Raw genomic sequence first — 122,791 nt, forward strand, 5'->3', positions numbered from 1 at the left:
ATCTGACCCCCTACATTTTTGGTACCCTTGGGTGGATTCCAGGACCTAGTCTGTGAGTCTCTAAATGAAGCAATGATCCCGTTCCTGCCTTAAAGCTGTATCAGAGATGTGCTTGGTGGCCTGTGCCCTGGTGTTCCTCCAGGCCCGTATCCTGACCTTCCCTGCCTTGTGTCCTGCACAGATGGGCAGGCTATGTCTGATACTGTGACCCACCCCCCTCAACACACAATGTGTGAGAATACCCAAACACACACACACAGGCACATGCGTGCAAGCATGCCTGGTGACACGCATGCCTGCCCTTGGCCTTGGACTCTGCGCCATCTCAGAGGAGCGAGAGGGCCGGCCTTGCCCAGTGTGGGGGCTGGAGCTGGGGAAGGTACGAGGCACACCTGTTGTCCCCAGGCTCGTGGTAGCCGTGGAGGAAGCCTTCACCCACATCAAGCGGCTGCAGGAGGAAGAGCAGAAGAACCCCAGGGAGGTGATGGATCCCCGGGAGGCTGCCCAGGCCATTTTTGCGTCCATGGCCCGTGCCATGCAGAAGTACCTGCGCACCACCAAGCAGCAGCCGTACCACACGATGGAGAGCATCCTGCAGCACCTGGAGTTCTGCATCACCCACGACATGACACCCAAGGTGGGCCTGCCCCACCTCCCTCAGGCCCCGCCCCTCCTCCCTGCTCACCTGCTACCGAGGCTCCGCCCCTCCGCTCCCTTGAGGCCACACCCTTGCTCTTAAGGGCCTTCTGCTTTAGGCCCCGCCCCTTACCCCCCCGCAATGCTCTGCCCCTACAGCTCCACCCCTCCACCCATTGGTCAGCCCCTCAAGGCCCCGCCCCTCTTCCCTTGAAGCCACGCCCTCTAGAACCACACCCTCACCGGCCTTCTGCTTTAGGCCCCGCCCCTTGTCCCTTGATGCTCCGCCCCTAGGCTTCACCCCTCCACCCATTGGTCCCAGCCCCTCAAGGCCCCGCCCCTCCTCCTTCGAAGCCACGCCCTTGTGAGCCACGCCCTCACCCTCAAGGGCCTTCTGCTTTAGGCCCCGCCCCTTGTCCCTTTATGCTCCGCCCGTAGAGCTCCACCCCTCCACCCATTGGTCCCAGCCCCTCGAGGCCCTGCCCCTCCTCCCTTGAAGCCACGCCCTCTCGAGCCACGCCCTCACCCACAAGGGCCTTCTGCTTTAGGCCCCGCCCCTTGTTCCTTTATGCTCCGCCCCTAGGGCTCCATCCCTCCACCCATTGGTCCCAGCCCCATGAGGCCCTGCCCCTCCTCCCTTGAAGCCACGCCCTCTAGAGCCACTCCCCACCCTCAAGGGCCTTCTGCTTTAGGCCCCACCCCTTACCCCTGCAATGCTCTGCCCCTACAGCTCCACCCCTCCACCCATTGGTCCCAGCCCCTCGAGGCCCCGCCCCTCCTCCCTTGAAGCCACGCCCTCTCGAGCCACGCCCTCGCCCTCAAGGGACTTCTGCTTTAGGCCCCGCCTCTTGTCCCTTGATGTCCCGCCCCTAGAGCTCCACCCCTCCACCCATTGGTCCCAGTCCCTCGAGGCCCTGCCCTCCTCCCTTGAAGCCACGCCCTCTCGAGCCACTCCCCACCCACAAGGGCCTTCTGCTTTAGGCCCCGCCCCTTGTCCCTTTATGCTGCGCCCCTAGAGCTCCACCCCTCCACCCATTGGTCCCAGTCCCTCGAGGCCCCGCCCCTCCTCACTTGAAGCCACGCCCTCTCGAACCACGCCCTCACTCTCAAGGGCCTTCTGCTTTAGGCCCCGCCCCTTGTCCCTTGATGTTCCACCCCTAGAGCTCCACCCCTCCGCCCATTGGTCCCAGCCCCCTCAAGGCCCTGCCCCGCCTCCCTTGAAGCCACGCCCTCTCGAACCACGCCCTCACCCTCAAGGACCTTCTGCTTTAGGCCCCGCCCCCTTTCCCTTGATGCCCCGCCCCTAGAGCTCCACCCCTCCACCCATTGGTCCCAGCCCCTCGAGGCCCTGCCCCTCCTCCCTTGAGGCCACGCCCTCTAGAGCCACTCCCCACCCTCAAGGGCCTTCTGCTTTAGGCCCCGCCCTTTTCTCCTTGATGCTCCGCCCCTAGAGCTCCACCCCTCCACCCATTGGTCCCAGCCCCCTCAAGGCCCCGCCCCGCCTCCCTTGAAGCCACGCCCTCTCGAACCATGCCCTCACCCTCAAGGGCCTTCTGCTTTAGGCCCCGCCCCTTGTCCCTTGATGTTCCACCCCTAGAGCTCCACCCCTCCGCCCATTGGTCCCAGCCCCCTCAAGGCCCCGCCCCGCCTCCCTTGAAGCCATGCCCTCTCGAACCACGCCCTCACCCTCAAGGGCCTTCTGCTTTAGGCCCCGCCCCGTGTCCCTTGATGTTCCACCCCTAGAGCTCCACCCCTCCGCCCATTGGTCCCAGCCCCCTCAAGGCCCCGCCCCGCCTCCCTTGAAGCCACGCCCTCTCGAACCAGCCCTCACCCTCAAGGGCCTTCTGCTTTAGGCCCCGCCCCTTGTCCCTTGATGTTCCACCCCTAGAGCTCCACCCCTCCGCCCATTGGTCCCAGCCCCCTCAAGGCCCCGCCCCGCCTCCCTTGAAGCCACGCCCTCTCGAGCCGCGCCCTCACCCTCAAGGGCCTTCTGCTTTAGGCCCCGCCCCTTGTCCCTTGATGCTCCGCCCCTAGAGCTCCACCCCTCCACCCATTGGTCCCAGCCCCTCGAGGCCCTGCCCCTCCTCCCTTGAGGCCACGCCCTCTAGAGCCACTCCCCACCCTCAAGGGCCTTCTGCTTTAGGCCCCACCCCTTACCCCTGCAATGCTCTGCCCCTAGAGCTCCACCCCTCCACCCATTGGTCCCAGCCCCTCGAGGCCCCGCCCCTCCTCCCTTGAAGCCACGCCCTCTCGAGCCACTCCCCACCCTCAAGGGCCTTCTGCTTTAGGCCCCGCCCTTTTCTCCTTGATGCCCCGCCCCTAGAGCTCCACCCCTCCGCCCATTGGTCCCAGCCCCCTCAAGGCCCCGCCCCGCCTCCCTTGAAGCCACGCCCTCTCGAACCACGCCCTCATCCTCAAGGGCCTTCTGCTTTAGGCCCCGCCCCCTTTCCCTTGATGCCCCGCCCCTAGAGCTCCACCCCTCCACCCATTGGTCCCAGCCCCTCGAGGCCCCGCCCCTCCTCCCACGATGCGCCTCCTGCAATGGACCACTCCTCCCCAGGCCTTCCTGGAGCGATACCTGGCGGCCGGCCCCACCATCCAGTATCACAAGGAGCGCTGGCTGGCCAAGCAGTGGACGCTGGTGAGCGAGGAGCCAGTGACCAGCGGGCTCAAGGACGGCCTCGTGTTCCTGCTCAAACGCCAGGACTTCAGCCTGGTGGTCAGCACCAAGAAGGTGCCGTTCTTCAAGCTCTCCGAGGAGTTCGTGGACCCCAAGTCGCACAAGTTCGTCATGAGGCTGCAGTCGGAGACGTCCGTGTGACCCCGTGGGGCACCTGGGTCCTGGGGGGGCTCGGGGCACCTCCTGCTCCCGGCGTTTTTACTTGAATCAGCCCCTCCCGCCTCTCCCCGGAAGCCCCCCCTTCCCTCTCAAACCCGCGCACCCCAGGCCACTCCCGCGGGGAGCGGGTCCCCTCTGGAAGGTTCTCTGGGGGCGCGGGCAGTCCACACGCCTTCAGAGCAGGGGGATCTCATCCTTCACCCCGAGACCTCATTCTGTTTCCGAACTTTCCCATCCTGTGCCACTGTGGGTAAACTGAGGCAGCCCCTGGGTTTGGCGGGCTTTCCCTGGGCAGCCCCTTGTGGGGGCAGGAGAGACGCCCCCATCGTCACCAGACCTCCGAACCTGCCTCCCCCCTTTGTCCTGGGCCGGGGGTCCCTGGGGGAGACTCTGCAGACCCCATACTCCCATTCGATACCAGCATTTTCCTCCCCAACCCCGCAAGCCGCCATCCCCTCCTCCACTCCAGAGACCTGTGGCCTCAGGTACACGGGGGGGCACCGCTCCCCCCAGCCCCTGCCTTAAGCCCACTTTGCCTCAGGGGGCTCCTTGCTCTCCCCCACTGCTGGGCTCCCTCTGAGTGGGGGAGGGGCCTCTCCGCTGCCCGGGGGAGGGGTCCTCCCCACTGGCTCCCCGTCTTCACCTCCTGTCTCAGCTGCCGACCCCGTCACCCACGTATATCTGAGCCTGATGTTTCTTCTCTGTCTGTGGTGTGTCGTTGTGATGGCTGGGGGGACATCTGGGCAGCGCCCCGAGTCTCCAGCTGGGTCCCCGGGTGGCCGATTGTTCCGCCAGCGTCTCACGTGCCCTCAAGGCCGACACCCCTAGCAGTACCCCCAAGGCTGGCCCCCTTATCGGCGTGCCCAGAGGCTGACCCCCAGCTCTGAGCTGGGGCTTTCTGGGGTCCCAGGGCGGCCTTCTGGTGCCCTCTGGCACCCATCCACCAGGGTGGCCAGTCTTGCTCTTGGGCTGGTGGCTGGGGGCTCCCTCTAAGGCCAACCCCATCCTTCCCCCACTGGACTGTGAGGTGTGGAGGGAACAGAGTGGACAGTCCTTCCCCGGGGGCCGCCGGGGACTCTTTCTCCCAGGGCCTGGTCCACAGCTGCCCTCCTGGGTCTGGTCTCCAATACCTCAGTGTCCCGGAGAGGCCCAGCAGGGCCAGGGGCCTGAGCTGGGGCCCATTTTAAGAACCTGCCATGATTTAGATCACTGTGACCCTCCCTTCTGCTCCCAACTAAGGGCTGGGGCCCCAGGGCCAGTTCTGGGGTGTCCGCCTCCCGACCACGGGGGGCGCTTCCATGCTGTGAACAGGAGCCCATCCTGTCCGTCCACGGGGGCTGGGCCCAGCGCCCTTCTGGCTGTGACCCCATCACTGCGCCTTGCAAAGCCTCACTTGGCTCCTGGCTCTTCCGTCCCCACCAGGACACGAGCTGCCCGCCCTACCTACCTCGCTGCCCTGCTGGTGACACCCCCTCCCCCCCCCCCGTCTCCTGCCTCTCCGTTCCCGCCCCTCCCTCAGCCCCTCAATTCTCACTGCCCCCTCATGCCCCGTACCCCCAGTCCCTGTGTTGAGGCTGGGGAACCCCAGACCCTCGTTGGCAAACTGCTCCCTGGTTCTGCATCTCTTCTGCTGGCCCAGACGAGCTCCATGCCCTCCGACCTTCCGTCCGCCCCATCTGTCTGTCTGTCCGTCCGTCCGTCTGTCTCTCTTCTTTGCCCTTCCTGCGGGGCAGAGTCTGCTGATGGATTGGTCCCGGCGTGTACTGTTTGCGATTTGCTGTAGGCGCCAAAAGGGAGGGGTTTGCCAAACCCCTTCCAAGTGAGATTGTAAATGTAGTTTCCACTAGGTCCCCCACCCCTCCTGGCCCACCCACCCACCTTTTTTTTTTTTTTGGGTTACAGAGCTGAGACCTTATGCATGCATGTAGAAAAAAAATTGTACAATGTAAAGTTTTTGTTTAATATATAAAAAAAAAGCTTGTTTTTACAGTTTGCAGTGGATCTAAATCTTACGGCAATTTTAGGGGAGTTTTTTTTTTTTTCGTCGACCTAGGAACTAAAACTGTACAAATTTTTTTTTATATAAAATAAAGACATTTGACTTTTGTGGGTGTATCGTGCTGCTTGCTTGTGTGGTCCCAGCACAGCTGGTGTTAGAAACCAGACCCTCAGCTCCCAGGCCTTGGGGGGGTGGGGGGGTGGGTGGTGAGCCCCTTTCTGTTCCCGGTCCCCGCTGGTGTGTTGCAGGAGAGGGCAGGAAGTCCCCACTCAGACCCCGGTGCTCCTGGGCTGCTTGTCTGTGAGGAAGAAAAGAGCCTTTCTGGGCCATGCTGGCAGGGAGCACTGTAGCACTGTCCTCCCGTTGTTCGTCGATTTGCTCGAGCGGGCACCAGTAATGTCTCCATTGTGAGACTTGTTGTTACTAGCTTGCCGGGCTCTCCGAGAGGGGTGGAGGAATTGAACCCGGGTTGGCCTCACACTATTGCTCCAACTAGCGGAAAGAACACCTCCTATTTCATAGAGAAAATTTCCTTTTTTTTTTCTTTATGGGTCACACCCGGCGATGCACAGGGGTTACTTCTAGCTCTGCAGTCAGGAGTTACTCCCGGTGGTGCTTGGGACACCCTATGGGATGCCGGGAATCGAACCCGGGTCAGCGGGGCTGGAGCAATAGCAGAATAGCAGAGCAGGTAGGGCGTTTGCCTTGCACGCGGCTGACCCGGGTTCGATTCCCAGCATCCCATAGGGTCCCCTGAGCACCGCCAGGGGTAATTCCTGAGCGCGGAGCCAGGAGTAACCCCTGCGCATCGCCGGGTGTGACCCCCCAAAAAGCAAAAAAAAAAAAAAACCCCAAACCCGGGTCAGCCACAAAACGCCCTCCCCGCTGTGCTGTCGCTCCAGCCCCCAAGGAAAGTTTCTGAAGGTCGATCTCACCTCAGCTCTCAGACAGGCAGGAAAAGCGTTCAAGAGAGAAGTTTGTATATGACAACTGACCAGAAGGGATTGGAAGGTTCCAGTGTTTACACAGAGGGAAGGTCCTAGGTGCTGGTGGCTCTCAGGATCCCTCTCCCATTCTCTCCAGCTGCTGGCCTGGCTGTCCCCAGGTAAGGGCCGGTGACTCTGCACTCGGCTGCCTTTAGAGCTCAGAGACCCCCAAAGTGAGGGCTGGTGCAGGGTTAGGTGAGAGCCCCCAGTTCAATCCCTGGGTGGGCCACACCGTCAGCGCTTACATGAACACACCTGCATGTGGCTGGCAGAATCTCCAAGAGGGGCCCTTGTGCCCCCTGAGTGCTGCCTGAGAGATTCTCACCCCCTCCCCCCCGCAAAAAAAAGACAAAACATCAACCAAGGGTGGGGTGGGCTTGTGGCAGACCACCTGCCTTGCATGTGCATGAGGCCTGAAACCGCAGACATTGACTCTCACTGGGCTGTCACGGGAACACAAGCCCCCCAATTCCCAGAGCTGGTCATGCCTCAGGGAAGGGGGGGACCCTGGGACGGCAGCCAGCAGAGAAAGGCGGGAAGAGGGAGCCGTGGCCTGGCCCACGTGCCCCCACTCACCCCCCTCCAACACACGCACACGATTCGGTAGTGGTTTACAACCCCAGAGCTGCACCCCGTTCCCACGACCTGCTGCCCCTCTGATGCAGGCCTGTGGTTTCGCTTCTGCTTTTGATTTGTTGGAAATTCGTTCTGGGACACGGCCGCCCTCACACCCGGCCGCTCTTCACTGCCCTGGGATGCCCCGCGTAGCCGGGCTCCGGGGTGAGGGGGACGTTGTCCGAGGGGACCTCTGAGTTTTTACCCTAGGGGGGTTGGGAAGTGGCGTTCAACACTGGGAAACTGGGTTTCCTCTTGCCTTAGCTGTTGGGGCACAGCTATGCAGCTCAGAGCAGATCCAAAGATAAAGAGGATGTTTGTTCAGCCTCTCGGTTCCTGGGGCTGAGGTGTACAGCTCCGCGGGTGTAGACGCAGTTGTTTCTGCTAGCACAATTGCAGGCAGCTACCGGGGCATGAGCTGGACTCGGCAGGCCACCGGGGGTCACCGCCCAGAGTGGCCGCAGTCCCAGAGCTGCGTAGGAAGCCGCCAGTTACTGAGCTTAGCTTCTCCAGGTTTCCATGACAACGTTTCAAAGCATTTCTCCTTGGCATCCTTCGGCGCCAAAGACGCTGACTAAACCCAAGACTTTGCAACCGGCCAAAGTCCTGATGATGTAAATGGATGCTCTCCCGGCCCGATAAAATGGAAGAAAGAAAAAGAAACGGTCCAAAAAAAAAAAAAAAAGGAAAAGAGAAAAAGAAAAATAACCCAAAATGAAAAGCAGTGAGGCCTGACTTCATTCAAACCCAGCGGTGCTCATTTGTCATGGGTCCTTGGGAACAAAAAAAAAAAAGTACTCCTGCTTCCAAGTGCCCCAGGGAACCAGGGCTCAGATAAAGCCAAATGAAGAAGAGGAGAAAAAGCATTAACCCTGGGGGGGAGGGCACCCCAACCTCCCTCCCACCCCCCCATCCCCCCACCCCCCGCAAGCCTTGAAGGCGTGCACTTGAGTGTCAAGGATGACGGGTTTCAAGCCGGCTGTGGTCTTGGTTCTTAAGCCCCTGCCAGGGTCTGTGGTATTAATTCCGGTTGCCGTGGGGGCTGGATTCGCTCTGCTGCGGGTCAGAGCTGTCCCCGAGGGGGTGTGGGCAGCGGGCAGTGGAGAGTGTGGACCTATTGGGTCTTGCGCACTGTCCTTTGACAGCTGGCGGTGGGGGTGTCGGCGGGAGCTGGGGGGGGACTCAGGGGGTACAGGCAGCGTCACTCAGCCTCCTCCTTCCTGTCCTGACCAAGATGCACCCAAACGGAGAGCAGCAGGTGGGGAGTGAGTCAGAGCATGGGAGCGGGCTGCCCAAGGGAGGAGGCAGAGCCAGAGAGACCCAGGGGGAGAAGGGAGACGTGGGGACCACCCGGCACACCTACACTCCTGGAGCCCCCCCACCCCACCCCACCCAGCTCAGCCGCTGGAAATTTGCAGACACAGGACTCAAAGACTCAAAGGCCCCACACTTCCGAGCTGTGGTCGGGGAGGCTGCCTGAAATCAGAACCTCGTGGGCGGGGACTCGGCCCCCAGAGGAAGTGGAGGGGGTTCACACATTTTCCAGGTCCCCAAGGAGAGGGGCTTCGGCTCTTCCGGGCGTCAGCTCAGCGGGAGAAGGCAGGCCATCCAAGGTGCGCCCAGGACCTGAGGCAGAGCAGACGGGGGCATGGTAGCACCCCGGGAGGAGGGTCGCCCTAAAATGGATGGACCCCCCCGACACACACACACACCACCCAGTCTAAATGAGCCAGTGACAGGGGCACAGGCAGGGATAACCATGCCGTATCCCGGGGGGCTGCCATGCTGGTGGACTGTGTCCGGATGGAGCTCAATGCGGTTCAGTGGTTTATTGGTTTATTGAAGGGTTGCCCCTGGTGGCCCAGGGGTAACATTCAGGGGGGCTGGGCCCACGTGGACGCAGGGATGGCTGTTTCTTAGTGTCCCCGTCCAGTCCTGCTCTCGGCACGGCCACCCCATGCTCCTGGTGTGGGTGATGCCAAGCACGGAGGGGCAAGAGCCACGTGCCACGGGCTCTGTTTCCGCGGCGGCCGCTGGAGTGTGACCTCATCAGCTCGCTGACCGCAGGTGGGCAGAATTTTCTGCTGTAAACAACTGAGCGCCCTTGTGGGAGCTGAAGGGAGGGATGTGAAACGGGGGCAGGGCAGGAAGGAACTGAGAATCCTCAGGACTTGCACCGAACTATCAGCCTTGCTGGCTGAGGGTGGCCAGGAGTAGCCCCCACTCTCCTCTGAACGCCACATGGCGGGGCCTGCCTGACAGCTCCTCCCCCTCAAAAGTGCTCCCCACTCTGTGTCCTCAGAGATGAGTGTTTAAGAAGATGGACCAGGGGCCTGAGGATGATGGCTCAGGTGCCACTGTGGAGCAAGCGTGAGGCTGAGAGTTCGAACCGCAGTGCCTCCCACATGTATCAGGGGACGCCGCGGCTCAGTTCTCCGGGGGCCCTCGGCCACAAACGCCTCCACCACTCCCCGGCCATTCTGCAGAGAGACAGGTCCAGGCTCCCTGAAGGCTAGGGTCCGCCAGATTCCCTCTGCTCAGCGTCCACAGAGGTCGGACTGGAGAAGACAGGAAGTGCCGGGCAGGGCACTGGCCAGAAGAGCTGATTGGTGGATCCGTTTGGGGCACAGGGTCGGGTCTGGGCGGGTCAGCCTCAGCGCTCTAGTCCGACGGGCAGGTGAGACCATCCCCGGCTGGAGGAACGGGGTCTCCACGTTTCCTTCCAGGCTCCCAGCTCAGACCACATTGTCCAGGGCTGACCCCCGGCCCCCGTAAGGAAGAGGCTTGCTCTGAGGGAGAGGGGAGAGTGTCAGGGGGCAGGGGTGGGGGCTGGGGGCTGCGGAAACAGGGCCGAGCACCGCCCCACAGCAGGAGGGCAGCACGTGTCAGCACCAGGGGGCGTCCACCCGGGGGCCTGCCCCCCTCTGGGCAGGAGGTGAGTGTGGGGGACAGGAACCCATGGGGCCCACCTCTAGGCGTGGCTGGATGGTGGAATAGATGGTAGAGGACTCGCCATCTCTCGTGGGTGCTGAGACTTCCGTTTCCTGTCAACGAGCGAGAAATCGTGTGAGCCCCCCAGATAGACACTTCACAGATGTCAAGAAAGCATATGACACCGAGGAAGACACTTGTACCTGGTGGGGGGAGGGCAGCCCAGCCAGGCTTGCAATGCCCACAGCCCAGTTGCTCTGGGTCTGGGGAGGGGCTGAGTGGTACTTCCTGGGCCCCAAATAAAAGTGTGTTCCCTTGGGACCAGCGGGAGACCTGGCACATGGCTGACCCGGGTTCGATTCCCAGCATCCCATAGAGTCCCCTGAGCAATGCTAGGAGTGATTCCTGAGTGCAGAGTATTGCTAAGTGTGACCCCCAAAAGTAGCACTGTCGAACAGTCCTCCCGCTGTTCATTGATTTGCTCGAGCAGACCCAGTAACGTCTCCATTGTGAGACTTGTTGCTAGAGTGTTTGGCATTTCGAATACATCACAGGGAGTTTGCCAGGCTTTGCCATGCAAGCGAAAAAGTAAAAAAAGAAAAAAAACAACTTTTTTTTTTTTGGAGTTTTGGGTCACACCCGGCGATGCTCAGGGGTTCCTCCTGGCTCTGCATTCAGGAATTACCCCTGGCGGTGCTCAGGGGACCCTATGGGATGCTGGGAATCGAACCCGGGTTGGCCGCGTGCAAGGCAAACGCCCTTCCCGCTGTGCTATTGCTCCAGCCCCCAAACCTTTTTTTTTTTTTTTTTTTTTTTTACATAAAAAAAGCCCTGGACTATGTGGTCTGAGCAAAAGTCTGAAGGACACGGACTAGGTGGGGGGGGGGGCATGAGAGAAAGTCAGGCTAAGCAGAGGCAAATACCCTGTGACAGGCTTGTAGGTTTGGCCCAGGACAGCAGCCGTGGTGTCTGGCCGTGGTTTGCAGTCGTAACACATGGTTGTGGGCTGTGGCTCTCAGCACTCACCTGCGTTGCATGTGTGACCTGGGCGTAAACCGTATTCCCTGCGGTTGTGTACAGCTGTTCCGTGTTCCCCGGCGTCTGTCCTGTTGCTGCAGGAGACTGGTCAGGGTGCCAGGCTGGGGCGCTCTCGCGGGGCACCCCCTGGCCCCACCTCAGTGCCCTTCCCGACGAGGTGTCCTTTGGAACAAGCTTCGCCCTGTGATCTGGTCCTGTCCTCAGTGGAGGGGCTGGACTGGGGGCTTCCAGCCCACCTCACAGTCCCCGTAGGGTCCAGTGGCGTGGGGAACTGGGTGGGGGTCCCCAGGCTGTCTGTCCCACCCAGATCTCGGTGCTCAGTGCCAAGTTACAGTGAGGACATGGCCAGGACCCCAGTACTGGCCTCTGACCACCTATCCTCCAAGCTCCCCTTCTCCACCACGTCCCTCAGACCCCCCTCACTCAGGGTGTGGACTCACCAGGATTGGCCATCTCCCGAGTAGAGACGCAGAAGTTACCTGGAGAGAGAGAAGTCAGGGTGAGGGGATCTGGGGACCCCAGCAGAGAGGCCTGGGGCACTCCAGAGGGACACCCTAGGGGCTGCCCCCACCCCTCAAGCCACCAGGAGGTTGGCGGGCAGCCAAGGCCTGGACCCTCCCGCCCAGGCGTCCCCAGGCTGAGTGCGGGGCGGGAGGAGGGGTCTTGGGGGGACAAAACCTCTGAGTCTTGTCTTCCGGCGATAGGAGCAGATGGCCAGTAGCAGGCCCACGGGCACAAGCACGAGCACGGTGATGACCCATGTGGTCACGTGGGCATTCACACCACCAGGCACTATAGGGAGAGATGGAGAGGCCAGTGGGGAGAGGGATTGGGGGACTGGTCTATGCCCCGAGGCTGGGGTCTCTTTCTGGGAGAAGCCGAGGACTTTGCTCTGGGGGACCCGGCTGCCCAGCGCCGGGCCGTTCTGTGGCTCTGGGGTGCCCTGTGGCACTCACCCGCACACAGAGCTGAGGGGCTGATGGATGAGGACACGTTGCTGATGGGGTTCTCGGCTGTGCAGGTGACCTCGTCACCACGGGACTCCGTGGGCACCCAGGACCTGGTGAGGTTGGCGTCTGTCCCCACTGTGTCCCCGTGAGCCTCCTTCCACGAGAAGCTCACATCGTCCCCTGCGTCCTCGGGCAGGACACAGACCAGGTGCAGCTCGCAGGTGCCGTTCTCCAAGCGCTGGACAGAATGGGCCACGTTGAGGGTCTGCAGCCGGCCTGGTGCAGAGATGGCCAAAGGTAGGCGTTCGCCCTGCGCCCCTGCCAGCCTGCTCAGCCTCCCACAGCTGTCAGGAGTTCTGACCAGCCTGCGTCCGTCATGTGACTGACTACAGCTGGGATGCATGGCCAGATACAGTCCAAACAGTGCTCAGGGAGCAGTTAGTGGTGAAGAAGGACCGACCTCAGGGTCCCTCCACTAAGTGGGTTCTTGGGGGCTACCCACACTGCCTCTCCAGGCTCACCTGGGGTCCTCTCTGCCCCTGGGGTGGTAAAGACCCTTGAGTGAGGTCAGTGCGGGTGGGTGGCCAAGGTTCATCTCTGTGGGCTTGGTATGGGCGGTGCGTGCCTGCAGGCATGTGGGAAAATGTGGCGCCCTCCCCCCGCCCCCCGCAACCGGGGCCCCCACTCACGGAAGACCCGCAGAGTGTAGTTGACCGACGTTGAACTAATCCCGTTATCTATTTTGGCCTGGTAGGACCCGGCGTCGGCCACCATCAGGGATTTGAGCAGCAAGGAGTAAGAGCTGTTGACAGTGAGGCGACTCTTCCGATTGGAAAACAAGATGACATTCAGTTTCCCATTATTGTCAGGGCTGATGGCCGCGATGGCCTCTTGCCCATGGTACCAGAAGACGGAGGAGACGTTTGCTGCTGTCAGAGTCAGGGGAAGCATCTGGGTTTCCCCCACAGCCCCATCCACGACCAGCGGGGCTGGGCTGCTTGCAGGAACCGAGCTCCCTGTGGGCAGACGGAAACAGCCGTGGCCTTGTGTGCTGACCGTGGCCGGACTATTACCCCGCCCCCCAGAGAAATGAGGGCCGGAGGGCACCCAGCAAGGTGCCCCCTACAAAATGTGTGGCAGGGACTGGGACTCTGAGAAGGTCTGCTTGGGGCATCAGACCCTCAAGAGACAGAGCCTGAATATCTTTCTGTTTGTTTGGCTTTTTGGGTCACACTGGCGATGCTCAAGGCTGACTCCTGGCTCTGCGCTCAGCAATTACTCCTGGCGGTGCTTGGGGGACCCTATGGGATGCTGGGGATTGAACCCGGGTCCGCCGCATGCCAGGGAAACGCCCTTCCGGCTGTGCTCTGTATCCCTCTGGCCCAGGTCATTAACATGCTGTGTAAATTCTGGACTTAGCGAAAGTGATGAATGATGCAAAAGAGAATGAAACAATGTCAGGAATGCAACAATGTCAAGAATGCAAACACAGAGGCAAAGCAAGATTCAAATGTTGCGCACACAGCAAGGATGACAGACAGCAAAAAAGCAAAGGACACAATTGGTGGGAGTGAGACACAGTGGCAGAGAAGATTGGGCGGGAGTGAGACTCAGATCAAGGTTAATCAGAGAGTAATCATTATCAAAGTGGCCTAGGCAGATCCCTGGGGCTTAAAACCAGTTGTGTGTGTGTGTGTGTGTGTGTGTGTGTGTGTGTGTGTGTGTGAGGCTCCCTTTCTCGCTGTGTTCTCTGGGGCTTAAAACCAGTGTGTGTGTGTGTGTGTGTGTATGTGTGTATAGATCCCCTTTCTCGCTGTGTTCTCTGGGGCTTATTACCAGTGTGTGTGTGTGTGTGTGTGTGTGTGTGTGTGTGTGTGTGTATAGATCCCCTTTCTCGCTGTGTTCTCTAGGGCTTATACCAGTGTGTGTGTGTGTGTGTGTGTGTCTGTGTGTGTGTGTGATAGACTCCCTTTCTCGCTGTGTTCTCTGGGGCTTATTACCAGTGTGTGTGTGTGTGTGTGTGTGTGTGTGTGTGTGTGTGTGAGGCTCCCTTTCTCGCTGTGTTCTCTGGGGCTTAAAACCAGTGTGTGTGTGTGTGTGTGTGTGTGTATAGATCCCCTTTCTCGCTGTGTTCTCTAGGGCTTATACCAGTGTGTGTGTGTGTCTGTGTGTGTGTGTCTGTGTGTGTGTGTGTGTGATAGACTCCCTTTCTCGCTGAGTTCTCTGGGGCTTATTACCAGTGTGTGTGTGTGTGTGTGTGTGTGTGTGTGTGTGTGTGTGTAATAGACCCCCTTTCTCGCTGTGTTCCCTGAAGTGTGGCTGTTTGGTACCAAGGCCAGAACTCGGACCACACATTGGAGAGAAGGGCTTGGTAGGAAGACCCCCGCCTCATCCTCTCTGACCAGCAGAGACGCTCCTGAGTGTGAGTCCGTGGAGTGGCTGACCCAGGGTCCCCCAGACCTGGCGCCCACTTAGACAAGGAGACGCCTTCCCAGCCATCCCGGAGACCCCACACCTGGGCAGACAGACAGGTGGACAGTCCCCGGCGGCACCCCGGCACCAGGCAGACAGATGGAGGGACAGCCCACCAGGCCCCCGGCGGCAATTACCTGACCCCGGGTAGATGAAGAGGCAGAGCAGCTGTAAGAGCGTTCGGAGCATGTCTAGGGTCCTGAACATCTGCGACTTGATCTTCACTTCCTCTGCCCCCCCCTTTTTTGACTCTTCCTGTTTGCAAAGGTGCACCCCGGCAGGGACTTTCTGGGTATGCAGGGGCAGCTCCCAGGGAGGCTCAGAAGGTCCGGGTGACTCTTGGCCCACTGGGCCCTGGGTCTGTGCAAGGACCTGAGGATGTGGGGTGTGTGGGCTTACCCGGCAGTGCTGGGGGCTTTTGGGGCTCCACCCAGGGGTGTCCGGGGAGAGCACCAGCAAAGCATCGCGCATGCGCCCTGGCACTGTGCCACCTCTGGCCCCCATAGCGGCTTTTCAAAGGGAATCGTCGCCGAGTCTAAACCTTCCTGTGTGGTTCTGTTTCTCTCCTCCGGGCCGGGGATGCCTCCCAGAGCCCGTCCTGGCTGCTGAGTGTCTGCTGCAAGGTCCGACTTCGCTCAGTGTTTTTGTGGTTAAGTTTATTCTCAGCGTGTGGGGCTGAGACTCAGGCCCTTTCTGAGGGAGGACAGGGACTGGGTGGGTGGGACATAGGCCCAGAGCCAACGTGAGGAGGAGGGGCCAGCCTGAGGGCTGAGTCCAGGGGGCATGGGTGAGTGTGTGTGTGGGGGGTCCTGGCAGAGGGCGTTTGCCCCCCCTGAGGACACTCAGTTGTGCTGAGTGCATGGACATGGGCTCCCCTGGCCTTTCAGAATTTCCCTGGGTGGGGCCCCGGGTGGACAGGAAGTTCTGAGTCAGGCTGAGGTCTCCCAATGGGGGAGGTGGGCATGAGTCGGGGGCAGGAGGGACAGTGTCCACTGGACAGCAGTGCAGAGACACAAGAGCACCCTCGGAGGGAGTCCCCAAGCCTGCTTGCTCTCCAGCAGGGCCGTGGGGCCAGGTGGGGGCCAGGTGTGGCCTCAGATGTGGGAGCGTTTGCCCAGCAGAGCGGCAGGGGGCTGGGGGCCCAGCTTGAACCCTGGGTAGGGTGATGCCAGGCAGTGTCTGTGATTTCTCCCCACTTCCTTCAGGGAGGGGAACTCCCCTCCCCCTGCTCTCAGTTGCCCTGAGTACTGGAACAGCTGGTCACGCCTGCAGAATGGAGGAACGGGCAGGGGTGCGTCCACTCACTGACGCTATGTAGAGACAGACAGACAGACAGGGCAATGTCGGGTGTCAGTAACCATAACAGACAGTAACAATGCAGGTACGAGGCCCCCAAGTCCCGGGGGCTGCAGTGGGCAAGTCTGACCCCCAAGTTACTGGAAGGCTGAGAAACACGAAACTCAAGTGGAAATCCAGCCTCTGTCCAGACCCGCAGAGGCCTCCCTGCAGTGAGGAACCAGTGCAGCCTTTTTTTTGGTTCTTTTTGGCTCACTCCTAGCAGTACTCAGGGCTTCCTCCTGGCTCTGCACCCAGGAATCACTCCTGGCGGTGCTCGGGGCACCCTAGGGGATGCTGGGAATCGAACCTGGGTTGGCCGCGTGCAAGGCAAACGCCTTCCTTGATGTATTATTGCTCCAGTCCTTGTATCACCTTTTAAACACCACGATACTTTGTATCACCCATTAAACACTATGATACTTTGTATCACCTTCAAAACACTATGACACTTTGTATCACTTTGTCTTTTTTTTTCCTTTTTGGGTCATACCCTGAGATGCACAAGGGCTACTCCTGGCTCTGCGCCCAGGAATCACTCCTGGCGGTGCTCGGGGCACCCTAGGGGATGCTGGGAATCGAACCCGGGTTGGCTGCGTGCAAGGCAAATGCCCTCCCCGCCGTGCTATCGCTCCAGCCTTTTGTTCATTCACTTTTGGTGGGTTTGCTGATGCCGGCCCCTCCGGTGGAGTGCCGGTGTACATGCAGGTGCAGGTAATCATATACACGTGTGTGTACCCGTGTGTGCACACACATCTGTGTACGCACGCACAGGCATACATGCACATGCATGTTTATGTGCGTGCGCTGGGTCTACATTTGCAGGTGCTGTGTACACAGGCATGCACGGGAGCACTTGTGTGAGTATATAGGCCGTACATGTGAGCACACATGTGTGAATCTGCTTTACTCGGTCCAACGCAAAGGCCAAGCTTACCTAGATCATCTCTCCTGAGTGGCGGGCACTGGGCACTGGCCAGCAAAGGGGCAGAGAAATCCGCTCAGTGGGGTGGAGGCATGCTAGCACCTCTGAGGCTTTGGGGGGCAGAGAAGCCCCCTGGGGGTCAGTGTGTGCCCAGCCAGTGCCTTGCCCTGATGGCCTCTAGGGGACAGTCGTGACAGGGCTGGTGGAGCCGGGTGCACCCACATGGAAGACCCCATTCGGAGGCCACTGGGAACTGCAGTCCCAGGCCAGGTCTCGGAGAGTCCAACTGGCCACTCACATGGGCCTACGTGGGGTCTGGATGCTCTCGTCCAGACAGGAGGGGGTCTCAGCGCTTCTCAGTATAGCACCTGGGAGGGAGTCTGTGTCCTTCCCCGTCACTCTCTGGGGACACCAGTGGAGGGTCTTGCCAGGCTGTACAGCAGGGGCACGACGGAGGGGCCGCAGTGACCAGGCGTGCTCTGGGCTCCTGCAGAATCTGTGTCTGTGTCCCTCCGACTGTCCGGCTGTCCCCAGCCTAGACCACGTTGGCATAGTTGGACATCCCCGAGGCTCTGCCCTCTGGGGGGCTTCCTGGCCGCATCTGTGCACATGAGGGAGAGGGAGGGCGTGTTATTACCAGCAGGAAGCCAGGGCCCCAGGACCTTGAGGGCGCCTGGAACAGCGTTGGGGGCCTGGTGCCTGGTGGCCAGGCTTTCCCCCTCCTGGGTCCCTCCCCCACCCAGCCCAGCTGGCACAGGAAACAGAAAGGTAGTGTGTGTGTTTGGAGCTCAGCTGCGGGTGGTTTTTGGTTTTTTGCTTTTTTGGGGTCACACGCAGCGATGCACAGGGCTTACTCCTGGCTCATGCATTCAGGAATTACTCCTGGCGGTGCTCAGGATATGGGATGCTGGGAATCGAACCCGGGTCAGTCGTGTGCAAGGCAGATGCCCTACCCGCTGTGCTATCGCTCCAGCCCCTCGGCCAAAGGTTTAGTCCTAGGAGGTTCCGTTCCTGGCTGACCCCCTTCAGGCATAGGACATTAGGGCCCCCCCAGATCTGAACGAAGGGTGGGCAGACTTCTCCCAGAACCTCAGAGCAGGGTGTCTGAGGCAGGGAAATTCACGTGGCCTCGCGGGAATGCAGGACACCCTGCAGAAATCATCGCTCCTCATTCCCCTGGGCCCGAGCTCAGGATTGATGCCCGGTCTCTCCCTTCACGCAGGACACAGAGGTGCCATCCTGTGGCCGTTTCCTGCCTGCCACGAGACAGCACTAAGCGTCCCTCCCAGCGGGCCCCAGAGCAGGACATGGAGGCACAGGACATGAGTGTCCCCAGGCAGTGAGAAGTGGATGAAGTGTCAGCCCCCTCCCCCGCCCCCAGGTGTCTGTCGTGCGTGGGCAGTGAGGGTCCAGCGGTCACACTGAGGTAGAAGCAGCTGGAGGCGGTGGGGTTCACACTGGGGTTAGCGCCTGGAGGTGGAGGGCTCAGGGGTCCCACCATGGGTATGTGCACACAGGCGGTACCCAGACACCAGAGCTTGGGCGCTGGGTCCTGAGACGTGAAGGGCCAGGGGGCAGCAGGAATATCACCTTATCTGAGTACTGCACCAGGGAGTAAATCCTTAGCTCCTCCTTGGGGGGCACCACCTGCAAAACACCCGCCTGCCAGGTGAGGGGGGCGTATCCCTGCCCATGGATCAAGCCCCGCCTTCTGCACCTGCAGGCTCCACCCACCGCTCCCGGCCACGGAAGCCCCGCCCACTTCAAAATAGCCCCGCCCACTCGACCTAGCCACACCCCCCCACACATGGCCCTGCCCGGCCTCCCCCATGGGTGCCTGAGCAAAGGGTCCCCGGTGCTGTGCGTGGCCCTTAGCTCCTGTGTACGTGTCAGGGACCCCCTTCCTAAACAGGGGACCCCCCAGGACCTCCCCTCTCCTGGCTCTGAGACTCCCAAGCCCCAGAGCCTGGGATCTAAAGGCTGCCAGGGGTTCGGAAGGCAGGTCCAGCTCCTAGAGGGACTCCCGGCCGTCCAGGCCACTCACCTTAGATGCGGGAATGTCGTCGTAGACCCGAGCGTCCGCCGGCTGGGACACAGTGACTTGTTTGTACAGTGTTTTCTCTGAGCTGGTGTCTGGATGGGAGAGAAATAGTGGAGTCCGGAAGAGTCCCCCTCCTCCTGCCCCCCAGCCAGGCCCAAGCTCCCCTCCGAGGGCGGCACTGGAGGGGCTGCCGGCCCCCAGGTACCTTGGGGCGGACGCTGGCGCTGTGTCTTGTGTCGCAGGAGTAGCAGGACGCCTACCAGCAGCAGGACAAGCAGCAGGGCGACGGGCCCCGTTGCCGCCAACACCCAGGACCGGCAGTGCTCACACCGCGGCACTGTGTCTGGGTGGACAGAGGCTGCGGTGAGGGGCTGTGCCTTAGGGCGGGCTCTCCCCCGGGGCCAGCAGGGGGCTGGGGACACGGCCGGATCAGAGGACAACCCCCCTCCCCGCCTGCTTTGCACCCGTCAGTCAGAGAGCTTCTGGGGGGTCCCAGGGAGAAACTGGGCTGACTCATGCCTGGCTCTCTCTGCAACAGGACGGTTGGCTGGGGTTGGGAGGGGCTCTGTGTGTGTGTGTGTGTGTGTGTGTGTGTGTGTGTGTGTGTGTTCAGGGGCTCTTGGAGATCTGTGATCATCTGTACGTAGGGGTTCCATGTGTGTAAGTGTGAGTGTGAGTGTGTGTGTGTGTGTTTGGGGGCTCTTGGGGATCTGTGATCACATGTATCATAGGGGTTCCATGTGTGTGAGTGTGTGTGTGTTTAGGGGGTTTTGGGGATCTGTGATCACCTGTATGTAGGGGCTTCGTGTGTGTGTGTGTGTGTGTGTGTGTGTGTATTTGGGAGCTCTTGGGGATCTGTGATTACCTGTTCAGAGGGGCTTTGTGGATGTGTGTGTGTGTCGGATGCTGGGACTCCGTGATAACCTGTACATAGGGGTTCCATGGTGTGTGTGTGTGTGTGTGTGTGTGTGTGTGTATGTGTGTGTTTGGGGGCTCTTGGGGACCTGTGATCACCTGTTCATAGGGGCTCTGTGTATGCGCGTGTGTGTGTGTGTGTGTGTCTGCGGGATGCTGAGGCTCCATGATCACCTGTACATAGGGACTCTGTGTGTGTGTGTGTGTATGTGTGTGTGTGTGTTGGATGCTGGAACTCCGTGATAACCTATACATAGGGGTCCCATGGTGTGTGTGTGTGTGTGTGTGTGTGTATGTGTGTTTGGGGGCTCTTGGGGATCTGTGATCACCTGTACGTAGAAGTTCCAGGTGTGTGAGTGTGTGTGTGTGTGTGTGTGTGTGTGTGTGTGATGCTGGGGCTCCATGGTAACCTGTACAAAGGGGTCCCATGGTGTGTGTGTGTGTGTTTGGGGGCTCTTGGGGATCTGTGATCACCTGTACGTAGGGGTTCCATGTGTGTGAGTGTATGTGTGTGTGTGTGTGTGTGTCTGCGGGACTCTCAGGCTCCATGATCACCTGTACATAGGGGCTCTGTGTGTGTGTGTGCGTAGGGACACTGAGGCTCCGTGATCACCTGTACACAGCAACTCAGCGTCCACAGAGGCGTTGCTGCGGCTGACCGGGTTCCATGCAGTGCAGGTGACAGCCCCCTTGTGGCCCCCAGGGCCCTGGGAGAGGTAGAGGACGGGCCCTGCCCCAGGGGGTGTCCAGCTGAAGGTCACGTTCTCGCTTTCCTCCACCCGGCATGTCAGGGTGACGTTGCAGGTGCCGTTCTCGGTGGGTGTCACGCTCCGCGTGATTGTGACTGTCCCCAGACGGCCTGGGGAGGGGGGAAGGGATGGGACAGCGTGAACCGTCCCTGAGAATGCTGCTTTCTGGAATGTTCTAGAACAGCCCAGAACCCGGCCCCGGACTCACTGTACACATGCAGGCTGAAGCGCCGTGTCTCTGTCTTTTCCCCATGCTCCGTGTTGATGTTGGCTGTGTAGACCCTCGAGTCTTCCGCCCTCAGATGGCTGATGACCAGGTCGTAGTTGTCCCTTGAGACGTTAAGTCGGCCATAATAATCCTGGTGAGTCACAGAAAGCTGGGGTGCGTCGCTGGGTCTTGGTTGTACAAAAGCAACAGACATATCTGGGGAAGACCAAGCAATGTTCTCCACATCCTGTGGGTTTTTGATCTTCAGCGGAAGAGTCACTGACTCACCCAGAATCCCGTTCACCGTGGTGATGGCCGAGTTCTTTCCAGAAGCTTCCAGCCCTGAGGACACAGAAATCAGACTTTCCGAGAAACCCCGACCCCCCTACCCCCGTCCCGAGGAGCTGCCACAGATGAGGCTGGTGTCCGTAAGGTGCCAGCAGCTCTTTCTATCTTAGATGCTTGGATTGGTTTGTTTTGGGGAGACAGCTTGCCCGGGGGACCCCAGGGCAGGGGCTGAATCTGGGGTCTCTGTGTGCCCGGTAAGTGCTTTAATGCACCGGCCCTCTGGCCCACAGCACCTTATTTTAACCAGTGAGTCTGGAGAACAAGCACCTTGTTTTATTTATTTATTTATTTTGCTTTTTGGGTCTCACCTGGTGATGCACAGGAGTTACTCCGGGCGGTGCTCAGGGGACCACGTGGGACGCGGGGAATCGAACCTGGGTCGCCCTACCTGCTGTGCTATCTCTCCAGCCCCAACACCTTGTTTTATTTTTCATTTTTGTGTTGGGTGCCACACCTGGTGGTGCTCGGGGCTGACTCCTGGCTCTGCACTCAGGAATCACTCCTGGCAGGCTTGAGGTACCTATCGTAGGGAATGCCGGGGATCGCACCCAGGTCAGCCTTGTGCAAGGCAAGAATGTGTCTGTAGCTGGGACGCCGTGGGGGGAGGGTCAGGCAGGGCACTCCCAGCACCCAGACAGCACCCAAGGGGCCCGGAGTGGGCTGGACAGGCTGGTCTGGTCCCAGGACCAGCCCGGGAAGAGGCTCTCTGGGGCCGAGGGGGCAGCTTCACCCCCCGCATCACCTCCACAACTCGAAGACTGACTGGACCATCTGGCCAACCAGAGGCAGGGCCCATTGCCAAGCCTCCCGCGTCACCTCCTGCTTGTCGGGGAACTGGGGGGACAGCAGGGAGCCTTCAGAGAGCAGGAGGGAGCCGGGTGGGGTCCCAGGGCTGCAGAGTCAGAAGACGGACCAGGAAGGGAAGTTCCAGGCTACGCGCATGCCTCTGCCGGCTCATCTCTGCTCAGGGGGGAAGCGCTTGGGCCTGCCTCTCTACCACACGCACAAGGCTCACACAGAGGCACACACATGCACACACATGCACACACGTGTGCACACATAGAGGCTCATGCATACACACTCGCGCACAGATGTGCACACATAGAGGCATACAGAGGCACAGGCCTGTACATGCCTGCACACACATGTGCACACAGAGTCACATGCATGCACATGCATGCACATGCACACACGTACACACGTGCACACACAGAGGCACACACACATGTACACACATAGAGGCTCATGCATACACACGTGCACAGATGTGCACACATAGAGGCACACAGAGGCACAGGCCCGCACATGCCTGCACACACATGTGCACACACAGAGTCACATGCATGCACATGCACACACGTACACATGTGCACACACAGAGGCACACACACATGTACACACATGTGCACACATAGAGGCACACAGAGGCGTATGCCTGCGCATGCCTGCACACACATGTGCACACACAGAGACACATGCATACACAATACACACAGATGTGCACACATAGAGGCACACAGAGACATGTGCCTGTACATGCCTGCACACACATGTGCGTACACAGAGACACATGCATACACAATACACACAGATGTGCACACATGGAGGCTCATGCATACACACGTGCACACAGATGTGCACACATAGAGGCACACACAGGCACATGCCTGTACATGCCTGCACACGTGTGCACACACAGAGTCACATGCATGCACATGCATGCACATGCACACACGTACACACGTGCACACAGAGAGACACACACATGTACACACATGTGCACACACAGCGTCACATACATGCACATGCATGCACACATAGAGGCACACACATGTACACACATGTACACACATAGAGGCACATGCATACACATATGCCCACAGATGAGCACACACATGCACATGCATGCACACACCAGCACATACACACAGTACTCACACACACACAGACACACACACACAGATCCCCGAAGGGCTGCAGAAACAGAGGTAGGAGCAGAGCAGAGGCGGAGGCCTGGGACGAGGGAGGCAGCGCCTTCCAGGACACAGGTCGAACCGGAGAGAGAGCACAGGACTGTGAGTCTCGGCCTGTGGGGGAGCCCCTCCCCCCGCCACACTCATCTGCTCCCCCGACGCCTGACTTCAGCGTCTCGGGAAAACGGGAAGTTCTGACTTCCTTTCCCCGCAGCATCCTGCTCTGGCCACACCAAGCCCCTGCCCGGTTTGGGGGCCAGACCCTGCGGTGCTCAGGGGTCCCCTCTGGCTCTGCACCCAAGGATCGCCCCTGTGGGGCTCAGGGGACCCTACGGGATGCCAGGGATTGGAGCTGGGTCGGCTGCGTGCAAGGCAAACGCCCTCTCTGCTGTGCCCTTGCTCCAGCCCCGTGGACCTGCATAGTGATCTAAAGCAAGGGCAGGGGTCAGTGCAGACCCCTGTGTGGGAGGCTGAAGACAGGGGCTAGGCAGTGGCAGGAGGGAGCCTGGTCTATTTGGGTCTGGGCTTCCCCTCGTTCATGGGTCCTTGAGAAGACGAATCACCCCCATTCCACATGGAACATTCCAGAGCCCAGCCATGTCTTGGCCCTTTGGCTCAGATCAAACAGAGCATCCAGAATCCAGACCTTCACATACCCTCCCTCACTCCCTTTCTCTTCTGTCACCCCAAACAGCCGACTCAGCCACCATGTCTGAGTAGCACCTGGCCCCAAAATCACGTGACTGGCTGGCTGCCGACACTTTGGGGGCTGGCCCGTGGACTCAAGCCCAGCGTGGGGGCAAAGCCTGTGTGGGTTCTGGGGGCAGAGGATGAGGCTGGCGGGACCCCAAGCTGCCTCTTCCCTTTGCAAGGACAAAGAGCACTGACCGTAAAACATCCTCCCAGCCTGCTGGCTTTTTTCCTTTTTGGGTCACACCTGCCAATGCACAGGGGTTACTTCTTGCTTCATGTACTCAGGAATTACTCCTGGCGGTGCTCTGGGGACCCTATGGGATGCTGGGAATCGAACCTGGGTCGGCCGCATGCAAGGCGGACGCCCTCCCCGCTGTGCTATTGCTCCAGCCCTGGTGAAACTTAGTTTGTGAAACAGGATGGAGCTCTCTTCACGTTTGCTTTCCACAGTTGGATGGGGCAAGGGCTGAGAAAGGGCTGAGGAAGAATGGACAAAGAAAAGAAAAGAAAAGAAATGTCCTCCCGTTGTTCATCGATTTGCTCGAGCGAGCCCAGCAACGTCTCCATTGTGAGACTTCCTGTTACTGTGTTTGGCATATTGAATACTCTCGGTAGCTTGCCAGGCTCTTCGAGAGGGGCGGAGGAATCGAACCCGACTCAGCCAGGCTGGCTGTGTGCAAGGCAAACGCCCTACCGCTGTGCTATCACTCCAGCCCCCCCAAAACCCAAAAATGCAAAAACGAAAAAAAAAAAACAACAGAGACGAAAGCGCTGAAGTCAAAGAACCAGCTGGTGTTCTCTCCAGCCTCTTCCCCCTGGCCCTCCCCTGGCCAGAGACCCTGAGTGGTTCCCTCCAGACTGGCCACAGAGGCCACCCCTGGCCCCTCCGACAGGCAGCTCCCATGCTCCCTCAAACCCGGGGTTGGTCGGACTCACAGGGGCAGAGGCCAAGCAGCAAGATCCACACGGGCAGCCGAGCCATGCCTGGAGGGTCCCTGGATCCGTCGCTGTGTCCACTTGCACATGTGGGCGGCTTGCTATTTTTATAGCGAGCAGAGAGGAAGTGTGATTGGCTGACTCCCTCCCTCCCCTTACTGTGTAGATCACAGCCACTCATGCCAAGAGACATGCAGAACGCGGCCAGCCAGTTCCGTTAAGAAAGAGGCATGCAGAATCTGGAAAAAACCTGAGTGTCCGAGAACAGATGACTGGCTAAAGAAATTTTGGTACATCTACACAATGGAGTACTATGCAGCTGTTAGAAAAGACGAAGTCATGACATTTACATACAAGTGGTACTCCATGGAAAGTATCATGCTAAGCGAAATGAGTCAGAAAGAGAGGGACAGATTGCATTCATCTGGGGAACATAAAGTAACAAAATAGGAGACTAATAGCCAAGAATAGTCGAGATCAGTACCAGGTGGATTACTCCATGGCTTACAGGCCAGCCGGGCATGCTAGGGGAAAGGGCAGCTCAGATAGAGAAGGGAGCATCAAATAAAGGGTGTTTGGAGGATCCTCTCAGGATGGGAGATGCATGTTGAAAGTAGACTATGGATCGAACATGATTGCCACTCAATGCTTCTTTTGCAGACCACAGCACCCAAAAGGAGAGAGAAAACAAAAGGGAATGCCCTGCCACAGAGGCAGGGTGGGATGGGGGGGATGGGGGTGGGAGGGATACTGGGATCTGTGGTGGTGGAAAATGGGCACTGGTGGAGGGATGGATGTTTGATCATTGTATAATCGAAACCCAAGCACAAAAATTTGTAAGTCTACAACTGTACCTCATGGTGTTTCACTAATAAAAATTAAAAAAAAAAAGAGGCATGGGGGCTGGAGAGATGGTACAGTGGGGAGGGCGTTTGCCTTGCACGCGGCCGACCTGGGTTTGATTCCCAGCATCCCATAGGGTCTCCCAAGCACCGCCAGGAGTGATTCCTGAGTGCAGAACCAGGAGTCAGCCCTGAGCATCGTGGGTATGGCCCAAAAAGAAAAAAATATAGAAAGAGGTATTCCCAGGAGGAGGCAGGGGTGCACGGATGTGGATGTGTGTGCCAGGGTCTTATCTGTTTCTTGCTGTTCATCGGAGCCCGAGCTAATCACTGGTCTAACAGTTCCTGGCTCTGCCCCTTAATGCTCCCCACCGGGCGTTGATGTGTGGGGTGGGGCCTCCGGGTCCCCCTTCCACAGAGGGCATGTCCTTCAGGAACCGGCAGGAAGCAGCAGCTTCCAGAGAGGCCGTCATGGTCGCGGCAGAGGAACTGCAGGCGCTTGGGGGAGTCAACCTTCCCGGGGATGGGCAGACTGAGGGAACCGATAAGCAAGCAAGGAAGATGCAACGGGAAGCCAGAGGCAGTGGGTGCTGGCAGCGGGAGGACGTGGGGGCCCCGATAGGGCTGTGGTGTGGGTTCTAGGCCCAGGGTCAGCTCACAGCTGCAGGGAGGGGGCTGGTGGGACCTTCACTCACACTGCCTGCATGGGTCGCTACAACGAACACGATGGTTGACGTGTGCCTCCGTGTTCACTAGAGCTGACCCGAGCTGACAGAGACCTGATGGAGACCAGAGGCCCCAGGACGGAACGCCAGCCGGACCCCACAGCCCCGCCGTCCTAGAAGTTCCTCCCTGGTTTTCATGGACTCCAGCCCAGTTTTTGTTCATGCTCCCAGTTTTTATTAATATTCTAGCTTCTGGCTTTTGCCAGAAAATACACTCTTGTAGCTTATTTCATAGAATCCTATCAGTGTTTTTTCTCTTTTTTTTTTTCTCCTGGGGGTGGGGGGATCACTCCCTCCTGGTGCTGCAGGGTTCCAGGCCTGGAACATCACCCTGGCCGCTGTTGCGTGCTTCCATGGCAACAAGGTGTGTCCACCCACCTCCCGCGGGTCACTGAGAGAAGCCAGGCCACGGGCCCAGCTGACCACAACGGCGGCCAGCTGCTCCTTCCTCTTGCTGGACCTCAGTCCTCTGCCAAGGGACCGCACTGTGCTTCCAGCTGTTGCCTTTGGGGTCCAGTGGCCTGGGATGGCCTGTCTCAGGTCCATCAGCTCCTCCCGGGGACTCTGGGCTTCTGGGTCTTAGCTCTGTGTAGTGCCACGCTGGGTCCAGAAGGAAAGACACGCCCCCAGGGGCGGAGCCAGAAAAAGACACGCCCCTGGACAGCGTCCACACGAAGACACGCCCCCAATGGGCAGAGTCATATGTGGATATGCTCTGTCCATGGGCGGAGCAATGCGCGGACACGCCCCAGGGGCGGAGCCAGAAAAGACACGCCCCCGGGACGGAGTCCACACGAAGACACGCCCCCCAATGGGCGGAGCCATGCGTGGACACGCCCCAGGGCGGAGCTATATGCAAACATGCTCCCGTGGGCAGAGCTAATGTGGACACACTCAGGGGCGGGGCCACGTGTAGACACGCCCCGTGGGCGGAGCCATACGCGGACACACCCAGGGGGCGGAGTCATATGTGGATACGCTCTGTCCATGGGCGGAGCAATGCGCGGACACGCCCCAGGGGCGGAGCCAGCACGAGGACACGCCAGTGGGCGGGGCCTGGAGGGGCCAGGTGTGGCATCCCCTGCCCCAGTGCCACCGTCTGCGTTGGTCTGGGCTCCTGCCGGTCTCTGCCGGGAGCCCCCAGCTGCGTCCGGCGCTGTCAGCTCTCAGCAGTGACTGTGTTGTAGCTGGGTCCTGGCAGGCAACAAGCGGGGACTGGCACGGGCTGCACAGGTGCAAAGGGAAGCAGGTCAGGGAGGAGCTGGAGATCCGAGTGCCCCTGCCCTCCGCCTGACTCCTTCCTTCAGCCCTCTTCCCCGCACCCCTGCACCCCTGCACCCTCGCATCCCTGCACCCCTGCACCCCTGCACCCCGGCAGAGGGACAACGAAGCCTCACCTGGGCAGACTCAGAGGCGGGCACTGAAGCTGCCACGTAGATGGTGGTACAGGGGTCCTCCTGGGGCTCCGGGTTGGCCCCTGTCCTGTGCAGCGACTGCAGGAAAAGCCAGGGGGACGTGAGCCCCACCCTTCCCTGCCTGCTCGACCCCCTTTCTGTGCTCCCCCCAGTGAAGCTGCTTCGAGAGGCGGGACCAGCAAAGTCCCAAAGGCTGCTGAGGATAAAGACGAGTCAGGAATTTTGCTTTTCCCTCCCAGGGAAAAAGAAGTCAGGGGTGGACACATGCACACACACACACACACACACACACGCACACACACGCACACATACACACACAGAGCACTTCGGGGCTTCTGCGTCACACAGGAAAAAAGAAGGGTGCTCGGGCGTGGGGTGGCGCAGGCTCCCTTGGAGCCTGGTCATCCATCACCGAGGGGACAGCAGATGAGGGGCAGCCCAGAGGTTGCAAAGAAACCAAGACCTCAGCAGGGCTGGCTATGTAATGAAGCTGACCGGCCACCAGGTGGCAGCAGAGACCTACGTTTTTCTCTTTCTTGGCTCCAAAAGGCCCCTTGTACACCTTTGGGTGCCAGCCCGCCACAGCTGCAGGGCAGGAGGTTGCAAAGGAACTGGGAGCTCCTATCTCACGGATATTCAATTTAGAAAGTAACGTGGGGTTCATGCCCCATTCAATCAGCTTAATCAATGGCTGAATTAAATACCAGTACTTCTACATTAATAGATGTATATATGAAAGTTCACAACGCCCAACCTTTAACAACATGTTAGTGATGTCTTTTTTTTTAAATAATGTAGCAGTACCGCTACTTATTCAGACATTGATTAACTTAGTGATATCTTAAAGAAGGTCTTAATAGAGGGTTGGAGTGATAGCACAGCTATAAGGCGTTTGGCTGACCCGGGTTCGATTCCCAGCATCCCATATGGTCCTCTGAGTACCACCAGGAGTAATTCCTGAGTGCAGAGCCAGGAGTAACCCCTGTGCATCACCAGGTGTGAACCAAAAAGAGCAAAAAAAGAAAAAAAGAAGGTCTTAAAAGCCCCAGCCAAAATAGAACAAAATTCATATTCTTTCTCTATGGATACTTTTTCGTAGCATTTTTTAGTGTTTTTTTTTTAATAACAAACAATACAATTTTATGATTTTGGTTCTGCTTTGGGACAGGGCTTGGGGCTTGAGATGGAAACATCCCAAATATGTTGGTGGGTGGGAAGGTGTCATGGTGGTGAGATAGGTGTTTGAATATCAAATGTAATCAAATATTGTGAACTCCCTTATAAAAATAACAAAATTAAAAAAAAAAAGGGATCTCAGCAGGGCCGACTGTGTAATGAACATTATCGGCCACCAGGTGGCAGCAGAGACCTACGTTTTTCTCTCCTGGGCGCCACAAGGCCGCTTGTTTACAAGGTTTTAATTTACCGTTTTATGCATCACGCCTTTGGGTGCCAACCCGCCACACCTGAAGGGCTGGACGCTGCCCCTTGCGTCCACACGGCCGAGACGCGGTGCTACCTTGGTACTTAGCCAAGTTCTGCAGACCTCTACCCTTCCCCTTTCTCAGTGTCCTCCTGGGAAGGTTCTGGTCCAGCTCATCACAGCCACCCCTGCATCCCTGGGTTGTATACGGGAAGCCGTATAGAAAGCAGGACCCGCCGTGGATTCTAGGAACCGGCAGGCACGCCCGTTCCTGCTCTGCCTCTCGGTTCCCCTTGCTGCCCCGAGGCAGGGGAGCGGTCAGTCACCCCACACTGGACAGTGCCCCACCCCGGACTTACACCTGCTCTCTGCACTTGCGCGTAAATAGTGAGGCCGGGGGTTTTCTCGGCTGGCTGACTCGGTTCCGCTTTACCTGGGAGGGGGACACAGTGAGGACCACAGGAGCGCCCCCCGCCCCCACACCCCAGCGCTTGCCAGAGCCGGCTGGACAGTAGCCATCCTCCAGGCCACCCTCCCCAAATGGCCACCACTGGACATGGGCCACTGCTGCCCGTAACAGCTTCCTGCTGTGCACTGGGACTGGCTGCATCTCTGTGGACGCTGCTAGACTCAAGGGAGGGGGGGCTTGGCTCATCTGTGGGTTCCCCCGGGGTCCACCCTGCATGGGACTCAATGCCAGGGGCCACAGGCCACCCTGTGTCCTCCCCATCCTGGGATGGGGCAAGGAGGGCCTGAAAACTGGGCGCTGTCCCCCCCCCCGACACTGGCCATCGATGGCTGGTCTCAGGCCCTGCCCTGAATGGCATCAGGCGGCCAGACCTGCTTTCCTGCCCCTGGACGGACGGACAGACGGACGGAAGGGCGAGTGGCTGCACGCCTACCTCTCCTGGCCACCAGAGCCGCCAGCATGATGATGATGACCAGGAACAGAAGCAGAGGCAGCGTCATGTACAGACTCCACCATCTCGTCTCTGGGGGAGAAGCAGATTGGGGAGAAAGTGCGTGGACGGTCAGCGCTGGCTGGAGGGCAGAGGGGAGGCGGGCGGGGGCAAGTGAGGGGCTGTGAATAGTGGCCGGCCGGCCGGATGGATGGGCAGGAGGTGCCCGTCCAGCGTGCACGTACCTGGCGGCCTGCACAGGGGCCCGGGCAGGAAGGTCCGTGTCTGCCTGCTGACCGGGTTGCTGGCTGTGCAGACGTAGACGTGGTCAGTTTCTTGCGGGCCCAGCACCAGGTGCAGCATCTGGGAGCCGCTGGCCATCCCCAGCGGGGGCCCACTGGTGCCCAGGCTCCAGCTGTAGGTCACGTTGTCCCCCTGGGCGGCCAGGCAGGCCAGCGTCACGCTGCAATTCCCGTTGCCGTCATCCTGTGTGTGGTTCAGCACCCGGATCTCCGGGGCGGAGACCTGCTCTGTCAGGAGGGGGAGGGGTGGACACTGAGTCCCTCTCCCCGGGACACGGCGCCCCCTCCCGCCCCCCTCCGGCGGGCCCGCTGCCCATCTGCTCTCTCAGCTTCTGACATCAGGGTTCCAGACAAAATCCTCATCTGTTTGTGTTTCGGGGCCGCGCCTGGCGATGCTCGGGGCTGACTCCTGGCTCAGTGCTCAGGGGTCTCATTCTTGGTGGACTCAGGGGACCGTCGGGGGTCGCAGGGGTCAAATCTGAGTTGGCTGTGTGCAGGGCAAGAGCCATCCCACTGTACCATCGCTCCGCCCCGCCAAAGAAAATTTGCAAACGGGGGCTGCAGTATTTTCTAGAGGGGGGAGGTGAGGTCTGGGTGTGGCCTGTGACCCTCCATCTTCCTCCTTCTCCCATATAAATAGCCTCAGACGTGGGCCTTTGGGGGTATTTTTTTTAATTGAATCGCTGTGAGATGGACCCTTACAGAGCTGTTCCTGGTTGGGTGTCAGTCACACAGTGTCCAGCACCCGTCCCTCCACCAGGGCACATTCCCCAGCACCAGGGTCCCCAGGGTCCCTCCCGTCACCCCCACCCCCTGCCTGCCTCTATGCCAGGTGCTTCTCTCTCTCTCCCTCTCTCTCTCTCTCTCTCTCTCTCTAGTATGGTTTGCAATACAGATGCTGAAAGGTCATCAGGAATATCCCTTTTCCTCCTTTGAACCCTCAGCTCTTGTCCGGCGTGACCCTTCCCGGCTATTATTGTCACCCTGGTCCCTCCTTTGTCTGACCCGCCCTCCGCCCCTCACACACACTTGTGGTTGACTCCACAAGTCCTCTTAGCCCTTTGGGGGTGTTTACGTGGGAGGAGGAGGCACATGTCTCAGCGAGCACCTAGAATCCAGCATCCAACACCTAGTAGTCAGCACCCAGCAGTCAGCACCCAGCAGCCAGCACTCAGCACCCAGTACTCAAGTCTCAGCAGCCAGCACTCAGCGTCCAGCACCCCACATCCAAGTCTCAGCACCCAGAACCCAGCATTCAGCACCTAGGATTCAAGTCTCAGCACCCGGTACCCAGCACTCAGCACGCAGCACTCAAGTCTCAGCACCCAGCATCAGCACCCAGCACCCAGCACCCAAGTCTCAGCACCCAGAATCCAGCATTCAGCACCCAGAACCCACCACTCACACCCAGCACCTAGAACCCGGCACTCAGCACCTATCACTCAAATCTCAGCACCCAGCACCCAGCACTCAGCACCCAGCACTCAAGTCTCAGCACCCAGCACCCAAGATTCAGCACCCAGGACTCAAGTATCAGCACCCAGCACCCAGCACTCAGCACCCAGCATACAATTCTCAGCACCCAACACCCAGCATTCAGCACCCAGAACCCAGCATCCAGCACCCAGCACTCAAGTCTCAGCACCCAGCACCCAGAACTCAGCACCCAGAACCCAGCATCCAGCACCCAGCACTCAAGTCTCAGCACCCAGCACCCAGAACTCAGCACCCAGAACAACCCAGCACTCAGCACCCAGCACTCAAGTCTCAGCACCCAGGACTCAGCACCCAGCACCCAAGTCTCAGCACCCAGCACCAGGGGCCGCCAAGCCTTACCATAGAGCCGCAGGTGCCGGCAGAACTGCTCCACCGTGACGTTCCACTCGAGGCTCACCGAGTACCAGAGCTCGTCCTCCCTCTGGCTTTGCGGGATCTCCAGGCCCCAGGGGTCCCGCCGCAGCCGGTAACGGTGGCCCAGCGGGAGCTGGAAGGGCTCCTTGGGCAGGTACACGGACACCAGCTTGCGGCGCTCCATGCTGCCCGAGGAGTTGGTGGCCATGACCAGGACGTGGACGCTGGCGTTGCCGATGCTGCGGGTCCCTCCCTGGCTCAGGGGCAGCACCACGCTGGCCCCCAGCTGCCCCACGATCTCTGGGCAGTCGGAGGATGCCTGGCCTGCAGGGACGGGGGGACAGGAGTGAGCCGGGGCCCGGCTGCTGCCACGGCCTCCAGCGTGTCCTTCGCGTTCGAAAGTCCCCAGGAAGCCCGTGTTTGCTAGCTTGGCAGTGCCAGGGATGGGCCCGGGGCCTCCCACAGGCCCTCGCTGCAGCCTGGTCCCTCTGGACGGGCGGCCTGGCCATGCTCAGGTACTGACCCCTGAGCCTGGTGCAGGCGAACTGCGTGCCAGCACCCCACCCGTCTCCCCGGCGCCCCCGGTGGGAATTGGAGGGGCCTCACACCCAGCAAGACAGCAGCTTGGGGGAGAAGAGGGAACTCCCACTCGGAGCTCAGAGCTCGGGGTGGTTCCCACCCCAGGGCCAGGTCCTAGCGGAGTTCTGTCTCTGCAAAGACAGAACAGCAATAGCACAGCGGGGAGGGCGTTGGCCTGGCACGCGGCGGACCCGGGTTCGATCCCCGGCATCCCCTAGGGTCCCCCGAGCACCGCCAGGAGTGATTCCTGAGCGCAGAGCCAGGAGTAGCCCTTGTGCATCTCAGGGTGTGACCCAAAAAGGAAAAAAAAAAGACAAAGTGATACAAAGTGTCATAGTGTTTTGAAGGCGATACAAAGTATCATAGTGTTTAATGGGTGATACAAAGTATCATGGTGTTTAAAAGGTGATACAAGGGCTGGAGCCATAGCACAGCGGGGAGGGCGTTTGCCTGGCACGCAGCCGACCCGGGTTCGATCCCTGGCATCCCCTAGGGTCCCCCGAGCACCGCCAGGAGTGATTCCTGAGTGCAGAGCCAGGAGGAACCCCTGAGCATCGCCGGGTGGGACCCAAAAGCACTGTCCACTGTAGCACTGTCCACCCGTTGTTCATCGATTGGCTCGGGCGGGCACCAGTAACGTCTCCATGGTGAGACTTGTTACTGTGTTTGGCATGTCGAATATGTCACGGGGAGCTTGACAGGCTCTGCCGTGTGGGCAGGATGCTCTCGGTAGCTTGCCGGGCTCTCCGAGAGGGGCGGAGGAATCGAACCCGGGTCGGCCATGTGCAAGGCAAATGCCCTATCCGCTGTGCTATTGCTCCAGCTTCGGGACCGAGGCTGAGGAGATGGTGGGGGGCGGGGGTGAGGGGGGAAGGAGTGGGCGGGAACCTCCTTCCCGCGGTGAGCCCTGGGGAGAGCAGGAGGGTGAGAAAGGCGTTTCTCCACAGAGCTGCACCAGCAGAATCAGCTCCCAGCTCTGCTCTGAACTTTGTTTGAAACCCTGACAGGATTGGCGCTGACTCTTCAACACCTCAAACCCGCATCCTGGGCTGTGCCTCAGGTCCCCTCTCGTGTGGCGGGCCGGGGGCACCCCTGGGGGCTGGGGCCGCCTTCCGGGCACCCGCCCACCGCCAGCAGCTCCCCAAAGGCTGCTGGGCTGATTCAGGCATCTACGCTCACAACCCAGCATGCAGCCCCCCACTACGTCAGGAATTCAGCTCTGTTCTTTTTTTTTTCTTTCTGGGTCACACCCGGCGATGCTCAGGGGTTCCTCCTGGCTCTGCACTCAGGAATTACTCCTGGCGGTGCTCAGGGGACCATATAGGATGCCGGGGATCAAACCCGGATTAGCCCCGTGCAAGGCAAACGCCCTCCCCGCTGTGCTATCACTCCAGCCCCTCTGACACGCAATTCTTACAGGGACCTTCCACTTCCTCCCTCTGCAGGGAGCCCCAAGACTCGGGCTGTCTTGCCTCCTTTTCCTCTCACTGCCTCAGTTTCCCCGCCAGAAAGGAAGCAGCTGTTCTGGGTGAGCAGGTGGCAGAGGAATCCCCACCCCCCCTCGCCTGGTGGCCCCAGCCAAGGTGCCCCTGTGGGGGCCATCAGAGGCACCTGACACCCCCCCACTCCTGAGCACCAAGCGGAAACCTTGACGGCCTTCAAAGCCGTCCCTGAAACCTGCCGTCTGAGGAGTCTTTTCCGTGACTCAATGGCCCCGGGGACAAACGTCATGACGCTCCTGCCCCTCACTTTCTCATGGGTGTCTCGACTCAGCCTGGGGGGGGGGCTGCTGGGGTGGGGGCAGCAAAGGTCCCTCAGTCCTGCAGGGGGGACCCCGAAGTCTCAGAACCGACAGAACCATGGTGGGTGCTGGCCTTGCATGCGGCTGACCCAGCTTTCATTCCCGACACCCCCCTGACCCCCCAAAGCCCTCCAGGAGTGATCCCTGAGCACAGGTCTCGAGCACTGCCCGGTGTGGCCCAAACTTTCTTGCCTCTGGACAACCCTGAACACCCAAAAATCCCAGCGGGGAGACCAGAGCAGGAAGACTCTCTGGGCCTTCCACCGTGTTCCGCTGTGAACCCCAAAAAGCTCTAAAAATAAGGCCCATTGAAAACAAAACTTTTGGTGTGAGGACGGAAAGTTTGCAGGGGCCATGTGTGAACTTTCTCGACCGGGGTGGGTGAAGCGGACAGGAACCACGGGGCACACAGGGGAGGAGGCCACAGGAGTCGATGTCCCAGCCCATTGGGTGGGTCACGGTCCAGCTGCCCCATTCACAAAGCATTTCCGCCCGGGTATTTATTGGGGCTTCACAAGAAAGCCCCCCATTGGAACATAAAAGTCCTAAAGCAGCGTGGTCACGGTTCGGAGGGGACATGCGTGACAGTGGGAGACCAGCCGGGGTGCTGGGCGGAGCGGGTTCTCACGCCAAGGGTCACCTGCCCGGGACGGGGTTGAGTGAGTGTCTGCCGGTGAGTTTCAGGCCTGGACTAGCTCAGGGCTCGCGGCCTCGGCCCAGCCCTGCCCCACTTCGTCCTGGCACTCAGAGGGCTCCGGAGACCTCTGGGCCTTTCCTGGAAAAGTCCAGGCTGGATCTACAGCCCAGAAAGCCCCTGACGGCAGAAGTTCCCCCTTTCCACTGCTAGCTCTCCGCCCGCCGGGCACGGCCCGATCCGGAAAAAGAAGGCTCATCCCGGCTACCCGCCTCCCCCAGTGGCCAGAGATTTGCTCCGTGCCCTGCCAGTGCCCCCGAGACAGACCCCCGACGGTGGCAGCCCCTGGCTCTGGGAAGCACAGCCGCGTCCCCTCGCAGCCCGGGAACTTTCTCTTCCAGGAAAGTGGCCCCTGGCGTGACCTGTCTGGGCCACGGATGTTTCCCGTGAGGTTTGGGGTTCTCACTTCCACTCTCTGTCCACTCCGCTTGTGTCCTGGCTTGCTGAGTGTGGGAGTCACGTCCCGGGACGGGGCCCCCAGCCCGGCCCACGCCCACCTGCCCTTCCCCAGATGGATGCCCGCGGGAAGGAGTCTTTTGGGGGTGGGGCGCTGGGACCCTGGTTACAGCCACTGCCTCAAGCCCCAGGAGTCAGGGGGTCCAGGCACCCCCGATCCCTTCCTGGTTGAGTGAGGCCAGTGAGCAGCTGCCCAAGGAAGGAGCGTTGGAGCCCCAGTCTCAGTGCCCACCCCCCAGCCCCATCCTCTTCATCCCAGGATGAAGCCTCGGCCCCCGTCGGCCGGGCTGGACCCCAGAGGAGGACCCACCTGAAGTGCTGCTCAGACCCCAGACCAGGGCGACGGACAGCAGCAGGTGCAAGGGTGAGGGCCGCCGCGGTGGGTCCATAGGCTGGCGGACGGAGCCCCGGGCTCCTTGCAGCCTGTCTCGCACGACTCGGCACCAGGAACCAGAAGCTTCCTGTGTCGCTGGGGCTTTTTTCTGGTTACCCTCGCGGGGCTCTTCCTGAGAAGTACAAGTCAGAGGGTCAGAGCCGGGAAGGAGCCACCCCTTTCTTGCCCCATCCCGGAGCCTGGGGGTGGCGGGGGTGGGTGGGGGGTGCGCCCTTGGGTGCTGGGGGGACCCCCAGAGGTGGGTTCCCGGGCACCAAGCTGAGCTTGCAGGGGGAAGGCTGGTGCAAAACCTCTGCGTTGTCCTTTCAGGGAACCCTCCCCCGCTGCACGTGGCCAGGGCTGGGGTCCCAGCCCTGAAAGGGAGGAGGAGACCGGGGGTGGGGGGACAATTTCCCCTGCTCATGTAGGGGCTGTGTTAGGGGGAGACTTTAGATTTTCTCATGAGGTGAGCTTAGCAGGACGCCCCCTCCTCCTGCCGGCCTCCCCCTCCCCCGAGAGCTTGGCAAATGCCACCAAACCAATTCTGCCCAGGCTGGGGTCTCCGAGGGCACCACACGACTGGCAACTTGCCCTTTGACCTCTCCACCCTGTTCCCAGTCAACGTGGGGGGTGGGTGATGCTTTTGGACTCATGACTGGGGAGCACCATGAACCCAACCAGGACTGAATCACAACCCCTGGATTCTGTAAGAGTCAAAAAGACAGAGGGCAAGAGCAATGGGACAGCGAGGAGGGCGCCCCCTTGTAGGAGGCTGACCCGGGTTCAAATCCTCAGCACCCCACTGGGGCACCCCATATGGGACCAGGCACCGCCAGGAGTGATTCCTGAATGCAGGGCCGGGAGTCAGCGCTGAGCACCACCAGGTAGGACCCAAAACCCCAAACCCCAAAGCAAACAAACACCCCAAGAGCTAAGGTCCGAGAGTTCTTGGCTTCCTAACGGTGTCTTCACAGACGGGGCCTCAGCTCTGAGGATCCAACCGTGAATATGGGGGTGGGGAGCCCAAACACGGCCTCCGCCTACTCCCCTTCCCTGCTCCGTGTGCCGGGACATCACGCAGCCTCGGTTGGCCAGCGGGGGGCAGGGGCCCTTGGCACTGCGTTAACTGGCAGGTGGTACAAATCCGGGCTTCGATTTCTCATTTTGTTGATGACCTACAGGCAGGAACTCGATAGTAACAATGCATGTTAAGCTGAAGACGCTTCTGCCTTGGGTTGGAGGGAGGGTTCAATGGCCGAGTGCGTGAGACTGGGGTTCGATCCCCCGCACGTAGGGTCCCCCCGGACCGAACCATGATTACCGCCTTTATTCATGAACTATTGCAGGAAATGCTTTTTTCTTTTCTTTTTGGGTCACACCCGGCGATGCTCAGTGGTTACTCCTGCCTCTGCACTCGGAAATTATTCCTAGCAGTGCTCGGGGGACCCTATGGGATGCTGGGGATCGAACCCGGGTCGGCCGCGTGCAAGGCAAACGCCCTCCCCGCTGTGCTGTCATTCCAGACCCAGAAATAAATAGTTTTATTTTCAGCTTTGGGATTTTCCCTTCCCCTCACCACCCTCTGTGGGTTACTGTAAAGCTCTCCTGGCAGTGCTCAGGGCTCCGTGTGGCACTGGGGATTGAGTCTGGGTCTCCCACATGTACAGCCAGCACTTGGGGGGGAAAGACACCCCAAAACAGCCTACCCTTGTCTAATGAACAGTTGGTTTATAATTTCGGTTTTGGGGTCCCAGCCGGCTCTGCTCAGGGCTAAATCCTGGCTCTGCACTCAGGAATCACTCCTGACAGTGCTCGGGGGACCCTATGGGATGCCGGGGATTGAACCCGGGTCGGCCGCGTGCCAGCCCAACGCCCTCCCCACTGTGCTATTGCTCCAGCCCCAGAAAATGCTTTCGTGGTATTTAAAAAACTCTCATGCTTTGGGACTAGAGAGATAGTGAAACAGGAGGAAGCTTGCTTGCCTAACGCATGACCAATCTGGGTTCGATTCCCGGCACCCGTTATCATCCCTGAGCCCGCCAGGAGTAATTTCTGAGCACAGGGCTAGGAGTAAACCCCAAGCATCGCTAATGTGACCCCAAAGCCAAAAAAAAAAAAAACCAAGAACCCAAACAGTGTTGGGTTTGTAAAAAGCCACAGAACTCCTGAGCAAGTAAGTTTGTGCTTGAGTCGCAATGTTCCTCTTTTTATTTTTAATTTATTTTTTTTTGTTTTGCTTTTCTTTTTTTTGGGGGGGGGGTCACACCCGGCGATGCTCAGGGATTCCTCCTGGCTCTGTACTCAGGAATGACTCCTGGCGGTGCTTGGGGGACCATATGGGATTCTGGGAATTGAACCCGGGTCGGCTGCGTGCAAGGCAAACGCCCTCCCTGCTGTGCTATCGCTCCAGTCAACTTTTTTTTTTCGTAATTTGTATTTATTTTAAAATTTTTATTAGTGAAACACCATGAGGTACAGTTGTAGACTTACAAATTTTTGTGCTTGGGTTTCAGTTATACAATGATCGAGTACCCATCCCTCCACCAGTGCCCATTTTCCACCACCACGGGTCCCAGTATCCCTCCCACCCCCCATCCCCCCATCCCACCCTGCCTCTGTGGCAGGACATTCCCTTTTGTTCTCTCTCTCCTTTTAGGTTCCAGCCCACTTTCTAATTGAATTTTTTTTTTGCTTTTTTGGGTCACACCCAGCGATGCACAGGGGTTACTCCTGGCTCTGCACTCAGGAGTTACCCCTGGCGGTGCTCAGGGGACCATATGGGATGCTGGAAATCGAACCCGGGTTGGCTGCGTGCAAGGCAAACGCCCTCCCCACTGTGCTATCGCTCCAGCCCCATTAATTTTTTTTTTATCGAATCACCGTGAGATGCAGTTACAAAGCTTTCATGATTGAGCTCCAGTCATACAATGATCAAACACCCATCCCTCCACCAGTGCCCATTCCTCACCACCAATGTCCCCAGTATCTCTCCTGCCACCCGACCCCACCCACCTCCTGCCTCTATGGCAGACACTTTTCCTTTCACTCTCTCTACTTTGGGGCACTATGGTTTGCAAGACAGGCACTGAGAGGCCATCATGTTCGGTACTTTGTCTACTTTCAGCATGCATCTCCTGTCCCGAGCGAGCCCTCCAAGCATTTCAGGGCTCCTCTTTGTCTCATGTTCAAGTGCTCGGCTGCAGGCCGGGGAGGTGCCTCAGAGGGCAGAATGTGTCTGGCTTGTGAGAGGGCCGGTTCCATCCCTGGCACCTCGAGGCACAGTTAGGAGTATGCCGTATGCCTCTTTCCAGCTGCCAGGCGGCCAGCAGGCACGTGTGGGGTGAGGGTCTCAGCATACGGGGAAAAAACAGCATCACCGGACCCGACCACCTGCAAAACTGCCCTCCGGGGGCAGAGGAAGAGTAAGGAAGTGCTTTGCTGCCCGCACTTGTAGCTGGCAAGGCTCACTAAATATAGGTCAGGGAGCAGATAGCATCAGAGAAGGGGGGCGGGGTGGGGGGTGACGGTTCTACCGGCCTGCGAGGGAACAGTGAACAGGAGCAGCTGGAGGGGTCTTGGGGCGGCACAGCTGAGGTGAGCGGGGGTGGGTGGGCACCTGCGGTTAGGGCCAGGAGACAGGTGCCAGCCTTGCACGCGGCCCAGCTCAAGTTCCACCTCCCAACACTCCACAGGGTGCATCCCCGCCATCCTCCCCCACCCTGCCCAGCCCTGCCAGGAAGGGTCCCTGAGCACGGAGCCAGGAGGCAGCCCTGGAGCATGGGTGTGGACCACTTAAATCACTTAATCACTTAACTTCCCGTTAGTCGTCGATTTGCTCGAGCGGGCGCCAGTAACGTCTCCATTTGTCCCTGTCGCGTGCTAGTGTAGCCCAATGGCATCTCTTCGCTCCGGGAACATGGAGGGCCTCAAACCGATCGTTCATGACCTTGACAAAGAAGTCTGACCATCTGGTAGGTGGGCGGCCACGCGGTCTCTTGACATCCCGTGGAATCCAATCAGTAACAGCTCTAGTCCAACGGTCGTCTTTAAATCTCATTACGTGACCAGCCCATCTGATTTTCGACACCTTGGCAAATGAGACAGCGTCCCTGATCCTTGATCGTCGACGGATGTCAGAACTCCGGATTCGTTCTCTCATTTGAGTGAAACGTGATATTCCAAGCATAGCTCTTTCTATTCTTCTTTGGGAGACCTGAATGGCGTTCTCATCTTGTTTGCGTAGGGCCCAGGTCTCTGAGGCATATGTTAATGCAGGAAGAACAGTGGAATCAAAGAATCTCCCTTCCGAAATCTGACACGCCATTTCGTCAGTAAAGAAGCAAACAGCACCCGGCCCAGACAAGGTCAGACCTGAACACCTGAAGAACCTGCCGTCAGTACTCATCAATACACTGGCTCGGCTCTTCACTCGCTACCTGTCTGAATGCAAGGTTCCATCTCAATGGAAAACCAGCAGGACCATACTACTGTTCAAGAAGGGAGACATCCATGACATTGGCAACTATCGCCCAATCTGCCTATTGTCTGTCATCTACAAGTTGTTCACTCGAGTCATCCTGAATAGGATTGGCAGAACACTAGATGAAGGACAACCATGTGAGCAAGCAGGGTTCCGCAAAGGATTCAGCACCATCGACCATATCCACACGATAACCAAACTCATTGAGGTTTCTCGGGAGTTCAAGATGCCGCTCTGCTTAACGTTCATTGATTTAAAGAAGGCCTTTGATTCTGTTGAGACGGAAGCGGTCATTGAAGCCCTAGCCAATCAGGGCATTCAAGCCCAATACATCAGGATCCTCCGTGAGCTGTATTGCGGATTCACTACCAGGATCTCACCATTCTACAAAGAAGTGATCGTTGATGTCAAGAGAGGGGTGCGGCAGGGTGATACCATTTCACCAAAACTCTTCAGTGCCACCCTCGAGAACATCATGCGACGACTGGAATGGGAAGGAATGGGAGTGAAGATAGATGGTCGGCAACTACACCACCTCCGCTTTGCTGATGACATTGTTTTAATAACACCAAACATCAGCCAAGCGGCACAAATGCTGGCCGACTTTGACCGTGAGTGTGGAAAGGTAGGACTACAGCTGAATCTTACGAAGACAATGTTTATGAGAAACAGCCTTGTTCCTGACGCCCCATTCGCTCTCAATGGAACGACCATCTCCGAATGCAACAGCTATGTGTACCTAGGTCGAGAAGTCAACATGACAAATGACCTGGCACCCGAGCTGCGCAGGAGGAAGAGAGCGGCTTGGAACGCCTTCAAGAACGTCGAAGAAATAGCTAAGAGGACGAAGAACCTCCGGCTCCGGGCACATCTCTTTGATTCCACTGTTCTTCCTGCATTAACATATGCCTCAGGGTGTGGACCAGTAAAACTAAAAATAATTTAAATTTATTATTATTATTTTGTTTTTTTTTGGGTCACACCCAGTGATGCATAGGGGTTATTACTCCTGGCTCTGCACTCAGGAGTTACTCCTGGCGGTGCTCAGGGGACCATATGGGATGCTGAGAATCGAACCCAGGTTGGCCGCATGCAAGGCAAATGCCCTACCTGCTGTGCTATCGCTCCAGCCCCTAAAAATTGATTTTTATTTAATTTATTTTATTTAATTTATTTATTTAGAATACTCATCCCTCCACCAGTGCCCATTTTCCACCACCACAGGTCCCACCCCCCCATCCCCCCATCCCACCCTGCCTCTGTGGCAGGCCATTCCCTTTTGTTCTCTCTCTCTCCTATTGGGTGTTGTGGTTTGTAAAAGAGTTAAGCCTGATTTTCAGGGAGAAACGTTGGATGATTTACTTTCCATTGATCACTTTGTGAAATATTCTTTTTTTTTTCTTTTTGCTTTTTTGGGTCACACCCAATGATGCGCAGGGGTTACTCCTGGCTCATGCACTCAGGAATTACTCTTGGCGGTGCTTGGGGGACCATATGGGATGCTGGGATTCGAACCTGGGTCAGCCGCGTGCAAGGCAAACGCCCTCCCCTTTGTAGGGCTGGAGCGATAGCACAGCGGTAGGGCGTTTGCCTTGCACGCAGCCAACATGGCCAACCAGAGTTCAATTCCTCCGCCCCTCTTGGAGAGGCCGGCAAGCTACCGAGAGTATCTCGCCCGCACGGCAGAGCCTGGCAAGCTCCCCGTGACGTATTCGATATGCCAGACACAGTAACAACAAAGTCTCCAATGGAGACGTTACTGGGCCCGCTCGAGCAAATCGATGATCAACGGGAGGACCGTGACCGTGTGACCGTGATTACTTTGTATATAAGGAGATGTCGCATGGCCGCTTATGCTCATGCGGCCGCGCGGTTTGGAATAAAAGTCCTGGTTCCCGCATGCCCGAGCTATGCTTGTAGAGGCTCATGGTCACTGGGGTTCCATCTGGAGGAGACGGGATGCGGCACCTAAAAATTAATTTTTAAAAGGCCACATTAACATCACAAAGGGTGGAGAATTAATTGATGCCCATCCTAGAAATAAAGACACATGGGCAGTGTCTGAGGTAAACTTTGAATTCCAAGTATAGCACCCCAGTGCATACAAGCCCGGGCCAGAGAGATGGTACGAGGTGGTCTGGGGGGCACAAGCTTGCCTTGGCATAGCCCCCAGGTCCACTGCCCGGCATCGCAGAAGGTCCCTTGGGTCCCACTAGGATGGTCCCCGAGAAAGATGAAATGTGCAGACGGAGCCCCCAGAAAGCTGTGTTGGTGCCACAACTCGGAGATGGAACAGGGGAGGGGTCAGGAGCAGAAACGGGATGGGTGGAAGGAAAATGCTCTGGAGAAGGGGGTCCCGGCCCCGGAGGGGGTTAGAAGTGGACGCCACTGACCTCTCGGCTTAGGAGAGAAGGAAAACCTAAAATCACCTTGGAAAACTAGGCTGAGAACGAATTAAATCTTAAGTTAGGGCTGGAGTGATGGCACAGTGGGGAGGACGTTTGCCTTGCACGCGGCCGACCCGGGTTCGATCCCCAGCATCCCATAGGGTCCCCTGAGCACTACCAGGGGTGATTTCTGAGTGCAGAGCCAGGAGGAACCTCTGTGCATCGCTGGGTGTGACCTAAAAAGCAAAAAAAAAAAAAAAAAGAAAAAGAGATTAGCCAAGAGCCCAGAGGCTGGTCCTCAGATGCAGAGAGTGGAAGGGGATGGTGACCCCGACGCCCCCAGCCTGAGATGAAAGGGACCCCCCATTCCCACCCCGCACTGGGAAGGGGCAGAGTCCCTACCTCCAGCTCTGCTGCACCTCCCCTGGGGGGGGACTGGCCCACCCCCAGCTCCACCCAGGGCCCCTCCTGTGTCCAGCTCCTGAGTCCCAGGGGACGTCCTTCCCCACCCCCCAGGCTCTGTCCCTACACTCTGGGTCTCAGGAGGAACCGGTTTTCTCTGGTTCCCAGGACCTGCGTGGGGTCAAGGGAAGGGGCTTTGGGGACCAAGAGTCCATGGTCCCCCACCCCCAGTGTGGCTCTGTGGCTGGCAGGTACCCACGATGGCCTGGATTACTCCCGAGGAGGACAGCCCCTCCCCCCAGCCCCCCCAGCCCCCACCCCCGTTCCCCCGGGAGGAGGCACAGACCTCAACGGTTTCTCCTTCTGAAAAGACCCCCAAGTGCTGGCAGCAAGGGGCGCTCACCCTAACACACACAGCCCGGCCCAGCCATGGACAGAGACCCCCACGGCCACGTAGCCCAGCCCAGCCGTGGACACCCGGGGCACTGTCCTCCCACCAGCACTTGGGGTTGGGACCCCGACGCGGGTTCCTTCTTTGGAGATGCTGTGTCAGGGATACAGGGAGGTAGATGACTTCCAGGAAGGCAGGAAGGGCCCACGAGCTGCCCTTCCCCCTCCCTCCCCACCCCTCCCCGGCCGGCTGCCGAGCTTGACTGAGGTGGCTCAGGGCTGCCCAGGCAGAGGCCACGCTGTCCTGTCCCGGGGGGACCAGTCTGCAGCCTGAGCGAACCGAGAGCGTTGGCAAAGGCCCCTGGGGGCCCCTGGGAGGGTGGGGGGCACGGGGAGGGGGGCAGAGCTTCAGCTCCACCCCTGCAACGTCCCACCCACCTGCCCACGTGTTTCACTTCTCACCGATTCTGCAGAAGAGAGTCTGAGGCCCCAGTGGTTTTTCGGCCACACCCAGAAAAGGGGGGCAGTGGGGTGGGGGGTGTGCCTTCGAAGAACCCCCACCCAGCCCAGTTCCACTCAGGCAGGACTCAGGGCCATATTCAGCCAGCTGGGGCCCCAGAGCTGGGGGGAGGGTCTGCCCGAACTTGGTCGGGGTCCTGCATGCCAGGGATGTAAGGGGTGGGCAGTTCTGGGTGTGAGGTTTTTCCAGAACTGACTGACTCTGGCCCCTGGGCGTGCCCCGTTCTCTGGCTGGTGCTGACGAGGGGGTCTTGAGGCTCAGGAGTCTTCGGTGAAACCCCCTTGATTCTGCCTCGGAAACGCACACGGATTTGGGTTCATTAAACGCCCTCATGGGGCAGGGGGCTGGAGCGATAGCACAGCGGGGAGGGCGTTGGCCTGGCACACGGCCGACCCGGGTTCGATCCCCGGGATCCCATAGGGTCCCCCGAGCACCGCCAGGAGGGATTCCTGAGTGCAGAGCCAGGAGGAACCCCTAAGCATCGCCAGATGTGATCCAAAAAGCAAAAATAAATAAATAAAAATCTAAAAAGACAAGAACACAGACTTAGCATGTGCAAGTTTCTGGTTAAAAAAAAAAAATTTGTAAGTACCCATCAATGGGGAAATGAAAAAAAGGGGGAAAAAAACCACAAAAAAACCTGTGATCTGAGGGCTGGAGTGATAGCCCAGTGGAGAGGACGTTTGCCTTGCATGCGGCCGACCCGGGTTCGATTCCCAGAATCCCACAGGGTCCCCTGCGCACCGTCAGGAGTGGTTTCCTGAGTGCAGAGCCAGGCGTCAGCCCTGAGCATCGCTGGGTGGGACCCAAAAAGCAAAAAACAAACAAAGGAAAAACATAGGGGGCAGGAGCGATGAGATGGTGGGTAGGGCAGTTGCCTTGCACATGGTCTACCTGGGTTCGATCCCCTGCACCCCTGAGCACCGCCACAAGTAATTCCTGAGTGCAGAGCCAGGAGCATCACTGGGTGTGGCCCAAACAGTGGAAAAATAAGGACGACAAAAAACAAAACCCCCATTATGGATTGTGTGAAGCTCAGAGTCGCAACAGCAGCTTCTCCTGGGCTGGGTCAATCCCTGGCACCGCCCCGGCCCCAAGCAAGGTGGAGAGCAAGGCCCCTGGCTGGGGTGCCCCCAAACATGGAAAAAGTGTATCATGTTTTCTTCTAATTTTTTTTTGGCCTTTTGGGTCACGTCCGGCGATGCTCAGGGGTTACTCCTGGCTCTGCACTCAGGAGTTACTCCTGGCAGTGCTCAGGGGACCAGGTGGGATGCTGGGAATCGGACCCGGGTCGGCCATGTGCAAGGCAAACGCCCTCCCCGCTGTGCTATGGCTCCGGCCCCTCTTCCACATTGAAGAAATACCCCCTCACCCTACATTTCTGTGTGGCTCGGCGCGAGGCTTGAGGCAACTTCTTTGGCCCGTGGAATAGGAACGGGACCCGTCTCGTGACGTTTAAGGATGAGAAACGCCCTATTTCTCCCCGGCTGCCTTGCAGAGATGGTGAGTGTGTGTGTGTGTGTGTGTGCACGAGTGTGTATGTGTGTGGGGCGTCTTTATGTGTCTGTGTGTGTTTGTGGGTCTGCGGGCAGCATCTGTGTGTGTGGGTTTGTGTGAGTGTGTGTGGGTCTGTGGCGGGGGGCTATGTGTGTGTGGGTCTGTGTGTGCCTGTATGTGTGTCTGTGTGTATGTGTCCATGTGTGTGTCTGTGTGTGTTGGGTGTGTCTGTGTGTGTTTGTGTGTCGGGTGTGTGTGTCTGTGTCGGGTGTGTGTGTTTCTGTGTGTTTGTCTGTGTGTGTTGGGTGTCTGTGTGTGTGTCAGGTATGTCTGTGTGTGTGTCGGGTGTGTATGTCTGTATGTCGGGTGTGTGTGTATCTGTGTGTCTGTGTGTGTTGGGTGTCTGTGTGTGTGTCAGGTATGTCTCTGTGTGTGTTGGGTGTGTGTGTCTGTGTGTTGGGTGTGTGTGTCTGTATATTTGTCTGTGTGTATGTTGGGTGTCTGTGTGTGTCGGGTATGTCTGTGTGTGTGTTTGTGGGTCTGTGTGGGCATCTGTATGTGTGGGTTTGTGTGAGTGTGTGTGGGTCTGTGGCGGGGGGCCGTATGTGTGTGGGTCTGTGTGTGTCCGTATTTGTGTCTGCGTGTGTGTCAGGTGTGTCTGTGTGTGTCTCAGTGTCTGTGTGTCTGTGTGTTAGGTGTGTGTGTCTGTGTGTGTTGGGTGTCTGTGTGTGTCAGGTATGTCTGTGTGTGTGTTGGGTGTGTGTGTCTGTGTGTTGGGTGTGTGTGTCTGTGTGTATGTTGGGTGTCTGTGTGTGTCGGGTATGTCTGTGTGTGTGTGCACGCGCGTGTGTGTATGTGTGTGGGGCGTCTTTATGTGTCTGTGTGTGTGTTTGTGGGTCTGTGTGGGCATCTGTATGTGTGGGTTTGTGTGAGTGTGTGTGGGTCTGTGGCGGGGGCCGTATGTGTGTGGGTCTGTGTGTGTCCGTATGTGTGTCTGCGTGTGTGTCAGGTGTGTCTGTGTGTGTCTCAGTGTCTGTGTGTTAGGTGTGTGTTGGGTGTCTGTGTGTGTGTGTGTGTGTGTCGGGAATCCGCTGCCCCTCTGCTCTCCCGGGGATTCCTGCCGTGCCTGGGGCCGCTCCGGGGTGGGGGCGGCCGCACCCTCGCCTGCTCTGCGTCAGGGAACCTCCGTCCGTCCGGGCGCTGGGGAAACCCTCGGTTTCTCTGCCGGCTTCTAGGAACCCTCCCCCCGGGGGAAGCCCCTCCCGCTTCCTGTCACCCCCGGGACCAGACCCTGGCACCGGGCGGGAGGCAGGGAAGCCCAGGGTGGCTCCTGGATGCTCCCGTCTGGGTGCTCCCGGGGCCTCTCGAAGGTGGCCTTCCTCCCTCCTGCCCCCACCACACCACACACGGTCACATGCTTGTACGCACACACACACTCTCATCGTCACACACACGTTCCCTGTCACACGCTCACACTCACACACGTTCATTGTCACACACACATGCTCATCGTCACACACACACACCAGGTACAGACACACACACTCACTGTCACACACATTCACATAGAGGCACACTCATACACTCACACATGCTCACTGTCACACACTCACACACCAGGCACACACAGGAGCTCACACACAGTCACACACACGCTCATTGTCACACACACTCACACACCAGGCACACACACACTCACTGTCATACACACTCACACAGAGGCACACTCATACACTCACACATGTTCACTGTCACACACACACTCACTGTCACACACTCTCACACACCAGGCACACACACAGGCACTCACACACACTGTCACACACAGTCACACACACTCACACACCAGGCATGCACACATACGGGCACTCACACACACAATCACACACACACACTCCCTGTCACACGCACACACCCCCGAACGGTTCTAGAACTCTCTGAACAACCTCAGACTGGCCGCAGTTCCTGTCCCAAGCCAGCTTAGCTCTGCGAGGCCTCGTGTCCAGGGGCTGCTGACCAGGTCCTGGGTCCTGCCCTCGGGGCGCTCCTGGGGCTCACCAGACTCAGGGCCCCTCCCCCTTCTCCTCTCTGTGCCCCCCTGTTCGGGGCAGGTGCGCTGGCGTCCACTCCGCAGTCCAGCAGCTGCCCACACTGTCCTGTGTGTCTGTGGAACCAGAAACACGTGTGCTCTGTGTACGCGTTAGCAGCCAGTCTCACGTGTGTTTCCGCGTGTGTCTGTGGCTTTTCTTTTTTTTTTTTTATTCCCCTTTTTCTTTGGGTCCCACCCGGCGATGCTCAGGGGTTCCTCCTGGCTCTGCACCCAGGAATCACTCCTGGCGGTGCTCGGGGTTCCATGTGCGATGCTGGGAATCGAACCCGGGTCAGCCGCGTGCTAGGCCAACGCCCTTCCCGCTGTGCTACCGCTCCAGCCCCCAATGTCTGTGGATTTTCTTGCGAGTGCTCAGGCAGAAGGAAAAACAAGAGAGAACCACTGTATTGGGGGGTTTGAGGGGCCACATCCGGTGTTGCTTGAGTCCTTGGTGGTCGCCGTGGGGACCCGTGTGGTGCTGGAGAAGGATCCAGGTTGGCTGCGTGGCTGGCACCACCTTTGGAGACACGCCCTCTGGCTGCAACCCAGATGTGGGCAGGGCTGGGTCAGGTCAGCAGGGCCTGGAGAGCCAAGGGCACCAGCAGCAGCAGCCAGGAGGCCAGGCCCAGCTCTCCCGGGGACTGGCCTGGAGGCAGCAGAGACGAGGTGTCAGGGAGTGCAGAGAGGCCGAGCCCCCTTTGTCCCTGCCGCAGACATGGCCTCCCGGGGAGGGAGAGAGGGAGGGATGCAGGGAGGGATGGAGAGATGGAGGGAGGGATGCAGGAAGGGATGCAGGGAGGGATGGAGAGATGGAGAGAGGGAGGGATGGAGGGAGGGATGGAGAGATGCAGGGAGGGATGCAGGGAGGGATGCAGGGAAGGATGCAGAAAGGGATGGAGAGATGGAGGGAGGAAGGGAGGGATGCAGGGAGGGATGCAGGGATGCAGGTATGCAGGGATGCAGGGAGGGATGGAGAGATGCAGGGAGGGATGCAGGGAGGGATGCAGGAAGGGGTGCAGGGAGGGATGGAGAGATGGAGGGAGGGAGGGATGGAGGGAGGGATGCAGGGAGGGATGCAGGGAAGCAGGGAGGGATGGAGAGATGCAGGGAGGGATGCAGGGAAGGATGCAGAAAGGGATGGAGAGATGGAGGGAGGGATGGAGGGAGGGATGGAGAGATGGAGGGAGGGATGGAGAGATGGAGGGAGGGATGGAGAGATGCAGGGAGGGATGGAGAGATGCAGGGAGGGAGGGATGGAGGGAGGGATGCAGGGAGGGATGCAGGGATGCAGGGAGGGATGGAGAGATGGAGGGAGGGATGGAGAGATGCAGGGAGGGATGGAGGGAGGGATGCAGGGATGCAGGGAGGGATGGAGAGATGCAGGGAGGGATGGAGAGATGGAGGGAGGGATGGAGAGATGCAGGGAGGGATGGAGAGATGCAGGGAGGGATGCACGGAGGGAAGCAGGGAGAGATGGAGGGAGGGATGATGGAAGGAGGGATGCAGGGAGGGATGCAGGGAAGATGGGAAGAGGGAGGGAGGGATGGAGGGAGGGATGGAGGGGAGGATGGACAGAGGGAGGCAGGAAGGGCTGGAGAGATGGAGGGAGGGATGGAGGGAGGGATGGCGGGAGGGATGGCGGGAGGGATGGCGGGAGGGATGCAGGGAAGATGGGAAGAGGGAGGGAGGGATGGAGGGAGGGATGGAGGGGAGGATGGACAGAGGGAGGCAGGAAGGGCTGGAGAGATGGAGGGAGGGAGGGATGGCGGGAGGGATGGCGGGAGGGATGCAGGGAAGATGGGAAGAGGGAGGGAGGGATGGAGGGAGGGATGGAGGGGAGGATGGACAGAGGGAGGCAGGAAGGGCTGGAGAGATGGAGGGAGGGAGGGATGGCGGGAGGGATGGCGGGAGGGATGCAGGGAAGATGGGAAGAGGAGGGCTGGAGGGAGGAGGGAGGCTGGTCCCTCCCTGCCAGCACCTGCTGGGCGTCCTCACCTGTGAGACAGCCGGCGAAGGTCACGGTGCTCTGGCTACTGCTCAGGGTGTCGTTGGCCTTGCACGTGTAGGAGGCGGGCATCGTGTGGGCGGGCACCTTGAGGATCTGGGACTTCGTCTGGCTCACGTTGGGCCCAGACCAGGTGATGGTGACCGAGGGGTGTGTGGGGACGAAGCAGGACAGAGTCAGGAAGCAGCCAGCACCCTGGGGCCGCAGGTCCTGGACCGTGATGACGGGCGTGGACACGGGGTCTGTGGCGGAGGGGGCGAAGGGACAGGACGGTGAGTGTCCCTACCTCTGCCCGCCCCCAGGGGAGCAGGGCTCCAGGGAGGTGCGGTGGCGGGCCGCAGCCAGCAGGGGGCTCCCGAGGCCTCCCTTTCTCTCCCCCGCATCCCTTGCTCACCGAGCACTGTCAGCCTGAGCCTCATCTCCTCATTGATGCCTTTTGTATTCAGCAGCTGCAGGATGTAGTCGCCACTGTCACTCTTCTGCAGGTTCCAGATGTGCAGGGCCTTGGTTTCGTCCAGGCAGACCCGTTCCCCCAGCCCCACTCTGAAGTACGTGGTGCCCTGGGGGCTGTGGAGTACGATCTTCCTCTTGGACCCGTAGAGCCAGGAGAGCTCCTGGTACTCGTCGGGCAGGTTGGGGACCGACAGGCGAGCCTGGCTGCCGGTCAGCGCCGTGACCGTCTCCACGGGTTGCTGACCTGACAACGAGGGTCCCGTGAGTGTCTGCCGGGGGGGCCGGGAGAGAGGGGGTCTTCCCCCCCCCCACCCAGGGCAGACCCCGGGGAAGCAGCGTCCGAGCGGAGCTGGGCAGACGGTCGCGTGGTCCTGGATGGAGGCCCTCGGGGGCCGGTGACCCTGAGGCTCGCTGACCCGGAGACGCCAGGGCAGGTGGCCCGGCCCGGTGCCAACTGCCCTGCAGAGCGCAGCAGAGCTGGACCCCGCAGGGCCGCTGCCGGGGCTGGGGGGGGTGGGCGGGGGGCGGCACTGAGCCCCCGTGAGGCTCGGAGACTCTGGGCTCTCCTGGGTGGGCGTGGGGTGGAGGAGGGGGGTCTGGGAGGGTGCCGGGAGGGACGGTCAGAGGCCCCCGCTGCCCCCGACTTCCAGCCCCACTTCCTCAGCCACTCCCGGGGAGAGGGGAGGGCACTGGGGCCAGGGCAGCTGCTGGGCTCAAGGGTGACCTCTGTGGGCAGCAGGAGGAGAGGCCGGAGGCAGCTGAGCGGTTCAGGGACCACGTTCTCCCCCCCCACACGCCTCTGACCACTCCCCACGCTGTGCCTGTATCCATGCACACATGCGCACTGCACAGACACACATGCGCACACACGCACACACATACACACACACACATACACACATGCACACACACATGCACACATATACACATACACACACAAACATACACACATGCACGCACACACACATACACACATACATACACAGACACACACATGCAAACACACACATACACACAAATACACACATACATATACATACACACAGACACATATGCACACACATGCATGCACACAAGCACACACATACACACACCACGCACGATGAGTGCACACATTGCGCACATACACACAGGCACACACACATGCATGCACACACAATCACACACATACATACACAGACGCACACATGCAAACACACACACATACACACAGACACAGACATATATGCACACACATGCATGCACACACAGACACACATACACAGACACACACACATGCAGACACACACGCACACACATACACACATGCATGCACACATACACACAGACACACACATGCAAACACACATGCACACACATATACACACAGACACAGACACATATGCACACACATGCACGCACACATACACACAGACACACATACACAGACACACACATGCAAATACACACACACATACATGCACAGGCATACACATATGCACATACATACATACACACACGAACACACACAACATACACATGCATATACACATACATGCACACACGTGCACTCACACACAAACATACACATACACACATGCACGCACACAAAAGCATACACATACACAAATACATACACAGACACACACACATGCAAACACACATGCGCACACAAACACACACATACACACATATGCAAACATACACGCACACACATACACACATGCACACACATGCACGCACACAAACACACACATACACATACCACGTACAATGTGTACACACATTTTACACATACACACAGGCGCACACACATGCATGCACACACAATCACACACATACACTTGTCGCACACATACACACATGCACATACACACACGAGCATGTACACGCACGCACACACATACAATCACATAAACACACACTCTGCATACCTTGTATGCACCCATCCGTCCGTCCGTCCATCCGTCTATACATACACGCATGTGAGCCTGGCGGGAAGGGGGTCCTTGGCGCCCTCGGGGTCCCCACAACAGCCTCTCGGTGCTGCTGGCCCCCAACCCCTTCCGCTGCCCGCGCGCAGGGACCCTGCTTAGCCAACCGGCTCGTTTCCGCCAGTCTCGGCAGTTTTGTTTTGGGGAGGGGAACAGGAAGAGGCAGAAAGAGGACGGCCTGCCTGGCCCGGCCAGTGGCCCTGTTGGCGGTCCCCCCCACCCTATTGGGATGGTCCAGCCGCAGCTTCTCGGGGTCTCTGGGGACTAGGCCTCGGGGTCCGGCTGCAGCTTCTCGGGGCCTCTGGGGGTTAGGCCTTGGGGCTCATCGTCTCGCTCCAATCACAGCACAGAGCCCGAAGCCACAGGGCTGAGTTACCTTGGCTGGGGGGCCGCTGCTCAGACCTGCCCCTGCTCTGGCCCCTCCCGGCCACCGCTGGGCACCAAGGAGAGCCGGTATCCTGCTAAGGTGGCAGCTCCGACCACGTGGGACCTGCTCGCGCCCCCCCCCCCCCACTTCCGGGGTGGTGGTGGATCTTACCTCGGGCTTCCAGGAACCAGCTGGAGAGCAGCAGATAGCCCAGGGCCAGGTGGTCCTGGCAGGGGGCAAGCATCCTAACAGGTCTGTCCAGCACTAGGCCTCGGGGCTCGAACGGGGCCCTGGCCGGAAGAGGCTGGGGGAGGGGTGGGGCTCGGTGGAGGCGGAAGGAAGTTCTCCCCAGGGGGCTGCAGGGTGCAGCTCAAACAGAACCGCAGTGGGGAACTGGGCGTCGATTCCAGGTGGGTGGGTGTGGGGTCTCTGTTAGCAATCTGACCTTTGACGGGGGCGTGGGGCATTCCGCCCGGGACCCCTGAGTCACAGGGGACTTGTGGGCGAGGCTGGGCGCAGTGTGGGGTTAAGACCACCAGGCCTGGCGGGAGTGTGGGGGGGTCTCGGCTCAACGCTCTCTCAGATTCCCGTCTTCAGTTTGCTCCGGGAAGCAGAAGATGGGGGTCTCGGGCTTCCCATGAGACCCGATTTAAGAGGAAGAGGAAGAAGGAAGTGATCTTGGCAGGGGGCATAGTGGGCGGGCACTTGGCCTTGAGTTTTGAGTGGGGGGAGGGGAACGGGCAAGATATTGGGGTGGGCGTCTCTGGTCATCACCCGGGTTCTGGGCTCGAAGCAGATTTGTGATGCGTGCTGTGGGCGTTCTCTGTAGCGGCATGTGCTTCTGACTCTATTGTCCTGCCCCTTCTTCAGCTTTGAACCCCAACTGCATCAGGGTTTCACAGAGAAACAGGTCATGGGTGAAGGAGTGGGTGTCTGGGGCAGTCCCGCCAAAAGGGTCCCCAGCCTTCTGCAGAAATAAAAGAGAATTCCTATGACTGAAAGGTTCCTACTTTTTTTTTTCTTTTTTTGCTTTTGGGTCACCCCCGATGATGCTCAGGGCTGATTCCTGGCTCTGCACTCAGAAATTACACCTGGCGGTGCTCAGGGGGACCCTACAGGATGCTGGGAATCGAACTCGGATCAGCCAGGAGTAACCCCTGAGTCTCACCGGGTGTGACCCAAAAGGGAAAAAAAAAGGAAAGAAAAAGATCATATTTACTCGTTCATATCATTCTGTTTTAGTTTGCTTAAAATTCCAGAGAGTCTCGGAGGAGAGAGAGTCTTGGGGGACCACATGTGGTGCCAGGGATTGAACCCAGGGTTGGTTGTATGCAGGGTAAGTGCCCTACCCACTGTACTATCTCTTAGGCCCCTAAACCTCTATACTTTCTGGTAGGATTTGTCCCCACCAGGGACCATGTGACAGGGTCTGGCTGGGTCCTCTTGGGGTCCCCCACTTGCCATACTGACATCTCGGTTCAGGACTATTTCCTTTCCAGTGGCCAAATTTTTCACGCTGGAAGGATCATTATAATGGAAATTTATTGTATGTATCTTTGGTTTGGCTGGAGCGATAGCACAGCGGTAGGGTGTTTGCCTTGTGCACAGCTGGCCGGCCGAGTCAGGTTCAATTCCTCTGCCCCTCTCCGAGAGCCCCCGGCAAGCTACTGAGAGTATCTCGCCCGCACGGCAGAGCCTGGCAAGCTACCCGTGACGTATTCAAGATGCCAAACACAGTAACAACAAGTCTCACAATGGAGACGTTACTGGGCCCGCTCGAGCAAATCGATGAACAACGGGAGGACAGCGCGACAGTGCTATCTTTGGTTTTATCGTTGATTTCTAGACGTCCTTGACAGAGATAATATTGCTTGTGGGCGAAAAGTTTTAAAACAGAAGTCCACCCTGTCTGCCCTTGGGGAGAACTTCCCTATTCTAAGTTCAGAAATACTGATCATAAGAAATTCTCCACCACCAAACTGATAAAACGCCATCATGTGTGCGTCCCGCGTAGCAAAATCATCATGAGTCTTCAGTCATGCCCTATTGTGTAATCACAAAATAATTTTTTCTTTTTGTGCGGCGTTGCGGGTGTCCGGTGGCTACGAGCCGCTTCCCCCACGCTGGTCTGCAGCCACCGCCAACAGACGCAAGAAGGAGGGAACGGGGCCCCTCATTCCCGTCTCCTCCTGTCCCCCGGTCTCTCTGCTCTGTCTAGGGCCTTGGTCTAGCACCCAAAGTCTAAGGTAGCCACTACACCAGGTGAGGTAGCACCATCAACATATGAAAGCCCTTCCTTCCCAGGGAAGCTCTTCTAAGATAAGACAAAGATCTCCTGCAACCAGAGATCCTGGGAAAAACAGCCTGCACTCTAGCCCTTTGTTCCTTGATTTGGTGCTCCAGCGAGCACCAGTAACGTCTCCATTGTGAGACTTCTTGTTACTGTGTTTGGCATATTGAATACTCTCGGTAGCTTGCCAGGCTCTCTGAGAGGGGCAGAGGAATTGAACCTGGCTCGGCCAGGTTGGCTGCGTGCAAGGCAGACGCCCTACCGCTGTGCTATCGCTCCAGCCCAAGATTTGCTTACCTCTGGATAATCTTTCTAGTCATTTTGTATGGACAATGTAAGAGATACATTGAGCTTATAGGATTGCTCGCCTGGGAACATCTCACTATAGGTCCCTACAGTGCTCAGACCAGATTAATCTTTCCTAACCCTAGCAGGGTCCTAATCCACTTGTTACTCTTTGGATCTTGGCAGAATTTGTCCATGGCCGTGATCTTGAGGTAGGCAGGCAGGCAGGCAGATAGGGAAGGCCCCCTCCCAAGGCAATGGCAGTCAATCTCTCGGGAAGCATGTAGGATCTATGTAGGCCTTCACTGGCCGTTACAGCAAAGCCCGCGCATTTCATAGCCAATAGATTTGTAACAACATATACTTTCTTGACCAATCCATTTGAAAGTACATCACTCCTTAGCCTATAGATTCAAAGATCAGCATCTACGTACATAGGCATTGTGGCTAGTGGGCATCTGGTAACTCGGACATTTGGTTATCACCTGGCTTCCTTTGATTCTCAGCCCTGCATTCCTGTGGAGGTGGATAAGGGAAGAGTTCCTAACAGAGGTAATAGATAAGGAAGGGCCAACAAATGGTTCCCGAATTTACATCCCAACAGGGAAGAGTCAACAAATGGTTTTAACTCTGGAATCTCCCTCAGGGTCCCTAGGGACCTTTACATCATTTCACTGCTGGTCTACTCCTGAAATTCCTTTCTGCAGGCTGAGATAAGAACCCTATAACCCTAGGTCCCGGGTGGCAGAGGCAGATGGGGAGAAAGTGACCATCTTTCTCCTCCCCACTTCAGGTGGCCACTCTGGGGGCGCCCGCCGACATCACTCTTAACTTATAGTTAAGTATTTTGGTGCTTGGCCTGCCCGTTTTGTTGCCCTGGGTCTGTCCGGTTCCTCATCGGGACCCTGCTTTTGGGGTGCTAGGAACTAAGGGCATCTGAGACTTAAGTCGAGAAAACAAGATGCCCAGAAGTGAATATTATTTGGAGTCAATTAACTCCCAAGTTACAAAAGCATAGTGTTGACTGTCTTCCTGGGTCTATACAAAAAGGACATTGCTATAAACTATGCAAAGAACATACGAAAAGGAGAAAAGCAACGTTTCACTTACAAATCCAAATCCAGAGATTTCTGAGGAATCTGACTTTATCACAGGTACTGCTTAGGGGAAATAGGTGATTAACAGGTTGGGGAAGCAGGGCACAGAGAAGAGGTTAACACAGAGGCACAGAGGGTAGGGCGTTTGCCTTGCACGCAGCCAACATGGCAGACACGGGTTCGATTCCCAGCATCCCATAAGGTCCCCCGAGCACTGCCAGGAGTAATTTTTGAGTGCAGAGCCGGGGGGGAACCCTGAGCATCGCTGGGTGTGACCCAAAAAGCAGGGAGAAGCAACAAACCAGTGTTATCCTACAGCCTATAACAACAGCTCAGTCCCCTGAGCTTTTCGTTTTATTTTGTTTTGTTTTTTTTGTTTTTGGGTCACACCCGGCGATGAACAGGGGTTACTTCTGGCTCATTCACGCAGGAATCACTCCTGGCGGTGCTCGGGGGACCCTATGGGATGCTGGGAATCGAACCCGGGTCGGCCGTGTGCAAGGCAACTTCCCCACCCGCTGTGCTATCGCTCCAGCCCCAACTGCTGATGTCTTGACTACTCCTCGTTCTCCACAGTTTGTCTTCATGTACTCGGTTAAGCAAACGCCCGATTACAACTGTGTGGGACTCCCAGGTCCTCAACGGGTTGGATTTAATTGTTCAAGGATGTGCGACTTGCTGTCTCAGATTCCTTCTGCAGAGGGATCCCCTAGGGTGTCCCCGGGACATTCTGCTGAGCTCATTTAGCGATGACACCCCTCACACTCCCCCACGAGGGTGCCTTCCCGTCAACCCTCCACAGGCTCGCTGCAGGGAAGGGGCTAGAAATGCCGGGAAGTCACCCAAGGGAGAATAGAAACTGGAAGAAACACAAGTCACGGAGCTGATGCCAGGCAGAGAAGGCAGAACCCGCAGACCATCTGCGGGGACCCCCCTGTTGGCTTCCTCAGAACCCCCCGCATCCCCCTCTGGGTGGGGCAAGAGACCGTCCAGAGGCAGGACGAGATGCAGCCCTGGGAATAGGGCACATGAAACTGTCCCTCCTGGGTCCAGAAAGGGAACAGAGCAACTCTCAGTCGAGCTTGAGGCTGAAGTGCAACAGAAAGGTGGGTACGTCGGGGGTGAAGACCGCATCAGGGGATGAGGAGAAAAAAAGGGGATACTGCATCTCCTAATGATGTGTTGGCCGGTGGAAACACGAATGGTGACACTGGTCGATCTGGTTCTCGGTGTGCACAGAGGGTCTTAAGACAGAGGGGCCAGGGGCTGGAGCCATAGCACAGCAGGGAGAGCGTTTGCCTTGCACGCGCCCGACCCAAGTATGATTCCCAGCATCCCGTAGGGTCCCCCGAGCACCGCCAGGAGTAGTTCCTGAGTGCAGAGCCAGGAGGAACCCCTGAGCATCACTGGGTGTGACCCAAAAAGAAAAAATAATAATAATAAATAAAATAAAATAAACAGAGGGGCCGGTGAGGTAGATTGAGGGACTCTGCCCTGGGGCTCTGGTTCGGGTTGCAGTGTCCACCTTCAGGGACAAGAGTAGCCATCCAAATGTGACCCAAGGGGCTGGAGCCACAGTTCCACGGAGTAAGGGCGTTTGCCTTGCTGTGGCTGACCCAGGTTCAATCCCCGGCATCCTCCCTGGTCCCCCTAAGCACTGCCAGGAGTGATCCCTGAGCACAGAACCAAGAGCAACCCCTCAGCAGCACCGGGTGTAGCTCCCATCCCTCTCCCCAAATCCTAAAATTGTTATTTATTTGTTTTGCTTTTTGGGTCACACCTGGCGATGCTCAGGGGTTCCTACTGGCTCTGCACTAAGGAATTTTTCCTGGTGGTGCTCCGGGACCCTGTGGATTGCTGGGTTATGGAACCCAGGTGGGCCACATGCAAGGCAAACTACCCTCTTCACTGTGCTATCGCTCCGGCCCCAGTAGTAAAAACCAGGATTTCGCAAAGTGAAAGGAGAATTGAAAGAACACAGAGAAAACCAAGAGGAGGAAGAACAGAAACTCAGAGTCTCTGAACCCCTCCCCCACCCGCGTCCCCAGCCCCGCACCCAAGGGACCCATGCAGTGGCCAATGGATAGGGAACAGCACCTCGTGACACCGTCACATGACAGGGAGAAAAAAATATGACTATGACGATATGGAGAAAATATGGAGAAAAATGCAATCTATGATTGTTTTCTATTGCTGGTTATGAATAGCATATGATGTCGCGTGGCTGCAGTAGTGGCCGCGCAATTTTGAAATTCCGAAATTTTGACACTTAAATCTGGAGGGATTTCTGCCAACACCTGCTGGGTTCCGAGATTTGCTCCTGAGTTTCTGGGATCATGGCCTTTGGTTAAGCAGCTTGATCAGGAGCCAGAAAGGTCGTTGATGGGCGGCGACTAGGGGGTCTCGTTGGGACGGGAGGAAAAGGTCGGGTTCACCCCCATCCCACAAGGCCCCGCATGTCTCATCTCTGAGGACCCAAATCTGACTGTCCAGTGGCCTCTGGAGGATGGTGGCCACCAAACCACCAAGAGGGAGCAGGCAGAGGGACAGCACCCTTTTCCCCCTGGGGTGACCCGGTGACAGTAACCTACTGTGTGTTCCAGACACATTTCTGCCAAAAGCCGCTGGGTTTCGAGATTTGTTTCTGAGTCTCTGGGATCATAACCATTAAGCAGCTTGATCAGGAGCCAGAGAGGCCATGCTTCCAATTATATAGCTGAGCCGGAGGTGGTTTGTGGGTGTGTTTCCCACATACCTAACTTATGGCCGTTTACTTTCTTGGTAAACTTTGCCCCAAGTTTTTGGGATCTGGCCAAAGGCACAGTAGCAATTTTGGGGTATCTGGAAGTCTGGAGGTGCCATCAGGCTGCTGATGCACTCGCCTCACAGGTACAGATTGACCTGCTGGCGGCACCATACCCCCTTTTTTTTAAAACATTTTTAAAATTTTTATTAGTGAAACACCATGAGGTATAGTTATAGACTTGCAAGCTTTTGTGCTTACGTTTCAGTCATGGAATGATCAAGTACCCATCACCCCACCAGTGCCCATTCTCCACCACCAATGATCTCACTATCCCTCCCACCACCTCCACCCCCCTCCCACCCCATCCCGTCTCTGTGGCAGGCCATTCCCTTTTGTTCTCTCTCTCCTTTTGGGTGTTGTGGTTTGCAATACAGGTATTAAGTGGCCATCATGTTCGGTCTATAGTCTACTTTGAGCTTATATCTCCCATCCTGAGCTGGCCATCCAAGCACTCTTTACTTGATGGTCCCTTCTCTCTCTGAACTCCTTTTCCACAGTATGTGAGGCTGGCTTCCAAGCCGTGGAGCAATTCTCCTGGTACACATCTCTACTATTCTTGGGTGTAAGTCTCACATTCTGTTACTTTATGTCCCCCAGATGAATGCAATCTTTCTATGTCTATCCTTTTCTTTCTGACTCATTTCACTTAGCATGATACTTTCCATGTAGTACCACTTGTATGTAAATTTCATGACTTCATCTTTTCTAACACCTACATAGCACTCCATTGTGTAGATGTACCAAAGTTTCTTTAACCAGTCATCTTTTCTCGGACATCTTTTCCAGATTCTGGCTATAGTAAAGAGTGCTGCAATGAACAAGCAAGTGCTGATGTCACTTCGACTATACTTTTTTAATTTATTTTTTCTTCTTATATTTATTTATTGAATCACTGTGGAAAAAGCTACAAAGTTTTCAGGTTTAAGTCTCAGTCATACAATGATCAAATACCTTTCCCTTCACCAGTACTCATTTTTCACCAACAAGAACCACAATATACCCCCCTCCCAACCCTCCCAATTCCTGTGAGGCAGATGATTTCTACTTAACTTTTCTCTACATTGATTATATTCATTGTTTTGACAAAAAAATTGCACCATTATTGTTTAGAATTCCCCCCCCTCCCCAATAATCAGAATTGCTGAAAAGGCATTGTGAAATACTTTGTTTTCTATAGCTGGTTATGAGAATCATATAATGATTTTGGATTTCTGCAAAAAGCCAGATAATTACGAGATTGGTTTCTGTGCGTCTGGTGTTAAGGCTGTGCCGAAAAGCCACTCGTGGGGGGCAACTCGTGACCTTGGTAGGGCGTGAAGGACGAGCCAGTACCGTCCCCCTTCCCATGAGACTGCAGTTGCCCGTCACCGCTGGCTCATACCTGGCTTTCCAATAGGCTCTGAGGTGGCAGCCACCTTGCTGCTGGGTGGGAAAAAGGCAGAAGGGAGCAACACCCTTTCCCTCCTGGGGAGACATTGCGTTCTAGTTTAACGCATGGTCCATTCGCTTTTCTGCCGCAAACTGCCGGGTTCTGGATTAAGTCCTTTTGCCTCTGGAGCCATGGCCGTGCCGCAGAACCGCACGTGGGGGGAAACCTGTGACCTCAGTAGGGCGTGAAGGACGAGCTTGTACCTCCCCCCTTCCCATGAGACTGCAGTTGCCCCGTCACTGCTGACTCATACCTGGCTTTCCAATAAGCTCTGAGGTGGCGGCCACCTTGCTGCTGGGTGAGAAAAAGGCGGAAGGGAGCAACACCCTTTCCCTCCCAGGGAGGCATTGCGTCGTAGTTTAATGCATGGTCCATTCACTTTTCTGCCGCAAGCTGCTGGACTCTGGATTAAGTCCTTTTGCCTCTGGAGCCATGGCCGTGCCGCAGAGTCACATATGGGGGGCAACCCGTGACTTCAGTAGGGCATGAAGAATGAGCCGGTACCACCCCCCCTTCCCATGAGACTGCAGTTGCTCTGTCACCGCTGGCTCATACCTGGCTTTTCTATAAGCTCTGAGGCGGTGACCACCTTGTATGCAGTTCAGATGCATTTCTGCCAAAAGCCGCTGGGATTCGAGATTTGTTTCTGAGTCTCTGGGATCATGGCCATTAATCAGCTTGATCAGGAGCCAGAGAGGCTGTTTGTAGGTGGCGATTCGGGGTCTCTTTGGGTTGGGGAGGAAGGGCAGGTTCCACTCCCATCTGGTGAAGTCCCGCGTGTCTTGTCACTGCACCAAACCTAACTGTCCAGTGGCCTCTGGAGGATGGCGGTCACTGGTTCACCAGGGGGAACTGGCCAAGGCACGAAACCTATTCCCACCTGGAGTGGCCCAGCGCCAGTAACCTCTTGCAGGAACAGGACTCATTTCTGCCAAAAGTGCCTTTGGGTTCCGAGATTCGTTTCTGAGTCTCTGGGATCATGGCTGTTAAGCAGTTCGATCAGGAACCAGAGAGGCCATGCCTCCATTTATATAGCTGAGCCGGAGGTGGTTTGTGGGTGTGTCTCCCACATACCTAACTTATGGCCGTTTACTTTCTTGGTGGAGGATGCTCAGTGGAGGATGCTCGATGGCCTCCACCCAGATCCTCCAAATTCCAGTAGGTGGCGGTCACACCCACCAACTGGCCCCCTGGCGCCGTGTAATCCCATCAACGGCCAAGACTCAGAGACTATAAAATCCAGCTCCCGGACGAGAACAGTGCAGTCTTCTGCCCCCGCGCCTGGCTGTTCCTCGCCAAGGCCCCTTGGAGGGGAGCGGGTTGAGCTTTCCTCCCCGCCCCGACCGGGGCTTCGGCAGCCGAAGACCTCCAGGACCAGCCACCACCATGCCGAGACCACTCTCCGCACACATGAAGGTACTGGCAGAGGGACAAAGCCACGCGGGTTCCGGGGCCGAGATCTACAAGTCGCGGCCGCGCGACATCTTATTATGACTTCTTATTATCTCATTCCTACTTTGGACAAACTTGCAGGCTATCGAATGTAGCCTGCCCACAGGGCAGAGTCTGGCAAACTCCCCGTGGCGTACCCAATATGCCAAATACCAGTAACAATGACGGGTCTCATTCTCCTAAAGAGCCTTGAATATAATCTCAGGGCTAGGATTAAAGAGACGTTACTGGGGCCTGCTCGAGGCAATCGACGAATAACAGGATGATTTGTGATTGTGACTTTCTTGGTAAACTTTGCCCCAAGATTTTGGGGTCACAGGTACAGACTAACCTGCTGGTGGCACCATACCCCCTCGACTATATTTTTTTGTCTTTTTTTTTTTTTTTGCTTTTTGTGTTCCCCGAGTTTCATCCCAAATGGTTTTATCTTTTATTTTTTTGGTTTTTGGGTCACACCCAGCGATGCACAAGGGTTCCTCCTGGCTATGCACTCAGAATTACTCCTGGTGGTGCTCAGGGGACCCTATGGGATGCTGGGAATCAAACTCAGGTCGACCACGTGCAAGGCAAACGCCCTCCCTGCTGTGCTATCGCTCCAGTCCCCCATCCCAAATGTTTTGCCCAGGGGTCGGAGCATAGTATGGTGGGAAAGGCACTTGCCTTGCATATTGGTGATCCCCAGAACCCCATAGGGTCCCCTGAGCACCACCGGAAGTAATTCCTGAACACAGAGCCAGGAGGACACCCTGAGCACCTCCGGGTGTGGTCCCCAAACAAGCAAACAAAAATTGTTTGACCTTTTGTACTATGAAGAGCCGCTGTTCCCAGCACAGGTGTAGACCGTCTGCGGAAGGTCCCAGGGTGTGGGCGAGTGTCCCTGCTTGCTCTGGCCTGTAGGGGAAGAATCAGAACAAGGAAGTGGAAAAGCTCGAACCAATCACCCCAGCAACTTGACTGGTTCCCCACCCTCACTTCCTCTAATATTACCTCTGTGACGGGGGTGTGAGATCTGGGAGTGTGATCTTAGCCCCCCTAAGCGTGAGCTCTGCTCTTTGGGGGGGGAACGCCCTCCTGGGCTTCCCGAGCCAATCAGAGAAAACGGCCCCTCCCACCTCTTCTTTTAAAAGCCCTGTGGGGTCAAGGAGATGTAGGTCTGTTCGCAGCAGCAGCAGCATGGGTGAATTTGGGGTGTGCCTCCAGCTGCTTGCCCTTGGGGTCCTCTGCACAGGTGAGTGTCTTGCTTCTGGGGCAAACTCCTCCTGGGTGAGGGCAGAGCAGAGGGGCTGGGTGCGAGTCCATCTGCTCCCGGGGCTGACCATCCCCTGACCAGGCTGGTGGGCCCAGTTTTGGAAAGCGATGATGGGGACAAGAAGTCAGGGGAGTCAGGAACTCTCTCCAAACTGACATCTCACTTTCTCTTTCTTTCTTTTCTATTTTCTTGGTTATTTTTTGGGGGGGTCACAGCTGGTGATGCTCAGGGGTCACTCCTGGCTCTGCACTCAGGAATTATTCCCAGCATTGCTCGAGGGACCTTATAGGATGCTGGCATGGAACCCGGGTTGGTCACATGCAAAGCAAACACCCTCCAGGCTATGCTATGGCTCCAGCCCCTCACTTTCTTTTTTTAAATTGCAGTTTCTTTTTTCACCAGAACCAAAGGTTCAGCCCTGGGCCCTGTCTACCCTTACCCAGACCCCTGCTGCTCCCAGAGCCCTGGGGCACAGGACAAGCTGGAGGACCCACCCTGGGGCCTCTCCCTGGAACCAAAGCTGGGCACTGTTCCAGCTCAGAGACAATCAGGGTTTCTTCTAGGGGGGATGCTCATGCCTCCTGAACTGGCCTCGATCCTGGGGGTGGGGTGGGTGGGAGGGTTTTGGGGTCATTCCCGGCTCTGTGCTCAGGTCTGACTCCTGGCTCTGTGTTCAGGGATGACTCCTGGCTCTGTGCTCAGGGATGACTCCCGGCTCTGTGCTCAGGGCTCAGTGCAGCTGGCCTGCCTGAGGCCCATCCCTCTCGTTTCTGGATCCTTTGTATAGTCAACCGGGAAAAGGAAGCAGAAGTGACCCCAGGCGTGTGACCTGTTCCCCTCCCGGTCATATTTGGGGCATCCAGGGAGTGTCCCTCAGAGCCCCCATCCTGAGTGGAGGAGACGGTGCTGAACTGACACGTGGTTCTGGATTTACAGTCATCTCCGGCCCTCCGAGTCCCCTGGCGAAACGCAGAGCACGGCAAGGGGGCCCCCACTTCTGACATGTGCTCCCTGAGAGCAAGAGTGAGAAGAGGGCTCTGGAGTGAGAGCACCGTGGGGAGGGCGCTGACCTTGCCCGTGGCCTGCCTGGCTTCCATCCCTGGCCTCCCGTACGGTCCCCCCGCTGGGTGATTCCTGAATGTAAATTAAACCTTGGGGCCTGGAGCGATAGCACAGTGGGTGGGGCGTTTGTCTTGCACGCGGCTGACCTGGGTTCGGTTCCCAGCATCCCATAGGTCCTCCAAGCACCGCCACCATCACTGGGTGTGATCCAAAAAGCAGAAAAAAAAAAAAAGATCAAACTTAACCCTGAGCACTGCCGGGAATCGCCCAAAAACCAAAGGTAATAAAAAAGTGAGAAGTGAGAGAGTCCCACCCCCTGAAATCACACTTTGGGGGGTTCACACATGCCCCCATCTGTGAAATTTCGCAGATGGGCCCTGAGTTCCAGGGTACCCGGAGACAGGGGGTGGGGTGCAGTTTCCACTCTTATTTCACCACAACCCCATCCTGTTTTCGGGTCCACCTGGGCAGCTGCAGCAAAGGTGGTGATCCAGGGGGTGGTGACCCCAAAGCAGGAGAGTGAAACGGGAGGGGTCGACCCTGCCTTACCCTCGACTGTAAGCTCTGGCCGGCCGGCTGGGAGTGAGCAGGATACACCAAACTGACCCTCAGCGCTGAACTGAGAAGAATCTTGGCTCCGGGCCAGTCCATCGATGGCATAAGCCGATGTCTGCTGGGGGACCACTAAAGGACATGAAAGGGATCTGGGTGGGGGTGTCCTAGGTCTTGGGCTGACCCCGCAGGTCTGTTTTTTTTCATCACACCCAGCGATGCCCAGGGGCTCCTCCTGGCTCTGCACTCAGGAATTACTCCTGGCAGTGCTCAGGGGACCCTATGGGATGCTGGGAATCGAATCCATGTCAGCCGCGTGCAAGGCAAACGCCCTATTGCCGTGTTATCACTCCAGATTCCTCAGGTCTTTTTTTTTTCTTTTTGGGTCACACCCAGCGATGCTCAGGTGTTACTCTTGGCTCTGTGCTCAGGCATGACTCCTGGCGGTGCTCAGTGGACCTATGGGATGCTGGGAATCGAACCCGGGTCGGCCGCAGACAAGGCAAATGCCCTCCCCGCTGTGCTATCACTCCAGCCTCCAGACCCCTCAGGCCTTGAGTGTGCTTGACATGCCCTGTGCAGGGCAGCTCTCCTCGTTTGCTCTTGGGAGTATTAGGGTTTGCAAGCAGTGGCATCTCCGTGGCCAGCCTGGGGGCCCCCACATCAGCACCAACCACAGCTGGGGGCAAAGCAAGGCTGTGACAATCCACTGATTCCTGGCACTCAAGAGACCCTGAGCTCTGTGTGGGACGTGTCCAGGCACCCCCACACTGGCCAGGGCTCTGCTGCCGGCTAAGGCGTGGGCGGGCAGTTGAGACCCCTTCTCTGTATCCACAGTGTCGGCCGCCTGCACCCAGAGGGACCTGGTGGGCGCCGTGGGGCATGCGGTGACCTTCCCCCTATGCCACGCGCTGCAGCAAGTAGACTTGGTGGTCTGGACCTTCAACACCACGTTCCTCTCCAGCCTCCAGCAGAACACCACCCACAGGCAGGTCATCGTGGGCCCACAGCTGAAGCGACCCCGGCTGGATCTGGTGCACCGGAACTACTCCCTGCGCCTGAGCCGGCTGGAGCTGGCGGACGCGGGCACCTACCGGGTGGAGTTGCATAGCTCTGAGCAGCCGCAGCCTCTCCTGCAAGAGTACACGCTGCGTGTCTACGGTGAGCAGGACCCTCCGGGCGTCGGGCACCTGAGGCCAGTGCGGGCAGAGGGGCAGGGGCCATGCAGTCCGGAAGGGGCTGGTCACAGAGCCCAGGACAGAGCGCCTGGCCGCCACCGAGTCAGGACTCGCTTTGGCCTCTGTCCCCACGTCTGTAACGGGAGGGCAAGAACTTCCAGGCGCGGAGAGCCTAGTGGGTGGAGACGTGCCCCTAACTGACGAGTGAGGAAGTGGGTTCGGGAATCAGGGCTTTGAGTCAGGGTCACTTCTCACTCTGTGCTCAGGGCTGACTCCCGACTCTGTGTTCGGGGATCACTTCTGTCTCTGTGCTCAGAGCTGACTTCTGTCTCTGTGCTCAGGTCTGATTCCTGGCTCTGTGCTCAGGGCTGACTCCCAGATCTGTGCTCAAGGCTGACTCCTGGCTCTGTGCTCAAGGCTGACTCCTGGCTCTGTACTCAGGACTCACTCCTGTTTCTGTGCTCAGAGCTGACTCTTGTCTGTGCTCAGGACTCAATCTTGGTTCTATGCTCAGAGCTCACACGTGGTTCTGTGCTCAGGGCTCACTCCTGGCTCTGCTCAGGGCTGACTCGTGGCTCTGTGTTCAGGGCTCATTCCTGGCTCTGTGCTCAGAGTCACTCCCAGCTGAGCTCACTCTTAGCACAGCTCTGAGCTCTGCCAGCTGTGCCCACTCACAACAGCCAGGAGACTCAGCCTGCTGTGGGTCCCTTGGGAGGGCCTGAGGGCTGCTCCACTCGGCGTCTCCCTCTGCCCCCAGAGCCCCTGCCCAGGCCCATCGTGAGTAAGACCAAGTGGCACACGGAGAATGGGACCTGCCTGGCCAACCTGACGTGTTCGGTGCTACAGGAAACTGCGGTGACGTACAGCTGGGAGTTGGCCAACGGGAGCTGGGAAGGCCCTGCCCTCCCCACCATCACCTGGAGGCCAGGCAGCAGTGACCGACATTTCGTCTGCACGGCCAGGAACCCTGTGAGCAGGAACAGCTCTCACCCGGTGTCTGCCAGGGAGCTCTGTGAAGGTGAGGAAGGTGCCAGCGGGCGACCCTGTCGGAGACTCCTCTGCTCCTCTCTCTGCTCTGCCAGGCTCCTGCATCCCCGAGGCTGTTTCCTTTGCCACTACTATTGGTGCTGGCCTGACTCTTAGTGCCAGAACAGCAACCTAAGACCATCACTGGTCATGGTCACGGTCACGGTCACGGTCACGGTCACGGTCCTCCCGTTGTTCATCTATTTGCTCGAGTGGGCCCAGTAACATCTCCATCGTTATTTTTTTTTTATATTTCATTTTATTTTTTTGCTCTTTGGGTCACATCCGGATATGCTCCGGGGTTCCTCCTGGCTCTGCACTCAGAAATGACTCCTGGCGGTGCTCGGGGGACCTTATTGGATGCCGGGGATTGAACCCGGGTCAGCCACATGTAAGGCAAACGCCCTCCCCGCTGTGCTATTGGTCCAGCCCCAGAACAACGCCACTGTGATGATTCTGGGGGGGTGGGTTGGCAAGAGAGGTCCAGGGCAGGGAGGCCTGACCCGACTTCGCTACCAGTGCTCAGAAATGCTGTGCTCAGCCCTGAGCTGCTTCCGGGAGAGAGGGTGGACACAGGAACACAGCAGGCCTCGAACCCCGGCCCCTTCTCTCCTTCCAGAGCCTGATGGCCAAGCCAAGTTTCTCCTGGCACTGTTGCTCCCCCTGACAGTGCTCCTGGCCTGTGTGGCTGTGATCCCAGTGGTTCTGCATCTGCAGAGACGGAAGTCTGGAGGTGAAGCTGCTTCTCTCTCTTGCCTCGGCCGCGTGTCCACGAGGCCAGTGGGACGGGGAGGGGGGCAGCTTCGAGGCCACCGTGTGTTTTAGGGTTCCTGCAGGCAGAGCGGGCCGGGGGGGGAGCTAACGCCGACCCCTCCTCTGCCAGGCCCCAGGGGTCCTCACGCCTCCCGGGAGCCCAGATCTGCACCCGCCTTGGTGCAGCTGCTTTAGATTGGGGGCAGGACTCAGGACTCCCGGTGGAGCTTGGGACCCCAGGGCTGCTACACAAAGCCCACGTCCAGCACCCCCAGCCTGAGACCGCTGAGACCCTTTGGCCACTCAGCGGCCCTGCTGGCCTTCCCCTTTTGCTGAGTGCGGGGTGGGAGGGGAGGGGCCGCCCTGCAGGAACCACCCCACACCCACACCCACTTCCTGGAGGTCCTGGGACACGCCCACTTATTAGCTCCTGGGGACACGCCCACTTCTTAGCTTCTGGGGACACGCCCACTTCTTATCCCCTGGGAGACACGCCCACTTCTTAGTGCCTGGGGACACGCCCACTTCGCCTGGGACAGCTGCTGGGGTAGGGGGAGCCCGCGCTGACCTTCCCCACCGGTTCCAGAGCCCGCTGGCGAGAAGAGGGAGACTCTCTCTCACAACAGGGAGTCAGCAGAGTACGACTGCGTTCTGCATGTCCCGGTCACTCCCGTGAACACGCTGTACTCGACGGTGCAGGTCCCCCAGAAGGTGCGTGTTTGGGGGACCCCCTGTGCGCCCCCAAGGGCCTTTTCCCACCTCAAGCTCCACTTTCCTGCCTTGGACTGGGCAGGGGACTCAGTTTCTCCCTGGCTGGCAAAGCTGTTCCAGAGGTCCCCATTGTCTTCGCTGGGGGTGCGGGTGACCCACTGGAGAAAGGAAGGTTCCAGAAGCTGGGGCAGAGGGTAACAGATGTAATGAAGGTTCCAGAAGCTGGAGCGGAAGGCAGTAGAAGGGAGGAAAGTTCTGGAACCCCCACCCCTGCAGATGAATGAGGGCGAGCTTTGGGATGCGGGTGTGGGTGACCCTGAACGGCCTTGGGTGGGGCCTGAGGGCCTGAGGAGTGCCCATGAATCGGGGGTGCCTTGGAGGTGTGACCTGGCCCCTGCCCTGTAACCTTCCGACCCATCCTGTCTCCCCAGATGAACAAAGCCCCCTCACTGCCCAAGAACCCGGAAGCACCCAGGCCGGTCATCTATGATGAAGTCCTCTAAGGAACGCGTGTGCCCAGCCCACCGCACCCCGAGAACCAGCTCTGGGCTCCCCCAGGGCCCCCGGAGTCTTTGCTAAGTGCTGTCATCTTGACGCAGTGTCCTGTCCCCACGGGGACACCGGGACAGACCGGGACGCCCCTCCTGGAGATGGGGGTCCACAAGAGCAGAGGCCGCAGAGGGCCCCCGCTGGCCAGACCCGGGTGCTCCGGGGAACTGAGAGCCCTCAGGGCTGCCCACCCCTCACCCCTCAATCCTGCACTGGGGACTGTGAGGGCGCAGGACGTCCTGGCCCCAGCTACACTCAGGCCGTGTGCTCAAGCGAGGAGCAGCTCAGAGGGGAAACTGAGTCTGGAGAAGACCGTGGGGGCCGGGAATGGGGGGATTCTCTGAGCAGCTTTCCCCAGCTCCGGGGAGCCCGGGGATGATGGATATGTGCCACCAGGTACCAGGTACCCTTGTAGATATGTGATCCCGTATAGGATGACATTGCTTTGTCCTTTCTCCTTTTCTCCACGAGGAGCTTAGGTTTATCAGGCTACACCCATCACAGTGCTCCTGAGGCACTTCCATTCCATTGTGTTTATCTGTAAACTCTTCCCTGTGCTCTCCTCCCCAACCAGTTAATCAGCTTTTCCTCTAATCAGAATCTGTTCATTTGTAAGGTCAGATCCTTCTAGGACACTGAAATTGTGTTGTAAGTTAATATTGCCTTTCTCCTCTCCTTATGTCTTTTGAATAGTTTATTTTAGAGCAATGCCCTTTTTGTATAGATACAGAAAGACCGTTAACAGTATGCTTTGTAAGTTAGGATTTAATTGGCTTTGAATATTATTCACTCCTGGGCATCTGCTTTCTCGACTTAAGCCTCAGTTGCCCTTAGTTCCTAACACCCCAAAAGCAGGGTCCCGATGAGGGACTGAATGGACCCAGGGCGAGTGGTGAGCTACCCTGGCATCGAAATGGGTCAGGCCAAAGTGCCACGATTCTTAACTATAAGTTAAGAGTTTGATCATAGACAAATGCTGTCATGATCCAAAAGTAACGACGAGACTAGGACCCTGCTAGGGATAGGAAAGACTATTTGGTCTGAGCACTGTAGTCTGAGATCGAGATGGCCCTAGGAGAGCAATTCTGCAAGTTTAAGGTATTTCTTACTGTATCCATACAAAATGATTTATATTATGAATGCTTATATGTTTGTTGGACAAGGAGAGGAGAAACACACCCAGGGGATTCCTCTCTCGGGTGGATTGATCTGATAATGGAATCTGTCCTAGGAGCGGATTCCCTAGGAGGGAAAGAATTCTACCCCTATTGATTGTGATCACACCTACGTGTAATTGTTACCCCAACCCCTCATGCTTTGGGGTTTAACTAGACTGTAAGAGTGGGCTGGGGGGATCAGACGTCAGTCTCCAGATTCCAGAGCAAGAGGAGAAAGGGGCTCAGAATCAGAATCCAGACTCCAGAGAAGGAGGATGAAGGGGGATGGAGACGGAGAATGAAGGAGCACAGGGGAGGAAGAGGCAGGAGGAGAATCAGAGGAGAATGGAGATGGGAAATTGAATAAACCACAACTAAGACCAACCAGCCTGCCCATCGCCATCGACCTCCCCAGGGTGGGGGAACCGGCGTGAGATACCGAACGCGGGCGTGGGAGAGACAGAGCCACCACGGCTGCTGTCTTTTTTGAGTTTACGCGTCTGGCGTCCCTGGGTGGGCATAGGGAAGAATTTACAGATGAACACAATGGAATGGAAGTGCCTCAGGAGCACTGTGACGGGTGTAACCAGATCAACCTAAGCTCCTTGTGGAGACACGAAGGAAGGACAAAGCAATGTCATCCTACAATCCCATATTTATTTTTCTACTTTCTGAAAAAAAATAAAGTCATTAAACATTACATTGATACAATGGTCGGCTCTGAGGCCGGGGTTCCCGTTCCCACCCAGGCGAGGTGATGACAGCCCAGGACGCCCCTCCTGGAGATGGGGGTCTGCGAGAGCAGAGACCGCAGAGGGCCCCCACCGGCAGACCCGGGTGCTACGAGGAACTGAGAGCCCTCAGGGCTGCCCACCCCTCACCCCTCAATCCTGCACTGGGGACCGTGAGGGCGCAGGACGGGGCCAGAGAAGACGTCCTAGACCCAGGGACACTGAGGCGGTGTGCCCAAGGCGAGGAGCAGCTCAGAGGGGAAACTGAGTCTGGAGAAGACCTTGGGGGCCGGGAATGGGGAGATTCTCTGAGCAGCTTTCCCCAGCCCTGGGGAGCCCGGAGGTGATGGACCAGTGCCACCAGGTACCCTTGTAGATATGTGATCCCATATTTGTTTTACCACTTTCAGAAAAAAAAGTCGTTAAACATCACATTGATACAATGGTCGGCTCTGAGGCTGGGGTTCCCGTTCCCACCCAGGCAAGGCGATGATGGCCCCTAGCAGGGACGGGACCCCCACCACGGTGCAGAGAGCTCGGGCCCCACACCTCCCTGAGCGCCCCCGGTGCTCCCAGGAGACCCTCTAATTTAGTCTCCTGGGAGAAGAGGTGGATTCCAGCTTGAGAAGGGCGGACCCCCAACCCAGCCTTCCTGAGGAGCTTCCTGGCCTCGACTCTTGGCAGATGTCCCATGCATGCGCTGGTGAGCGTCCTCTTGTGAGCGTCAGTTTCCCGATCTGCACCCTCAGATGCGGTGATCTCACCATGGAGGTTCTGTGTCAAGGACCCTGTGGAGGCCATGTGTTCCGGGGGACCCCCAGCTGCTCCCAGTACCTCCTTTTGCCTGGGCTGGAGGATTTTCAGTGGCTCTTCTGTGTAATGTTTCCTCCGACCCCGGGGGTCCACACAACCTAATCTAGGCATGTTTGGCTTCTCTCTGCTCCCTCTGGGGTGGGGGTCTGGGCAGACACTTGCAAGGTCCGCCGAGATCAACGCCACCCCTCATCCCCAAGCCCCCACCAGCACCACAAGGGGGTCCGTGTGTCTGGGGAGAAGCATTCAGGAAAGCACTCTATGGGCAGCATGTCTAAGGAAACACTCAGTTTTTGGGGGGTTGCTGACCTTGGGGGGTTTGGCCCTTCCTCCCTGGACCTTCCTGCCTTGGCCTCCAGAAAGACTCAGCTGGGGATAGATCCTTTCTCCCTCCCCCACCCCGCTGGCCTTTCCTGTCCCCCTCCCCAGTTTTCTTTATTTTTTGTCTTGTTTTGTTTTTTGCTTTTGCTTTTTGGGTGACAACCGGTGATGCTCAGGGGTTCCTCCTGGCTCTGCACTCAGGAATTATTCCTGGTGGTGCTCTGGGACCCTTTGGGATACTGGGGATGGAACCCACGTGGGTCACATGCAAGGCAAACAACCCTCCCCGCTGTGCTATGGCTCTGGCCCCAGCAGTAAAAACCAGGATTTCGCAAAGTGAAAGGAGACACTGAAAGAACACAGAGAAACCCAGGAGGAGGAAGAACAGCAATTCAGAACAAACCCCTCCCCCACCTGCTTCCCGAGCCCCGCACCCGAGGGACCCATGCAGTGGCCAATGGGTAGGGAACAGCACCCCTTAACACCGTCACATGACGGAGAGAAAAAAATATGACTATGATGATATGGAGAAAATAAGAAGAAAAATGCAATCCGGTGGAATGACAGTATGGCAGGACAAGTGACAGAAAGAAGAAAATGAAACTAAGATCCAAGCAGACATGAGCAGGTGGTGGGGGGTGTCACAGGGCTTGACCACTGGGAGAAGCATGTGAGCTGCAGACTTTTAGGGACACCGGTCATGGCTTCTGCCCCCAAAGCTGGCCAATATTTGGAGCCAATGGAACCTCAACAAAAAGATGCCCAAGGCGATCTCAAAGTGGAGAGGGTGTTTGCCTTGCATGCAGCCAACTAAAGTTCAATCTCGGCATCCCATAGGGTCCCCCGAGCACCGCCAGGAGTGATTCCTGAGTACAGAGGCAGGAGGAACCCCTGGGCATCACCGGGAGGGACCCAAAAAGCAAAAAAAAAAAAAGGCATCTAAAGGGACAGGAGGGCAGAGTACAGCCCTGAAACAGCGACACAGCAAGGATCACATTAAGAAAATGTAAAATTTGGGACTGGAGCGATAGCACTGCGGGGAGGGCATTTGCCTTGCACGCGGCCGACCCGGGTTTGATTCCTGGTATCCCATAGGGTCCCCCGAGCACCACCAGGAGTAATTCCTGAGTGCAGAGCCAGGAGGAACCCCTAGCATCGCCGCGTGTGACACAAAAAGAAAAAAAAAAGGAAAATGTAAAATTTGGAGAGAACCCCTCAACTCACTACACTCTCTTTTGTTTGTTTTGGGCCATATCTGACGATGCTTAAGGATCATTCCTGGCGGTGTTCGGGGGACCATATGGGATGCCGGGGAGAATCAAACCCAGGTCGGCCTCGTGCCAGGCAAGGGCCTCTGACCCACTGGACCATCTCTCCAACTCCTCCTTTCTGCCACCATTTTTTCCCCTGATAGTCTAATTACTCCTGGGACCTCTTGGGATGTCAGGGATTAAACCCGGGCGGGCCATAGGCAAGACAAGCGCCCAACTGCTGCGTTAGCTCCTAAATTATTTTAAAATCACTAACCGAGTGATCTTAGACAAGTTACCAAACCCTGTGCCTCAGTTTCCTCAGATGGAGCTGAAAGTCACCTCGTGGATTTTTTTTCCATTTTTTTACAATTTTATTTATTGAATCACCGTGAGAGCAGTTACAAAGCTTTCGGGTCTAAGTCTCGGTCATTCAATGAAACACCCGCCCCTTCACCAGTGCCCATTCTCCACCCCCAACAACCCCAGTATCCCCCCATCCCACACCCTCCCCCTACCTGTGGGGCAGATGATTTCCACAGTAGTCTCTCTCTACTTTGATCACATTCGATATTTCGACACCAGACCCACCATTATTATTTGAGATTTTACCCCAACACTCAGATCTGCTGAAAAGGCAACAGTAGACAATTTGTGTTCTATTGCTGGTTATGAATAACATATGATGTCGCGTGGCTGCAGTAGGGCCATGTGATTTTGAAATTTCAAAATTTTGACCCTTAAATCTGGAGGGAGGGATTTCTGCCCAAACCTGCTGGGTTCTGAGATTTGCTCCTGAGTCTCTGGGATCATGGCCCTTAAGCAGCTTGATCAGGAGCCAGAAAGGCCGTTCATGGGCGGCGACTTGGGGTCTTGTTGGGACGGGGAGGAAAGGGTCAGCTCCAACCCCATCGCATGAGGCCCCATTTGTCTCATCACTGAGGGCCTAAATCTGACTGTCCAGTGGCCTCTGGAGGATGGTGGCCACTGAGCCGCCTAGGGGAACAGGCGGAGGGACAACACCCTTTCCCCCTGGGGTGGCCCAGCGACAGTAACCTACTGTGGAATCCAGATGCATTTCTGCCAAAAGCTGCTGGGTTTCGAGATTTGTTTCTGAGTGTCTGGGATCATGGCCAATAAGCAGTTCAATCAGGAACCAGAGAGGCCATTTCTCCAATTATATAGTTGAGCCTGGGGTGGTTTGTTCGTGTGTCTCCCACATACCTAACATTTTTAAAAAAATTTTTATTAGTGAGACACCATGAGGTACAGTTGTAGACTTACAAATTTTTGTGCTTGGGTTTCAATTATACAATGATCAAGTACCCATCCCTCCACCAGTGTCCATTTTCCACCAACACGGGTCCCAGTATCCCTCCCATCCCCCATCCCCCATCCCACCCTGCCTCTGTGGTAGGGCATTCCCTTTTGTTCTCTCTCTCCTTCTGGGTGTTGTGGTTTGCAAAAGAGGCATTGAGTGGCAATCATATTTGGTCTATAATCTACTTTCAGCATGCTTCTCCCATCCTGGGAGGATCCTCCCAACACCCTTTGTTTTGTGCTCCCTTCTCTATCTGAGCTGCCTTTTCCCCCAGCATGTGTGGCTGGCCTCCAAGCCGTGGAGTGAACCTCCTGGTACTTGTCTGGCTAATCTTGATGTCAGTCTCCTATTTTGTTACTTTATGTTCCCCAAATGAATACAATCTTTCTATGTCTGTCCCTCTCTTTCTGACTCATCTCGCTTAGCATGATACTTTTCATGTAGTACCACTTGTATGAAAATTTCATGACTTCCTCTTTACTAATAGCTACATAGTATTACATTGTGTAGATGTAACAAAGTTTCTGTAACCAGTCCTCTGTTCTCCGGCACTCAGGTTTTTTCCAGATTCTGGCTATTGCAAAGAGAGCTGCAATGAACGAACAAGTGCAGATGTCACTTTCACTATACTTTTTTTAAAAAGTTTTTTTATTTCGCTTTTTTTCTTGTATTTATTTATTGAATCACTGTGGAAAAAGTTACAAAGTTTTCAGGTTTAAGTCTTCCTCATACAATGATCAAACACCTTTCCCTTCACCAGTACTCATTTTTCCCCACCAAGAACCCCAATATAGCCCCCTCCCTCCCCTCCCAATGCCTGTGAGGCAGATGATTTCTACTTAACTTTTCTCTACATTGATTATATTCATTATTTTGACAAAAAAATCACCATTATTGTTTAGAATTCCCCCCCAACAATCAGAACTGCCGAAAAGGCATTGTGAAATACTTTGTTTTCTATAGCTGGTTATGAGAATCCTATCATGATTTTGGATTTCTGCAAAGAGCCAGATCATTACGAGATTGGTTTCTGTGTGTCTGGTGTTATGGCTGTGCCGTAGAGCCACTTGTGGGGGGCAACTTGTGACCTTGGTAGTGCGTGAAGGACGAACCGGTACCGCCCCCCTTCCCATGAGACTGCAGTTGCCCCGTCACTGCTGACTCATACCTGGCTTTCCAATAAGCTCTGAGGCGGTGGCCACCTTGTATGTGGTCCAGATGCATTTCTGCCAAAAGTCGCTGGGTTTTTAGATTTGTTTCTGAGTCTCTGGGATCATGGCTATTAATCAGCTTAATCCGGAGCCAGAGAGGCCGTTTGTAGGCGGCGACTTGGGGTCTCTTTGGGTTGGGGAGGAAGGGCCGGTTCCACTCCCATCTGGTGAAGTCCCGCGTGTCTTGTCACTGCACCAAACCTAACTGTCCAGTTGTCTCTGGAGGATGGCGGTCACTGGTTCACCAGGAGGAACAGGACAAGGCACGAAACCTATTCCCACCTGGAGTCGCCCAGTGCCAGTAACCTCTTGCAGGAACAGGACTCATTTCTGCCAAAAGTGCCTTTGGGATCCGAGATTCGTTTCTGAGTCTCTGGGATCATGGCCGTTAAGCAGTTCGATCAGGAACCAGAGAGGCCTCACCTCCAATTATATAGCTGAGCCAGAGGTGGTTTGTGGGTGTGTCTTCCACATACCTAACTTTTGGCCGTTTACTTTCGTGGTAAACTTTGCCCCAAGTTTTGGGGGTCTGGCGAAAGGCACAGCAGCAATTTTGGGGTATCTGGAAGTCTGAAGGCGCCATCAGGCTTGCCTCACAGGTACACACTAACCTGCTGGTGGCACCATACCCCTTCGACTATATTTTTTGTCTTTTTTTTATTTTTGTTTTTGTGTTCCCCGAGTTTCATCCAAATGGTTGTCTTTCTTTTTTTTTTCTTTTTGGGTCACACCCAGCGATGCACAAGGGATCCTTCTGGCTCACGCACTCAGAAGGAGTGCTCGGGGGACACTATGGGATGCTGGGAATCGAACTCGGGTCGACCATGTGCAAGGCAAACGCCCTCCCCGCTGTGCTATCGCTCCAGTCCCCCATCCCAAATGTTTTCCCCAGGGGTCGGGCATAGTATGGTGGGATAGGCACTTGCCTTGCATACTGGTGATCCCCAGAACCCCATAGGGTCCCCTGAGCACCACCGGGAGAAATTCCTGAACGCAGAGCCAGGAGGACACCCTGAGCACCTCCGGGTGTGGTCCCCAAACAAGCAAACAAAAATTGTTTGGCCTTTTGGACTTTGAAGAGGCGCTGTTCCCAGCATAGGTGTAGACCGTCTGCGGAAGGTCCCAGGGTACAAGCAAGTGTCCCTGCTCGTTCTGGCCTGCAGGGGAAGAATCAGGACAAGGTAATGGGAAAAGCTCGAACCAATCACCCCAGCACCTGACTCTGGTCCCCCATCCTCACTTCCTTCGATATTACCACTGTGACGGGGCGTGAGGTCTGGGGTTGTGATTTTAGGCCCCCCAAGGTTGGGCTCTGCTCTTCTGGGGAATGCCCTCCTGGGCTTCCCGAGTCAATCAGAGAAAACGGCCCCTCCCACCTCTTCTTTTAAAACCCCTGTGGGGTCAAGGAGATGTGGTCTGTTCCCAGCAGCAGCACGGGTGAATTTGGGGTGTACCTCCGGCTGCGTGCCCTTGGGGTCCTCTGCACAAGTTCTCGGGCAAACTCCTACTGGGTGAGGGCAGAGCAGAGGGGCTGGGTGCGAGTCCATCTACTCCCGGGGCTGACCATCCCCTGATCAGGCTGGTGGGCCCAGTTTTGGAAAGCGATGATGGGGACAGGAAGTGAGGGGAGTCAGGAACTCTCTCTAAACTGACATCTCACTTTCTCTTTCTTTCTTTTTTATTGTATTGTTTTTTTTGGGGGGGGGGTCACACCTGGTGATGCTCAGGGGTCACTCCTGGCTCTGCACTCAGGAATTATTCCCAGCATTGCTCGAGGGACCTTATAGACATTGGGACCAGGACCAGGACCATGGAACCCAGGTTGGTCACATGCAAAGCAAACACCCTCCAGGCTATGCCATGGCTCCAGCCCCTCACTTTCTTTTTTTTAAATTGCAGTTTCTTTTTTCACCAGAACCAAAGGTTCAGCCCTGGGCCCTGTCTCCCCTTACCCAGACCCCTGCTGCTCCCAGAGCCCTGGGGCACAGGACAAGCTGGAGGACCCACCCTGGGGCCTCTCCCTGGAACCAGAGCTGGGCACCGTGCCAGCTCAGAGACAATCAGGGTTTCTTCTAGGGGGGATGCTCATGTCTCCTGAACTGGCCTCGATCCTGGGGGCGGGGTGGGTGGGAGGGTTTTGGGGTCACTCCCGGTTCTGTGCTCAGGGCTGACTCCTGACTCTGTGCTCAGGACTGACTCCCGACTCTGTGCTCAGGGCTGACTCCCGCAAACCACAAAAGGAAAAAAAAAGGCGAGAAGCCAGAGAAGTCTCACCCCCTAAAATCACACTTTGGGGAGTTCACACCCCCGCACACAGCCCGCCCCAGACCTCAAGCAAAGTGAAATTTCCCCAAGAGGCCCTGAGTTCCGGGATGCCCGGAGACGGGGGGGGGGGGGGGGTGCAGTTTCCACTCTTATTTCACCACAACCCCGTACTGTTGCCGGGTCCACCTGCCACCTGGGCAGCTGCAGCAAAGGTGGTGATCCAGGGGGTGGTGACCCCAAAGCAGGAGAGTGAAATGGGAGGGGTCGACCCTGCCTTACCCTCGACTGTAAGCTCTGGCCGGCCGGCTGGGAGTGAGCAGGATACACCAAACTGACCCTCAGCGCTGAACTGAGAAGAATCTTGGCTCCGGGCCAGTCCATCGATGGCATAAGCCGATGTTTGCTGGGGAACACTAAAGGACATGAAAGGGATCTGGGTGGGGGTGTCCTAGGTCTTGGGCTGACCCCGCAGGTCTGTTTTTTTTTCATCACACCCAGCGATGCCCAGGGGTTCCTCCTGGCTCTGCACTCAGGAATTACTCCTGGCAGTGCTCAGGGGACCCTATGGGATGCTGGGAATCGAATCTGGGTCAGCCACATGCAAGGCAAACGCCCTATTGCCATGTTATCACTCCAGATTCCTCAGGTCTTTTTTTTTCTTTTTGGGTCACACCCAGTGATGCTCAGGTGTTACTCTTGGCTCTGTGCTCAGGCATGACTCCTGGCGGTGCTCAGTGGACCTATGGGATGCTCGGAATCAAACCCGGGTCGGCCGCAGACAAGGCAAATGCCCTCCCCGCTGTGCTATCACTCCAGCCCCCAGACCCCTCAGGCCTTGAGTGTGCTTGACATGCCCTGTGCAGGGCAGCTCTCCTCGTTTGCTCTTGGGAGTATTAGGGTTTGCAAGCAGTGGCATCTCCGTGGCCAGCCTGGGGGCCCCCACATCAGCACCAACCACAGCTGGGGGCAGAGCAAGGCTGTGACAATCCACTGATTCCTGGCACTCAAGAGACTCTGAGCTCTGTGTGGGACGTGTCCAGGTACCCCCACACTGGCCAGGGCTCTGTGGCCGGCTCGGGCGTGGGCAGGCAGTTGAGACCCCTTCTCTGTATCCACAGTGTCGGCCGCCTGCACCCAGAGGGACCTGGTGGGCGCCGTGGGGCATGCGGTGACCTTCCCCGTGTGCCAGGCGCTGCAGCAAGTAGACTTGGTGGTCTGGACCTTCAACACCACGTTCCTCTCCAGCCTCCAGCAGAACACCACCCACAGGCAGGTCATCGTGGGCCCACAGCTGAAGCGACCCCGGCTGGATCTGGTGCCCCGGAACTACTCCCTGCGCCTGAGCCGGCTGGAGCTGGCGGACGCGGGCACCTACCGGGTGGAGTTGCATAGCTCTGAGCAGCCGCAGCCTCTCCTGCAAGAGTACACGCTGCGTGTCTACGGTGAGCAGGCCCCTCCGGGCGTCGGGCACCTGAGGCCAGTGCGGGCAGAGCGGCAGGGGCCATGCCGTCCGGAAGGGGCTGGTCACAGAGCCCAGGACAGAGCGCCTGGCCGCCACCGAGTCAGGACTCGCTTTGGCCTCTGTCCCCACGTCTGTAACGGGAGGGCAAGAACTTCCAGGCGCGGAGAGCCTAGTGGGTGGAGACGTGCCCCTAACTGACGAGTGAGGAAGTGGGTTCGGGAATCAGGGCTTTGAGTCAGGGTCACTTCTCACTCTGTGCTCAGGGCTGACTCCCGACTCTGTGTTCGGGGATCACTTCTGTCTCTGTGCTCAGAGCTGACTTCTGTCTCTGTGCTCAGGTCTGATTCCTGGCTCTGTGCTCAGGGCTGACTCCCAGATCTGTGCTCAAGGCTGACTCCTGGCTCTGTGCTCAAGGCTGACTCCTGGCTCTGTACTCAGGACTCACTCCTGTTTCTGTGCTCAGAGCTGACTCTTGTCTGTGCTCAGGACTCAATCTTGGTTCTATGCTCAGAGCTGACTCCTGTCTCGGTGCTCAGGGCTCACTGCTGGTTCTGTGCTCAGGGCTGACTTCTGGTTCTGTGCTCAAGAATGACTCCCGGTTCTATGCTCAGAGCTCACACGTGGTTCTGTGCTCAGGGCTCACTCCTGGCTCTGCTCAGGGCTGACTCGTGGCTCTGTGCTCAGGGCTCATTCCTGGCTCTGTGCTCAGAGTCACTCCCAGCTGAGCTCACTCTTAGCACAGCTCTGAGCTCTGCCAGCTGTGCCCACTCACAACAGCCAGGAGACTCAGCCTGCTGTGGGTCCCTTGGGAGGGCCTGAGGGCTGCTCCACTCCGCGTCTCCCTCTGCCCCCAGAGCCCCTGCCCAGGCCCATCGTGAGCAAGACCAAGTGGCACACGGAGAATGGGACCTGCCTGGCCAACCTGACGTGCTCTGTGCTACAGGAAACTGCGGTGACGTACAGCTGGGAGTTGGCCAACGGGAGCTGGGAAGGCCCTGCCCTCCCCACCATCACCTGGAGGCCAGGCAGCAGTGACCGACATTTCGTCTGCACGGCCAGGAACCCTGTGAGCAGGAACAGCTCTCACCCGGTGTCTGCCAGGGAGCTCTGTGAAGGTGAGGAAGGTGCCAGCGGGCGACCCTGTCGGAGACTCCTCTGCTCCTCTCTCTGCTCTGCCAGGCTCCTGCATCCCCGAGGCTGTTTCCTTTGCCACTACTATTGGTGCCGGCCTGACTCTTAGTGCCAGAACAGCAACCTAAGACCATCACTGGTCACGGTCACGGTCACGGTCACGGTCCTCCCGTTGTTCATCTATTTGCTCGAGTGGGCCCAGTAACATCTCCATCGTTATTTTTTTTTATATTTCATTTTATTTTTTTGCTCTTTGGGTCACATCCGGATATGCTCCGGGGTTCCTCCTGGCTCTGCACTCAGGAATGACTCCTGGCGGTGCTCGGGGGACCCTATTGGATGCCGGGGATTGAACCCGGGTCAGCCACATGTAAGGCAAACGCCCTCCCCGCTGTGCTATTGGTCCAGCCCCAGAACAACGCCACTGTGATGATTCTGGGGGGGTGGGTTGGCAAGAGAGGTCCAGGGCGGGGAGGCCTGACCCGACTTTGCTACCAGTGCTCAGAAATGCTGTGCTCAGCCCTGAGCTGCTTCCGGGAGAGAGGGTGGACACAGGAACACAGCAGGCCTTGAACCCCGGCCCCTTCTCTCCTTCCAGAGCCTGATGGCCAAGCCAACTTTCTCCTGGCACTGTTGCTCTCCCTGACAGTGCTCCTGGCCTGTGTGGCTGTGATCCCAGTGGTTCTGCATCTGCAGAGACGGAAGTCTGGAGGTGAAGCTGCTTCTCTCTCTTGCCTCGGCCGCGTGTCCAAGAGGCCAGTGGGATGGGGAGGGGGGCAGCTTCGAGGCCACCATGTGTTTTAGGGCCCCTGCAGGCAGAGCAGGGCGGGGGGAGCTAATGCAGCCCCCTCCTCTGCCAGGCCCCAGGGGTCCTCACGCCTCCCGGGAGCCCAGATCTGCACCCGCCTTGGTGCAGCTGCTTTAGATTGGGGGCAGGACTCAGGACTCCCGGTGGAGCTTGGGACCCCAGGGCTGCTACACAAAGCCCACGTCCAGCGCCCCCAGCCTGAGACCGCTGAGACCCTTTGGCCGCTCAGCGGCCCTGCTGGCCTTCCCCTTTTGCTGAGTGCGGGGTGGGAGGGGAGGGGCCGCCCTGCAGGAACCACCCCACACCCACACCCACTTCCTGGAGGTCCTGGGACACGCCCACTTCTTAGCTCCTGGAAGACATGTCCACTTCTTAATCCCTGAGGGACACGCCCACTTCTTATCCCCTGGGAGACACGCCCACTTCTTAGCGCCTGGGGACACGCCCACTTCTTAGCTTCTGGGGACACGCCCACTTCTTAGTTCCTGGGAGACAGGCCAATATCTTAGCTCCTGGGGACACGCCCACTTCTTAGCTCCTGGGGACACGCCCACTTCTTAGTGCTTGGGGACACGCCCACTTCTTAGCGCCTGGGGACACGCCCACTTCTTAGCGCCTGGGAGACACGCCCACTTCTTAGCGCCTGGGGACACGCCCACTTCTTAGCTCCTGGGAGACACGCCCACTTCTAAGCCCCTGGGGACACGCCCACTTCTTAGTGCTTGGGGACACGCCCACTTCTTAGCGCCTGGGGACACGCCCACTTCTTAGTGCTTGGGGACACGCCCACTTCTTAGCTTCTGGGGACACGCCCACTTCTTAGCTCCTGGGGACACGCCTACTTTCTGGAGGTCCTGGGAGACACGCCCACTTCTTTGCGCCTGGGGACACGCCCACTTCTTAGCGCCTGGGGACACGCCCACTTCGCCTGGGACAGCTGCTGGGGTAGGGGGAGCCCGCGCTGACCTTCCCCACCGGTTCCAGAGCCCGCTGGCGAGAAGAGGGAGACTCTCTCTCACAACAGGGAGTCAGCAGAGTACGACTGCGTTCTGCATGTCCCGGTCACTCCCGTGAACACGCTGTACTCGACGGTGCAGGTCCCCCAGAAGGTGCGTGTTTGGGGGACCCCCTGTGCGCCCCCAAGGGCCTTTTCCCACCTCAAGCTCCACTTTCCTTCCTTGGACTGGGCAGGGGACTCAGTTTCTCCCTGGTTGGCAAAGCTGTTCCAGAGGTCCCCATTGTCTTCGCTGGGGGTGCGGGTGACCCACTGGAGAAAGGAAGGTTCCAGAAGCTGGGGCAGAGGGTAACAGATGAATGAAGGTTCCAGAAACTGGGGTAGAGGGGGATGGACGGTAGGAAGGTTCCAGAGGCTGGAGCGGAAGGCAGTGGAAGGGAGGAGAGTTCTGGCGCCCCCTGCAGATGAATGAGGGCGAGCTTTGGGATGCGGGTGTGGGTGACCCTGAATGGCCTTGGGTGGGGCCTGAGGGCCTGAGGAGGGCCCAGGAGGCAGGGGTGCCTTGGGGTGTGTGACCTGGCCCCTTCCCCGTAACCTTCCGACCCATCCTGTCTCCCCAGATGAACAAAGCCCCCTCACTGCCCAAGAACCCGGAAGCACCCAGGCCGGTCATCTATGATGAAGTCCTCTAAGCAACACGTGTGCCCAGCCCACCGCACCCCGAGAACCAGCTCTGGGCTCCCCCAGGGCCCCCGGAGTCTTTGCTAAGTGCTGTCATCTTGACGCAGTGTCCTGTCCCCACGGGGACACCGGGACAGACCGGGACACCCCTCCTGGAGATGGGGGTCCACGAGAGCAGAGGCCGCAGAGGGCCCCAGCTGGCCAGACCCGGGTGCTCCGGGGAACTGAGAGCCCTCAGGGCTGCCCACCCCTCACCCCTCAATCCTGCACTGGGGACTGTGAGGACGCAGGACGTCCTGGCCCCAGCTACACTCAGGCCGTGTGCTCAAGCGAGGAGCAGCTCAGAGGGGAAACTGAGTCTGGAGAAGACCGTGGGGGCCGGGAATGGGGGGATTCTCTGAGCAGCTTTCCCCAGCTCCGGGGAGCCCGGGGATGATGGATATGTGCCACCAGGTACCAGGTACCCTTGTAGATATGTGATCCCGTATAGGATGACATTGCTTTGTCCTTTCTCCTTTTCTCCACGAGGAGCTTAGGTTTATCAGGCTACACCCATCACAGTGCTCCTGAGGCACTTCCATTCCATGGTGTTTATCTGTAAACTCTTCCCTGTGCTCTCCTCCCCAACCAGTTAATCAGCTTTTCCCCTAATCAGAATCTGTTCATTTGTAAGGTCAGATCCTTCTAGGACACTGAAATTGTGTTGTAAGTTAATATTGCCTTTCTCCTCTCCTTATGTCTTTTGAATAGTTTATTTTAAAGCAATGCCCTTTTTGTATAGATACAGAAAGACCGTTAACAGTATGCTTTGTAAGTTAGGATTTAATTGGCTTTGAATATTATTCACTCCTGGGCATCTGCTTTCTCGACTTAAGCCTCAGTTGCCCTTAGTTCCTAACACCCCAAAAGCAGGGTCCCGATGAGGGACTGAATGGACCCAGGGCGAGTGGTGAGCTACCCTGGCATCGAAATGGGTCAGGCCAAAGTGCCACGATTCTTAACTATAAGTTAAGAGTTTGATCATAGACAAATGCTGTCATGATCCAAAAGTAACGACGAGACTAGGACCCTACTAGGGGTAGGAAAGACTATTTGGTCTGAGCACTGTAGTCTGAGATCGAGATGGCCCTAGGAGAGCAATTCTGCAAGTTTAAGGTATTTCTTACTGTATCCATACAAAATGATTTGTATTATGAATGCTTATATGTTTGTTGGACAAGGAGAGGAGAAACACACCCAGGGGATTCCTCTCTAGGGTGGATTGATCTGATAATGGAATCTGTCCTAGGAGCGGATTCCCTAGGAGGGAAAGAATTCTACCCCTATTGATTGTGATCACACCTACGTGTAATTGTTACCCCAACCCCTCATGCTTGGGGGTTTAACTAGACTGTAAGAGTGGGCTGGGGGGATCAGACGTCAGTCTCCAGATTCCAGAGCAAGAGGAGAAAGGGGCTCAGAATCAGAATCCAGACTCCAGAGAAGGAGGATGAAGGGGGATGGAGACGAGAATGAAGGAGCACGGGGGAGGAAGAGGCAGGAGGAGAATCAGAGGAGAATGGAGATGGGAATTCAATAAACCACAACTAAGACCAACCAGCCTGCCCATCGCCATCGACCTCCCCAGGGTGGGGGAACCAGCGTGAGATACCGAACGCGGGCGTGGGAGAGACAGAGCCACCACGGCTGCTGTCTTTTTTGAGTTTACGCGTCTGGCGTCCCTGGGTGGGCATAGGGAAGAATTTACAGATGAACACAATGGAATGGAAGTGCCTCAGGAGCACTGTGACGGGTGTAACCAGATCAACCTAAGCTACTTGTGGAGAAACGAAGAAAGGAAAAAGCAATGTCATCCTACAATCCCATATTTATTTTTCTACTTTCTGAAAAAAAAATAAAGTCATTAAACATTACATTGATACAATGGTCGGCTCTGAGGCCGGGGTTCCCGTTCCCACCCAGGCAAGGTGATGACAGCCCAGGACGCCCCTCCTGGAGATGGGGGTCTGCGAGAGCAGAGACCGCAGAGGGCCCCCACCGGCAGACCCGGGTGCTACGAGGAACTGAGAGCCCTCAGGGCTGCCCACCCCTCACTCCTCAATCCTGCACTGGGGACCGTGAGGGCGCAGGACGGGGCCAGAGAAGACGTCCTAGACCCAGGGACACTGAGGCGGTGTGCCCAAGGCGAGGAGCAGCTCAGAGGGGAAACTGAGTCTGGAGAAGACCTTGGGGGCCGGGAATGGGGAGATTCTCTGAGCAGCAATCCCCAGTCCCGGGGAGCCCGGAGGTGATGGACCAGTGCCACCAGGTACCCTTGTAGATATGTGATCCCATATTTGTTTTACCACTTTCAGAAAAAAAAGTCGTTAAACATCACATTGATACAATGGTCGGCTCTGAGGCTGGGGTTCCCGTTCCCACCCAGGCAAGGCAATGATGGCCCCTAGCAGGGACGGGACCCCCACCACGGTGCAGAGAGCTCGGGCCCCACACCTCCCTGAGCGCCCCCTGTGCTCCCAGGAGACCCTCTAATTTAGTCTCCTGGGAGAAGAGGTGGATTCCAGCTTGAGAAGGGCGGACCCCCAACCCAGCCTTCCTGAGGAGCTTCCTGGCCTCGACTCTTGGCAGCTGTTCCATGCATGCACTGATGAGCGTCCTCTTGGGGGCGTCAGTTTCCCGATCTGCACCCTCAGATGCGGTGATCTCACCATGGAGGTTCTGTGTCAAGGACCCCGTGGAGGCCATGTGTTCCGGGGGACCCCCAGCTGCTCCCAGTACCTCCTTTTGCCTGGGCTGGAGTATTTTCAGTGACTCTTTTGTGCAATGTTTCCTCCGACCCCGGGGGTCCCCACGTCGTAATCTAGGCATGTTTGGCTTCTCTCTGCTCCCTCTGGGGTGGGGGTCTGGGCAGACACTTGCAAGGTCCGCCGAGATCAACGCCACCCCTCATCCCCAAGCCCCCACCAGCACCACAAGGAGGTCCGTGTGTCTGGGGAGAAGCATTCAGGAAAGCACTCTATGGGCAGCATGTGTAAGGAAACACTCAGTTCTTTGGGGGGTTGCTGACCTTGGGGGGTTTGGCCCTTCCTCCCTGGACCTTCCTGCCTTGGCCTCCAGAAAGGCTCAGCTGGGGATAGATCCTTTCTCCCTCCCCCACCCCGCTGGCCTTTCCTGTCCCCCTCCCCAGTTTTCTTTATTTTTGTCTTGTTTTGTTTTTTGTTTTTGCTTTTTGGGTGACAACCGGTGATGCTCAGGGGTTCCTCCTGGCTCTGCACTCAGGAATTATTCCTGGTGGTGCTCTGGGACCCTTTGGGATACTGGGGATGGAACCCACGTGGGTCACATGCGAGGCAAACAACCCTCCCTGCTGTGCTATGGCTCTGGCCCCAGCAGTAAAAACCAGGATTTCGCAAAGTGAAAGGAGACACTGAAAGAACACAGAGAAACCCAGGAGGAGGAAGAACAGAAATTCAGAACAAACCCCTCCCCCACCTGCTTCCCGAGCCCCGCACCCGAGGGACCCATGCAGTGGCCAATGGGTAGGGAACAGCACCCCTTAACACCGTCACATGACGGGGAGAAAAAATATGACTATGATGATATGGAGAAAATAAGAAGAAAAATGCAATCCAGTGGAATGACAGTATGGCAGGACAAGTGACAGAAAGAAGAAAATGAAACTAAGATCCAAGCAGACAGGGGCAGGTTGGGGGGGGGGGGTGTCACAGGGCTTGACCGCTGGGAGAAGCATGTGAGCTGCAGACTTTTAGGGACACCCGTCGTGGCTTCTGCCCCCAAAGCTGGCCAATGTTTGGAGCCAATGGAACCTCAACAAAAAGATGCCCAAGGCAATCTCAAAGTGGAGAGGGTGTTGGCCTTGCATGCAGCCAACTTAAGTTCAATCTCGGCATCCCATAGGGTCCCCCGAGCACCGCTAGGAGTGATTCCTGAGTACAGAGGCAGGAGGAACCCCTGGGCATCACCGGGAGGGACCCAAAAAGCAAAAAAAAAAAGGCATCTAAAGGGACAGGAGGGCAGAGTACAGCCCTGAAACAGCGACACAGCAAGGATCACATTAAGAAAATGTAAAATTTGGGACTGGAGCGATAGCACAGCGGGGAGGGCATTTGCCTTGCACGCGGCCGACCCGGGTTTGATTCCTGGTATCCCATAGGGTCCCCCGAGCACCACCAGGAGTAATTCCTGAGTGCAGAGCCAGGAGGAACCCCTAGCATCGCCGCGTGTGACACAAAAAGAAAATAAAAGGAAAGTGTAAAATTTGGAGAGAACCCCTCAACTCACTCCGCTCTCTTTTGTTTGTTTTGGGCCACATCTGAGGATGCTTAAGGATCATTCCTGGCCGTGTTCGGGGGACCATATGGGATGCCGGGGAGAATCAAACGAGGTCGGCCTCGTGCCAGGCAAGGGCCTCTGACCCACTGGACCATCTCTCCAACTCCTCCTTTCTGCCACCATTTTTTCCCTGATAGTCTAATTACTCCTGGGACCTCTTGGGATGTCAGGGATTAAACCCGGGCGGGCCATAGGCAAGACAAGCGCCCAACTGCTGCGTTAGCTCCTGAATTATTTTAAAATCACTAACCGAGTGATCTTAGACAAGTTACCAAACCCTGTGCCTCAGTTTCCTCAGATGGAGCTGAAAGTCACCTCGTGGATTTTTTTTTCATTTTTTATAACTTTATTTATTGAATCACCGTGAGAGCAGTTACAAAGCTTTCGGGTCTAAGTCGCGGTCATTCAATGAAACACCCGCCCCTTCACCAGTGCCCATTCTCCACCCCCAACAACCCCAGTATCCCCCCATCCCACACCCTCCCCCTACCTGCGGGGCAGATGATTTCCACATTACTCTCTCTCTACTTTGATCACATTCGATATTTCGACACCAGACCCACCATTATTGTTTGAGATTTTACCCCAACACTCAGATCTGCTGAAAAGGCAACTGTAGACCATTTGTTTTCTATTGCTGGTTATGAATAACATATGATGTCGCGTGGCTACAGTAGTGGCCATGTGATTTTGAAATTTCAAAATTTTGACACTTAAATCTGGAGGTATTTCTGCCAAAACCTGCTGGGTTCTGAGATTTACTCCTGAGTCTCTGAGATCACGGTCGTTAAGCAGCTTGATCAGGAACCAGAAAGGCCGTTCATGGGCGGCGACTTGGGGTCTTGTTGGGACGGGGAGGAAAGGGTCAGCTCCACCCCCATCCCACGAGGCCCCATGTGTCTCATCACTGAGGGCCCGAATCTGACTGTCCAGTGGCCTCTGGAGGATGGTGGCCACTGAGCCGCCTAGGGGAACAGGCAGAGGGACAACACCCTTTCCCCCCTGGGGTGGCCTGGTGACAGTAACCTACTGCGTGGTCAGACACATTTCTGCCAAAAGCCGCTGGGTTTTAAGATTTGTTTCTGATCTCTGGAATCATGGCCATTATGCAGTTCAATCAGGAACCAGAGAGGCCATGCCTCCAATTATATAGCTGAGCCTGGGGTGGTTTGTTCGTGTGTCTCCCACATACCTAACATTTTTAAAAAAATTTTTATTAGTGAGACACCATGAGGTACAGTTGTAGACTTACAAATTTTTGTGCTTGGGTTTCAATTATACAATGATCAAATACCCATCCCTCCACCAGTGTCCATTTTCCACCAACACGGGTCCCAGTATCCCTCCCACCCCCCATCCCCCATCCCACCCTGCCTCTGTGGTAGGGCTTCCCTTTTGTTCTCTCCTTCTGGGTGTTGTGGTTTGCAAAAGAGGCATTGAGTGGCAATCATATTTGTTCTATAATCTACTTTCAGCATGCTTTTCCCATCCTGGGAGGATCCTCCCAACACCCTTTGTTTGGTGCTCCCTTCTCTATCTGAGCTCGCTTTTCCTCCAGCATGTGTGGCTGGCCTCTAAGCCATGGAGTGAACCTCCTGGTACTTGTCTGGCTAATCTTGATGTCAGTCTCCTATTTTATTACTTTATGTTCCCTAAATGAATACAATTTTTCTATGTCTGTCCCTCTCTTTCTGACTCATCTCGCTTAGCATGATACTTTTCATGTAGTACCACTTGTATGAAAATTTCATGACTTCCTCTTTACTAATAGCTACATAGTATTAATTGTGTAGATGTAACAAAGTTTCTGTAACCAGTCGTCTGTTCTCCGGCACTCAGGTTTTTTCCAGATTCTGGCTATTGCAAAGAGAGCTGCAATGAACGAACAAGTGCAGATGTCACTTTCATATACTTTTTTAAAAAAGTTTTTATTTCTTTTTTTTTCTTATATTTATTTATTGAATCACTGTGGAAAAAGTTACAAAGTTTTCAGGTTAAAGTCTTCCTCATACAATGATCAAACATCTTTCCCTTCACCAGTACTCATTTTTCACCACCAAGAACCCCAATATACCCCCCTCCCTCCCCTCCCAATGCCTGTGAGGCAGATGATTTCTACTTAACTTTTCTCTACATTGATTATATTCATTATTTTGACAAAAAAAATTCACCATTATTGTTTAGAATTCCCCCCCAACAATCAGAACTGCCGAAAAGGCATTGTGAAATACTTTGTTTTCTATAGCTGGTTATGAGAATCCTATCATGATTTTGGATTTCTGCAAAAAGCCAGATCATTACGAGATTGGTTTCTGTGTGTCTGGTGTTATGGCTGTGCCGTAGAGCCACTTGTGGGGGGCAACTTGTGACCTCGGTAGTGCGTGAAGGACGAACCGGTACCGTCCCCCTTCCCATGAGACTGCAGTTGCCCCATCACTGCTGACTCATACCTGGCTTTCCAATAAGCTCTGAGGTGGCGGCCACCTTGTATGTGGTCCAGATGCATTTCTGCCAAAAGTCGCTGGGTTTTTAGATTTGTTTCTGAGTCTCTGGGATCATGGCTATTAATCAGCTTAATCAGGAGCCAGGGAGGCCGTTTGTAGGCGGCAACTTGGGGTCTCTTTGGGTTGGGGAGGAAGGGCCGGTTCCACTCCCATCTGGTGAAGTCCCGCGTGTCTTGTCACTGCACCAAACCTAATTGTCCAGTTGTCTCTGGAGGATGGCGGTCACTGGTTCACCAGGAGGAACAGGCCAAGGCACGAAACCTATTCCCACCTGGAGTGGCCCAGCGCCAGTAACCTCTTGCAGGAACAGGACTCATTTCTGCCAAAAGTGCCTTTGGGATCTGAGATTCGTTTCTGAGTCTCTGGGATCATGGCCATTAAGCAGTTCAATCAGGAACCAGAGAGGCCAGGCCTCCAATTATATAGCTGAGCCAGAGGTGGTTTGTGGGTGTGTCTTCCACATACCTAACTTTTGGCCGTTTACTTTCGTGGTAAACTTTGCCCCAAGTTTTGGGGGTCTGGCGAAAGGCACAGCAGCAATTTTGGGGTATCTGGAAGTCTGAAGGCGCCATCAGGCTTGCCTCACAGGTACACACTAACCTGCTGGTGGCACCATACCCCCTCGACTATATTTTTTGTCTTTTTTTTATTTTTGTTTTTGTGTTCCCCGAGTTTCATCCAAATGGTTGTCTTTCTTTTTTTTTCTTTTTGGGTCACACCCAGCGATGCACAAGGGATCCTTCTGGCTCACGCACTCAGAAGGAGTGCTCGGGGGACACTATGGGATGCTGGGAATCGAACTCGGGTCGACCATGTGCAAGGCAAACGCCCTCCCCGCTGTGCTATCGCTCCAGTCCCCCATCCCAAATGTTTTCCCCAGGGGTCGGGCATAGTATGGTGGGATAGGCACTTGCCTTGCATACTGGTGATCCCCAGAACCCCATAGGGTCCCCTGAGCACCACCGGGAGAAATTCCTGAACACAGAGCCAGGAGGACACCCTGAGCACCTCCGGGTGTGGTCCCCAAACAAGCAAACAAAAATTGTTTGGCCTTTTGGACTTTGAAGAGGCGCTGTTCCCAGCATAGGTGTAGACCGTCTGTGGAAGGTCCCAGGGTACAAGCAAGTGTCCCTGCTCGTTCTGGCCTGCAGGGGAAGAATCAGGACAAGGTAATGGGAAAAGCTCGAACCAATCACCCCAGCACCTGACTCTGGTCCCCCATCCTCACTTCCTTCGATATTACCACTGTGACGGGGCGTGAGGTCTGGGGTTGTGATTTTAGGCCCCCCAAGGTTGGGCTCTGCTCTTCTGGGGAATGCCCTCCTGGGCTTCCCGAGCCAATCAGAGAAAACGGCCCCTCCCACCTCTTCTTTTAAAACCCCTGTGGGGTCAAGGAGATGTGGTCTGTTCCCAGCAGCAGCACGGGTGAATTTGGGGTGTACCTCCGGCTGCGTGCCCTTGGGGTCCTCTGCACAAGTTCTCGGGCAAACTCCTACTGGGTGAGGGCAGAGCAGAGGGGCTGGGTGCGAGTCCATCTACTCCCGGGGCTGACCATCCCCTGATCAGGCTGGTGGGCCCAGTTTTGGAAAGCGATGATGGGGACAGGAAGTGAGGGGAGTCAGGAACTCTCTCTAAACTGACATCTCACTTTCTCTTTCTTTCTTTTTTATTGTATTGTTTTTTTTTTTTTTGGGGGGGGTCACACCTGGTGATGCTCAGGGGTCACTCCTGGCTCTGCACTCAGGAATTATTCCCAGCATTGCTCGAGGGACCTTATAGACATTGGGACCAGGACCAGGACCATGGAACCCAGGTTGGTCACATGCAAAGCAAACACCCTCCAGGCTATGCCATGGCTCCAGCCCCTCACTTTCTTTTTTTTAAATTGCAGTTTCTTTTTTCACCAGAACCAAAGGTTCAGCCCTGGGCCCTGTCTACCCTTACCCAGACCCCTGCTGCTCCCACAGCCCTGGGGCACAGGACAAGCTGGAGGACCCACCCTGGGGCCTCTCCCTGGAACCAAAGCCGGGCACCGTGCCAGCTCAGAGACAATCAGGGTTTCTTCTAGGGGGGATGCTCATGCCTCCTGAACTGGCCTCGATCCTGGGGGCGGGGTGGATGGGAGGGTTTTGGGGTCACTCCCGGTTCTGTGCTCAGGGCTGACTCCTGACTCTGTGCTCAGGGCTGACTCCGGACTCTGTGCTCAGGGCTAACTCGCTCAAACCACAAAAGGAAAAAAAAAGGCGAGAAGCCAGAGAAGTCTCACCCCCTAAAATCACACTTTGGGGAGTTCACACCCCCGCACACAGCCCGCCCCAGACCTCAAGCAAAGTGAAATTTCCCCAAGAGGCCCTGAGTTCCGGGATGTCCGGAGACGGGGTCGGGGGGGTGCAGTTTCCACTCTTATTTCACCACAACCCCGTGCTGTTGCCGGGTCCACCTGCCACCTGGGCAGTCGCTGGAAAGGTGGTGATCCAGGGGGTGGTGACCCCAAAGCAGGAGAGTGAAGCGGGAGAGATCGACCGTGCCTTTCCCTCGACTCTAATCTCTGGCTGCTTGCTGGGGCTGAGCAGGATACAGCAAACTCAGCGCTGAACTGAGAAGAATCTTGGCTCCGGGCCAGTCCATCGATGGCATAAGCCGATGTTTGCTGGGGAACACTAAAGGACATGAAAGGGATCTGGGTGGGGGTGTCGTAGGTCTTGGGCTGACCCCTCATTCATTCATTGACATCCTGTTATTCGTCGATTGCCTCGAGCAGGCCCCAGTAACGTCTCCTTCATCCTAGCCCTGAGATTATATTCAAGGCTCTTTAGGAGAATGAGACCCATCATTGTTACTGGTATTTGGCATATTGGGTACGCCACGGGGAGTTTGCCAGACTCTGCCCTGTGGGCAGGCTACATTCGATAGCCTGCCAGTTTGTCCAAAGTAGGACTGAGATAATAAGATGTCATAAAAGGATGGCCTGATAAGATGTCCCGCGGTCTGTTTTTTTTTTTTTTAATCACACCCAGCGATACCCAGGGGTTCCTCCTGGCTCATGCACTCAGGAATCACTCCTGGTGGTGCTAGGCGGACCCTACGGGATGCTGGGAATCGAACCCGGGTCGGCCTCAGGCAAGGCTAATGCCCTCCCTGCTGTGCTATCGCTCCAGCCCCCAGACCCCTCAGGCCTTGAGTGTGCTTGACATGCCCTGCGCAGGGCAGCCTTCCACGAATCTAGGTTTTCGCTTTGCGTCCGGAGTATTAGGCTTTGCAAGCAGTGGCATCTCTGTGGCCCCAACATCAGCACCAGCCACACCTGGGGGCAGAGCAAGGCTGTGGCAATCCAGACCGATTCCTGCCACGCGTGGGACCCTGAGCTCTGTGTGAGAAGTGTCCAGGCACCCCCACACTGGCCGGGGCTCTGCTGCCGGCTCAGGCGTGGGCGGGCAGTTGAGACCCCTTCTCTGTATCCACAGTGTCGGCCGCCTGCACCCAGAAGGACCTGGTGGGCGCCGTGGGGCATGCGGTGACCTTCCCCCTATGCCACGCGCTGCAGCAAGTAGACTTGGTGGTCTGGACCTTCAACACCACGTTCCTCTCCAGCCTCCAGCAGAACACCACCCACAGGCAGGTCATCGTGGGCCCGCAGCTGAAGCGACCCCGGCTGGATCTGGTGCCCCGGAACTACTCCCTGCGCCTGAGCCGGCTGGAGCTGGCGGACGCGGGCACCTACCGGGTGGAGCTGCACAGCTCTGAGCAGTCACAGCCTCTCCTGCAAGAGTACGTGCTGCGTGTCTACGGTGAGCAGGACCCTCTGGGCGTTGGGCACCTGAGGCCAGTGCGTGCAGAGGGGCAGGGGCCATGCAGTCCGGAAGGGGCTGGTCACAGAGCCCGGGACAGAGCGCCTGGCCGCCACCGAGTCAGGACTCACTTTGGTCTCTGTCCCCACGTCTGTAACGGGAGGGCAAGAACTTCCAGGCGTGGAGAGCCTAGTGGGTGGAGACGTGCCCCTAACTGACGAGTGAGGAAGTGGGTTCGGGAATCAGGGCTTTGAGTCAGGGTCACTTCTCACTCTGTGCTCAGGGCTGACTCCCGACTCTGTGTTCGGGGATCACTTCTGTCTCTGTGCTCAGGTCTGACTCCTGGCTCTGTGCTCAAGGCTGACTCCCGGCTCTGTGCTCAAGGCTGACTCCTGGCTCTGAGCTCAGGACTCACTCCTGTTTCTGTGCTCAGAACTGACTCTTGTCTGTGCTCAGGACTCAATCTTGGTTCTATGCTCAGAGCTGACTCCTGTCTCGGTGCTCAGGGCTCACTCCTGGTTCTGTGCTCAGGGCTCACTCCTGGTTCTGTGCTCAGGGCTCACTCCTGGTTCTGTGCTCAGGGCTGACTTCTGGTTCTATGCTCAGAGCTCACGCTTGGTTCTGTGCTCAGGGCTCACTCCTGTCTCTGTGCTCAGGGCTCATTCCTGGCTCTGTGCTCAAGGCTGACTCGTAGCTCTGTGCTCAGAGTCACTCCCAGCTCTCTGCTTGGGGTTCACTCTTAGCACAGCTCTGAGCTCTACCAGCTGTGCCCACTCACAACAGCCTGGAGACTCAGCCCTTCTGGGTCCCTTGGGAGGGCCTGAGGGCTGCTCCACTCCGCGTCTCCCTCTGCCCCCAGAACCCCTGCCCAGGCCCATCGTGAGCAAGACCAAGTGGCACACGGAGAATGGGACCTGCCTGGCCAACCTGACGTGCTCGGTGCTACAGGAAACTGCGGTGACGTACAGCTGGGAGTTGGCCAATGGGAGCTGGGAAGGCCCTGCCCTCCCCACCATCACCTGGAGGCCAGGCAGCAGTGACCAACATTTCGTCTGCACGGCCAGGAACCCTGTGAGCAGGAACAGCTCTCACCCGGTGTCTGCCAGGGAGCTCTGTGAAGGTGAGGAAGGTGCCAGCGGGCGACCCTGTCGGAGACTCCTCTGCTCCTCTCTCTGCTCTGCCAGGCTCCTGCATCGCCGAGGCTGTTTCCTTTGCCAGTACTATTGGTGCCGGCCCAACTCTTAGTGCCGGAACAGCAACCTACGAACTTCACTATTTTTTTATATTTTATTTCCTTTTTTTGCTCTTTGGGTCACATCCGGAGATGCTCCGGGGTTCCTCCTGGCTCTGCACTCAGGAATTACTCCCGGTGGTGCTCGGGGGACCCTATGGGAGGCTGGGAATCGAACCTGGGTCGGCCGTGTGCAAAGCAAAAGCCCTCCCCGCTGTGCTATCGCTCCAGCCCCAGAACAACAGCACTGTGATTATTCTTGGGAGGTGGGTTGGCAAGAGGGGCCCAGGGCGGGGAGGCCTGACCCGACTTTGCTACCAGTGCTCAGGGGATGGAAATGCTGTGCTCAGCCCTGAGCTGTCTCCGGGGGAGAGGGTGGACACAGGAAGACAGCAGGCCTCGAACCCCGGCCCCTTCTCTCCTTCCAGAGCCTGATGGCCAAGCCAACTTTCTCCTGGCACTGTTGCTCCCCCTGACAGTGCTCCTGGCCTGTGTGGCTGTGATCGCAGTGGTTCTGCATCTGCAGAGACGGAAGTCTGGAGGTGAAGCTGCTTCTCTCTCTTGCCTTGGCCGCGTGTCCAAGAGGCCAGTGGGACGGGGAGGGGGGCAGCTTCGAGGCCACCGTGTGCTTTAGGGCCCCTGCAGGCAGAGCACGGGGGAAGCTAACGCCAGCCCCTCCTCTGCCAGGCCCCCAGGGGTCCTCACGCCTCCCGGGAGCCCAGATCTGCTCCAGCCTTGGTGCAGCTGCTTTAGTTTGGGGGCAGGACTCAGGACTCCCGGTGGCGCTTGGGACCCCGGGCTGCTGGGTTTCCTTACACAAAGACCACCTCCAGGGCCCCCAGCCTGAGACCCCTGAGACCGCTTTGGCCGCTGGGCAGCCCTGGTGCCCTTTCCCTTTTGCTGAGTGCGGGGTGGGAGGGGAGCGGCTGCCCCAGCAGGAACCTCCCCACACCCACTTCCTGGAATTCCTGGGAGACACGCCCACTTCTTAGTGCCTTGGAGACAAGCCCACTTCTTGGAGGTTCAGGGAGACACGCCCACTTCTTAGCTCCTGGGAGACACGCCCACTTCTTAGCTCCTGGGGACACGCCTACTTCCTGGATGTCCTGGGAGACACGCCCACTTCTTAGCTCCTGGGGACACGCCTACTTTCTGGAGGTGCTGGGAGACACGCCCACTTCTTAGCTCCTGGGGACACGCCCACTTCTTAGCTCCTGGGAGACACGCCCACTTCTTAGCTCCTGGGGACACGCCCACTTCTTAGCTCCTGGGGACACGCCTACTTTCTGGAGGTCCTGGGAGACACGCCCACTTCTTAGCTCCTGGGGACACGCCCACTTCTTAGCTCCTGGGGACACGCCTACTTTCTGGAGGTCCTGGGAGACACGCCCACTTCTTAGCGCCTGGGGACACGCCCACTTCTTAGCGCCTGGGGACACGCCCACTTCGCCTGGGACAGCTGCTGGGGTAGGGGGAGCCCGCGCTGACCTTCCCCACCGGTTCCAGAGCCCGCTGGCGAGAAGAGGGAGACTCTCTCTCACAACAGGGAGTCAGCAGAGTACGACTGCGTTCTGCATGTCCCGGTCACTCCCGTGAACACGCTGTACTCGACGGTGCAGGTCCCCCAGAAGGTGCGTGTTTGGGGGACCCCCTGTGCGCCCCCAAGGGCCTTTTCCCACCTCAAGCTCCACTTTCCTTCCTTGGACTGGGCAGGGGACTCAGTTTCTCCCTGGCTGGCAAAGCTGTTCCAGAGGTCCCCATTGTCTTCACTGGGGGTGCGGGTGACCCACTGGAGAAAGGAAGGTTCCAGAAGCTGGGGCAGAGGGTAACAGATGTAATGAAGGTTCCAGAAGCTGGGGTGGAGGGTAATGGAAAGAAAAAAGGTTCCAGAAACCGGGGTAGAGGGGGATGGACAGTAGGAAGGCTCCAGAAGCTGGAGCGGAAGGCAGTGGAAGGGAGGAAAGTTCTGGAGCCCCCTGCAGATGAATGAGGGCGAGCTTTGGGATGCGGGTGTGGGTGACCCTGAACAGCCTTGGGTGGGGCCTGAGGGCCTGAGGAGTGCCCATGAATCGGGGGTGCCTTGGGGGTGTGACCTGGCCCCTGCCCCGTAACCTTCCGACCCATCCTGTCTCCCCAGAAGGACAAAGCCCCCTCACTGCCCAAGAACCCGGAAGCACCCAGGCCGGTCATCTATGATGAAGTCATCTAAGCAATGCGTGTGCCCAGCCCACCGCACCCCGAGAACCAGCTCTGGGCTCCCCCAGGCCTCCCGGAGCCTCTGCTTAGCGCTGTCATCCGGACTCAGTGTCCTATCCCCACGGGGACACCGGGACAACCCAGGACGCCCCTCCTGGAGATGGGGGTCCGCAAGAGCAGAGGCCGCAGAGGGCCCCCACTGGCCAGACCCGGGTTCTCCAGGGAACTGAGAGCCCTCAGGGCTGCCCACCCCTCACCCTTCAATCCAGCAGTGGGGACCCCTAAGGGCGCAGTGCGTGGGGGGGGGAGAGGGCAGAGAAGACATCCTGGCCCCAGGACACTGAGGCTGTGTGGCCAAGGCGAGGAGCAGCTCAGAGGGGAAACTGAGTCTGGAGAAGACCTTGGGGGCCGGGAATGGGGAGATTCTCTGAGCAGCAATCCCCAGTCCCGGGGAGCCCGGAGGTGATGGACCAGTGCCACCAGGTACCCTTGTAGATATGTGATCCCATATTTGTTTTACCACTTTCAGAAAAAAAAGTCGTTAAACATCACATTGATACAATGGTCGGCTCTGAGGCTGGGGTTCCCGTTCCCACCCAGGCAAGGCAATGATGGCCCCTAGCAGGGACGGGACCCCCACCACGGTGCAGAGAGCTCGGGCCCCACACCTCCCTGAGCGCCCCCCGGTGCTCCCAGGAGACCCTCTAATTTAGTCTCCTGGGAGAAGAGGTGGATTCCAGCTCGAGAAGGGCGGACCCCCAACCCAGCCTTCCTGAGGAGCTTCCTGGCCCCGACTCTTGGCAGCTGTCCCATGCATGCACTGATGAGCGTCCTCTTGGGGTCGTCAGTTTCCCGATCTGCATCCTCAGATGCAGTGATCTCACCATGGAGGTTCTGTGTCAAGGACCCTGTGGAGGCCATGTGTTCCGGGGGACTCCCAGCTGCTCCCAGTACCTCCTTTTGCCTGGGCTGGAGGATTTTCAGTGGCTCTTTTGTGCAATGTTTCCTCCGACCCCGGGGGTCCCCACGTCCTAATCTAGGCATGTTCGGCTTCTCTCTGCTCTCTCTGGGGTGCGGGTCTGGGCAGACACTTGCAAGGTCCGCCGAGATCAACGCCAACCCTCATCCCCAAGCCCCCACCAGCACCACAAGGGGGTCCGTGTGTCTGGGGAGAAGCATTCAGGAAAGCACTCTACGGGCAGCATGTCTAAGGAAACACTCAGTTTTTGGGGGGTTGCTGATCTTGGCGGGGAGCTGGCCTCCCTCACGCCAGCTCTTATTTCCACCCGTTCTTGAGGGGAAAGCCACATGCAAAGAGATGACAAATTGGTGGCAAGAGGTGACACCTCACCTGCCGAGAGAGGCTGAGAGAAAAGTGTGAACCTCGAGGGTGGGGTGGAGCAGACTCGGGGTGTCCCATCCCCAGGAGTGGGGGATCCCTGGCTGAGGACAGTGGGAGGGGGACTTGGTTGGGGGCCACGGCGGGAGCTGGACAGGGCATCCCCTTCTTGGGACCAGCCCAGCCGGCCCCAGAGTCAGAACCAGTGGTGTTTGCCCCAAGAGGCAAGGAGGCGGGGCCCAGGCCCCGGGGGATGTCATCGGGTGCAGGAGAAGTTCCCAGTCCAGGCCCCCCAAGCCTCGGCCTGCAAGTCGGGCTGGCTGGAGAGGACCCCGACACCCCTTCAGGATGCCCACCTTGGGCAGAGACCACCAGCTGCAGCCTGGGGCTCAGGGCCACAGCTTTGGGGGATGACTGCCCTGCGGGCGGCCCCCCACCCCCAGGCTCAGCACTCAGGGCCCCCAGGCCAGGGCTGGACAGAGACAAGCAGGGAGCCCTGGGGGTCCCATATTCCCTTTGTCCCAGGCCCCCAGGATAGGTGGTAGGAGGAAGAACGAGGCCCCCCACTCACATCTGCACATATATGATGTGTGAGCACTCTCATGTACATACATGCCGACACTCATGCATGCACACACATGCACCATCAGTTTGCACACACTCATGTGCATATAGGCACGTATTCATGCATGCACAAGCATGTGTACTCATTCACGCACACACTCTCATGCACATACATGCACACACGTGTGCATGCACACATGTGTATACTCATTCATGCACACACGTGTACACTCATGCACGCACTCTCATGTACCTACACGCACGCACGCATGCAGGTACACACGTGTATACTCATCCATGCACACACTCTCACGCACATACAAGCACACAGCCTGGTATGTACAGTGCGACCACAGGCTGTGAGAGCTCCCCACACGTGGGCGCCAGGGGTGATGGGGCGGCGGAAGGGGGCTCTGACCCCCAGACGGCTGCTGATTCCGCCTACAGGGGCTGCGGTGCATGTGGGAGCCAGCCCCATCCTGTTTCCATAGCACCAGCTGAGGGGAGACCAGAGCATTGGCTGTGCCTTCTCGACACGGAGGGAGGGGGGAGGGGGAGAGGGAGGGAGAGGAAGGGAGGAAGAAAGAGAGAAAGAGGGAGGGAGAGAGAGGGAGGGAGGGAAAGAGACTGAGAGAGAGGGAGGGAGACAGACCCCCGTGGCTCCCTGCCACTGCCCCTCCCAGCCCGACCCCACCCAGGACTGATCAGGGACAGGACAGGGACCGTCTGACTGCTGCCCACCTGGCCGGCAGGGGCACTGAGGGTCTGGGGGGTGGGGGAGGTGGTCCTGCCAGTTCTCTGCCCAGCCTTTCCCGCTGCCCACAGCTCACAGGCACTGTCCCTCGGGGCTGACCTGGGGCAGGAAGGGCTCTGCCCCAAGCTGACCCTTCCCGGTGCCCCCTGCCAGCCCCCTCCTCGCCCCTCCTTCTGTGCTGCTTCCTTGGGGGGCGGGGGGTGGTCGCTGGTGGGAAGCAGACAGACAGACAGACAGACTGCTGTGTGCTCCCTGGGTGCTTGACTGGGGTGGAGGGGCGGTCAGAAGTTTCGAGACCTGGGGCTGGAGAGATAGCACAGTGGGTAGGATGTTTGCCTTGCATGCGGCCGACCCGGGTTCGATTCCCAGCATCCCATAGGGTCCCCCGAGCACCGCCAGGAGTAATTCCTGAGTGCAGAGGCAGGAGGAACCCCTGAGCATTACCTCAGTGGTGCTCAGGGCTTACTCCTGGCTCTGTGCTCAGGGATCAGCACTGGTGGGCTCGGGGGACCCTGTGGGATGTCGGGGATCGAATTCTGCAGGGCCAGCGTGGTTCGATCACGATCGCGCTCGTCCCTGGGATTATTTTGCTTTTCCTCTGGCAGTTTGAACTCAGGGAGGGGCCTGGTCCAGCAGGTGTCCAGCCCAATGTGGCCAAGGGCTTCATCTCGGACCCTTGCACCAGAGCCGGATACACACCCCAGTCCCACATTTCCGTTTCTTTATTTAAAACTGGGGGGAGGGGGATGGAGCCATAGGACAGCAGGGAGGGCGTTTGCCTTGCACGCGGCCGACCCGGGTTCGATCCCCGGCATCCCATAGGGTCCCCTGAGCACCACCAGGAGGGATCCCTGAGCACAGAGCCAGGAGTCAGCCCTGAGCATCGCCGGGTTGGACCCAAAAATACAAAACAAAACAAAATTGGGAGGGGGTAGAGGCCACGGCTCACTGTGGCAGGCCGACACCGATGAGTCTCATCAGCCCCGGCACAGCGGGGGGCCATGGCCAAGCAGAGACCCCCCACCAGGGTCCGGAGAGTCTCCCAGATGCGGGGGCTGGACGGCCGCCATGTCCTGTCCTCCCTGCCCAGGTGCCGAACGCCACATCCGACAGAGCTGCTCTGGGGGGGCTGTGGGCATCCCTCTCCCCCCATGAGCCATCTGCTGGGACCAGGTACGGGTCAGAGGTCCGGGGAGCCTGCAGGGAGGGTGGGAGACCCCCAGCCCCCCAGCCCTGCAGGAAAGGCGCCTGAATGCTCCCTCTGAGCCCCTCACTTCATTCGGTGCAGGGCTGGCCGCGCCTAGCAGTATACTTCAAAGTTCTGCAGTTCCTTCCGGCTCAGCCGAGCGGGGTTCTGGGTTCGGGGTTGCCCCCTCCCAACCTGCGGAGGAAAGAGGCGCTTCAGCCCCCCCGCCCACAGAAACTTCTGCCCCTTGGGCTGACCACGCAGGAAGTGAAGCCCCAGGTGAGAGCAGAGTGTGAAGCCAGAAGACGAAGGGAGCTTGAGGCTTGCACCCCCCATTGCCCCACCCCCACACTGCAGGAACCCCAAGACCGACAGCTTGAGCCCTCCACAGCCTGGCCCCAAGCAGCAGCATAACGGGGGGGTGGGGGTGAAGCCTGGGCTCCGAGCACCCCCGTGCAACACCCCTGCTCAGCACGTCAGCTCCGCGGCTGAGCTCTGGGTTCACACATGGGGCTGCTGGACACCTCGGACCCCATGCGTGAGATGGTCCATCCCACAGCCCAGTGGGTATAGCAGGGGTCACCCCTCCCCAGGTCCCCCTGGGTCGACCCCCTGGCCCTGCCCCTGCCCCCTGGCACCCCACACCCCCAGGAAAGGAGGCCCAGTTATAACCTCGGTTGAGGATGAATAAAACTCAGCTGAACCCTCAAGACCTTGGCTCGGGTAACCCCACACCCCCGTCTCTGCAGTGAAGGTGGCCGAGACCCCAAATAGGAGCTCGCTCTGGCCCCGGTGGCCCCCCCCCAGACTCACCTCTTGGTAAATGGTGCAACTGGGAGGCGTCACGGGAGTCTTTCTCTGGGGGGCCTGGAATCAGAGTGACGAGGTCGGCTCAGCTTCGGGGGATCAGCCCTGGCCGGATCCGAGGGGGTCCCCATCCCGTGGGAGAGGGGTGAGGGGTGCAGGGGTTCAGGCCGGCCAAAGTTGCCTGCTCTGGCCCCACAGACAGCCCCCCACTCTCAGACTCACCTTCTGGGAAGGCTGTACCAGCGCATAAAGCGTCGTGAAGTCACTGTCCTGCGGTGTAGACAAGGAGGCCTGGGATGGGACAGTGTGCTGGAACCCACACCAGGCAGGAGGGCTGGGGGCGGGGTCACTCCTTCCTCCCTGGACCTGCCTCCCTCGGCTTCCAGGGAGGCTCAGCTGGGGGTAGATCCTTTCTTTCCTTGCCCGCCCCCCTGTTTTATTTATTTATTTTTGTTTTGCTTTTTGTTTTTGATTTTTGGGTCCCACCCAGCGATGCACAGGGCTTCCTTCTGGCTCTGCACTCAGAAATTACTCCTGGTGGTGCTCGGGGGACAATGTGAGATGTCGGAGATCGAACCTGGGTTGGCCGCGTGCCAGGCAAACGCCCTCCCTGCTGTGCCATCGCTCCAGCCCCCTCCTGAGGTGACCCTCAGGCCCCAGTGGGCTCAGAGTCAGCCCCAGGCCCAAGGTCGGGGTCAGGGTTGGGGACAGACCCCCCCTCTCCGGTCCTGCTCTTCCACTCAGACACGAGTTTCAGGAGCAAGGGTGTCTGGGCAGGGAGCAGAGAAAAGAAATCACCTGATTCTGGTTCTGGTTCTGGTTCCGGTTCCGGTTCCGGCTCTGGACCTGGGAATACACGGTGCTCCCTTCCTCGGAGGGACTGTGCTCCTGGTCCAGGGAGGAAAGGGTTTGCGGTGGGTCGAGCTCACGGAGTTGGGGGATCCCCAGGGGGCTGGTCAGGTCAGTGGGCAGCGGGGCGGGGGGGGGGTCCTAGCGGAGACCAGGTGGGAGTCCCCGGGGCCACCGGCAGACCCTCTGTCCCAGCGGGCTCGTGGGACTGTGTCCCCTGTGGGTTCCCCTCAGCCCAGACGTGTGGCCTTGATGATCCTGACCCGAGCACAGACCCGGGCCGCAAGGAGGAGAGAACTTGAGGATTCACCGGTCCCAAGCCACACTCAGCTTGTGACGCCAGCCCAGGGCACACGCACCTGTGCCAGCCTGTGCCCGGGCAGCGGTCCTGCTCCCCGCCCCCACCCCATCCCCCTGCACCCCACCCCACCCCTCCCTACCCCAGGCCCGCGCCCAGCCCCTCCCAGACCCCCGTACCTGAGCATGGGCGTGTGGAGGCGGGTTCTGCTCCCCACTTCTCTCCTTGGCATCTGGGCAGGACAGAGCTCAGGCTGCAGGGGCCCTTCTCCCCTGCCGCCCGCCCAGGTCCCCGAGGCACAGGCAGCCCCCCAGCAAGCAGCCCCCCAAGTCAGCCTTTTGCGGGAGCAAAGCAGGCAGAATGGGGGGAACCAGGCCCCCCACTTCCCATTCATTCTGCACTCGTTCCCCGTCCTGGTGACCCTGTCCTGGTGACCCCATCCCGATGACCCCACATGCAGTGCCGTGTCCACCACCCGGTGCTTCCCAATGCCCAGCACGTCCCCAACACACGGACACTGGCCCCTCACCTGAGCGGCACCTCCCCTTCCTCCTCCACAGCAGGACACTGGAGAGGACGCCCAGGAGCAGCACGGCCAGGGGGACCCCCAGGTACACCAGCCAGAGGGGAAGGCCACGCTGTGTGTCCTCAAAGGCGGCCACTGAAAGGAACAAGGTCAGTGCCGGGGGCTCCAGCCCACACGCACACACACACACGTGTACTCACACACACACATGCACACATGCCCACCCACACACTCACACACATGTACTCACACCCACACGCACACTCACCCACACACGCTCACACACATGTACTCACACACACACATGCACACATGCACACCCACACGCACACATGCGTACACACATGTACTCACACGCACACATGTTCTCCATGTTCTCACACACTCACACCCGCATTAACACGCACGCACACACACAAACATGTACTCACACACTCACACACGCTCACACACATGCTCACATACATGTACTCACACGCACCCCCCCCACACATATGTACTCGTACAACACTCACACTCAACCACACACACTCACACACACATGAACTCACACACTCACACCCACACCCACCCACACCCACCACACATGCTCAACACACGTACTCACACTCACACACACTCACCCATATTCACAGTCACCCCACAGGCACACACACACACACACATTCTCACACTCACCCACACACATACCCACACACAAATGCACTCACCCACACTCACCCACACCCATACAGCCGGGATTCAGGGAGAAGTTGCTTTGGGCCCAGCTGTAGGCGTCGCTGGCGTTGCAGGCATAGACGTGGGAGTTGTTGGCGTCCACCCTCAGCTGCAGGCGGGCGTGGGGCCCGGGGTCCCGGCGCAGCTGTGAGTTATCTCTGGACCACGTGAGGTTCACAGTGTTGCCTCCTGGGACGGAGCAGCTGAGAACCAGATGGCACCGTGATGCGTTCCGGTCAACAGCCTGGACTTGCAGCTGGGGCTCCCTCACTCGGTCTGCAAGGAGAGGGACTCAGGGCTGGACAGCAGAGGCTCGGGGGTTGGACCCCAGCAGGAAGTGCGGGTGCTGCTGGAACTCACCCACCACCATGACGGCCACCGTCCTCCTGTGGACTGTCCCATTTTTGTCGGTCACCTCTAGGCAGTACTGGCCACTGTCCTGGGGCCGTGAATGTAGCAGTTTCAGTGAACAATTCTGGGGCTGGACCTCCAGCCTGTCCTCCAAGCGTAAGAGAGTCAAGTTGAAGAACTGGTTCGGAGTCGTGCTCCAGATCTGCAGCCACTGGAACTTTCCGGTCAGCCTCACATGCCATTTCACTTGAAGTGCCCCCTTCGTGGGGATGGGGGGGTGCAGCCAGATGGACCCCCCTGAGAATCTGATCACAGGGTTCACGGGACTGGAGGCAGCTAGGGGAGAAACTGGCTGGAGCGGCTGGGGGCAGAGGCCCCCACACACACATGCATACACACTCACATACACACACACACACACAGGAGACCCTCTGGCCATTTGCAAGAACAACAGAGAAAGGGGAAGGGGTGAGGGGGGGAGAGGGAAGGAGAGGGGAGAGGCGGAGGGGTGAGGGGAGCTGGAGGAGGGGGAGGAGAGAGCTGGGAAGGAAGGAGGGTGGGGGAAGGGAGGGGGGAGGAGAGGGGAGGGGAGGGGTAGGAAGGAGCGAGAAGGGGAGGGCTGGAACGGAAGGAAGGTGGAATAAGGGTCAGTCAAGGTGCCACAAAGGCCGAAGAACTGGGGCAGGTCAGCCTGGAGGCCGCAACTTCCTGGGGGGCAGTGAGCCCCCCTGTGCAGGTCTGAGGCCCCCCCCAGAGCAGCTACAGCCTGGGGATCAGGCTGGGGGACATGGCAGGGTCAGCGCTCACCCACCCCTGCCTGTCCTCGGGGCTCAGGCCCACGGGAACTCACTCCCCACTGCAGACACAGGCTGACCGGGGCTCTGTGACCCCCCACTCCTGGGACTGTGTGCGCGAACTTAGGGGCACACCTGAGGCCGGGGGAGCCGAGAGAGGACCCTAGGGAGAGGGGAGTCTGCAGCAGAGCCGGATCCCAGGCTGGCCTGAGGGGGTCCCTGGCTCAGGGGCTCCTGGGGGCTGCACTGTGGGGGCAGCGAGGAATAGACCCCCCAAGGTGAGAGGAAGGGAGAGATGGGGGCTGGGGGATTCAGTGGCTTCCCTGGCGGCCCCTTGAGACAGGGGAGGGGCCTCGGCTCTGCACTCAGCCCTCAGGACCCCCCTCAGTGACCTTCACCCCCTCCTGGTGAGAAAAACCTCAACATCCTCCCCCCCAGCTCTGGGGAGTCTCACTGAAGGGGGCTTGGCCTGCCCCCCCCAGGGTGCAGGAGGCTGCAGGCTGGGGCAGCTGGACCCCTCGTCCAGGCTGGGACGCCCAGCTCAGCCCAGCCCTTTAGGTGGGGCTGTGTCCGGTGGCTCCGGCCCGAGCCAGCTGCCCCCACACAGGAAGTGGCACTCAGCTTGGTGACCACAGTCAGGCCTCCCGGGGCCTCATCTCTGCATCTGCTCCCCGCCGCACCCCTGTGGGAACCCGGGCCCCCTGAGCAGCCCCGCGTGGGGGTTGGGTCTCTCCCTGGGGGCTCCGAGGCCCTAAGTCCCAGCAGGGCCCCCGGACAGGCGAGGAGCACGTTCCCTGGGCTCCTGGTGGCCCTCACGCCTCCGGCCGCGTCGCAGGGAGCAGGGTAGCTCCCGCGGGGGACCTCGGCGCGCGGAATCACTCACTGCATTCATTGTTTGCACCCTGGCTGCCCGCAGGGCTGACCACCTCCGTCTTCGTCGTTGTTCCTGTGGGAGAAACGGATTTTCCTTTTTCCTCGCTGTATGGTGTGCCCCTGGGATTTGCCCCGTCCCTGTGTGCGGCTGGCCGACGTCCAGCATCCCTGCCCTGCCGCCAAGCATGCAGGCACCTTGCTGGTGGGGTCCCTTGGCCCAGCCCTGCGCCCGGTCCTGCCTGGGGCTGTCTTCAACCCCACATGCCCTTCCCTGAGGAACTGCAAATAGGGCTCACTTCCCCAGTGCTCGCCACACCCCGGCTTGAAGGTCCCTGCCGGCAGCTCTCCCATCCCCACCCAGAAGGTAAACTGAGGCCCAAGAGGGACTCCCGGACCCCCAGCAGAGCCACATGCTGCAGCCTGAGGGGTCCACCCAGTCATGGGGTCCTCCCGGTTTGGGTGCCCCTGCTGCAGCCTGGCCCAGGCACCCGCCACTGCCCCGCGGTGAGGCTGCACCTCTTTACCTTGGCTCTGGCATCCCAGCAGGAGAAGGAGGAGGGCGAGGCTGGGAGCCAGCATCCCACCAGCAGCCTGTCCCCCGGCTCTGCAGCAGGCTCAGGCCAGAGCCCGCCAGGCCCCGCCCGCTGGGAGCGGTGCAATCACCAACCTACCCAATAAGCCCAGGCCCGCCCACACACGCCCACACTGGCCGCCTAAGGGACCAGGGGCCAGTCCCTGTGAGGCAGGGCAGCGTCGGAGGGTCTGAAAGCGGGAGCAGGTGGAGGGTGGGTGGTCTGTGCTCCCCCTCCCCCCCCCCCCCAGTTGGTGCTGGGGGCAAAGCCCATGCCAACGAGTTGGGAGGCAGAAGTGGAGAAGGAGAAGAAGGAGGGTGAGGAGATAGAGACGTTGGAGGACAGGAGAGAAGGAGAAGAAACTAGTCACCCCGCTTCCGTGTGGAGATGCAGTTGCCCGAGGCGGAGAGCTGAGAGCACCCTGGCACTTGGGCCTGGGGTGGGAAACGGGAAGCCCCCTCTGCATCTCAGGCTCCCAAGGTGGGAAACAGAACCTCCTCCCTGCATGCGCCAGCATGACAGGACATAGCTGCCGGGAAATTCTCTCCCCCCACGCGTGGGCAGCGAGGATGCCCACTCTCTGCCTCCCGAGCTCCCTGGGGGAATCAGGGATCCCCCCCTCTCTCCTGGCGTAGTGCGAGAGGAAACCCTGCTTCCACCAGAGAGACACACCCACAAACGGCCTCCAAGAAGTGGAAGCGGCCCCAGGAGTGTGTAGACTTGTCTCAGCATCTCAGCAGCGCAGGGAAGGGGAAGTGGGTTGTGCCCTCCTGATAGACTTGGGGAAGTCCCGGGGCTCCGCGGCTCCCTGGAGACCAGACGAGGCGGTCTTGGGGGTCAGCGTCTGCCCCGTGGGTCTCCCCCACTCTCTGCCCTCCGCCTGTGCCTCTCATCAGCACCACCTGTCTGGCTTTCTTTGAAGCGGGAGCAAGCAGGGTGCTCTGTGATAAGGAATTCTGTCACCTCGCTGTGTCCCTTGTTCCGAGCACTGGGCAGGTGGCCCCACGCAGGTCACCGAACCCGCGGGGACATCAGAAACTGCTCACATGGTCTGACCCGCCCTTGAGTTCTCAGTCAAATCTTCCCGGAAGTAAGTGTACGTATCAGATACAGAAATAAGTATCGGAACAGTCAGTGTGGTTTAGACTATATATAGTAAAAACTATAACCAAACAAACCAAACTGGAAAAGAGGTTCCAAAATTGTCACTTACATTGTTACTTTTTCCTCCCCCCCCCAAAATTTAACTTTTGTCAATGACCAAAGGATAATGGAAACACTTGCATTTTTTTTATTTTTAAAATTTTTATTAGTGAAACACCATGAGGTACAGTTGTAGGTTTACAAATTTTTGTGCTTGGGTTTCGATTATACAATGATCAAACACCCATCCCTCCACCAGTGCCCATTTTCCACCACCATGGATAATATCCCTCCCACCTCCAACCCCCCCATCCCACCCTGCCTCTGTGGCAGGGCAATCCCTTGTGTTTTCTCTCTCCTTTTGGGTGTTGTGGTCTGCAAAAGAGGCATTGAGTGGCAAACATGTTCAGTCCATAGTCTACTTTCGACATACATCTCCCCTCCTGGGAGGGTCCTCCAAACACCCTTTGTTTGGTGCTCCCTTTTCTATCTGAGCTGCCCTTTCCCCTAGAATGCCCGGCTGGCCTCTAAGCTATGGAGTAATCCTCCTGGTGCTGATCTCAGCTATTCTTGGATATTAATCTCATATTTTGTTACTTTATATCCCCCAGATGAATGCAATCTTTCTATGTCTATCCCTCTCTTTCTGACTCATTTCGCTTAGCATGATACGGAAACACTTGCATTTAATCTGCATGTAACAATTGAAAAATCTTTGAATTCCTGAAAGTTGGTAATGGTCCAGTGGGGATGCAGTTGTTTGCTGTTTATCTGTTAAAACACAGATTTGGGGAGGCTGGAGCGATAGCACAGCGGGGAGGGTGTTTGCTTTGTACAAGCAGCCAACCTGGGTTCAATTCCCAGCATCCCAAATGGTCCCCCGAGCACCAGAAGGAGTAATTCCTGAGTGCAGAGCCAGGAGGAACCCCTGTGCATCACCAGGTGTGACCCAAAAAGCCAAAAAAAAAAGAACCCACATACTTGGTCCATTGGTTGTTGGCTGTAGCTGTCTTGACCGGTGTCAGCTAAAGGGATTGAATGAACCAGAGTAAGTTCAAAGGACTTGTAAGGGGAAATAGTGACCATTACATACAGAAAAGTGTGTTTGTGTGTGTGTGTGTGTGTGTGAATGTGGATGGACCTTCCCTGACCCCAATCACCTAATTACATGGTGAGCATCAGGGTGAAGCCCTTTTCGTGCTCAGAAGGGGAACTGGAGCCTTGAGAGTCAAAGTGGAAAAAGATTCAGGAAGCGCTGGGAACAGAGGCTGCCGCCCGCTGCCCGCTCTGAGGTCACAGGGATGTGGGGGTGTCAGGGGAGGTCGTGGGTGGGGTGAGACTTTGCACACAGGGTTCTGGTTTCAAGGACCCCCAGACTGCAGAGAGACGCACCCAAGATCAAGCTGAGTGGCCCTGGGACAAGGCCAACCTCACCCCTTCACCCCTGCAGGAATTAAGAGAGTCACAATATTTGCTCTGACAGGAGTGGTCAGCGCTGACCAGGTGCTGGGGCTGTGCCGGCAGGTAGAGACCCTCCCGCGTGCCCTTTGATGGCATCTGGTGGCCGAGCTTGTCCCTCCCAGCTGCTAGGGACTTCAAAGGACATCAGAGGAGCTGGGGCTTGGGCGGGAGGCGGGGCTCAGGGGGCTGCAACCCATAAAGGTGGCCGGGCCCGCGCTGTCCCAGGACTCTGAGCTCGGCCGTGAAGGAGGAAAGACGCGCCTCTGCGTGGTGACCAGGAGCTCAGACCAGACACGCCTGTGGGGGACAGAGATGGCAGCTCAGGTGTGTGAGGGTCAAAGCAGGAGCTGCCCCTTGGGGTGTGGGGCTGGGGGCTCGATTCCAGAGGGTCCCAGGGGGCTGCTGGCTCAGCTATGGGGTGCGGGGGCCACTGACCCGTGTCCTGTCCCCTCAGAGGCCCATGTCCCTGCACGGCTGCCTGCTGTTCCTCTCTGTGGCCACCTTGGCCGGGGGTGCAGGTGAGTCTGGCTGGCCCCCAGGAGTGGGTGGACAGGGCAGGCAGGAATCACAGTGCCAGGAGGGAGAGGGACACAGAGGTGACCCAGGTCCGGGTGACCCTGTTGTCCAGAGCAGACTGTGGTTAAGGGGGTGAGGATCCGCCCCTCGGAGCCCCAAGTGCTCAGAGAGAGCAGCTAGGGTGGGTGTCCAGACGTCCCCATCTGCACCAGTGGGGTCCTGGGACACCTCTATGCCCCCTACATAGAGTCCCTGGGCTGGAGTCCTCAGCTGGGCGGTGGCAGACAGGGGTCAGGGACACTCAGGGAGAAGGGGGACCTGGTCAGCTACCAGGTCAGGGAGGGGGTCTGGGCAGGCAGGCGGGGGGCATTTGGGGCCCCATGAACCGGAAATGTCCCTTTCAGGAGCAGCCCTGACTCCAAACGTGACTGAGAATAGGCATGCGAGTTTGCCACGGAGCTGCAAGGAAATTCTGAAGAAGCATCCTGGAGCCAAAGGTGACTGACCCTCAGCCCTGCGGCAGCCACGGTGGACACAGCTGACCTGGGAGCCCACAGTGGACATGGAGGAGGAGCACCGTCAGCTCAGAAATCCGGGAAATTCTGAGGGGATGAGGTCTTGGGAGCCCCCATGGGGCAGATTTGTCTCTGTATATGGGGACAACGTGTCCAGTGTCAGGGGACCTGGGGGACACGGGGACCCTAAAGGAGGGATACTCAGGGTTCTCGAGAAGCTGGCCAAGGGGGCTGTCTCGAGCATTTGCTCAGCCCTGTCCCAAGAGGAATGGGGGCCCGGGCACATGTCCCTTCAAGGTGATGCTCAACCATGCTGGACCTCCCGGGCTCCCAATTTTGGGCTGGTGGCCAGGACTCCATGCTGCTGTCTCCTGCAGATGGCCTGTACTTACTCCGCACTTTGGACGGGGTCGTCTACCAGACCTTCTGCGACATGACTGTGGACGGCGGCGGCTGGACCCTGGTGGCCAGCGTGCATGAGAACCACATGGCTGGGAAGTGCACTGCGGGGGACCGCTGGTCCAGCCAGCAGGGCAACCGGGCAGACTACCCCAAGGGGGACGACAACTGGGCCAATTACAACACCTTTGGGTCTGCAGTCGCAGCCACCAGCGACGACTACAAGGTGGGCCCCGGCCGGGCCAGCACTGGGAGCATCGGGATAGCTAGGCCTTAGAAGACAGGCTGGGCATGGGCAGAGGCACGTGGACAGAGAGACCTCTGGGTCCTGAGTGACCGCTCCTTCCGTGACTCAGGGATCTGGGGCGTGCAGGGTCCTGGTCTGCTCTCTTGGTGGGTCTGTACCGTGTCCAGCTGTCCTGCTGGTGCTCTGGGATCCAGGAGGCTGTGTGGGCTGTGGCCGTGGGCATCTCACCACAGCTCTGTGGGGTTTGCAGAACCACGGCTACTACGACATCCAGGCGCAGGACCTGGCTATCTGGCATGTCGAAAACAAGACCCCACTGAGGTCCTGGAGGGAAAGATCCCTGCTGAGGTACTTCACCTACTCGGGCTTCTTAAGGAGACTCGGACACAATCTGTTTGGCCTCTACAAGGTACGTGGGGGCAGCTGAGGAATTTGTGGGAGGGAGGGGAGACGAGTGCCAATGGTTGGGGTGAGGAATGAGTCGTCTGTGCACCTGGTCACTAGGGTTTTCCTCAGGAGTGTCCAGGGGATCTGTGCACAATCATTTCTCTGTCTCTCTCTGTGTCTCTCTGTCTCTCTCTCTTTCTCTATCTCTGCTGCTCCCATAAGATCTGAGCCAGGGAGGGAAGTGTCTCAGGAGACAGCGGGGATGGCGAGACCGGGACAGGGGCTGGTGTGGGGAGACTCAGCCCCCCGTGCATGTGGCCGACGGCTCTGACTCACCCTGGTGGCTCCTGCAGAAATACCCCGTCCAGTACAACATCGGCAGGTGTTGGCACGACAACGGCCCCGCCATCCCCGTGGACTATGACTATGGGAGTCCCGAGAAAACCGCCTCCTACTACTCCCCTATTGGTCAAAGTGAGTGTTTGCTGAGGATAAAGCCTCCTTGTCCTGCCTGTGGTTCGTGGAACGGAGCAGAGCAGCCTTGACAAACGTGCCCCTGACCCTCACCGGGATGAGAAATCTCTGCGAGCAGATGGACTCACTCCCCGTGACAGGCTGTCACTCGGGGGATAACCCCACTGGAACTATCTACGCGGGTTGGAAGTGTGGGTTGCTCCGAGCCTAGAAGCTTAATGTAAATTTTCCATCTTCAGGAATGGACAGCAGCTCTCAGTTTTATTTCAGGACAATAGTCTACAAAGTCTTGAAAGGGAAAAGAGATTTCAGGGCGCGTTGGGGGCTCCTGGGGGCGGGTGGGGGTGGCAGGGCTGGGCCACGGGCTGGTGCTACCGCGTGGCTGCTCCCGTCTCCCTGCTCGGTCAAGGGACTCCTTGACTCCCTGCACTGACGCGAGACCCTTCTCTGCTCTTTCTTCCCAGGGGAATTTGATGCTGGATATATCCAATTCCGGGTGTTTAATAACGAGAGAGCAGCCAACGCCCTGTGTGCGGGGATGAGAGTTACCGGGTGCAACACGGAAATCGTGAGTCTGGGTGATCAGCATATTCCCATGTATGCATGGGTGTATGTGTGTACATATGTGTTTATACGTAAATACTGTGAACATGTGTCCATGAATTCATGCTTGTGTGTTTGATACCTTGTGTGTGAGTGTGTGTGAGTGTGTGTGTGAGTGTGTGTGTGTATGTGTGTTCTCTCAGCCACTTCCTCTCTGGCTATGGGATCTCCCTCGGTTCCCCAGTGCCCATCACACCCTCATGCAGTGATTCCTCCAGGAACAGGAAAGCTCCATGTCCGTCATCCGGGACCTCAGTTAGAGACAAAAGTGTCAGTGCTTCGCTGAATGCACAGGCACTCGTGTCCCCTGTCTCAGCACAAACAGATGGTTCACCTGCACAGACACTGGCTCAATCCCCGAGCTGCCGGCTCTGGCCAGGGCACACGCTGATGTCCAGATGGGAGGACTGTGTTGGTGTCGAGATGTATCAGAGACCAACAGGGTCGGGGAAGAAGAGGGCTTGGAGCCAGGGAACCGCGCGCTCCACCCTGGGTCTGAGGGGAGGTGGTTTGCAGAGATGCCTGAACTCTGCTAGATTTGGGGTATAGCTGTGGGCTGCAGGGCTTGGTTGGAACAACCTCCAGCAATCCACGAGGCATGTGCAGAGGCCAGGGCCGCCTTGGTTACAGAGCAAGGACACATTTGCCATGCTGCGGAGAATATTATGATAGATCAGGACACGTGAGTCGTCAGGGAATGTTGGTGGCAGTTAAGGGATAGGACCCCACACCAGGGCCTGCGGACTGGTGAATGAATCAGCACTCCTGGGCACTCTGTGACATGGGGCACAGGCGGTGACAGAGACTAAAATAACTGGGTAGGTTTGGGATTCAACCAATGTCCTGTGTTAGTGACAGGTGTCCCAGGGCAGGTGAGGGTAGAGTCCCTCACTGTGCTCAGGGAGCTGAGAGCCTTCGTGGGGGGCAGGCACTGGGCAGGGCCCGAGCTGGGTGCAGACCTGCAGTGGGAGGCTGAGAGCAGCTGAGGTTGAGGGGGGCTGAGCCCTGGGGAGGAGCCTCCAGGCTGGTCCTGACGGGGGCTGCGAGGGGCAGAGGGCTTCAAGGATGCAGGAAGCAGCAGCTGCTTTCAGAGTCTTTGGGGGAGAAGGATTCAGGGGTTGGGGGGTCCCAGCCCAGAGAGGGGAGCTAGATTGTGGGCTGCCACACTCTGTGGTTTGGCCGTGAAGCCCTCAGTTTCCTCTCTGCTTCCAGCACTGCATCGGAGGAGGGGGCTTCTTCCCAGAGGGCAACCCCAGGCAGTGCGGGGACTTCTCCGCCTTTGACTGGAACGGATACGGAACTCACACCGGAGGCAGCAGTAGCCGCGCCATCACCGAGGCGGCCGTGCTGCTCTTCTACCGCTGACCGCGCCTGGCCAGTCCCCCGTGTCCTCGCTGAGCTGCGTCCCGGCCACAGAGAACCAGCCGCTGTGTGTTAACAGTTGCATCAGACAATAAATCGCATCCACCCTGGCTCTGGTGTCTTGTGATCTCGTACAAATTAATTAAAGTATAAATGAATATAAATAAGGCCCTCCTGTTGTTCGTCGATTTGCTCGAGCGGGCCCAGTAACGTCTCCATCGTGAGACTCGTTGTAACTGTGTTTGGCATATTGAATACGTCACAGGGAGCTTGCCAGGCTCTGCCGTGCGGGCGAGATACTCTCGGCAGCTTGCCGGGCTCTCCGAGAAGGGCGGAGGTATTGAACCCGGTTCGGCTGGGCTGGCTGCGTGCAAGGCAAACACCCTACTGCTGTGTTATCGCTCCAGCCCAACACAAAACAAACTCAAAACCAGGAGTGTCATGGATTGTGATTATTTTGTGGAATGCGTGTGTGTGTGTGTGTGTGTGTGTGTGTGTGTGTGTGTGTGTGTGTCTTTGTGTTTGTATTTGTATGTTTTGCTGGGGTAGAACTCAGACCTCACACATTCTCTGTCATGGGCCCTTCCCAGCCACGTTCTATTAAAACCAAGATTTTATCCCTCCCATGGGCTATGTTGCCTGTCACCTGGGCACTGTGGGCTGTCACTGTGGACACTTCCCCACAGCCTAGGGTTGCAGAGTCCTGTCCGTTTGGTTACACGCCCTTCTTCTCCAAGTCCTGCCTCACTGCCCAGGGACCCTGCAGCACTCACCCGTGCTCTTAGAAGCCAGGAGGCCGTGACCCCCATGTGGGAGTCCTGTTCCACTGACAGCGCTGCCCCAAGTCCCTCCTTCGTCGCAGGGCTGAGTGCAAGGGTGGCTGTATTTTCAGCCCCCGATGGTTCCTTCAGGACTCTCCTGATGATACCTCTGAAATAAAATAACTGACTTAAATAAAAATCAGATGAAAAACAAAGAACCGGGCCGTCGGCAGCCACCAACTGTGCCATCCACAGCCCAAGACAGGCTGAGACTGAGAGTCAGGATTCCCTGGGGGTCCCCAGCCTCTGCCCTCGAACCCGCCTCTCACCCCAGCCTCCACCATCAGCACTGTGGTCCTCCTACAGGCACGCCGGCCTCCTTTGAAGGGCGCGGTCTGGGGAGCAGGCGGGTGTTCGTGATAAGGAATTCTGTCACCTCAAGGCCCCGGGAACATCACAGACACGGTCACCCGCCATATGGTCTGACCCGCCTTGGCTCCCAGTCAAATCTTCCCCAGGATAAACACGGGCATGAAATAACAGAGAGAAGTATCTGAAACGTCAGTGTGGTTTGCTGCCTGTGGTGAAACAATTAGAGAGGAAAAAAAGAGATCGCTACATTGTTACTAAATTCTTACCAACCTACATTGTTACTAACTGAATGGTTACTTTTTTCCATTTATTCCTACCTAACACCTACATTTTTGTGAATGAGGACATTATTGGAACACTTCATGTAAAGTTAACGATTGTAGGATGGCCAATGAATTTAAGAAAGTAAATAATTTCCAGCACTTTCTGGATATCTGTTAAAAGACAAACCACTGGGGGAAGCTTGACTTGCCCTGGGCTCACTCAGGTTTGATCCTCAGCATCCCATATGGTCCCCTGAGCCCCACCAGGTGTAATTCCCTATTTCAGAGCCAGGAATAATGCCTGAGCATCAAGGGGTGTGACTCCCAGCAGCCAAAAAGTTTATTAAAAATAAAGTAATAGACACATGATCGGACCATTATATGCAGCTGTCTTGAATGATGAACTAAAGTAAAACTTAGTGAATTCCACCTAGTATCCAGCTAATGTTTGTGGAGGAATGCACAAATTTTTATTTTATTTATTTATTTATTTATTTATTTTTATTAGTGAAACACCACAAGGTACAGTTATAGACTTACAAATTTTTGTGCTTGGGTTTCAGTTATACAATGATCAAGTACCCATCCCTCCACCAGCGCCCATCCTCCACCACCACAGGTCCCAGCATCCCTCCCACCCCTCATTCCCCCCATCCCACCCTGCCTCTGTGTCAGGGCATTCCCTTTTGTTCTCTCTCTCTCCATTTGGGTCATGTGGTTTGCAAGAGAGGCATTGAGTGGCAATCATGTTTGGTCTATAGTCTACTTTCAGCATGCTTCTCCCATCCTGGGAGGATCCTCCCAACACCCTTTATTTGGTGCTCTCTTCTCTATCCGAGCTGCCTTTTCCCCTAGCATGTGTGGCTGGCCTCCAAGCCATGGAGCAAAATTCCTGGTGCTAATCTCGGTCACTCCTGGGTGTTAGTCTCCCATTATGTTACTTTATGTTCCTGAGATGAATGCAATCTTTCTGTGTCTATCCCTTTCTTTCTGAGTTATTTCGCTTAACATGATACTTTCCATGTAGTACCACTTGTATGTAAATTTCATGACTTCATCTTTTCTAACAGCTACATAGTACTCCATTGTGTAGATGTACCAAAGTTTCTTTAACCAGTCATCTGTTCTCGGGCACTCAAGTTTCTTCCAGTTTCTGGCTATTGTAAAGAGTGCTGCAATGGACAAACAAGTGCAGATGTCACTTCGACTATACATTTTTGCCTCTCTGGGATATATTCCCAGGAGTGGTATTGCTGGGTCAAATGGGAGCTCAAGTTCTAATTTTTTGAGAATCGTCCATACTGTTTTCCAAAAGTGTTGCAGCCCCTGAGTCCCGCCTCCCACTCAAGCCACAGTCCCTCTGATGTCCTTTGAAGGCACTGGTGGCTGTGAGGATAGAACACAGCCACCAGATACCATCAAAGGGCACATGGGGGGTGGGGGGGTCCCTGCCTGCTGGCACAGCCCCGGCACCTGGTCAGCGCTGACCCCTCCTATCAGAGCAAATATTGTGACTCTCTTCATTCCTGCAGGGGTGAAGGGGTGAGGTTGCCCTTGTTCTGAGGGCACTCAGCTTGTTCTTGGGTGCATCTCTCTACAGTCTGGGGGGGTCCTTGAAACCAGACCCCTGTGTGCAAAGCCTCGACCCACCCATGATCTCCCTTGGCACCCCCACGTCCTGTTGTTCCCTTAACCTCAGAGCGGGCCGCGGGCCGCAGGCGGCAGCCTCTGTTCCCAACGGTCCCTGGACCTATTCCCAGTGCATCAGCCCTGCCAACCTCCAGGTCTCCATCTGTGTTTGCCTGTACTCCGCGGTGCTCATCACACTGACTCTTTTTCCTTTGCGGGGACGGTCACACCCATAGATCCTCAGGGGTTGCTCCTGGTTCTGCACTCAGAAATGACCCCCGTTGGGGCCCATTCCTCTTAGGAATGCACGCATTTTTAAGAGGAAATAAAATGTGTGTTTTAAAATGAGATGAGCCCTTCCTGGGTTCCAAACACCTAATTAAGATACAAAAGTTAACAATGTGAGAGGGCTGGAGAAATGGAACATGGAGGGTGCACGTGGCCCACCTGAGTTCAATCCTCCACATCCCAAACAGTACCCTGGGCCCCAACGGGGGTCATTCCTGAGTGCAGAACCAGGAGCAACCCCTGAGGATCTATGGGTGTGACCGTCCCCGCAAAGGAAAAAGAGTCAGTGTGATGAGCACCGCGGAGAAACGGGCAAACACAGATGGAGACCTGGAGGTTGGCAGGGCTGATGCACTGGGAATAGGTCCAGGGACCGTTGGGAACAGAGGCTGCCGCCTGTGGCCCGCTCTGAGGTCAAGGGAACAACAGGACGTGGGGGTGCCAAGGGAGATCATGGGTGGGTCGAGGCTTTGCACACAGGGGTCTGGTTTCAAGGATCCCCCAGACTGCAGAGAGACGCACCCAAGAACAAGCTGAGTGCCCCCAGAACAAGGGCAACCTCACCCCTTCACCCCTGCAGGAATGAAGAGAGTCACAATATTTGCTCTGATAGGAGGGGTCAGCGCTGACCAGGTGCCGGGGCTGTGCCAGCAGGCAGGGACCCCCCCCCACCCCCCGTGTGCCCTTTGATGGTATCTGGTGGCTGTGTTCTATCCTCACAGCCACCAGTGCCTTCAAAGGACATCGGAGGGACTGTGGCTTGGGTGGGAGGCAGGACACGGGGGGCTGCACCCATAAAGGCGGCCCAGCCTGCGCTGTCCCAGGACTCTGAGCTTGGCCGTGCGGGAGGACCAGGAGCTCAGACCGGACACGCCTGCGGGGGACAGAGATGGCAGCTCAGGTGTGTGAGGGTCAGAGCGGGAGCTGCCCCTCGTGGTGTGGGGTTGGGGCTCTCGATTCTAGAGGGTCCCTGGGGCTCAGGTATGGGGTGCAGGGGCCACTGACCCATGTCCTGTCCCCTCAGAGGCCCTTGTCCCTGCACTGCTGCCTGCTGTTCCTAGCTGTGGCCACCTTGGTCAGTGGTGCAGGTAAGTCTGGGCCGACCCTGAAATTGGGTGGACAGGGCAGCCGCCAAGGCAGGGAGGGGGCTGAGCAGGAAGGCAGGGGGCAGGTGGGTCCCCTCGGAGACAGAGAATGTCCCTTTCAGCAGTAACCCCGACTCAAAAGATGACCCTGAAAAGCAAAGGCTGTGTCTCCGCACTCCACTCTCTGCCTCGGAGTTGCATGGAAGTTCAGAAGAAGAATCCAGAAGCCGAAAGTGACTGACCCTCAGCCCCGCGGCAGCCACAGTGGACACAGTTGACCCAGGAGCCAGCCACAGTGGACACTGAGGACCCAGCAACTGTCAGCTCAGAAATCCGGCAGATTCTGAGCGGACAAGGGTTTGGAGACCTCGTGCAGCAGACTGGTCCCTGTACACGGGGACGTTGTGTCCAGTTTCGGGGAACCTGGGGGACACGAGGACCCTGAAGGAGGGATACTCAGGGTTCTCAGGAAGCTGGCCAAGCGGGCTGTCTTGAGAATCTGCTCTGCACCATCTTAACAGAGGGATGGGGGCCGGGACACATGTCCCCTCAAAGTCATGCCCAACCATGCTGGACCTCCCGGGTTACCTCTTTTGGGTTGGTGACCAGGACTCCGTGCTGCTGTCCCCTGCAGATGGTCTGTACTTACTCCGCACTGAGGATGGGGTCCTCTACCAGACCTTCTGTGACATGACCATGGATGGAGGTGGCTGGACGCTGGTGGCCAGCATACACGAGAACAACATGAATGGGAGGTGCACAGTGGGGGACTGCTGGTCCAGCCAGCAGGGCAACCGAGCAGACACCCCCAAGGGGGACAACAACTGGGCCAACTTCAACACCTTTGGGTCTGCAGTCGCAGTCACCAGCGACGACTACAAGGTGGGCCCCAGCCGGGCCAGCACTGGGAGCATCGGGCTGGCCCAGCTTTAGCAGACGGGCTGGGCACAGGCAGAGGCACGTGGTCAGAGACCTCTGGTTCCTGAGTGACCACTCCTTCCGTGACTCAGGCACCTCGCGTGAGCGGGGTCCTGGTCCTTTGAATGGGGGGTCTCTGCTGTGTCCAGCTGTCCAGCTGGTGCTCTGAGCTCCATAAGGCTGTGTGCGATGTGGCCATGGGCCTCTGACCACCGCTCTGTGGGGTTTGCAGAACCCCGGCTACTACGACATCCAGGCGGGGGACCTGGCCATCTGGCATGTCCCCAACAATACCCCGCTGAAATCCTGGAGGAGCAGCTCTCTGCTGAGGTACTTCACCTTCTCAGGCTTCTTAAAGAGATTCGGAGACAATCTGTTTGGCCTCTACCAGGTACGTGGGTGCAGCTGGAGGTATTTGTGGGAGGGAGGGGGGACAAGCACCAAAGGTTGGAGTGAGGAATGAGTCGTCTGTGCACCTGGTCACTAGGGTTTTCCTCGGGAGTGTCCAGGGGATCTGTGCACAATCATTTCTCTGTCTCTCTCTGTGTCTCTCTGTCTCTCTCTCTTTCTCTATCTCTGCTGCTCCCATAAGATCTGAGCCAGGGAGGGAAGTGTCTCAGGAGACAGCGGGGATGGCGAGACCGGGACAGGGGCTGGTGTGGGGAGACTCAGCCCCCCGTGCATGTGGCCGACGGCTCTGACTCACCCTGGTGGCTCCTGCAGAAATACCCCGTCCAGTACAACATCGGCAGGTGTTGGCACGACAACGGCCCCGACATTCCCGTGGACTATGACTATGGGAGTCCCCAGAAAACCGCCTCCTACTACTCCCCTATTGGTCAAAGTGAGTGTTTGCTGAGGATAAAGCCTCCTTGTCCTGTGGTTCGTGGAACCGAGCAGAGCAGCCTTGACAAACGCGCCCCTGACCCTCACCGGGATGAGAAATCTCTGCGAGCAGATGGACTCACTCCCCGTGACAGGCTGTCACTCGGGGGATAACCCCACTGGTACTATCTACGCGGGTTAGGAAGTGCGGGTTGCTCCCAGCCTAGAAACTTAGTGTAGATTTTTCATCTTCAGGAATGGACAGCAACTCTCAGTCCTATTACAAGGACAGATCTTGCAGGACAATAATCTGCGGAGTCTTGAATGGGAAAAGAGATTTCAGGGCGCGTTGGGGGCTCCCAGGGGGCGGTTGAGGGTGGCAGTGGCCGGGCCACGGGCTGGTGCTGCTCCGTCAACGAGCTCCTTGGCTCCCTGCATTGGTGTGTGACTCTTCTCTGCTCTTATTTCCCAGATGAAATCGATGCTGGATTTATCCAATTCCGGGTGTTTAATAACGAGAGAGCAGCCAACGCCCTGTGTGCGGGGATAAGAGTGACGGGATGCAACACGGAACACGTGAGTCTGGGTGATCAGCACGTTTGCATGCGTGTATGTCTGTGCATTCGTGTGTATATGTAAATACTGTGAATGTGTGTGCATGGATGCATGCTCATGTGTTGTATACCTATGCATGAGTGTGTGTGAGTGTGTGTATGTTTGTGTGTGTGTGTGTGTGTGTGTGCGTTCTCACATCCACTTCCTTTCTAGCTCTGGGATCTCTCTCGGTTCCCCAGTGCCCATCACACCCTCATGCAGTGATTCCTCCAGGAACAGGGAAGCACCATGACGATCACTCAGGACACCTCATTTAGGGACAAAAGTGTCAGCGCGTCACTGAATCCAAAGGCACTAGTGTCCCCCGTCTCAGCACAAACACAAGCACAGACACTAGCTCAATCCCTGAGCTGCCGGCTCTGGCCAGGGCACACCCTGATGTCCCGATGGGAGGACTGTGTTGGTGTCGAGATGCATCAGAGACCAACAGGGTCGGGGAAGAAGAAGGCTTGGAGCCAGGGAACTGTGAGCTCTACCCTGGGTCTGAGGGGAGGTGGTTTGCAGAGGTGGTTTGCAGAGGTGGTTTGCAGAGGTGGTTTGCAGAGGTGTCCAAGCTCTGCTAGATTTGGGGTATCGTTGTGGGCTGCAGGACTTGGTTGAAACAATCTCTAAGCAATCCACGAGGCATGTGCAGAGGCCAGTGGGCACAGCCAGATCAGGGCCGCCTTGGTGACGGATCAGGGACCTGTGTGCCGTGCTGCGGGGAATATTGGGGCTGCCACACTCTGTGAGGTCCTGCGAAGCCCTCAATTCCCTCTCTGCTTCCAGCACTGCATCGGAGGAGGGGGCTTCTTCCCGGAGGCCAACCCCAGGCAGTGCGGGGACTTCTCCGGCTTCGACTTTAGCGGTTATGGGACTCACAGTGGAAGCAGCAACAGCCGCAACATCACCGAGGCGGCCGTGCTGCTCTTCTACCGCTGACCACGCCTGGCCGGCCCCTGGTGTCCACACTGAGCTGCATCCCGGCCACAGAGGACCAGTTTCTGCATGTTAACAGAGGCACCAAACAATAAATTGCATCCGCCCTGGCTCTGATGTCTTGTGACCTTGTACAGATGAAGTGAAGCGTAGGGGGTATTAATTTAGATTCTGGGCGCCAGAGAGATGGTACAAAGGGTGGGACACTTGCCTTGCAAATGGCCAACTTGGGTTTGATCTCCCTCCCCTCTCTCTCAGGAGCTGGATCCAGGCAGGAGACCCGGGTGGGACAGGGCAGAGGCTAATAGGGGGAGACTCAGCCCCTCGTGCATGTGGCCGACGGCTCTGACTCACCCTGGTGACTCCTGCAGAAATACCCCGTCCAGTACAGCATTGGCAAGTGCTGGAATGACAACAGCCCCGCTGTTCCCATGACTAGGAGATCGCCAGAAAACTGCCTCTTACTACTCGCCGCTGGGTTCGCGTCAGTGTGTGGCCAGCGCAGGAGCTTTTAAACCTTCCTGTCCTGGGAACATGAAACCGAACAAAGTGACCGTTGCTGGCATTTTGCGAGGTCACCCACGTGGCCCTTTCAGTCCAAGAATTTGTTCTTGCTCTTCCTTTCGCCAACCTACCCACAAGAGTTAGAAAATACAGGCTTGGGGCCCGGGTGATCGAGTGTTTGTCTTGCCCACGGCTGCTCCAGGTTTAATCTCTGGCACCCCATAGGGTTCCCTGAGCACCCCCAGGAGTAGTTCCTGAGTGCACAGGTAGGTGTAGACCCTGAGTATCGCCAGGTGTGGACTCAAAGCAAACAAATCAAACAAGAAAAAGCGCATGGGGTTAGAGTTATAGCACAGCAGGTAGGGAGGGCATTGGTCTTGCACGTGGCCAACCTGGGTTCGATCCCCAGCATCCTAGAGGGTCCCCTGAGCACCACTCGGAGTAATTTCTGAGTGCAGAGTCAGGAGGAACCCCTGAGTATCACTGGGTGTGACCCAAAAAGAGAAAGAAAGAAAGAAAGAAAGAAAGAAAGAAAGAAAGAAAGAAAGAAAAGAGGGGCTGGAGCGATAGCACAATGGGTAGGGCATTTGCCTTGCACACGACTGACCTGGGTTCGATTCCCAGCATCCCATATGGTCCCCTGAGCACCGCCAGGAGTAATTTCTGATGCATGAGCCAGGAGTAACCCCTATGCATTGCCAGGCATGACCCAAAAAGCAAATAATAATAATAATAAAAATTTTTTTA

General features: G+C 57.4%; 10 protein-coding genes across 11 annotated transcripts in view; 6 read left to right on the forward strand and 4 right to left on the reverse strand.

Annotated features, from left to right (window-relative positions):
• Positions 1-4,128, forward strand: part of VANGL2 (VANGL planar cell polarity protein 2) — an 18,225-nt gene extending 14,097 nt beyond the window's left edge. For both annotated transcript variants that reach the window (XM_056137837.1, XM_056137838.1), the window contains exons 7-8: positions 406-637; positions 3,197-4,128. In XM_056137837.1, coding sequence (XP_055993812.1) covers positions 406-637; positions 3,197-3,457 — 493 coding nt within the window. In that variant the 3' untranslated portion in view covers positions 3,458-4,128. The remainder of the gene's footprint in view (positions 1-405; positions 638-3,196) is intronic.
• A 12,956-nt stretch (positions 4,129-17,084) lies between these two features.
• On the reverse strand, positions 17,085-24,653 carry CD84 (CD84 molecule). The gene is made up of 7 exons (XM_056137807.1): positions 24,590-24,653; positions 20,640-20,981; positions 20,296-20,541; positions 18,973-19,110; positions 18,771-18,859; positions 18,317-18,373; positions 17,085-17,327 (listed from the first exon to the last, which is right to left on the reverse strand). The coding sequence occupies exons 1-7, from the start codon at positions 24,633-24,635 to the stop codon at positions 17,262-17,264; spliced, it is 984 nt and encodes a 327-aa protein (XP_055993782.1). The 5' UTR covers positions 24,636-24,653; the 3' UTR covers positions 17,085-17,261.
• A 1,469-nt stretch (positions 24,654-26,122) lies between these two features.
• Positions 26,123-35,965, reverse strand: SLAMF1 (signaling lymphocytic activation molecule family member 1). The gene is made up of 7 exons (XM_056137808.1): positions 35,887-35,965; positions 32,032-32,370; positions 30,139-30,423; positions 29,897-29,986; positions 28,095-28,156; positions 27,554-27,649; positions 26,123-26,143 (listed from the first exon to the last, which is right to left on the reverse strand). Exons 1-7 carry the CDS (start codon positions 35,963-35,965, stop codon positions 26,123-26,125), a joined length of 972 nt encoding a protein of 323 aa, XP_055993783.1.
• Positions 35,966-48,133: 12,168 nt separating this feature from the next.
• Positions 48,134-52,926, reverse strand: CD48 (CD48 molecule). The gene is made up of 4 exons (XM_056137833.1): positions 52,684-52,926; positions 50,114-50,416; positions 49,710-49,961; positions 48,134-48,360 (listed from the first exon to the last, which is right to left on the reverse strand). Exons 1-4 carry the CDS (start codon positions 52,754-52,756, stop codon positions 48,281-48,283), a joined length of 708 nt encoding a protein of 235 aa, XP_055993808.1. The 5' UTR covers positions 52,757-52,926; the 3' UTR covers positions 48,134-48,280.
• Positions 52,927-63,040: 10,114 nt separating this feature from the next.
• On the forward strand, positions 63,041-68,905 carry LOC130045084 (SLAM family member 7-like). The gene is made up of 5 exons (XM_056137809.1): positions 63,041-63,099; positions 65,572-65,895; positions 66,670-66,930; positions 68,278-68,402; positions 68,834-68,905. The coding sequence occupies exons 1-5, from the start codon at positions 63,045-63,047 to the stop codon at positions 68,903-68,905; spliced, it is 837 nt and encodes a 278-aa protein (XP_055993784.1). The 5' UTR covers positions 63,041-63,044.
• An 8,457-nt stretch (positions 68,906-77,362) lies between these two features.
• Positions 77,363-83,068, forward strand: LOC130045085 (SLAM family member 7-like). The gene is made up of 5 exons (XM_056137810.1): positions 77,363-77,375; positions 79,139-79,462; positions 80,337-80,597; positions 82,406-82,530; positions 82,997-83,068. The coding sequence occupies exons 1-5, from the start codon at positions 77,363-77,365 to the stop codon at positions 83,066-83,068; spliced, it is 795 nt and encodes a 264-aa protein (XP_055993785.1).
• Positions 83,069-91,509: 8,441 nt separating this feature from the next.
• LOC130045087 (SLAM family member 7-like) lies at positions 91,510-97,142 on the forward strand. The gene is made up of 6 exons (XM_056137811.1): positions 91,510-91,522; positions 93,379-93,702; positions 94,562-94,822; positions 95,362-95,475; positions 96,440-96,564; positions 97,071-97,142. Exons 1-6 carry the CDS (start codon positions 91,510-91,512, stop codon positions 97,140-97,142), a joined length of 909 nt encoding a protein of 302 aa, XP_055993786.1.
• Positions 97,143-101,086: 3,944 nt separating this feature from the next.
• On the reverse strand, positions 101,087-106,538 carry CD244 (CD244 molecule). The gene is made up of 8 exons (XM_056137812.1): positions 106,484-106,538; positions 104,530-104,856; positions 104,173-104,445; positions 103,456-103,587; positions 103,106-103,158; positions 102,578-102,769; positions 102,002-102,070; positions 101,087-101,167 (listed from the first exon to the last, which is right to left on the reverse strand). The coding sequence occupies exons 1-8, from the start codon at positions 106,536-106,538 to the stop codon at positions 101,087-101,089; spliced, it is 1,182 nt and encodes a 393-aa protein (XP_055993787.1).
• Positions 106,539-107,030: 492 nt separating this feature from the next.
• LOC130045089 (intelectin-1a-like) lies at positions 107,031-113,869 on the forward strand. The gene is made up of 9 exons (XM_056137813.1): positions 107,031-107,076; positions 109,353-109,426; positions 109,818-109,881; positions 110,284-110,376; positions 110,772-111,019; positions 111,291-111,449; positions 111,781-111,901; positions 112,366-112,469; positions 113,717-113,869. Exons 1-9 carry the CDS (start codon positions 107,031-107,033, stop codon positions 113,867-113,869), a joined length of 1,062 nt encoding a protein of 353 aa, XP_055993788.1.
• Positions 113,870-118,406: 4,537 nt separating this feature from the next.
• LOC130045090 (intelectin-1b-like) lies at positions 118,407-121,543 on the forward strand. The gene is made up of 6 exons (XM_056137815.1): positions 118,407-118,497; positions 118,899-119,146; positions 119,415-119,573; positions 119,906-120,026; positions 120,480-120,583; positions 121,391-121,543. The coding sequence occupies exons 1-6, from the start codon at positions 118,407-118,409 to the stop codon at positions 121,541-121,543; spliced, it is 876 nt and encodes a 291-aa protein (XP_055993790.1).
• Positions 121,544-122,791: the final 1,248 nt, after the last annotated feature.

The sequence above is a fragment of the Sorex fumeus genome, unplaced genomic scaffold (assembly GCF_029834395.1).
Source record: "Sorex fumeus unplaced genomic scaffold, SorFum_2.1 ptg000127l, whole genome shotgun sequence".
NCBI lineage: Eukaryota > Metazoa > Chordata > Mammalia > Eulipotyphla > Soricidae > Sorex > Sorex fumeus.

What these genes read in the sequence shown, in the direction of transcription:
- CD84 (XM_056137807.1), bottom strand. Translation starts at nt 24,635, where the DNA reads ATGGCTCGGCTGCCCGTGTGGATCTTGCTGCTTGGCCTCTGCCCCT. An exon ending in GCTGCTTGGCCTCTGCCCCT is followed by an intron (nt 20,982 to 24,589) that starts GTGAGTCCGACC and finishes CTGTGTCCTCAG; the next exon opens with GGCTGGAAGCTTCTGGAAAG. An exon ending in CTTCAGCCTGCATGTGTACA is followed by an intron (nt 20,542 to 20,639) that starts GTGAGTCCGGGG and finishes CCCCCTCCCCAG; the next exon opens with GCCGTCTGGGGACAGTCACA.
- SLAMF1 (XM_056137808.1), bottom strand. Translation starts at nt 35,965, where the DNA reads ATGGACCCACCGCGGCGGCCCTCACCCTTGCACCTGCTGCTGTCCGTC. An exon ending in GGGTCTGAGCAGCACTTCAG is followed by an intron (nt 32,371 to 35,886) that starts GTGGGTCCTCCT and finishes CCGTCCCTGCAG; the next exon opens with GCCAGGCATCCTCCGACTGC. An exon ending in CCGCCTCTGAGTCTGCCCAG is followed by an intron (nt 26,144 to 27,553) that starts GTGAGGCTTCGT and finishes TGTTCGTTGTAG; the next exon opens with CGACCCATGCAGGCAGTGTG.
- CD48 (XM_056137833.1), bottom strand. Translation starts at nt 52,756, where the DNA reads ATGCTTGCCCCCTGCCAGGACCACCTGGCCCTGGGCTATCTGCTGCTC. An exon ending in CTGGTTCCTGGAAGCCCGAG is followed by an intron (nt 50,417 to 52,683) that starts GTAAGATCCACC and finishes CCTCGTTGTCAG; the next exon opens with GTCAGCAACCCGTGGAGACG. An exon ending in GCTCAGGCTGACAGTGCTCG is followed by an intron (nt 49,962 to 50,113) that starts GTGAGCAAGGGA and finishes CCTCCGCCACAG; the next exon opens with ACCCCGTGTCCACGCCCGTC.
- LOC130045084 (XM_056137809.1), top strand. Translation starts at nt 63,045, where the DNA reads ATGGGTGAATTTGGGGTGTGCCTCCAGCTGCTTGCCCTTGGGGTCCTC. An exon ending in GTACACGCTGCGTGTCTACG is followed by an intron (nt 65,896 to 66,669) that starts GTGAGCAGGACC and finishes CTCTGCCCCCAG; the next exon opens with AGCCCCTGCCCAGGCCCATC. An exon ending in CGGTGCAGGTCCCCCAGAAG is followed by an intron (nt 68,403 to 68,833) that starts GTGCGTGTTTGG and finishes CTGTCTCCCCAG; the next exon opens with ATGAACAAAGCCCCCTCACT.
- LOC130045085 (XM_056137810.1), top strand. An exon ending in TGCCAGGGAGCTCTGTGAAG is followed by an intron (nt 80,598 to 82,405) that starts GTGAGGAAGGTG and finishes CACCGGTTCCAG; the next exon opens with AGCCCGCTGGCGAGAAGAGG. An exon ending in CGGTGCAGGTCCCCCAGAAG is followed by an intron (nt 82,531 to 82,996) that starts GTGCGTGTTTGG and finishes CTGTCTCCCCAG; the next exon opens with ATGAACAAAGCCCCCTCACT.
- LOC130045087 (XM_056137811.1), top strand. An exon ending in GCAGAGACGGAAGTCTGGAG is followed by an intron (nt 95,476 to 96,439) that starts GTGAAGCTGCTT and finishes CACCGGTTCCAG; the next exon opens with AGCCCGCTGGCGAGAAGAGG. An exon ending in CGGTGCAGGTCCCCCAGAAG is followed by an intron (nt 96,565 to 97,070) that starts GTGCGTGTTTGG and finishes CTGTCTCCCCAG; the next exon opens with AAGGACAAAGCCCCCTCACT.
- CD244 (XM_056137812.1), bottom strand. Translation starts at nt 106,538, where the DNA reads ATGGGAGAGCTGCCGGCAGGGACCTTCAAGCCGGGGTGTGGCGAGCAC. An exon ending in TCCCGGCTGTATGGGTGTGG is followed by an intron (nt 103,588 to 104,172) that starts GTGAGTGTGGGT and finishes TGTTCCTTTCAG; the next exon opens with TGGCCGCCTTTGAGGACACA. An exon ending in AGAACCAGAACCAGAATCAG is followed by an intron (nt 102,071 to 102,577) that starts GTGATTTCTTTT and finishes GTCCCATCCCAG; the next exon opens with GCCTCCTTGTCTACACCGCA.
- LOC130045089 (XM_056137813.1), top strand. Translation starts at nt 107,031, where the DNA reads ATGCCAACGAGTTGGGAGGCAGAAGTGGAGAAGGAGAAGAAGGAGG. An exon ending in GGAGAAGGAGAAGAAGGAGG is followed by an intron (nt 107,077 to 109,352) that starts GTGAGGAGATAG and finishes TCACCCCTGCAG; the next exon opens with GAATTAAGAGAGTCACAATA. An exon ending in CTACTCCCCTATTGGTCAAA is followed by an intron (nt 111,902 to 112,365) that starts GTGAGTGTTTGC and finishes CTTTCTTCCCAG; the next exon opens with GGGAATTTGATGCTGGATAT.
- LOC130045090 (XM_056137815.1), top strand. Translation starts at nt 118,407, where the DNA reads ATGACCCTGAAAAGCAAAGGCTGTGTCTCCGCACTCCACTCTCTGCCT. An exon ending in GAAGAATCCAGAAGCCGAAA is followed by an intron (nt 118,498 to 118,898) that starts GTGACTGACCCT and finishes TGTCCCCTGCAG; the next exon opens with ATGGTCTGTACTTACTCCGC. An exon ending in CGGGATGCAACACGGAACAC is followed by an intron (nt 120,584 to 121,390) that starts GTGAGTCTGGGT and finishes CTCTGCTTCCAG; the next exon opens with CACTGCATCGGAGGAGGGGG.